Source organism: Ursus arctos, unplaced genomic scaffold (genome assembly GCF_023065955.2).
Source record: "Ursus arctos isolate Adak ecotype North America unplaced genomic scaffold, UrsArc2.0 scaffold_12, whole genome shotgun sequence".
Lineage (NCBI taxonomy): Eukaryota > Metazoa > Chordata > Mammalia > Carnivora > Ursidae > Ursus > Ursus arctos.
The window spans coordinates 3,543,330-3,652,052 of record NW_026622786.1 but is presented as its reverse complement, the minus strand read 5'-3'; the positions used below and the strand labels follow the sequence as shown (position 1 = coordinate 3,652,052).

Below are 108,723 nucleotides of genomic sequence, written 5' to 3'. Positions count from 1 at the left end.
TAGGATGCTCTGCGAGGGTTCTTGTTGTTTTAGTTTAGGTTTAATTATTAAAAATACCTTATCTGGAAGCCCACATTTCATGTGTATTGGAGTCTATTTTTCTACCACGTGGAGGAAAGAATGGACATCTAGGAGTTGCCCAACTTCAGGGAGAGATGGGGAGAGGAGGTAAATTAATTTGTTCAGAATTACTGTAGGCTCATTTAAGATACTTCTTAAAGTTGCCTTATTATATTAAAAAACATATTTCCCTTCTCATGCTATCACTCCTCTGTTTTCTTTCCTTTACTCTTCAATTTCTTAAGAGGATAACTTACACCAGCTTTCTGTATTGACTAAATTTGTCCCTTTGTAATCTGATTTCTGCTACCACTAAAATGGTTTTCTTCTAGGTTTCCAGAGGAAACCAGAGTTCTTTTTTGGCCTTATTCCCCTTGATGCCTATATAATTTGAAAACTGCCATCTTTTTAAAATGTAGACATTCATCTTGACTTTTGGACTTTCTCCTTTTCTGGCAATTTCTCTTTTCTCTGCTCCCAAAAGCTTTTCTCGAGGACTTGTCCTCGGCCCTCTCCTTTTCTTCCTTTAAGCTTTGCTCTTCAGCTTGCCCATCTTTACATCACTTGTGTAAGATTTCTACTATGCCGTTAGCCTGTTTCCAAAGTTCCAGCTGGCACCTCAGACTCAACTTGTCCAGTATAGAATTCATAATCTTCCCCGTGTTCAAACTCAGTTCTTCCCTTTGTTTCTTTTAATGGAACCATTATATGTTCCCGCAATTATCAAGGCTTAAAATCCAGGAATTGCTTTTGAGCCCTTCCTCTATGACATTCCCCACATCCAATCAATTGCCAGATTCTGTAGAGGCCATCTTTCCAGTGTTTCTAGAATTTACCTCTTATTTATTATTCCACTGCCAGCACTCTGATTCATGTCCTTGTTACTTTTGCCTAGATTATTTTAATACCTTGTAACGGATCTTTCTGCTACAATCTACAGACTACAATCAGATTAATCTAACAAAATTGAATTTCTTTCTGTTCCTGTGATGCTCCAAAACCCATTGATTACTGAATCAAATCCAAATGCTTCGACCTGGACTTTAAAGACTTCACAGATTGGCCTTAATCAAACTTTCCAGTCCCATTTGCCACGACTTCCTCAAAAATGTACCCTATACTTCAGCCAAACCTGAGTACTCCGTGTTCCCCAAATACATCCTTCTCTGCCTTTGCGTCTTTGGTTATGCTTTGCTCTTTACCTGGAATGCCTGACTTTGCTCCCCCATCTCTGTGTTTTGAAATCCTACCACTCTTTTTCGTAGACAGTCCAAATGACTCTCCCTCTATGAAACCTTTCTTGACTTCCAATCCCATCATCTTTCACCTTGCCACCAAGTAGAATTTCACTCTCTTTTAAATGCTCCGTGACACAAATGTTACTTGTATTTCTCATATAAAATCTACATGTAAATTTCCTTTTCTCTCCTGGATAATGAATTCCTAGAGAGTCCTTTTCTATCTTTGTATTCTTTATAACATCTAGCGAATACATTTCATAGGTTAAATATATTATTAAATATAAATTGAATTGGTAGATCGGGCTGTGTCTCTAGAATAGAATATGCCACTGATCAGAACCTAGTATTGGTTCTGATCAGTGTTAGACTTTAAACTTCAACTTTACTTCCTTCTGTTGTACTGGAACATATGTAACCAGTCCCTCCTCAAAGCCTATGGCCCAATTGTGTATCACAGCAAGGCTGGTAAGGCAGTGAGAGGCGATGGTTGTTTTTCTGAGGGGAAAATTGAACTATGTTGATACTTATAAACATGAGAGAGATGGGACATTGTGTGCTCAGCCCAACTTCCTCTTTTCTGAGAATTTTTTTTCTTACACAATTCAGTAATCCATTTGCTCAGCGCTGCCACCCAGTGGGTGGACTAATGAACTGACAAGATCCTTAGTCCAAGACTTGTCTCAAATGCACCAAAGCTTTTCTGAGACCTGAAACCCTGAGTGATGAAGATGCTTCTTTGATTGTGAGAAGAAGGAGCAGAGGAAAGAACATGATATTCACGACTGAGAGGAAGAAACTATATATTAAACCAGTTTTCTATTTTTTATCCAGACTAACATTTCACAATATTTCTTTGTTAATAGCATTTTATAATGTAATAGAACTATTTATACATGTGCATTATGAAACAATTGTGTTAACGTTTGATTCTTACTAAACAGTCAGGAAGAAATTTTGCAGAAGAGAATGTTGTGATTCATAGAGTTCAAGTGACTTGCCTAAGGTCGCACAGCTAGGACAAAATTCATCTGACTTATGGCTGAAAGATCTTTCTAGTAGTCCATCTCTGCTCCTTAAACAAAGAAAATTCATCTCCTTTGTAAAGATTGATTTCTACAGCAGATTTAATTGCTACCTTCTTTGCATCCCTACAGTATGTTGGACATACTTCTAAATATTATGAATATTGACCATTTATCTTATAATTATCTGTTTGTCTGTATCTTCCTACCTAAACCAAGTCCCCCAAAGGTAGGAACCATGTTTGTCTTATAGCCTGGCATAATTTAGGTGCTTCAGAAATTCTAAAGAAGGGTCAAAATCGATCAGTAGGATTATTTTAGCCTGATCAGCTAATGTGTGGATAGATAGCCCATCTCATGGCTCATCCTTCTGGTTCTTGTCTGTTCTCCAAAACTGCACCTCGAGGCTGTAGGCTTGGCTGTGGTAGGTGCAGGGCTGTATCCTTCGTGTAGAGAAAATACCACAGCAGAATATTTTCTTTTTAGATGCTGTAGTTTTAGCAAAGGGCCTTTCAATTTTTGGTAGGGGTGAGGTGGGCTGGGAGGGCAGGATGAAGAAGCTGATTGATTTTTTAGAAATCTGACAACTCACTTCTCAGAGGTAGGAGTTGAAGAAAATTGCTGTATCAAAGACGGATTACATGAAGATGTGGTATATGCGTACAATGGATTGTTACTCAGCCATTAAAAAACGAGATCTTGCCATCGTGACAACATGGATGGACCTACAGGGTATTATGCTAAGTGAAATAAACCAGACAGAGAAAGACAGATACCATATGATTCCACTTATATGTGGAATCTAAAAATAAAACAAATGAATGAACAACAACAACAAAAAAGGCAGAAACAGACCCTTAAATACAGAGGACAAACTGATGGTTACCAGAGGGGAGGGGATGGAGATGGACAAAATGGGCAAAGTGAAGTGGGAGGTACAGCTTCCAGTTATGGAATGAGTAAGTTATGGGGATGAAAAGTCCAGCATAGGGAATATAGTCAATGATATTGTAATAGTGTTGCATGGTGACAGATGGTGACTACCCTTGTGGTGAGCGTAGCACTAACCTATAAACTTGCCGAATCACTGTGTTGTACACCTGAAACTAATGGAACATTGTGTCAACTGTATACTATCATATATATATATATATATGCACAGTTATATATATACACAGTTTTATATATATATAAAACTTTGAACCAAGAGCGGATAATGATTCCAAAATCATTAGCCCCGTAGTGAAGGCAGAGTCCAGTTATCCTGCCTGATTTCTCTTTCACTTTCTCAAAGCCCACCCTCCATTCACACACAAGTTTTATCTCAGGAAACATATGTAATTTATTTCTTCCTATTGGGAAGGATGATGAATAATTTGGTTTGGGAGTAGGCAGAAAAATTGAGGAAGGCCCTTTATTTTCTAATGCTATGCCTTCTTTCCTTTCCTTCGTGCTAGTGCAGTTTCCTGGCACCGATTTTGGGAACCGTGATTACTGGACCACGGAAATTATCTCTGTTTCCTTGAGAAGAAGCGTGGGAAGGAATTTGCCATAAAGCATGAAAGGTGGGTGAAGTGGGTAAGGAGATGTTGGGTGGACCTAAGAAGTGGTTGAGGTGGCCACAGATTTGATAAGTGAAGGGGAAAAGCTCAGGACTGGCCACGGTGGGAATGTCCTCCCTTTTAAAAATAAAAATAATGTTGATGTACTGTATGGTGACATAATATAATAAAAAATATTATTATTTTTAAAAATAATAAATAAAAATAAAAATAATGTAACCTAATGTAGTTTTAAATCACATAATATTTAGGGCTCACAAAAAACATCAGTTCTCATGCCTTCCTACTGAGACATTCTGTAGAGTTTCCTCTAATTCTTTTAGCTTTTTTTTTTATCTGGCATTTACTTCGTATTTCTAGGTGATATGTTTCTTCTTTTATTTCTTAATTTAGAAATAGTAGACATAGCTTTTACTTTTTTGTCATAGTAATTGAAATGTCAGCTTTCACATTGTGTTGTATACCTGCCTTCTCTTTTCTCTTACCTCATCCTCCTAATAGTTATACCATAATTTGGGCTGTATCAACAGTTAGTGTTTACGTTATTGTCACGGTGTAAATAATACCCATTGTGGAGTCAAGTAGTATATTTTCATTGTTTCATGTCTTGAACTACCCTTTGTTCATTGTGAGATTATATATAATAGTTTATTTAAACAATTTATTTAACTGTGCCCCTATCTCCAATTTATTCCTGAAATGCCTATTCCATCAAATATTTATTAGAATTTTCTCTCAAATGACCAACATATCTAATAATCTAAGAAATCAAATTTCTTTTTCTGGGAGACTCGCCCCAGCCCCACTGAGTAATTCTTTTAGTCACCATCGCCATCTGCCGACTGTTGGTGAAATGGAAAGACAGAAGTGTGAGGCGCAGGGCTGATGTTTTTAAGCCAGAAAATGTCCTTTCTATGGTATTTGACCTTTGGAATGATAATCTGGAGGAAGGAATATGTGCCTGTGATAGGAGTAGAAAAGAGAGTGTAAAATCATGAAATATTCTGTCTCCTTTGCCCCGTCATCCTCTTCTTTTCTGTGTTTTCCTAAAAGAACAAGTCTGTTCTAATATTCCTTATGATGGTGTGGTCATTCGAAGCCTTTGTCGGATCCAACAAAGGAAAAGGGAAAGATGGGCTACCTGTTGTTCTGTTCTTTTCTTTCTTCCTTCCTTCCTTCCTTTCTTTCTTTCTCTCTCTTTCTTTCTCTCTCTTTCTTTTCTTTCTTTCTTTCTTTCTCCCTTTCTTTCTTTCTTTCTTTCTTTCTTTCTTTCTTTCTTTCTTTCTAGATTTTACTTATTTATCTGACAGACATAGAGACAGCCAGCGAGAGAGGGAACACAAGCAGGGGGAGTGGGAGAGGAAGAAGCAGGCTCCCAGCAGAGGAGCCTGATGTGGGGCTCGATCCCAGAACGCCGGGATCACGCCCTGAGCTGAAGGCAGATGCTTAACGACTGAGCCACCCAGGCGCCCCTGTTTCTTTTTTTTCTTTAAATTACAGCTTTATTGAGTATACCTGATGTATGATAAACACATATTTAGAGTATATAATTTCATGGGTTTTGACATATGTATACCCATGAAATTGCTGCCACAATCAAGTTGATGAACATGTTGCTCCCAAATTTCCTCTTGTTCTTCTGTAAGCCATCCCTCCCTCCTTTCACCTATCGCCAAGCAACCATTGATCTCCTTTCTGTCACTCTATATTAGTTTACATTTTCTAAAATTTTATAAAAATGGGAGCAGCCAGTATATACTCTTTTTGTTGTTTGGCTTCTTTTGCTTGCGTGATTATTTTGAGATTCATTTTTAAAAACTGGTTGTACCATTTTACATTCCCACCAGTAGCTTGTAAGAGCTCCACTTCTTCCAACACTCAATATGGTCAGTCTTTTTCAAGTTAGCCATTGTAGTGGTTGTGTAGTGTTTTCTCATTGTGACTAATTTGATTTGCATTTCCCTAATGACTAATAATGTTGAGCATGTTTTCCATGTGCTTATTATGAGCTACCCATTTTTTTTAAGATTTTATTTTTATTTATTCGACAGACATAGAGACAGCCAGCGAGAGAGGGAACACAAGCAGGGGGAGTGGGAGAGGAAGAAGCAGGCTCATAGCAGAGGAGCCTGACGTGGGGCTCGATCCCAGATCGCCGGGATCACGCCCTGAGCCGAAGGCAGACGCTTAACCGCTATGCCACCCAGGCGCCCCTGAGCTACCCATTTTTAAATACTCCGCTGGTAATAGGGCTAACCTAAAGTTTGGGCAAAAGAAACAGTGTTACATGACAGGTACCATAGAAGACTCTCATTCACCAATTGGCCATAAAATTCTTAACTGACTTGAAATTCCCACATCTGAGGGATAAAGTTACTCTTTTGAGTTAGGAGAACCAATATAAGGAGCAGTTAAGAAGGTAGCCTCTTGTGTGGAGGCGGCCACGGCCACAGCTCCACTTCCTTGCTGACCTCTACAGCCAGAATCTTCAATGGCTCTCTGTTTCCCCGACAACACAGTGTAATGATTAAGAGTTAAGGCTCCGGAGCCCGACTGCCTGGGTTCAACAATTATTGTCAATTAATGAATTAATTACTGTTCAACCGTTTATGTGGTGTGTGATTGCGAGCAAGTTGCTTAATCTTGCCCTACCTCAATTTCTTTGTATAAAAGTGAAGATGAGACTATTATCTTCCTTAGAGAGTTGTGAAAATTAAATGAATTCATATATTAAAAATGTTTAGAACATTACCTGGTAGGTTTTAAGCTCTCAATAAATGTTAGCCATTAATTTAAACTCCTTGGACCCACTTCCAATGTGCCTCATAATTTGGCCTCTGCCCATCTTCCATTCCATTACTTCCGATCTACTTCATTTGAGTTTTGCTGGTTTCCTCACTGAAGAATGAATCGATGCACAACTCCAGATGGTTTCCATTGCCCTAGAAGGCCCTTAACAATTCAAATCCTACCCAGTCTTCAAAGATCACTTCAAATCCCATCTCTTCTATTACCTCTTATTGTTACTTCTTTAGTTCTCATCAGCTATCTTCCCATCTGAATTCATAGCACCACAGAATTTAGGAAATAATTGTATACTCATCACTCCTTCACGTGAATCAGTTTTGCCTCCCTAGCAGCCTGTAAACATCTTGAGGGCAGAAGTAATATCTGATACTTCCGAGCCCTCTTTCAGAGGAGTGATTACCTTGTCTTTACTCCATTTCAAGCATCTGTAAAGAGTCAACATAGGCAACAGAAGAGGATGTGAAGAATTCATAGTTTTAATAACAGATTAGTTAGGGGTGAGGATGTTAGCTTCTTTCCTATCTGTGCCATTCTCCGAAGGCAGAGTTTCTCTTCTGCTAAGATCCAGACAACCCCTGTTTCATTTCTGAACCAAGAAAGAACACATTAAGACTCCATCCTTAATCATTTCCTCCTCTTTCCATCTTCCAAGAGAAAATATTGTTAGATTTTTAAATCGCTCATAGGTAATGATCATGTCTTCCTCTCTCAATTCTTTCCTCTTAAAAGTCTCAACCCTTAAGTTTCCTACTGGTTATCAAGACCCCTATCACCTCTAAGTTTACTGGGGTGCTTTCAGGAGTAGATGGACTAGAACAATCGTTTATCATAACTGGGACTGGGAAAGTAGACAAAGAGCCCCTATAGAGGTCTAGATGGCAGAAGCTTTGTCCGGGATCTTTATTCTGTCATCATTTCAGTCCTGGACTGCAGCCTTATCTGACTCTGGTTAAATGTCATTATTTCATGTGTCTTCTAGTTCCCACTGTTTTCTTCAGTGATTCTTCATGTTCTTTCCTGCCTGTCTCTATCCCCTGATCATGTCAAACCAGTCAAGGGGTTGCTGGCCTGGTCACTGAATGCAAAGCCACGGAACAAAGAGCCCAGACATGAGTGGGGCCAGGAGGGCTCCTGAGGAAAGAGGAACCCCAGCATCCGTGGGGAAGAGGTGCAGCTTTTCTAAGTCTGGCAGGAAAGCTCGGGCATCCTCCAAAGCTGCCTGAGCTGCCACAGTGAAGTTGGGGTCACCAGAGATCAAAACATCAAAGACACAGGAGTGAAAGTAAGCGTCTTCAACTGGCAGCCCTTCCTTGCACAGCTGTTTGGCAGTATCAATGGTTATAGCTCCCCGACGACTGCGTTCTGAGCGAGAGAGTCGCTGACTTGGGGGGCACCCCCCGACACAGAGCTGCAGGTCCTGCTCAGCCGAGAAGGCCCTGGCCACATCCTCTGCTACCTTGATGGAGAAGGAGAGCTGCCCAGCCGTCTGCCGAATGATTATAGTTGTGCCGATATAGGCAGCTCGGATCTCCACGTGATTCCCAGGGTTAGCAGTTCGAACGGACAAACTTGAGCCCCCAGGTCGGTCACCTCCATTGATAGAACCATCTTCAAAGGCTGCCGGAAGATTGTCCACCTCAGCCTGGTAGACCTTCTGATCAATGCATTCCTGCATGTTCTTAAATATAATGGTGAGCTGTGAGGGCAAGAGGGAAAATAGTTCATTTTGGGCTCAGTGCTTTGTCCCCTTACCGCAGTCAGGCCTCACACACAGTCAGGGATTTGATCTGGGCAGAGGCTCCAGGCTGACCGAGGCCTTCCCTCACTCTCGACTCTTCTCCTGCGCTCTAGTATTGCCCCGTCCTGCTCAACCCCTCCCTCTCCTTTTTGGACTCAACCTCAGCAATTCACAGGAGAAAGAAAAGTTTCCCTTCTGTAACTCCTCAACCTAGGGCTCCTCAGCTCTCCTCTCAACGTTTTCTTGTGTTTTCTGCATTTGAGTACAATTTCCAGCGAGGGAAAGTGACTCCAGGAGCAAGTGCTTGGTGGGGGGGCGTGGCGGGAGATGCGGGAACAGTCGAGGAGAAAAGGGAATGGCGATCGTGGCTGTGGAACAATGGGGATGGGAGGGAGTGGTACCGTGGGGCGACCGTGAGAGGGTCGGGAGGAGCTGCTGAGTCCCTGACCTTCCGGGTGGCGGTGGCGTTGGCCCCCGATGCCACGGGGGAGCTGGTGGCCTGGACATAAAGGAAGTCATTATCCAGCAGGGGCCAAGCTCCTTGGACACGGCACGTGTGAAAGTGGTGGTGGAAGCTGCGCACGTGGGGGTCCCCGAAGGAGGCGCAATGCAGGAAGCCCGGAGGACGACCGTGCAGCCGGGAAAACTGGCCTTCATAGTCACAGGGGTCCGGGGCTGGGGGGCCGGAGGAGCCGGCAGGGCCTGAGCCTGGAAGGGCGGGGCCGCGGGGCGGGGGAGGGGCCGTGGGGCCCTGGCGGGAGCAGTTGTGCTGGATCATCAGGTCTTCGATGCCGTGCACCGCCGAGTGGAAGGCCAGGTCCCCGCGGCAGGTACGGGCGGTACGCCGGGTGCAGAGAGCGTAGGAGCGGAGGGCTCGACAGAGGCCGCCGGAGCCCACTCCGCCCCGGCCCCCTCCTGCTGCTCCCGCTGCTCCGCCTCGAAGCGCTCCCGGCGAAGCCCCCGCTCTCAGGCTCAGGGTGGACGACACGTACTCAGCATTGCAGCGGAGGATCTTGCATTGAGAATGAGCTGAGGACAAAGGGAAAGGATGTGAGATGGCGCCTGGAACCCGCTTAACTCTCCTAAATCTGACGGAGGGGATTTCAGGGGCTCCTAAAACCCAGCTGATCCTGAGTTCCAGTCCTGTCCCTGGTCCCCAGCCCCCAGCTCCCTAGTTCTGTGTTCACTCGGTCTGGCTAAAAGTGTGTAAGGCCGCTAGATCTCGTCTCCCTGTGGATCAAGCGCTTTTCCAGTGCCCTTCCCCAAGGCGAATGGGAAATAAAACTTATCTGTTTGGGAGTCAGGCGAGTGACTGGCACTCCCCAGCACCCAGCCCTTCTCCTCACACATGCTCACTTGACCACCCTTGCACAGCAGAGGACCCTCTAGGTTCCCCAGCCCTTCCCTAGCCCTTCCTTACCATGTCCACAGAGGAGCAGCAGGAGGGTGAGAGTGCTTAGAGCTGGGGGGCTGCTATGGGGGGGCCGGCCTGGATCCCCCATACCTATCCGGCCAGGTCCCCCCAGGCTCTGGCTCTTTCCAGCTGATGACCCTCCTACCTAGTGAATTTTGACCGGACCTCCTGTAAGGGACTGAAAAAAGAAAGTCAGCTGGGCACGGGGAGAGAGAAGAGTTGAAGATCATTCAGGATGATGTGAAGAGAATCTAGGAAAATCAGGAAAAGGATGAGCAGTCAGGAGCTTGGGGAGAATAAGGCTCCCCAAACTGTAAGTGTGGCTGTTGAGCCCCTGTGCCCTGCTCTTGTGGCCATTTTCTGGGCCCTTATGCAATACCCGGAGGTGGGGGTGGAAGGAAAGTTGACTAGACCAGGCGGGGCCGGGGGGAGCAGAGTCCACTGTATTGCCCCATCCTGAGCTACCAAACAGCAGAAATGTCAGAAAAGGAGGGGTCGTGGCGATGGGTCAGACCCCAATCATCTCAGTGGGTTCCTCAATAGAATTCGGATCTGAAAATACTTCAGAAACATACCTCTTATTTGCCCCTCCCCATCCAGAGGGGACACCCTCCAGGGGTCATTCATTTCTCTTTCTCCTTTGTGTCTCCTTTGTGAATTTTTAGCCAGAAGGAGTGAGGGTGGAATACCCACTGCCTCTCTAGAATATGAGTATTCAGATGAAGAGGGACGGAGAGCTGGGATTATCATCTCCCTCTCTCACGGAATAATGCAATGCTAACCAAGCCTGCCAATCAGTATTTGTTTGTGCCGGGTCTAAAGTTCTTGTATTTCTTTTTTCCGAATCTGACTGAAGAACCACTCTTTTCATCTTCCATTTGCAAATTCGGAAGTTCTCAGTCTTTTGATTAGGATAGGCCTTGGGGAGGAGCTAAGTCCCTCCTGCCAAACTCCCTTTTCTTGAGGTAAGGATATGAGTGGGGTTTGAGTCATGCAGGAGGGAGATTAGGGTGGCGACACTAGAGTGTGGGGATAAACAATTTACAACGAGGAGTAGCCCCCACCGTTGGAAGCCCAATGTGAAGGGCACTGCTGACCAGGGGCAGGGTAGAAGGGAACCAGTGACTAAGCATCTAAGGCGAAATTTGGCCTTGGTGAGAAAACCACAGAATAGGGGATATGGGAAACTCCTAATACTGCATCAGAAGTTTGAGGCAACAGGGTAAGGAGAGAGCTAAAGCGGCCAGAGGAGAGATGGAGGATTAAACTTCAAGAGGCCGGTGGCCGGCAGCCAGAGAGAAGTAAGACAGGAGAAACGGAGATGGGGCACCTGCGTATGAAAGAGATCCTAGCTTTTGGACCAGAGACATTCAAGTAGGTGTCGTAATTTTCTGAAAGTCTAACTTCATTCCAAAAGCTTATTAAAGGAATTGCAATTTCATTTTGACTTACTGTTTCCAGAGGTCAAACATTACTCTGATATCCAATTCTCCAGCCATGACTGCCTACTCTGTCGGTCAGCTCCAGCCAGGGGATCCCCCGTCTCTTTCTCCATGTCTCCCTCAGGTCCCCACACCGGCTGCAATCTCACTGAGGTCAGGCAACCAGAGAAGGTTTGGTGTGGGGGGAAGGGGGAGTAAATGGCTGGCCAGAGTACTGGACAGCTGAGCGGGGGGGGGGGGGGGGGGGGGAGGTGGCTACTGAGTTGACTGTTTTAAAAATAGCTAAGTCCAAAATTCCAGGAACACATTAGTGGGGGTAGGGTGTGGGTGGGGGGAGTGGCAAGGGTAAGAGGATTAGAAAGAATATGGAGTATAGGGTGCCAAGTGGGGAAGGGGGGGCAGAAATATCATAGGCAAGTCAGATATCCACTTCCAGGTTATGTGACTCTAGTCACTGCCTACTCCAGGCAGCCCTCCAGCATTCTCAGTAATGAGCTTCCAACCTTTAAAAACTACAGTGGGTAATCACATAGCTTTCTTTCACCACCCTCACCCCTGCTATATTGAATATTGCATTTAGTTTCTCCTGAGCACATCTAGGAGGTAGCTGACTTCAAATAAGGTCCATAGCAGAGGTAGTTCACAGCCCCTCCCCCATCTTTGCAGACTATTTCAGAAGGACTAGAAAAGCCAGCTGTCCAGAGAAGAAATCTGAGCTCTGAGTTGCTTAGGACAAGGGTTTGTTTCAGTCCTCCAGCCCGGATCCTTGCAGCTGTCTATCCCCCTACCTCCTCCATTTCATTCCCTTAGTTTATACAGCAATTCCTCTTCCTTCCCTCTCACCAACTCACACACGAAATATAAGCTTCTGAGTTGTTAGAGGAGGAGGCTAGCAGAAGCAAAGAAGTGGAGGAGGACTAGAGATAGAGTTTTTTGAAGGTACTAATCCACAAGGGAGGGGGACTTGGAGAGATAAACTGAGAAAAAAAGAAATTCAGAAAGATACTTTTGTGGAGTGACATAATCTTGTGACCTTTTAAGATCTTGCAGCCGAACAATTTAGCCATGTCATATTTTTGCAGCCATAGGCATCTGGGATCATCATCTCTTATACTTGCCAAGCGAAGTGAATACAAAGGCTGATTCCAAATAGTATCACTAAGGCGTTTGATTAATTGGCTTTGCATTTAATTCAGAATCTAGAGGTCTACATAGTACTCTTCTCTTTATTATGCACATGTTTCTGAAAAATTTAGATTTCTCTCAACGACATGAGTCCATAGCACAAGGATTTTATCACAAAAATGTAAAAGGCCAACCAAACTATTCAAGTGACTTTAAAACACAGTAATTTAACTATGACATCCCAAGTGGGATATACTCTAAGGACAAAAAGAAATGCAAAAATACTTTCAAGTAGTCATATTGTTGGTGGTAATGGTGGTATTGTTATTGTGCACCTATCATGGGTGTATTACAGAATAAAACAAATAAATATTAACGCTAGTGTCTTTGTGAACCAGGATTTTTGGTGTAGAATAAAGAGATACAGATTTATGATCGATGAAGTTAAATAAAAACTCTGTAATTCTGACTTAAATTGGAAATATAACTGTGAGCTAGAGGCATATTTTATCCTAAAACATTTCCTGGCTTTATTCTGAAAAGGCCTGGAAACAATAACACAGTAGCAGTGACACCACTACATCCAAACTGGGCTTTCTAAACACCCATTTCCCACTGAAAGGAGCTCCTTAGAGAAATGGCTGATTTCAGGCATAGGTCAGGAATTGTCCAAGATAAGCAAGGAAGCCTTCAAAAACTATTAGGATTGTATCAAAAGGACTCAGAAGCAACTAGAACAGTTCACACTGGCCAAAGATGAGACAATTTAAGGGTCAAAATGGATATTATTTGCATATTTGACATGTTCAACTATCGTATTTGTATCAACTATGTTTAAATCTATGAGTTTCCAACAATACTTAAAAATACAAACTCATTATTGAAGAATGCTAGGGGATCAACACATTATTTTGAAAGCTGCTAGTAATTGGAAAGAATCAAGCATTTATCCTGTTTTTCCTGTGGGAATTCAAGATGAGGAGGAAATTTATAGAAGTTTTCCAGCAGATAAATGAAGAAGAAATGGCATAATTAGAAAATCAACATTTATAACTCCTAATGAATTGATGTGTCTAGGCAACGATCAATAACGGCTGTTATCCATCATGAAATGAGAGACAGATGTTGTGTCCCCCTGATCACAGGTGGATTACAAATTGCACCTGTTGAAGGAGGCCTGCAGAAAAGCCCTTTCAGTCTGAGTCTGACTTAGTGCAGAGCTAACTACTAATTTACAGGAAATACAGGAGACATCAAATGCCACCTCAGAGGCGCAAATCTGGATTGTGGGAATACTCTAAGGACAAAACGACTGGGGCTTTTCAACTAATTGAAGAAGAAGAAAATGGAGGGAACTTATTCATTAATAGAGACTCAAGAGACATCAAACAGCTGCAGAGTATGGATTTTGTTGGATTCTAATCCAAGAAAACAAACAAAAATTATGAGACAGCTGGGGAAATTTGAATGTGAACGAACAGTTCATGAATACTTAATGATTTATAAAGTTGTCGGTGTGATAAGTGGTACTTTTTAAAAAGCAAGCGCTTCTCTTTTATAGATGCATCTTGAAATATCTGCAGATGACATGATGTGATAGCTGGAATGCTTATAGGTCGGGAAGAAGTGATGAAGATTGAACCATGAGTTGAAAATTGTTCAAACTGGGTGACAGAATCTCAGGTATTCATTACCCTAGCCTCTTTTTGTAAATGTTTGAAATTTTCCATAACGAAATTAAAGTCAGACATTATCTGTGAGCTCTTTGAGTGTGTGTGTGTGTGTGTGTGTGTGTGTGTGTATTTGACCATCATCCTTGTCAAAGCCTATTGACCAAACACCCCCCGGAACAAATCTGTAGTCAAAAAAGTTGGGTTTAGAGAGAGCGGGACATCTGGCTTGCGAGCAGGCGCCTTCGTTTCGCACACGACGAAAGAGCAATTTAAAAATGGGTGATGTTGAAAGAGCAAGAAGGTTTTTGTTCGGAAGTGTGCCTAGTGCCATACGGTGGAGAAGGGAGGCAATCACAAGACTGGGCCAAACCTCCATGCTTTATTTGGGCGAAAGACAGGTCAGGCCCTATGATTTTCTTTTTCTTTTTTTTTTTTAAGATTTTATTTATTTATTTTGACAGAGAGAGAGAACACAAGCAGGGGGAGTGGGAGAGGAAGAAGCAGGCTCCTAGCGGAGAATCCTGATGTGGGGCTCGATCCCAGAACGCAGGGATCACGCCCTGAGCCGAAGGCACACACTTACGGACTGCGCCACCCAGGTGCCCCAGGCCCCTGGATTTTCTTACACGGATGCCAACAAGAACAAAGGCATCACCTGGGGAGAGGAGACACTGATGGAGTATTTGGAGAATCCCAAGAAGTGCATTCCTGGAGCAAAAAATGATCTTCACTGGCATTAAGAACACAGGGGAAAGGGCGGACTTGATAGCTTATCTCAAAAAAGCTACTAAGGAGAAATAATTGGCCATTGCCTTATTTATTGAAAAACAAAAATGTCTCAGGACTTTTTTTTGTGTATCATATTTAAATTAATCTCATACACCAGAATTCAGATCATGAATGGCTGATAGAATGTTTCTTTTAGGCAGTTCGGACTGAAATAAGTTTGGCTTGTGGTGAAATGAACTTTTGGAACTTTGAGAGTAATTCTGGTTCCGCAAGTGCTGTCACCGTTTTCCCCTCTAAAACTATGATTGGAGTTCATTAGTAATGTGCAGCTTTTCACAGAGATGGTAACTGCCACCCCTAAACTTATAGGAGACCAGTTTTGTATTTAGATTTCTATAACTGGTTATATTAATATGTTTAAATGCTGAGGAAATCCGTCCAGTGTCTCAGAACAGCAAGACTCAGCTGTGTTTCACGTCGTGTTCGTTAGCCTGTTAAAGGTAAGGGTTGAAGATAAGCTGACAGTGTCCACTTTATCTTTTTGGTCTTAACTATGCCAATTTAATTGAAATTCCCTGCATCTAAAATGTTGCCTTTTGCTTAATGAAAGGCATTTTAGTATGGTTTATGTATAATGTTAAATAAAGAATACTTAACACTTAAAAAAAAAAAGTGGGTTTATTTGGCTTGCTGCAGCGAGGAGAGAATGCCACAGTGGAATTATTTGAGGAGACTCTTCTAGAATTTGGGCCTGCTTTGGATACTTCTGAACTAGAGTTTAGCAGAGTGAGGGCCAGTTTTGGATTGCATATTGTCAAGAAGCAGGAACATTTCAATGATTGGGTATCTAATTGGGAGGCAAAGCGATTGAACAGGGATTAGAACTGAAATTGGTTAAAACAACAAAAAAGCAGCAATTACTCATGTGAGTCAGAAAAGGGGATGTTTGCTCATTTTTGTGGTTGCAGAGTGGTCTTGTTTGTATTTTATTCCAAACTCAGTTGTGGTGTGGGTCTGATAAACTGAGAGATAATAATTAACAACCTTGGGGCACCTGGGTGGCGCAGTCGTTAAGCGTCTGCCTTCGGCTCAGGGCGTGATCCCAGCATTCTGGGATCGAGCCCCACATCAGGCTCCTCCGTTAGGAGCCTGCTCTCCCTCTTCCACTCCCCCTGCTTGTGTTCCCTCTCTCGCTGGCTGTCTCTGTCCAATAAATAAATAAAATCTTAAAAAAAAAATTACCAACCTTGACTTCTATACTCAGCTTAAATATTATTCCAGAATTAAAAATAAGAAAAAAATGTCAAACAAAACAAGATCACCAATAAATCCACATCAAAGGAACTGTTAGAAAGATTTACTAGCAAGAATGATTTTGAGCAAAGAAGGATGAATTAAGATGGGAGAAGGAATGGTAAACAAAGAAATACATACGTGATTGAATCTAAACAAGCGAGTCATGTATTTTTAAAAATGACTGCCTCTGACAGTAAACACTATAATAACACATAAAACAGGATGGGACTTGTAATTAAAGCTGTTTGAGATTTTCATATTGTTTGGGAGGAATGTGTCAAAATTGATTCGCTTTATGCTTTAATTAATATTTAAATGCGTTGTAAGGGTGGGTATCAAAATAATAGAAAAAAATAGAGTGTATTATTTCTGAACAAAAAGAGGAGAAAAAGGACTTAAGAGAGCAAAACAAGACAAAAACTTGATTAATCCAGAAGAAGACAAGAAAGGAGAAAAAAAGAAAAGAAAAAATATAAATTAAAACATAATAATAGGGGCGCCTGGGTGGCACAGCGGTTAAGCATCTGCCTTCGGCTCAGGGCGTGATCCTGGCGTTATGGGATCGAGCCCCACATCAGGCTCCTCCGCTATGAGCCTGCTTCTTCCTCTCCCACTCCCCCTGCTTGTGTTCCCTCTCTCGCTGGCTGTCTCTATCTCTGTCGAATAAATAAATAAAATCTTTAAAAAAAAAAAAACATAATAATAATATCATAATCTAAATTTTAAAACCAGGTAATTCTCACTGCGCTATAGACATGACTTTGGAGAAGCGAAGGGTTGGAAGTAGAGTCCCCCACGCAGGACTCTGACTGTGGCCTTGAAACAATGAGAAGTAGTCAGTCTCGGATATATTCTGAAGGTAAAGCTACAGGACTTGCTGATGCTCAGATCTTGTTCTTGGGACTGATTATTACTAGTTTTGACCATGCCTAATTTTTAAAGTAAATGAGATCATTTCTTTCATGAGTCTTTTCCTTGTAAGGCCTTAAGCTACTCTGTTTTCTGTAATTCCACGGCCCGTGATAGGAAAAGTTTCCCTGCTCTTCTAGAAGATGGTCACTAATTCTTTGTTGCACCACTCAGGATGATTCAGAGCATGGTTCAGTTTGTCTCGATCTTTCCCATCCCATTTACAGACACATCTCCTTTACCCCTTTGGGGTCACTTATATAATACTTTTAAGTTACTGCATGGTCCTTCAGTGAACTGGGGCTGTAAGGAAGCTGCACCAGGAAAGGTAGTGGAACCAGCTGGATAACAGCTACTAATTTGCATACTGTTTGTAATGGGATGAAAAATCCCACCTGCGGCTGGCTGAGAGATGAGCAGCCTTTGAAAGCATAGATAAGGTTAAGGAGATAAGGAGATAAGGAGAAGCACAGCAAGAGGATGTTATGTGGGTTTTAAAATAAATGAGAAGACTTAGAAATGGGTACAGAGAATTGTCATGAGACACATTAGAACGCACCTACCTGGTGCTCATCATAGGAGAAATACTTAATGATCGTTGAACATCTGTTGGGGCCACATGCTATGAGTGAACTGATGATAGCATTTCTAGTCCTTACCACAACCTGAAAGGCAAATTTTACCCCCATTTTATAGAAGCTGAAGTGCTCGGAGACCCTCTTGTCTAAGGTCGCCTACTTCAAGTTCAGATTTATCTGCCGCTGAAGTCAATACTCTGCATTATAGCATCTTCTATAGGCTTCCAGGTGGCTGAATTTAGATGGAGAAAAGGAAAAAACAAAAGATACAGATTTAGACACGATGCGAGACGTGAGAAAACAGTCCCTAGATCTTCAAATTAGAGTGCTGGCTGAGAGAATGAGCCCATCACTGAGGGTAAGGAGACGGCTGGCATCCAGCTTTTATATAGCTAAAGAGTTAAACAAAATTCTAATATATTTCAATACATTTAAACTATATTACCAAACCTCTAACTTCTACCAGTATGCTGAAAACGCAGAAGATAATCATTGGATAGCCTCTTTTATTTCGTGTCAAATGAAAGAAACAACAAGGAAACAAGATACTTTTTCAAAATTCATTCCGGACGAACTCAGCGATGGCCATTAGGTGTTCAGTGGTTGTGGTAGAAGGGTCTACTTGAGAAGTTCACCATTTAAGAAATTTTGCCTTTTTTGGCAGCTTTTAAGAGGCAGTGAGATTTCCATAACAGCGACTCTGTTATTTTCTTTCTCTTTTTAACTGTTTTGAAGTTCAGAGGAAAATATAATGCTCAGTTAAGGTATTTAGATAAGCTTGGGTTTTTGTTATATATTTTGTCTTTTCTATAGCTTTTGAATTTTCTGTTTTTATGTTAGTTGTCGTTTGTTGTATTTGTTTTGGTTACATGTGAGGTGTTGCTTACCTTTTTGCAAGTCTCTTTAAACCACTGGTGGATAAATTAAAGTTAAAAACAAATCAAATATTTTTGGAAGTGTGAATTTAAATTTAAGCTAAATAAAAAGGCATTCATTTTTCATCGCTTGGAGTTTTACCATTTTCCTCATTTGGGACTACTACATAAAGACATACTCTTTACTTTGTACCACCTTTACCTACACATTTGGTGTTTTTATCATTTCCTGGAAAGGTCAAGAAAGCAGTGCTTGTATTTCCCTGCATTAAGAAGAGAGTTCCAAAAGTAAAATGCTCCTAAAATCAAAGACTGCTGATGCAGTAGAAGATGGGTTTCTTTTAGTTGAATTTATTAGGGTGTTGGCAGTGTGAAATTATTTGGGATTGAGAGTTTATGAATCGATGGATCTTACTTTGGAGGACCACAAACTCCTTTTGAAAATCTAATGAGAGATATTAGCCCCGTCCTCAGAAAAATGTTCGAATATGTGCCTTGACATTTTAACTACAATTTCTTGAGGGTGCATATATCTCCTGCTAGAGGGTTGGAATAGACATGGCTCCTCTTCACTGTGAGAGCCCTGAATCCTGGCCAGCAGACCGCCAAGAAGCTCCCTCTTTACTATAGAGAGTGGTGAGAGCAAGGTAGACGCTTGCGTAAGGCTCTCAATACCCAGCTCAAAGCAGTGATAGAACCATAGGCAGATTCTGCTCTTCCCGCGTCAAGAGTGTTTCACGATGGCTTTGAAGTAGTTCTTTTCTGGCCATCAAGTAGTTCTGAAAAATACTTGAGTTGCTAAAGACTATCCATTACAATATATGCCCTTACATATTTACAGATTTAGTTTTGTTTATTTGGTTTACATTAATTTCTATCTTGAGGTCTTGTAGAGGGGAAAACTCTCTATTAACTATTCAGATAAAAACTCAATTCTGTCATGTTGCCATAAAATATTTTTATGCTTTATGTTTCCTTACCTTCAGGTGAAGAAATAGGCACACTATTAAAAAGACATTATTTTTTACGGTGGCCTTGATTATGTTTGTGGAGCCAGCCACCAGTGGCTCCTGGCCTCCTGGGAGCTACAGATCTTCTAACATCTGAAAAAAAGGATTATTCTCCTTATTGCGACGGTGAATGTGAGTAACTGGTAAGGGTAGAACAGAGGCAGTGAAAGTAATGAGAGAGAGAGATTAGGATTCATGGACACACATAATAAGGTGTGTCATGGGATCTTTTTTTCTTTTTTAGCCCATCCCCTGCCCACCTCCCCTCCAGCAACCTTCAGTTTTTTCTCTACAGTTAAGGGTCTTTTATGGTTTTCCCCTCTCTCTTCTTGCCCCTTCCCCTATGTTCATCTGTTTTGTTTCTTAAATTCCACATATGAGTGAAATCATATGGTATTTGTCTTTCTCTGACTGATTATTTCTCTTAGGATAATACACTCTAACTCCAATCATGTTATTGCAAATGGTAAGATTTCATCCTTTTTGATGGCTGAATAATATTCCACTATGTATATATATCACAACTTCTTTATCCATTCATTGGTCAGTGGACATTTGGGCTCTTTCTATAATACGGCTATTGTTGATAATGCTGCTATAAGCATCAGGGTGCATGTGCACCTTCGAATCAGTATTTTTGCATCCTTTGGATAATTGTCTAGTAGTGCAATTGCTGGGTCATAGGTTAGCTCTATTTTTAACTTTTTGAGGAACCTCTAAACTGTTTTCCAGAGTGGCTGCACTAGTTTGCATTTGCACCAGTGGTGCAAGAGGGTTCCCCTTTCTCTGCATCATCGCCAACACCTATTGTTTCCTGTGTTGTTAATTTTAGCCTTTCTGACAGGTGTGAGGTGGTATGTCATCATGGTTTTGATTTCTATGATGCTGAGTGATGTTGAGTGTCTTTTCATGTGTCTGTTCACCATCTGGATGTCTTTTTTGGGAAAATGTCTATTCATGTCTTCTAACCATTTCTAACCTGGATTATTTGCTTTTTGGGTGTTGTTTGATAAGTTCTTTATAGATTTTAGATACTAACCCTTTATCATATATGTCTTTTGCAAATATTTTCTCCTATTCCATAGGCTGCCTTTTAGTTTTGTTGATTGTTTCCTTCACTGTGCAGAAGCTTTTTATCTTGATGAAGTCTCAATAGTTCATTTTGCTTTTGTTTCCCTTGCCTCCCGAGACGTGTCTAGCAAGACATTGCTGTGGCCGAGGTCAAAGAGGTTACTGCCTGTGTTCTCCTCTAGGATTTTGATGGTTTCTGTCTCACATTTAGGTCTTTCTTCCATTTTGAATTAATTTTTGTATATGGTATAAGAAAGTGGTCCAGTTTCAGGGCGCCTGGGTGGCACAGCGGTTAAGCGTCTGCCTTCGGCTCAGGGCATGATCCCGGCGTTATGGGATTGAGCCCCATATCAGGCTTCTCCGCTGGGAGCCTGCTTCTTCCTCTCCCACTCCCCCTGCTTGTGTTCCCTCTCTCGCTGGCTGTCTCTATCTCTGTCAAATAAATAAATTAAAAAAAAAAATCTTTAAAAAAAAAAAAAAAGAAAGTGGTCCAGTTTCATTCTTTTGCATATTGCTCTCCAGTTTTCCCAACACCATTGGTTGAAAAGACTGTCTTTTTTCCATTGGATATTTTTTTTCTGCGTTGTCAAAGATTAGTTGACCATAGAGTTATGGGTCCATTTCTGGGTTTTCTATTCTGTTCCATTGATCTATGTGTCTGTCTTTGTGCCAGTACCATGCTGTCTTGATGATTACAGCTTTGTAATAGACCTTGAAGCCTGGAATCATGATGCCTCCAGTTTTGCTTTCCTTTTTCAAGATTGCTTTGGCTAGTTGGGGTCTTTTGTGGTTCCATACAAATTTTAGGAGTGTATGATGCTCTGCGATAAAGTGTCATGTGTATCTTGAGTGTAAAGTAACCCAAATCTTTTAGGCTTCCCTGCCTTCAGTGTTTCTCAGTGGGGGCTCTATTGACATTATGGGTGGGACAATTCTTTGTTTTGTGGAACTGTCCTGCCTAGTGCAGTACAGTTAGCATTCTTGTCTCCCCTCTCCTGCTAAGTGCTATTTGCATCCCTAGTCAGTGTAAATTTTTAAAGTACCCCTGCATATTTCCAAGGCCCCACCCCCACCCCAAAGATGATACCACTCTGGTTGAGGAAACCTTCTAGATATTCTCAATCCCAAGTGGTTTCACACTACCATGACCTAAACTGGCTCAGTAGAAGTGTTTTTACCTTACGGACCATCCTTGCTTTAGAAACAGGTTTGGGGTGTGTGTGTGTGTGTGTGTGTGTGCGCGCGCGCACGCACACAGCTCAAGGACATGACCTTCCCAGCACTCTCACATAAGAGAGATGGTTGATTCCTTTTACTTGATATGCTTGGCTTCTCTCTGGAGCCTCCCAAGGACAGGACCACACAAACTTAACCCTCAACCCCTTTACCTGTAGAATTCGGATCTCAAAGCCATGCTTCCAGAGCTGTAGGGATTTCCTACACGCCAGTCCAAACAGAGCAACTCTGCTTGGAGCTGTTTTACATTTTGGGATTTGGGGCGTGCTTTCATTAAGAAAAAAGAGTTCCATTGCTTAAATGGATTTAAAAAACAACAGATTATATGTTTCTAAGTATCTCTTTTGGTGCCAAGTCTTTATAATTACAGATCTTCTCCTGTCCCCTCATTTGAGCAGAACTTGGAAACTGAGTGGGCACCGGGGACATTTATACTGTTAAATTACTCAGCAGAATATCTCCTCCATGTCAGGCATTTTAGGCCTCTTGGATATAGACCATTGCAAGTTATCAGAGCCCAGGAGATACTACAGAGTGAGTTTTCAATCTGTGAATTACTACCTCTTTGGGTCTACTTGCTGGATGTTTAGTTATACAGTGGTGATATCCACCTAGACTGTTCCTCAGAAGGACTTTGGGTGTTTTTGATTGGTTCCTGGACTCCAGCATACACAGGCTCCTCTGTCTTCCGAAGAGCTCTTGGCATACTTAGATGTTGTGGTTAAAACAAATCGAACTGGTAGAATTTATCATGAGAGACAAATAGTAGTTAGGGTTGATGATTGATGCCTTGTGGGTTTTTTGTCCCAGGACATTTATTGTTAATCAGGCAAAGATTTCTCAGTTATTTAGGCCTGGACTTTAGCCACTGCCGTATCAGGAATAATGTCTGTCATTCTCACCAGATGTTAGATTTTATCTCCTTCCTTTGTTCCGTCGTAGATTTGGACTGTATTAATTAGCCAAAATTAACTCGCATCCTGGTGCCGAGCCAAGGAGCTTTCTTGGCTAGTTGAGAATTCAAGCGTTGATCAAACATGTGAAATTTGCTAGAAATATTTTATAGAATTAAGGCCTTCTAGGAGATTACAGCCTTGCCATGGAGACAAATATACACAAATGAAAAATAACAGTTTGATGCCAGGTGAATGTAATATAGTGCTTAATGGAAAAGTGTACCATTCGGAGCCTGAAGCAGCAGCTCTTAACCTTGGCTGCGTGTTATAATCACCTGGAGAGGTTTAAAAAATTCTGATGTTCAGATTATACCCCAGACCAATTAAATCAGAATTTCTGGGGGTGGAACCCAACCGCCAGGATTTTTTTGTTGTTAATACCCCCCGTGTGATTTCATGTGTGGCTGAAGTTGAGAACCACTAGTCTGAAGGGATGATGAAGACAGGAAAGTCTATGTAGACGGGAATTTCTGTGGGCAGTAGGAAGAATTGAGATTGATGCCCTCTGGCTTTATCTGAGAAAATCTGATGTCAGAAAGGGCTTAGGAACTCATATGGATCTTAAAGCTCCAAGTAAAAGAGAATCTCCAACAATTTGGAGAGGAGCTATGAATCCTACTGCTGGCTTTGCTACCGATGTGCACCAGTGTTTCCGGAGTTTCTTCACTCCCTGTGGTGGAATTAAGTGCACTTTGTCCCATTCGATTCCATGGTAACCCCTGGGAAACTATAGTACGATATTACAATCAAGATACCGCCATTGATACAGTCAAGACACAGGCCATCTCCAACACAAGGATCCCTCATGCTGCCATACCTACACCCCTCCCATCTCCATCCCTACCTTAACATTCGTAAAACCGAATCTGTTCTCCATTTCCATGATTTTGTCATTTTAGGAATGCTATGTAACAATCATATAGTGTGTAGCCTTTTAGGATTGGCTTTTTTCACTCAGCATAATTCTCTGGAGATTCATCCAAGTCATGTGTGTATCAGTAGTTGGTTCCTTTACATTGCTGAGTAGTATTCCATGCTGTCGACGTAGCACTCATCTGTTGAATGACATCTGCCTTGTTTCAAGCTTTGGGCTATTGTTAAAAAATCTGCTATAAACATTTGTGTATAGGTTTTTGTGTGAACATTAGTTTTTATTTCTCTGGGATAAATGCCCAGGAGTGCAAATGCTGGGTCATATGAAAACTGCATCTTTAGGATATTTTTTGTTTGTTTGTTTAATAAACTGCCAAACTGTTTTCCAGGGTGCCTGTACCATTTTACACTCCCAAAAGCAATGGATGAGTGATCCAGTTTCTCTGCATTCTCACCAACATTTGATGTTGTCATTTCTTTTTAATTTTAGCCATTCTGATAGGTATGTAGTGATATCTAATTGTGATTTCAATTTGTATGACCCTAATGGCTAATAATGTTGAACATCTCTTCCTGTGCTTATTTCCTCTCTGTATATCCTCTTTGGTGAAATGTCCCTTCATGTCTTTTGACCATTTTTTCATCAGATTGGGTTTTTTTACTGTTGAGTTTGAGAGTTCTTTATATATTCTAGGTAATGGTGCTCTGTTGTGTGTGTGGTTAACAAGTATTTTCTCCAATCGCTGCTTGTTTTTTCATCCTCATAACAGGGTTTTAGCAAAAGCAAATGTGTTTCATTTTGATGAAGTCTTAATTTATCAGTTTTTCTCTTTATGGATCATGCTTCTGGTGTCAAGTCTTTGACTAGCCCTAGCTCATGAAGAGCAATTTTTTTTCCTCAAAGTTTTACACTTCACATTTAAGTTGGTGATCCACTTTGAGTTAGTTCTTACATAAGGTATGAAAGTAAAGTTGAGATTTTTTGTTGTTTTTGGTGTTTTGTTTTGTTTTTTGCCTATGGATGTCCAATTTCTTCAGCAAGGTATATTGAAAAAGCTATTCTTTCTTCATTTAATCATTCCTGCACCTTTGTAAAAAGAAAAATCAGTCGGGCATATTTGTGTCGGTCTGTTGCTGGGTTCTTTATTCTGTTTCATTGATCTGTATATTTATCCTTCTGCCAATACCACACCATCTTGACTATTCTTTTAAGTCTTGAAAATGGGTAGGCTGATTCTTCCCACTCAATTCTTCTTTTTCAAACTTTGTTTTAGCCATTCTAGTTCCTTTACCTTTCCATTTAACTTTTAGAATAATTTTGTCTATATCCACAAAAAATCTTGCTAGGATTTCTCCTTCACTTTTTTTTTTCTTGTGGTAATATACACATAACATAAAGTTCACGATTTTAATCATTCTCAAGTCTACAATTCAGTGGCATAGGATACATTCAAAACGTTGTGCAGCGATCACCACTATCAAGTTCCAGAACGTTTTCATCACCCCAAAAGGGAAAGTCTGTACCCATTACTCAGTCATTCCCCAACATCTGGCAATGACCAGTGTGCTCTATCTCTATGGATTTGCCTTCTGGATACTTCATGTAAATAGAGTCACACAATAGGTGATCTTTTGTGTCTGGCTTCTTTCTTTTAGCATAAAGTTTTCAAGGTTCATCTATATTGCAGCTAGAATCAGTACCTCATTCCTTCTTATGTCCAAACAATATGCCGTTGTATTTATATACCACAGTTGTTTATCTATGCATTTATTGATTGACATTTGGCTTGTTTCTGCTTTGGCTACTGTGAATAGCATGCTGCTATGAATGTGCATGTATAGGGTTTCTATTGAGTATCTGTTTTCCGTCCTTTGTGTATAATGCACCTAGGAGTGCAATTACTGGGTAATATACTATGTTTAACTTTTTGAGGAACTGCCAAACAGTTTTCCACAGCAGCTGAAACATTTTACATTCCCACCAGCAATGTGTAAGGGTTCTAATTTCTCCTCATCCTCACCGATACATGTTGTTTTCCATAATTGTAGCCACCCCCAGACCTTGAAATGGTATCTTATTGTGGTATTGACTTGCATTTCCCTAATGATCCATGACACTGAGCATCTTTTCATGTATTTGCTGGTGGTTTTGAATATCTTCTTCGGAGAAGTTCTATTCATTTGCTCATTTGAAAATTGGGTTGTTTGTCTTTTTGTTGTTGAATTGTATTCCCTTTACTCTTTTTTAAAATTATTTTAAAGATTTTATTTCTTTATTTGACAGAGAGAGACAGCGAGAGAGGGAACACAAGCAAGGGGAGTGTGAGAGGGAGAAGCAAGCTTCCCTCAGAGCAGGGAGCCTGATGCGGGGCTCCATGCGGGGCTCCACGCGGGGCTCCACGCGGGGCTCCATGCCGGGCTCCAGCCCTGGACCCTGGGAATATGACCTGAGCCGAAGGCAGATGCTTAACAGCTGAGCCACCCAGGCGCCCCTGTATTCCCTTTACTCTTGAAGGATATTTTCACTGGATGTGGGAATCTGGGTTGACAGTCTTTTCTTTCAGGTCTTGAAAAATTTTGTGCCCCTTCTTCTGGCCGCTGTGGTTTCCAATGAGAAATCTGCTGCCATTGTTTTTCCCCTACAAGTAAGGTATCATTTTTCATTGCTTTCAATTTTTTCTTTGTTTTTAGCTTTCAGTAGTTTGACTATGATATGTCTTGGCATGAATTTGTTTGGGTTTATCCTCTTTGGGGTTTGCTCAGCTTCTTGAATACATAGGTTTTATCCCTCTGCCAAATTTGGGGAGTTTCCAGCCACTATTTCTTTTAGTACTTTTTTCAGCCCTGTTCTTTTTTTCTTCTCCTCCTGGAAATCCAATGATACAATAGATCTATTGTCATAATCCCACAAGTCCCTGAGACTCTGATCTTTTTTTTTTTTTATTTTATTTATCTGTTGTCCACGCTGAGTATTTTTTATTGTTCTATCTTCTAGTTCATGGATTCTTTCCAGTGCCTCCTCCATTCTGTTGTTGAACCCATCCACTGAGATGTTTTGGTTTGGTTTGGTTTGGTTATTGTGTTTTTTAGTTCTAAAATTTCCATTTAGTTCTTTTCTTTTTTTTTAATTCTTCTTTATATCTTCTATTTCTTTGCTGAAACTTAATTTCTCTACTGGGACTTCCCATTTTTTCATTTGTTTCAAGCATGTTTGTAATTGCTCGTTGAAACATGTTCATGACAACTGCTTTAAAATCTTTGTCAGAGAATTCTAACATCTATCATCCAAATGTGGTCTGTTTTCGTTCAGTTGAAGATCTTTCTTATTGGTATGATGAGTGCTATTTTTATTAAAACCTGGACATTTTGAATTCTGGATCTTAGTTAAACCTTCTGTTTTAGTTGGCTTTCTCTGATACTACTCTGGCGAGGAAGTAGGGGTGAGTGTCTTGTTAGAGCCAGGTAGGTGGAGGCTTCCAGTTTCCCCACTCAGCCTCCACTGACACCTGAGGGGTGGGGCTTCTCATTACTGCTTAGGTGAGGGCAGGGGTTTTTCAGCTGCCCATTAGGCTTCCACTGACACCAGCCTGGCTGGGAGAAGTGGGAAGGCCTTTTTACTCCTCCCCACATGGCCTCCACTGACAGTAGGGGATGGGGGTGGCTTTGTTATCACTGGATGTTGGTGAAAGTGCTGACTCTTTACCATGTGTCCTCTGGAACTAATCCAGCAGAGAAGGGAAGGAACACCTCCTAAAAGGCCTGGTGAAGGTGGAAGTCTAGGCACCCCATTCAACCTTTACTAGCCTGTGTAGGAGTGAGACACAGTTCTTTCTGTGGTGTTTGCTGGAGTAGAGTGGTTATTATCTAGAAGTTTTCTAGTTTGCTAGGCTGCCTCTTTCCTGGTCCTTTGGCTAGAAAGAACAGGCTTGCTTTTGTTTTGATTTTTTCCTTTGGCTGTCCCCACTGGCATTTCCAGGTCACTGGCTTCTTCAGCACCACATCTGGGATACATGAGACAAAAAGAAAACCCAGGGAAGTCACCAATGTGTGGTTCCTTAGGTTCTGAGGCCCCTAGCTGGTCTGCCTCCTTTTCTCCGCCTTTCAAGTCTCTTATGTTGTTGTTGTTGTTGTTGTTTTTCAAAGATTTTACTTATTTATTCGACAGAGAGAGAGACAGCCAGCAAGAGAGGGAACACAAGCAGGGGGAGTAGGAGAGGAAGAAGCAGGCTCCCAGCAGGGAGCCTAGTGTGGGGTTTGATCCCAGGGTCCTGGGATCACGCCCTGAGCTGAAGGCAGACGCTTAACGACTGAGCCACCCAGGCACCCCCATCAAGTCTCTTATGTTTTTTTTTATGTGCAGTGTCCAAGGTTTTTAGTTGTATTAGCGGGAGGAACAGGGAAAAATACAACTACTCAATTCCCTGATCCATTTTCTTTTATTCACTTGTTTATTCGGGTTTCCATTTGATTGTGAGCTCTTTTTTTAAAAAAGTTTATTTAATTAATCTCTACACCCAATATGGAGCTCAAACTCACAACCCCAAGATCAAGAGTTGCATACTCTTCTGACTGAGCCAGCCAAGTGTCCCCTGATTATGAGCTCATTAAGTATATTTTTGTGACTCTAATACCTAGTTTGGCACATGATCTGCAAACATATGGAAGAAGGAAAAAAGAAAATAGAACATGGAGTGAAGTGAATGAACGGCACTCCTCCCCCACCCCCACCCACCGTTAGGTGTGTGATGCCAGAAGAGGAGGAGGCTTATCCTGTCCTGAATGATGAGGCCTCTCCTGGTATTTTCCTGTTGAGAAAGGTAGCTAGCTCCCAGAGCTCACACTCTCTTTCCTAGGTTCTCATGTGTTACCAAAAACTACCAGCAGGTGACAGAATAATGGATGAAAATGGACTGTTGACCAAGACATAAGGAGCTTGAGTTCCTCTGATATAGAGGAATAAATTCTACTACCCTACCCACCCCAGGTACAATTCCCAAATGCTGCTCTGAAAGTTAGTCATTTTTTTCAGCCTTGGGGTACAGGTTGCTGTTCAGTGGGAACAGAGTTGGAGTAAAAAGAAGGGGGCTCTGTTAGACTCCATGGTGACATGTGACAACAGGATTAGTGGTTTTTGTGAAAATAAATATCTAGCATTTAGTTACTAATTTCTGGCATTTAAACCCACAGGAAGGTGGAGATTGGATGAGGGGAGGATGAATAGTTTTCTTAAACGATATTTTAACATTGATACTTTAAAAGCAAAGCAAAACAACACAAAACCCACACAAACACCCCTTATCCTACCACCCATTTCTTCTGTCAGGCCCTGCTGATACGCACACATCATTGGTGATTCAATATTTAAATTCACTTTTTCATTCATTATCAAAAGTATTTTCTGATGTTAATGTGGAGGGGGATTGCTTTTCAAAATTTCTGTTTGAACTCATGTGCAGACAGTTAATAACATTGTGGTCATCTGACCAAAAAAAGCCTGAGGGGAGGCTTTTGTTTGTTGCAGTCTTGTTTTTCTCAACTTTTTCTTTTAAAACTTTTTAATAGAAAACTTGAAAGAATAAAATAATGAGCACTCAATTACCCCTCGCTTAGATTCATTGTCAATATTTTGTTACATTTGCTTTCTTTTCTCTCATATCGTTAAAAAAAGTTAATTTGCATACATTGATGGGTATGGTTTTAAAAGTTCCTTCAGTGGAAGCATGCACCCCATTTCTTTTTTCCTCCTTAATCCCGCTCTGCTTTCTTCATATAAAAAATTTAAAAGCTCCAAACCCCTGCCCTTCTTAGTCTCCCACCAGAGAGTTAAGTTCAGGTCGTACTGACCACCAAGGACCGGTAGGCCCAGTGACTTTCGCTAGTCTGTAATATTTGTTTTGGCCAACAGAATTTGGTCTAAGTTCGCAGACGAAAAAAAGCTGCAATAGGACCAGGATCGCCAAGCGTTAGTCACACGACGACCTTTATATTTCTTAAGGGAAAGTTCCTGGTCAATTGGGCAGCACTCCAGCTGAAGATCTTTACTTTTCTCCTGATCACAATTCAGGAAATCACTGCAACTATGTGAAGCTGAGAGCTTTTCTGTCTCTGTCTCTTCTCCGGTTATTTATCTCTGGTGTTGGGGGCTGTGATCGTGTGTTTACGATCATCGCTTCGCTCTGGGAGCCAGGCTTCGGCGTTCTCTCGCGGGTTTTCTAACTTCAAAAAAGAAACGCGAAGTAGTTTCCACCAGAGGAAGGCCCAGTTTTCAGGAATCTCAAAACCCAAGGCAGTTATAATAATATACAGAAGGGGAAGAGTTAAGTGGAAACATATACTCAGAACCATATACTTTCTAGGAGAAGCTGTTCTTAACTTCCCTGGTGGTCTAGTGGTTAGGATTCGGCGCTCTCACCGCCGCGGCCCGGGTTCGATTCCCGGTCAGGGAAACGTTCTTTTTATTTTTTTTTTTTTAAACCATTCCACAGAATCCTTTTAATGATTAACATTGTTTCTCCTAGTCAGTTTCCCATTCGTCCAAAGCTGAAATATAGGAAATGCAGAAATATGCAATGTAAAAACTGTTCTACCGCCTATTAACTGTTGACGTCCAGTTTTAAAAACAGAATTGAAATTATGCTGTCCATACTATTTTATTTCCAGCTATTTTTAAAGTTAATATATCTCCAACATTTGCCAATGGAAATAAACGCTCTTCACTAACATGATATCTTCCTTCCATTTAATTTAGTTTTAGAAAAGGTAATATATTTACATGGTTTAGGATTCAAATATGCAAAGGATATAACTGACAAATCTAATTTTTACCTCTGCCACCTAGTTTCCCTCTAATAAGGCAACCAATGTTATATTTCATAACCATAATTATGTAAATATTTTATGCAAACACAAGTACATGCATACATACTTACATATGTAAATATGCTCCCCCCTTGCACAAACGATAGCAAGCTATGCATGCTTTTTCTACACTTTGCCTTTTTCACTTAATATATTTTAGAAATATATTAGATTACACATGAAGTTTAGACATGAAGAGTTTCCTCATTCTTCCTTATGGCACGTAGTATTCTATTGTATTGATGATATTCCACAATTAATTGAACCAACTGCCTTTTGATGGACACTTAGGTTATTTCTAATCCTTTGCTATTACAAACAATGCTGCCATAAAAAAATCTTGCTGATACGTCATTTTGCATGTGTGTGGACTAAATGCCCAGGAATTGAAATACTGGTTCAAAAGGTATGTGCATTTGTGGATAGATATTGCCAGTATGCCTTCCACCGAGGTCGTGCCAATTTACACTCCCATCAGCAATGTACAATGCATATAGAATTAAAAAAAAAATTCATGTGGGTTTTCATCAAAGTGGATTTAATCTAACCTATTTCTGGAATTTTAGTTTTTTCCCCCTAAAATTTTGGCATTACAGATAACAGTTTGATGAACATCTCTGTAGATACATCCTAGGTATTTCCTCAGGATAAATTTATGGAAGTAGAATTACTACCTCATACCGTATACTAAATGAATTAATTAAATGCAAGAACTGAAACAATTAAAAAGCTAAGAAAAATACACTAGTGGATAGTTATCTTAATATTGGGTAGAACACTTTTCCAAGATAAAAGCAAAGACAGAAATCATAAAGGATAAAACTGATGAATTAGACACATAACAGAAAACTTCTTCTTATCTAAAAATCCCACAAAGAATGTTAAGAATCAAATGACAAAGTGGTATAAATCAGTAATATTAATATAATGCAAATAATTAATAGAAAAATAGACAAAGCATATGACTTAGTAATTCTCAAAACTTATGCAAATAATTGGTAAGTATGAAAAATTATCAACCTCAATAGTAATAGAATAAATGCAAAATAAGATAAGACTTTATCCTGCACTTCCATGAAGATGAAAAGAATGAGACGTCCCATTGACTGATGTAAGTTAATAGCGAAAATTGATGTTATTTCTCCACACAGCAATTTGGCAATATGTATCCAAAGTTTTAAAATACGTATGTCTTTTGATTTGCAATTTTACCTTACTGCATTTGCTCAATGAAAACACTCTGCAATGCCTAATAACTCCCTCAGGGGTTATTATACCCAAAACTGGATTTCAGACGCCCCCTTCAAACGACAATAGAAAAAACTAGAATTGACTTTTTAAACCTGTAAATCAATAAGAAACTGCCACAGAATTTTTAATGTAACCACAGGAGAAATCCTAAAGAGCTTCCTCCTTTGACTTTGTGTTAGAAATCTCTCTTAACATGAATATCAGGTAGAGAATTATGTGACCAGAATTGGACGAGTTACTCCTTATAGGGAAACCGACCCAAGACCGCTTGTGTCGGCGTTGGTGGTATAGTGGTGAGCATAGCTGCCTTCCAAGCAGTTGACCCGGGTTCGATTCCCGGCCAACGCACTTTTTGGCTCTCACTTTTCTCCCGAAACTTTTAAGTAGTTCAATTTGGGAAACCATGGTGGAAGAAAAGGTTTTTTAAGACTATAATTGGGAGGGGAGTCTCTAAAAAAGAGCCTCTAGGGTTTTCGCAGCTGCAACCCTGAGCCAAGCAAGCCCTTGTGCTGGGTTCCGCCGCTGTTATCTCACCAGTTTATGATAACTATCCTTGTGGGGTCTTTAGGGAAGTGTCTGAAATAGAGGCTACTCGGATTTGTTTTTCTAATTCTCGGATGCGGCTCTGCTTTACTGAGGAATCAGAATGAGGAAGTCAGCCTAAGAGCCCGCAGTTCCCGGAGAGCGCTGTGTCGCTTGGAACGTTGAGGAAAGCAAGAAGAAACCAAGAGCAGGGCCTTCGACCAGCTCCACTTCTCTTCCGGTTCCACCGCTCCGGGGACAGAAACGTCAATTCCAGCGCACAAGCTGGAGATGTAAAGAGGAAAATCCTCAGGGCGGCCTCTCGCACCCCTGTGCGGGGCGGCTTGATTGGAAGGGAGAGAAGTGGCATGAGGAGGGGCGACCGGGTATGGTCCCCGGCCGCAGCCCGCTGCCCAGGCGAAGGGCGATGTTGACGCCTGCACGCGGGATTTAGGAGCTCAGAACCAGATTCAGGGGTCAACACTTCGAGGTTGTAGAGTGGAAACGTTTGTTTGGTATTTTGATTGAGGCAGATCACTCGAACCGGGCAAACGAAACGACAGCACAAGGTACGTATTCCTATTTCAAAGGGCATAAAATAAAGACGCAGTACGTCGCCTGGCAGGTGGCGCGCCGTGATCGTATAGTGGTTAGTACTCTGCGTTGTGGCCGCAGCAACCTCGGTTCGAATCCGAGTCACGGCATGTAATATCTCCCTGGTGGCTTTGTTTTCGTCTTTTTTTTTTTTCTTTAAGCCTTTTAAAAGGGTTGAAAGAAGTTTAATTCTCTCTTCATTCCAAGCAGCCTCGCAGAAGTGCTGTCCATGAATTGGGTGTTGTTTCTGTTCAGCTCCTTCCGCCTCTCGCCAGCCTCAAGCAAACCACCTAACCAGCTCTGGCCCGGACGCACTTCAGGGCGGTATGGGGAGCCTCGGAGCTGCCAAGGCTGCAGAAGTGAGAACCCTTCGCTTCTGACTCCGGAACTCCTCGCCTGTACCGGACGTTGGAGAAATGAAAGTTGGGAGAGAGGAGTGAAACCGCCTGGGGCTCTCTCATCCGACTTGAAATCTCGCTTGGACGTTTACACGTAATAAATATGGTCTTTTACTTTAGCCACACAAAATTTTTTAAAACAAAGTCGTGCCCCCAGTGACGCGTCCCTCAGCCCCACTTCCACCCACCACCCTGGTCGTCCGGGTTTAGGAAGAGAAGGAAGCAGCGGCTGGAGCACCAAGGTCCCGGGAGAGCAAGTCCCCATGCCCCACCTGCTCCCCCGGCTGTTTACGCCTCTCAGCCCCGTTCCCTCGCGCTCTTTCGCCTCCTCCTCAGGAGTCCTCATGCCAGAACCCAGGCTGTCAAAATGATCCGGTCCGCGCGGACTTTCGGAAACATGGAGATTTTAGGACTCATGAGTCTCCGTCCTCTGGGAGGCCCGCCGGGCCCCACGCGGTCCCCACCATTCTCTCAGTGCCTCGGTCCCGGTAGCAAAAAGCTACTTTGTATTTGCAAAATACTAGATCCTAAAGTCTGGTGTGTGTCTGGACCGTACAGCCTGTCTCTTTCAAGAAATGATATTCCTAAAGGAAAAGCCTTGAGGACAGCGCCCGGCTAGCTCAGTCGGTAGAGCATGAGACTCTTAATCTCAGGGTCGTGGGTTCGAGCCCCACGTTGGGCGAGCGGTTCTTTTTCTCTTCTGTTCCTATTAAATCCTCTGTTGGCAATCAATACTTGTGAACTTATAATTAGCCATTGCGGCCACTGTTGTTTTAAACTCGGGTAACAACTTCCAGAATCTCCTCTATTCGCTACAAATTGAACAAATATGAGGAATCCGACCAGGGACCTTGGTCGTTGACACAGCGGGTCCCTGACCTACCGCTGGGGGGCGGGAGGAGCTTCTCCCGGGAGGAAAGTGACACGAGCCAGAGCAGCTCCGAGTCCGGACCCGCGGGGCTCCCCCTCCGACCTACCGCGCCTCTGCTCCACGGAGAAGCCGCCTTAGGATCGGACGGACGGAAACACTCTGCTTCTCTTCTGCTTGGTGGGGGAAAATTTTGGAGGAGGTTTTTTGAAGGCCTTCTTAGCTAGTTAAAATGTTCTCCTCTAGGTGCCAAGGAGAATGTTTTTGCTTTTCAGGTTTGAAGCGTTCATCAGCCGCAAAGGGCTGTGAAATACAGCTCGTTTACTAAGATGCCGAAGCGGGGAAAAAGGAGAGTGCCCTGCAAAAGGGTCTGGGGAGGCGAGGGAGGGAGTCGGAGAGGGGAGGAGGAAAGGCGCGGGCGGGGCGGGGCGCAGGCGCGAGCTCGCAGGCGGGGAGCCCCCGCGGCAGCGGACAGGAGGCGGGGGGGGGGGGGTGCAGCGCCGCGCCCACGGGTTTTGAGGTAGTTCTTGATCGGCTGGAGAACTTGTCCCGCCCCGGAAAGCCTGAACGAGTTTGCGCTGCATTTGTCCCTGCCGAGCCTCCTTTCAGGGTTGGAATGGGTCTGGCTCCAGGGGTTTCTCGAGGCGAGCGGGAGCCAAGTAGGGCACAGGTGGAGAGGCTTCTCCACCGCGACGAGGACATTTTACTCCTCATACAAGCCGTCCGCCTCCCTCCCCTAAGGATCCTTGGACAGTCCTTTTTTTTACTTCTTTTTTTTTTTACGTTTGCAACTACGCTTCAGTCTCCCACCAACCGCCTCCGAGATGATCACTGCGTGAGGCCGGTCGCTCTCGAGAGTGTGGTGCCGGGACAAAGAGCTTCGCCCGGAAACTTGTGAGAGACGCGAATGCTCAAGCCCCACCTCAGACCTGCGGCGTCAGGAACCCGGGACTGGCCCAGCCACCGGGGCTTAGGCCCTGTCGGCGATTCAGGTAAATGTTCGAGGTCAGGAACCACTGCGCCGGGGCAGCCTCCTTCCCGGTCAAACAAGACACACCACGTTCTTGGCTGGGAGACTCCACGTCACAAAGAGAACATCTCTCCTGAATCTGCTGTCTGAAGTTCACATGGTTTTCATAATATCAAAAAGAGCTTTTTAGAATTCAAACTGGACACTATAATTCTAAACTTTAAAGGGAAAAGTAACAAGCAGAAATAGGGAAATTCTTTTTTTAAGAGAAGAGCAATAACGAAGAGCTAATCCTATGAAATATTAGAGTAATTAGATACCATGTATGAATCGACAGTAATAAATGGTACAAGAATCCAGAAATATCCCAAAATACATGAAGAAATGTAATATATTAGAAAAAGGGTTTTGAACCAATAATTCTAATGAACAGTTTTGAATAACTAGGTAGGTATCCAGGGAAATAAGGGTCAGTGAATATCCTACTCTTTACATAAGGGTAAACTCCAGATCAATCAAAGATTTAAATAATAATAAAGAGGAACATAAAAGTTCTTGTAGAAACATGAAACAATTATTTTATTATCTTGGTCTGTATGTGAAAAAAAGCTGTTCTATGACATGAATCCACAAGTCCTGAGAGTATCAATGAATTTGACTACATAAATCGAATCATACCAGCCTAAGTAAAAGTCCAAACAAATTTGGGGAAATATTTGCAACTTGCATTGCGTTAAAACCCCTCCATTTTAAGTTCTTGCTTTGGTGGTTAACATCCTTCTCATTGCCCTAATTGTGAACTCATACCCCAAAACAGCTGAAACCCTTTGATAACAAACCCAACTGCTGGACTCTAACTTCCCCTTCCTCTCTTCCTTTCTCCTTCGCCCCCAACCTTCCGTTCCCGTCCTCTCTTGGTTTGCTTTCCATGGATCCACCCAAGACCCAGTATAGACAGTGACCCACAGGTCCTCCTGTCTCTACTCCCCACCTGTAAAATTGAGCACCAGCTGGCTATGCCCCTGTGTGGCCCTGTGCTGCACAACATGACCCCCCTCTTGGGGACCGTGAGTATAATAAACTTCCTCCTTTCGAGCCTGCTTCTCTCCTCCTGTGGCTTCACCACTTCACCAAACTGTATCCAACATCTGCATTCTTAGAACACATGTATATGCAAAAGGCTAATTTTCCTAATATTTACAGAACTACAAACCAACAAGAAATAAGCCAACAACCCAATAAAAACAGCAAACATATAAAGAATAGAAAATATACATTTCTATTACTCGTAAGGAAAGTCAATATTCAAGGTTGCTATTAATAAAGCTATGCAATTTAAAACAACATTGAAATGACACTTTTGACCTTCAAGAAATGCTAAAATTTTTTAAAGTTTAATACGTTGGAGAGGTTAAATATGAAAGGGTAAATTGGTCCAAGTTCTACAGGGTGCCCTTTTAACAACATCTATCAAAAATTTAAATAAACTTTTTTTTTACTTTTTAAAATCCACATTTAGAAATTTATCCCATTACACCTACACATGTGTGTGAAATTAACATATACACGGTTATTCCTGGAGCATTTTTCATTAAGTAAAAGACTGGAAACCTCTCTAAATGTCCACCAGTTGGGGGGGTAACTAAATATACAACTAGACGTACAACTCTACAATTAAATATGGTTCGGCTAGCTGTAAAAAAGAATGAGGAAGCTCCTGCTATTCCATATGGTGTGATTCAAAAGAAATGGTGGTAATATTTTGCAGCTCCTCCCATCAGGAGGTGGAGCTTATCTGTCCACCCGTCTGCATCCAGGATTGGCTCTGTGACCTGCTTTGGCCAATGTTGGTGCCTTAGCAAACCTGAGGCAAGCACAGGCTTGAAAAATGCTTGCACGCTGGGGCTTCACCTCCTTTTGCTGCCCTGGGAATCCTCAGCCCATGATCTGAAGAGCCTCAAGCTGGTCTGCTGGAGAGATCACGAGGAGAAAAAGATCCATCCCTGCTCTTCTAGTCAATTCAGCTGTGCCTCAGACAGGTGACAGAGCCATCCTACCAGCCAGCCCCAAATGAGATGGCCCAGAACAGAAAAACTTCCAACTCACAGAAGTCCTGAAAAATAATAAATTATTGTTATTTTAAGTCAATAAGTTTGGGATGGCTTGTTATATAGCAAAGGCCAACTTAAATTCACTGAGAAATAAATCGAGTGAAGATTCCAAAGGAACAGTCTTATAATGTGCAATCACTTGTGTCAAAAGGTTGCAAGAGACAGACACTTTTACTTGTATATACATAAACACCGCTGGGGTGACACACAAGAAATCCACATTCCCCTATCGAAAGGGCCCATTAAGTGCCCAGTATAGTGGCTAAAAATAGACCAAACCGTTTCAGAACGGTAGGGACAAAGAGGAGATCCTGTAAGCTCTTGGGAAGGCAGGTGAGAGAACAGATGAATGTAAATAGTCGAGAAGCAGAATGGCAACCGCCCTCTCTACAGTGTTGATGCGCTCGAGTGTATAACCGTCAGGAACAAACCTGCAATTAAACAAAGCTGGATTGTTGGCCCCTTGCAACAAGGGAGACAACATACACCATGGGGACTGTGGGGCAATTCTACCTTTGGAAATCTCAATAATTTTTATTCAAAAAGTGGGAGGACTGGAACAGAGCCAAATATGAAATTGGTAAAGAAGCTGCAGTTACTATCAGTGGTTGGGAAAGGAAGGGGAAGTTTGGTCATTTTTTTGTGGTTTGGACTGTGTTCTCTTCATGCTCAGACATGATCGGTGTAGGAACGCTGGCCATACTGACTCCATTTTTGGCCGGCATTTTGACTTGTCCGCTTGGTGCTCAGTCTAGTGTTATGCTCTTCGGAAGCCGCCCCCCCTCAAAGATTACCGTACATGTCTTGGGGTCACAGAGGAGACAAGAGCACCAAGAGTTCTGCTGCGGCCTCCAGAAGGCCCATTAAGATACAAACTTCAATGACGTAGTTTTGGCCTCCTGATGGACAGGTGGCACCAGGAGGTCTGTTGACGTCAGCTGTTAATCACGTTTGCGTGTACACTTTGATCTCACGGTTACGCCCGCCCTCTGGTCCCATCTCTTTATACAATCGGTGAGCGAAGGTCTGGATTTTTGTGGAGAAGAGCTGAGCAGCTGACTGGATCATGGGCCGATCCTTCCCGCCAGTAAGTTACCCAGTATAAAAACTCTGTGTCGGGGCGCCTGGGTGGCACAGCGGTTAAGCGTCTGCCTTCGGCTCAGGGCGTGATCCCGGCGTTATGGGATCGAGCCCCACATCGGGCTCCTCCGCTATGAGCCTGCTTCTTCCTCTCCCACTCCCCCTGCTTGTGTTCCCTCTCTCGCTGGCTGTCTCTATCTCTGTCAAATAAATAAATAAAATCTTAAAAAAAAAAAAAAAAAAAAAACTCTGTGTCAACTGTCGTCTGATTTGTTTTTCCATCTCAAAGTGCCTTCTCGGTTTGGGGGATGCTTGACAGTTCCTCTGCCTTCCAACAATCATGAAACAGTTCTTGTTTTTCCCTTGGCTTCATCGTGATTAGAGAGTGATTTTGTCTCATGTTGGTGTTCTGGGGGAAATTTTTTAGTTTTAACAGGAGAACATCACAGCCCAGGTGTTTGAGTCAGGCCAGCTCTAAGCTGACAGCAGTGAAGAGCTATATTTTCTTTCTTAACCGCAACTCTAGAAAACAGAAAACAATGAAGCGATGCTTTGAAAAATCTGAGGGAAAATGATTTCAACCTAAAATTCTCTATTTAGTAAAATATCAATTAATGGATATAACATGGATATGGATATAATAGACATTTTCAGACATATAATGTCTCAAAGAATTTAGTTCTTGAGCAACTTCTCTATAGAAGTTATTGGAGGACATACACCATGAACAGGAAGGAAGGAATGAAGAAAGAAGACCACTTGTAACCCATGAAGCAGAGGACCTAACAAAAGAAAGAGGCAATGGAACCCCCAAGATGATGGTGAAGTAAAGGGCGACAGCTGTGGGCAAGGCCTATTAGGTCAAGTGGTCCAGACTGGAGGAGATAGGGATGTGTCAGGAGAGATTTCTTGGGGGAAAAAAAAGAAAGAAACAAAACTGTTTATTTCAATGTGTCGAGGGGAGATATACAGAACTGGAAAGAAAATGGTTATGATTTAGTAATAAATGCATGGAAAACTAAGCAAATGGAAAAATAAGGTAATTGTTCATGCCAGGAGAAAATGTTACACAAAAATTAATCACATTAAATTGTGTGGCTTATCTGTTAATAGTTTATATATATTTAAAATAATAATCATTGATCTCATCAAAATTATGATATAAGTATGTAAGATGTATTAGACATCTCCGGAGAATGGAACCAACAGAAGATACATAAATATATATACATACCTAGGACATATATATGTGTGTATATAAAATCTCTATACCAGTATCTATATATCTATATTTATCTATTGAGAGAGAGAGAAACTTTTATTTTAAGGAATTAGCTCATGTGATTGTGGAAGCTGCTAAATCCAAAATCTTCAGGATAGGCCAGCAGCTGGAGACCCAGGGAAGAGTTGATGTTGTAGCTCTAATCTTGAGGCAGGGTCTGGAGGCAGAATTCCTCCCGCCTTGGGGGACCTTGGGTTTTTTCCCCTGAGGCCTTCAACTGATTAGACGAGGCCCACTCTCATTATGGAGAGTAATCTGTTTTACTCAAAGTCTATTGATTTACATGTTAATCTTATCTAAAATATACCTTCACAAGAACATCTAGACTGATGTTTGACCAAATATCTGGGTACTATGGCCTAGCCAAGTTGACACATAAAATTAATCATCACAATCAGGAAGATAGGGAAGTGGGGAAATGTGTGTGTGTGTGTGAGTGTGCACGTGCGCGGTCCGTGTAGAAGGAGTAGGTAGAAGAGAGATAAAGTACCTAAAACTAGAAAATGAATAATTAACAATATTTGTTTACAGAGATGGAAATAGCCAATCACTGATTAAAAGACGTTAAAGTCAATGAGCGGAACAGAGATGCGGTGACCTCGCAGATGCTTTGGTGGAACATTCTCTGAGGTTCTCTGAAGGCCAGCCCCGCTGAGGATTAGGGGGGTTTCCTGGGACTTCCCAGCTCAGGATTCCTGGGCCGCATGTGGGGAATGTAACCACAGAAAAGATGGCGTAGTATCCCAGCAGTAGCAGCCGTGGAGACCCAGAGAGACGTTTCTGGAACCTGGTAAAGTAAAGTGATAGTTGTGTCTCAGGCTGTAGTACACAGTGCCACCAAACAACAGCTGTGGCTTTGAGGCGTAGCAAAGAACAAAATCACTGTCAGCCTGCAGAAAAGAATTACCCTGACCTCATATTCTTCCCACCCTGCCAACCCCAATCAGTGCATCCCATGGGCTGTAGCTAACAGGAAGCCAGGGGGCAGAGGAGCCCTTCTGTGCGGTTCAAAAAGGTTAACTTTCTGGGGCATATAGTAAGGTGGGTAATGGTGAGAATGGATCGGGAGTGACAAACGCAGAACACCACGCAAATACGGCCTTTTCCCTCTTGAGGTTTTTAAGCAAGTTGACAGACTTTAGTCCTTACAGCAGTTTTAGGTTTACAGAACAACTGAACGGAAAGTATAGAGTTCCCGTATGCTCCTTCTCCTCCGCCGACTCCCCCGTATTAATACCCTGCTTTGGTGCAGTACGTTTGTTACAGCTGAACGAGGACGGATACATTATTAATAACTACAGTTGTAGTTTTCATTAGGATTCATGCTTTGTGTGGTACAGTTCCATGTTTCTGAGATTTTCATTGTAAAATAATTTCATCATTAGCTGCGTTTTGGTGTCAAGTTGTCAAAAAGATTTTGCATTTCCTGAATAAGCTCACTGATTTGAGCATACCTGCTTGTTGTCTTCAGACCTGTGTGATGTCTGGACTGGAGATGCATAAGTGTTTGGTTCAATCTTTCTTTCCCTTAGATCATTATAGACCCTAGGTTTCATTTTCCTCCCATCTTTGTCAGAACCCCATTTTCTTATCAGAGCTCTCCAACTTCATTAAAACAAAGTTCTGTAACTGATGTATGTTTTTCATACCATAGGTGGATTCTCTTTTCCACAAAAGTACTGGTAATGTGACTAGAATCTTGAAATGCAGGATTTTTTTTAAGATTTTTTTTTTTTTTTTGAGGGGGCTATGAATAACTGTGAGCTTCTAGCTCAGAGCAGACAAGTAGATCAGGGAAGAAAGAAAGGAAAGAAAACCCTGTGGAACTTCTGGATCGTGATGCTTTAAGAATTTCCCAGAGAAAGTGGCTTGCCCACGCTGTCAGGGGCCCGGCAGTGACTGTGGGTTAATGGCCTGCCCTGTGGCTTCAGCAGCCTGGAGGCAAGTCTGAGCTACAGCCCGTGAAGATGGCCTGGTTCACCTGAGGTTTTTAATCCATACTTATAAAGGAGGTAGTTACTTTCTTATAAAAGTAATAAAGCCATGCTTGTTGACTTTACTGAAAAATACAATTGCTTTATTTTATTAAAAATAACACTGTTTATTAAAAACAATCAGGTTAGTATTTTGCCTTTGGGAACTGAGAGCGTGAGGAGAGGAAATAAGAATTTTTTCATGTATCTTTTTATAATCCCTGATTTTCCGTTGTCACACACACACACACACACACAATTCTTCTAGGAGGAAAAGATCGGAGAACTACAGGACAAGTTCTGCTCCCACCTACACGTGACTGTTCTCAAGTCTGCAACCTGGTCACTTTATATAAAGGGCATTTTAAACACTCAGTAAATGCCTCTTTATGTCACCACCTGCTGTGGACTGAATGTTTGTGTCCCTCCCAAATCCATATGGTGAAGCCCTAACCCCCAGGGTGATGGTACTGGGGGGGGGGGGCGTGAAGCCTTGAGGAGGTAAACAGGTTTAGATAAGGTCATGAGGGTGGCACCCCATGAGGGGACCTTATAAAAATATGAAGGTCACCAGATCCTCCTCTCTCTGCTCTCTGCTCATACACTGAGAAGGCGGCCGTCTACAAGCCAGGAACGGGACCTTGCCAAGAACTGAATGTGCCGCCTCCTTGATTTTTGACTTTTCAGCTTCCAGAACTGTGAGGAATAAATGTCTATTGTTTAAGTTACCAAATCTATGGTACTGTATTACAGCAGCCTCAGCTAGGACACCAGCCCAGACCTCGGAAAAGATCAAAATAAGACTTTAGAAATCTATCTGAGAATGCATCCCCTATTTCTGTTTTCTACGAGAAGTTTCCTTCAGCTCCTTGTTCAGCTCAGCTCACCAGACAAGGTTTTATAACAAGTGTCACATACCAGCATAGAGGGAACAATTCCACAAGATCAATAGAACGGCACCATTATCAAGTTCTCCCAAATAAAGTCCTGAGAATACAGTCTCTCCTCTTGCTGCCATAAGAAAAAAATTAAAAGATCCATTATCTGAAGTCTCAATCTGATGAAAATTTTAAACATCTCTCCTTTCCAATTTTTATTTGGCTCAGGACCACCCATGAAGGTCCCACTCTGAAGGGTGAGAAGCCTGGGCTCTCTGCGGCAGGAACACTGGGAACTGCACCTCTACAGTCCTATGAATCCAACCGTATGAACTACTTCCCCAGGATCTCCAGGGGCCAAGAGAACATAGGAGACTGTGGGAGCACCAGCCCCTCACCCACAAGACTTAGTGTGTGAGACCAACAAGCAGTAACAGTCCCCAAGCAAAAGTGGTGGATTTGTACTGCTAGTCAATATCAGTTTGGGTTGCCAAGAAGAGTCCTCGTAGAATTTGGGAATACGACTAGGTACAACTTCTTTGGAGGGCAAGCAGTCAGGAATTAGCAAAATTAGCAATGACAAATACTTTTATTAGGAAAGTCCACTCCCAGGAATCTCTTTTAAGGAAATCCATGCGTAAGTGATAAGGATATTTGTATAAGGATGTTCTTGAACAACCATTTCTATAGCAGTGAACATTATAATCAGCGTCATGTCTAACATTTAAGGAGTGTTTGTATATACAATAACCCATCCAAAAAAAATTTAAAAATAAATTAAAAAACACCACCACAGTAACCTATCCATACCATGAAAAGATATGCATTTGTTTAAGGGAATGAGGTAAATAACAGAAATGGTGATGAGATGCCACTGAAAAGAGTTAAAGTAGCTAATGTTTAATAAACATTAAGTGGTCAAACGGTTTACATGCATATCTCATTAAAATTTAAATTAATCCATGAGTGAAGTACTCCTATTTGCCCCCTCTTATGGACAAAGAAATCGAGCGAGGCACAGAAAATTCAAAATTTGTTCAAGCCACATCGTGGAAGAACCAAAATTTCTACCTAGAACTAGAGGCTTCACCGCGAGTGAAGACAGGTTTTGTTGTTCTCACTTCTTGGGATTTTCTAGTTTCCAGGATGTGCTGCTGTAAAAACCCAGCTTCGGGAAGTGAGGGACTCTGCAGTGCCTCTGGGATAAGTAAGGCCCAGACGCGGACTACTGAAAAAAATACCTTTACTGAAAAACTCCTTCTTTTAGGTACTTTTATGCAACTTGAATCTTCGGGAAGCATACTTCGGAGTCTGATTTAAAGTGGATAGGACTCCGAGGATAAATAAAGTCACTAACAGGTTGCAAGGTGCTAGTAAAAGACACCGTCCCTGGGTGGGCTCGAACCACCAACCTTTCGGTTAACAGCCGAACGCGCTAACCGATTGCGCCACAGAGACACGGAAACTCTTTTTCCTAAACTCATTTCCTGATCTCAGAAATTGCTTTCCAACTTCTAAGGGACATCTCATTCTCCCGCTCCGGAAACCGGAGGCGCGGGAGACACTGAGGCCACCGGTCGTGTCACTGGATATGGCTGAACCCCGATACCGGGCCAATCACCTGGGGGGCTCGGCGAGCTCAACGCCGGATCCGGCGCCTCGCCGCCTGCTCCTCGCCGCCTCCACAGCCGCCTGGCTCCAGGGGTCGCCCGCAGCCTCTCGGGCTGCAGCCATCCACCTCCCCGTTCTTAGCTCCGATCTACTCGTGGCGCTCACAGTGAGTCCCCACGGGTCAAGGCGGCCGCGCGTGAGAAGGGCGCTACCCCCATTGTCCCCACCTCGCCGCCCGCTCTCGATGCCACTAAGGTGTGGACTCAACGGGGCAGGACCCGGGCGTGGCTCGGGCTGCACCCCGCGCCCCTGGGCAGGGCCGGGCACCTACTGGCCACTCTCTACAGCCTGGTGAAGGATCCGTTCCGCGAGCCAAGAATTCCAGTGTGGGCTTTGAAGCTCTTAGTCCTACGAGGGGCTCGGGAGAGGGAAGACCGCTGGGGTTTCTCCGAGGCGCACGCGCTTTGTTCCCAGAGCTGATCCAGAACGCGGCGAAGATCCGACTTTGGACTCGTGCGCACTAGGATGGACCTGGGCTCCCCACCCGGGTCGGCCACGCAGCCTCAGTCCGGCTTCGGCGGCCCGGGACTGGGGTGTCCAGGGTCGAACCCGGGAAGCTGGAGAAAGAGAAGGAAGCGAGGGGGCGAGGGGCAGCCTGGTGAGAGGCGGGCGGAGAGGGCGCGAGCACTCCAGCCGCTGAACAGAGTGGCCCAGAAAACTGAACACGCCGATTTTCCTTAATTTCCATCACCCGCCACTTGCCGTCTCTTGTGTGCGGTTGCTGATCTCGACTCAAAAAGACAGCTATTCCTCTTTTAATGGTTTAAAGACGGCAGCGCCGTGAGATGTCACCCTTTAGACCTGGCTACTTACCGAACGCGGGCCTCGGAGCTGCTGGGGCTCCCACAGTCCCTGCTCACCGCAGGAGGGGAGGAATCGCTGCAAACCGTCCCCCCGGGGGGACCGCGCCCAGTCCCAGCCCCTCGCCCCGGCCCGGAGCCGGCCGGCTGCGCGCTCGCCCTCCGGGTCCCTGCGCCCCGCAGAGGAACCTGGACGAATGTGACGAACCGTCCGTACTTCAAGGAAGTGCACTCTCAGAGGCCACCGTAGGAGAGGCTGATAAAGAATTCTGAAGAACAGGGTGTCCCAGTGAACTTAATATTATTGCTGGGGTAAAGTGAGTAATGCTTGTACTGAGTAGGACGATGACAGCTGTAGCTAAATTCCTCATAAATAGAGGCGAATGTTCCCTATTGCTTTGTAGCCATTTGCAGGCTACCTACAAGCATGCACTCAGGTTTTTTTTTCTTTATAAACGTAGCTAATATGCTATTTATTAATAAGTGTGTTCCTTTGAGTCTCAATTTATTTCCCCAACAGCCCCCAAAGAAGAGGTGGAGAACTTCGCGGGGCTGGGGCACAGAAAATGTACTTGGCTTCACGTCAACTTTCACCTGTGCTTAAAGAACTTGGACAAAAGTGCCCACGACTGTCGTGGAGGGTTGGGAAATTCCAGTAACAGGGCTAAGGAGCTGAGGATCCGTGGTAAGTCTCGGTGGGACCCCTTGAGATGGATTGAAAATCCTTTCATCCTAGACGTCCTTTCCATGGAAGTCTGAGTTCAGTCTGGGTGGAAACTAGCACCGGGAGAGGCCCTTCTAAAAGGCCCGGAGCCGGGCGCGGGGCGCGGGGCGCGGGGCACGGGGTGGGGGAGAGGGGGCTGGAGTTGCTCTCTCAGCCGGACCACGTCTCCGCGCAGCACGTTCTATCCAGTACGCGGGTCCCTCCTTGAGCTCAGAAGTAGGAAGATCCTAGGCCGGGATTGTGATTTAGTGCCAATCAGCTGTGGGCCAGAGGAAATCATCGAACTCTCTACAAACCTATTTCCTGATCAGCACACGCCGGGGTGTTGGCTCAGATATTCACTATTTGGGCAACGGTTCCAATCTGCTAGGGGAAAAAGAAGCGCATCTACTTTTCGTCGTCTTGCTAGCTCAGTTTGTAGCGCTCACGACTTCTCGTTTTAAGGTCTTGAGCATCGCCCAGCGTCCAGTGCATTTTATTTGGTTCTCTTCGGACTGGGGACCCGCCGTGGCCGGAGCCGTGGGGAATCCCCACGGTGGCCACGAGGGGGCGCGCGGTCCCTTCCCCTTGGATCTCGGCTCCCAGGAGCCACTACTTTTTTTCAGTTCGGACGGTAAAGAATAATGATGTCCAGTTGATTCACTTTCTCTGAGACTGGCACAACCCATGATACTTATTCTTTACCACCCCAACTCTAGGATCGTCTTGAGTCGGGGCAGGGGAGGTTGGTTGCATAAGGTCAGAGGCTCAGCTCAGATGCTACCTCATTCCCTCTGCTGCTATCGAACCACGGGAAAAGGCACAAAGACAACTGGATTTGAAGGTAACTGATTTCGTTTGTAATTTTAAATGTTCTATTATACACATTAAAAGCCTTATTCCTGGGGCGCTTGGGTGGATCAGTTGGTGAAGCCTGGGACTCTTGATTTCGGCTCAGGTCATGATCTCAGGGTGGTGAGACTGAGCCTGGTGTGGCTCTGGGGGCTCAGCCTGGAGTCTGCTTAACATTCTTTCTCCCTCCGCCCCCCCCCCCAAATACATAAATCTTTAAAAGCCTTATTCCAAGAAGCATGTGCAGGTTTCAGCAGATCACAAAGGAGTCCTCAGTAGAAAAAAGGTTTAAAATCTGCATGCTTGGGAGAAAAGACCCGGTGCATCGAGGAGTGCTGGTGGGGAAGAGAATGGGAAGGAAGATTCAGAACAAGAGCTACGGAATTGGGGAACGGGAGGAAAGAGATACGTTCCAGGGACTGGTCCCCAGTAAGGACAGCTAGTCTTTCTGGGCCTCCCATCAACCTTTGTCTTTCAAAGCAGCTTCTCACTCTTCCACCCATCTGATTCTGGGAATTCTGGCATTTTCTACTAGGTCTACTAGGCCTACACAAAGTTCCTTCTACTAGGACCAGGCATCTTACAGTTGTCCTTTTGCTAATCCTCTCTTTTGTTGTCCTAGGAGAGTCTGTAGGTAAGGCAAAACTTTAGCTGTACCGTCTTAGGGACTCCAAATGGGCCTGAGAATTAAGGTGACATAGGACAGGTTAATAGGAGAGAAGCACATTGATTTTTACACGAACATGGGAGGTCCAATAGGAAAATGAAAATCCAAAGAAGTGGGTAGGCCTGCGTGTTTTTATACTAATTGTGAAAAAGCAAAATATATGGGAAGATTAAGGGAAGATATAACTTACTTTAACAAGGTCTGTACAGATTTCTCTGGGCCCTGACTTCCTATCTCACACGGCAGGAATGTTTCTTTCCTCCTGGTATGAGGAGGGCATCTTTCACATGGGAGTTTTAGCTCCTGCTTTCAGGAAGGAAAGGGGAGGTCAGAGCACTCTTCTTGCACCTGCTGTTTTTTAAGTGCCCTTAGCTCAAAACAATCGTTACGTCAAAGTGGCATATTTTGGGGTGGCATATCCTGCCACTCGTCAAGTTCAACCACGGGAATATGCCCGGAGAACAGGACACTTAGCTCAGACCTCCTTGTGGCGCTGTGGGGTCACCGTGCTGAAAGTGAGTCCAGCACTCCCAGATCCTTCTTCCTACTTGTTAAAGTAAAAACAAAACCCTTCGCCTAGATCATTTGTAAATGTGGGAAATAGTATTCAAATTATTTAGAAATCAGTAATCTAGGGACCCCCGGGTGGCTCAGTCAGTTAAGCGGCTGCCTGTGGCTCAGGTCAGAATCCCAGGGCTCGCTCAACAGGATCCTGCTTCTCCTTCTGCCTGCTGCTCCCCCTGCTTGTGCACGCGGTCTCTCTCTGACAAATAAATAAATAAATAAATAAATAAATAAAATCTTTAAAAATAAATGAATAAATAAATAAAACAAGGATTTAATAAAATAGAAATTAGTAATCTATGTAAAATCCTTCATTTTATCTTTTTAACAAATTTTTGAAAGCACTTTATTTTTTTTTTAAATTTCATTCTTTTTCAAATAAGCCTCTACACCCAACATGGGGCTTGAACTTACACAAGAGTCACATGCTCTAATGAATGAGCCAGCCAGGCACCCCTAGAATGCTTTATTTTTATGTTAAGATTTTATTTGTAAATAATCTCTACACCCAACTTGGGACTTGAACTTACAACCCCGAGATCAAGAGTCTCATGGTCCACCAACTGAGCCAGCCATTTTAGGCACCTTAACCTTAAATGTACTGGCAAGAATTCAGGGCTTCTACTCACAACCAAAACACAGTAATACCACCGGATTAGTCTTCTTGCTTCAAACAACCATAAAAATGGACAAAATATGTGAAGCACCTGTTTTCAGACACTGGACAGAGGTGGCAAAAGACTGTGATTCCCTGAGAGAGGGTTGGGGAAATGATCTGATGAGGGTACGGCAAGCTGGAATCCCAGCAGAATACGGTGTTCACACTGAGCTGCGGAGGCACAGATCAAAATTAGGGCAGCGGAAGCAATGGGAATCTTCAGAGCAGAGCATCAGAAAGGAGAAAAGAGTCAGGATGCCAGTTTTCAGAAGTCCACATTGGGTCCCCTGCAGGTCACTTGCTGACTGTAGGGCTGCCCATACTCAGAGAGCTACTATCCAAGGCTTACTAGATGACAGATGCCACAAGATGGAAAACAGAATACATCCTAGAGATCAGTGCTGGCAACATTAGGATTCAGGGCTTGTTAACAATCTACCACTCTGAGCATTCAGCTGATACTCCAGAAATGTGAAAACCACACCTTAGTGGAAGGCTTACTCTTGACCCTCCCTAACAGATACAAAACCAAGCCCTGATAAGATTAGCAGAGGAGCCGGGTTTCCTGGTTGAGTCACACCAAGCTAGAGAGCTTTGGGAAACACCTTGGATTTTCCAAAGATCACCTAAAGAAAACATAAATCCAGTGCTACACAAATTCGAGGTCATGGGTTAGTAGAACAAATATTGACACTCTTTGGAGGAAGATATCAGAATCTGGAGTCTCTACAATGTATCATTCAAAGTGTGCTATAAACAATAGAGTACTAGACAAACAAACAACTGAGGCCCATTTAATTCACACTTAAAAAAATAGGGGTGCCTGGGTGGTTCAGTTGGTTAAGCGTCTGCTTTCAACTCGGGTCATGATCACGCACAGGGTCCTGGGCCCGAGCCCTGCGTCAGGCTCCCTGCTCAGCAGGGAGTCTGCTTCTCCCTCTACACCACTCCTGCATGTGCTTTTTTTCTCTCTCTGTTCTCGCTCTCTCAAATAAATAAATAAAATCTTCAAAAAAAATAGCAGTCAAGAGAAACCAACTCCCAGGATATTAATTTTAGCAGATATATATACAATATATTATATATATAATATATATCTCACATATATATAACACATTATATATGTATATTTTATTATATATATAAATAATATACATGAAATAAAAAGAATATACAATATCATTGAGTGTCCTGGGTTTTTTGGGTTTTTTTTTAAGATTTATTTATTTTGAGAGAGAGAGAGCACCAGCAGGAGGGGGAGAGGGAGAGGGAGAGAAATTCTCAAGCCGACTCTGTGCTGAGCGCCAAGCCCTTCACAGGGCTTGATTTAACAATCCTGAGATCGCGACCTGAGCTGAAACCCAGTTCAACACTTAACCGACTATGCCACCCTGGTGCCCCTGTTCTGTGTTCTAATAAAGAATTTCACACACACACAGAAAATGAAAATCATAAAAAATAATCAAATGGGAATTCTAAGGGGTGTGTGGGTGGCTCAGTTGGTTGAGCATCTGCCTTTGGCTCAGGTCATGATACCAGGGTCCGGGGATCGAGTCCCGCATCAGGCTCTCTGAGCAGGGAGCCTGCTTCTCCCTCTGCCTCTGCCCCTCCCCTCCACTCATGCTCTCTCTCTCTTTCAAATAAATAAATACAATCTTTAAAAAAAAAACAAATGGGAATTCTAGGGCTGCGCAATGGGCCCACAAACAAGCAGAGATGCAGATTACGGATGGTTTCAGCAACATGGGTTCCATTCACCATGGCTAACCTGGCTATAACCACTACTGAGTGCCCAAAAGCCAACAGCAAAGAACATCTCAGCCTGTGATATAATACCAGTCCCCCGTTGGCAAGAAGGGAAGGTGTCAGTCAACCACAGGACGGCAGGCTGATCACACAGGATCTCTGCACCGTGGGAGGGGCAACAATGTTATTCTCACTGGAATAGATACTCACTTTTTTTATGGTTTTGTCTTCTCTGCCTACAATCGTTCTGCTAAAACAACCATCTGTGCGTACTTCCGGAATACCTCTTCTGTATCATGGAATTCCATACAGCATTGCTGCTGACCAAGAACTCATTTGACAGTTGCCCTGGGCTCATGCTCACTCACTGGTTTTCCCCTGAAGTAGCTAACCTGATGGGACAGAACGTGTTTTTGAATATTCAGTTTCAGTGCCAGCTGGATGACAATTCTTCGAGGAGCTGGATAATATTTCACAGGATGGCATATACTCTAAATTAGCAAACAATATATGGTGCTGTTTCTTGCAGGTTTGGGAACCAAGTGGTAGAAACGGGAGTGGCTCCTCTATTAGCCCTAGGGATATACTAGTGAACATTTTGCTTCCCACCCATCTCTGTAACTTTGGTATCAGTTGATGCAAAGTCTTAGTTCCCGAGAGAGAAGTGCTTTCAGCAACAGGTGCAATAATGGCTGTATTAAAGTGGGCATCGAGGGGCGCCTGGGTGGCACAGCGGTTAAGCGTCTGCCTTCGGCTCAGGGCGTGATCCCGGCGTGCTGGGATCGAGCCCCACATCAGGCTCCTCTGCTGTGAGCCTGCTTCTTCCTCTCCCACTCCCCCTGCTTGTGTTCCCTCTCTCGCTGGCTGTCTCTATCTCTGTCAAATAAATAAATAAAATCTTAAAAAATAATAATAATAAAGTGGGCATCGAGACTGCCACCTGGCCATTTGGGGATCCTCAGGGCAGCGGGTCAACAGGTAAAGAAGGTTACTTTACTGAGTGGGGTGATTGATCCTGACCATAAGGGAAAACTGGGCTGTTCTACGCAATGGAAGTAAGGAGGAGTATTTGAGGAATGCAGGAAAGCCCTCGGAAGACCCTTCGGAACTCGCTGCACTCTGATTAAAAGTCAATGGAAAATTGCAACAATCCAGTACAGGCAAGACAGAGAATGGTCCAGAGACCTTGCGAAGGAGCGTTTATGGATCACTCCACCAGGCAAGATACCTGCTAACATTGAGGTGTGGTGCTTGCTGAGGGCAAAGGAAATGTGGAATGAATAGTGAAGAAGACAGTTACAAATACCAGTGACTGTTGCTGAAGTGATGACTGTAATAAAAAATGAGTATTTCTTCCTTATTTTGACATGAATATTTTTGTGTATGTATTAACCAATATTTTTCTCTTTCCTCTTCCATCCCACCACCAGCTAACATGTGTTGATAGTAGTCAACTTTTAATCTAAGTATTTAGGTTAGGATATCAAAGGGGGGAATGAATGTGATTCAACTGGAAGAGGAAGAAACATCAGGCAATTTTTGGGGGGAAAGGGCTGGCATGTTTTCATTGTTTGAAGAAAGCATGATTTTCCTATTGTCTTTATTTGAGAGTTAAGAATGGTTTTAAAAGGAGCAGGAGGTATATACCACCACACAGACATCGAGTCCACAGACCTGCTGTGGTGGATTTGTGTCCACTTTCATTCCTAAACTGGAAGCACATTTCCCAGAATTCCTATCCCTGCATAGTTCTGCCTTAGCTTCACAGCTCGATTTGAAAGGTGGAAATGGAAGTAGCTGCCATATTCTTCTAGACCCTGAGAAGGGCATGCAATTCATCAACTGGCTTATTTTAAGAGCATGTGGCAGAAGGTAGGCTTGCAGCAACAACTCCTGCCCTCTTTCTTGGGTGGTTCCCTGTTCATTGGGCCTGCTGGACATATAACTTCTTGACAGTACCAGGTGGACACTCTTTTCTTTAAGGCTAAGACTGAAGCAAGTTCTACGTCTATTCTTTTTTATGGGGTTCACTGTCCCACTTTATCCTGCGAAGGTCTGCCCAGGATTCCACTAAGCTTTGTTGAACCCTATCCTATACAAACCCCTCTTATTACTAAAATCCCAGGATGTTTCTGGGATATTCTTAAGAAAGCAAATATGGAAACCTCTAAAGAAATACAGTTACCAGCAAGTAAAACCAAATTAAAAAGACAAAGCATTCTGAAAAAATGCAAGTTCTCCAAAAAACAGTAGTTACCTATAATTTCTTTCTCGCGTTAAATGTTACACGATCTACCGGTAAAAAAGGAACTCCGCAAAACAAGCGAAAAAAACTTAATAAAACAAGGTCTACATAAAACTTCTTGGTTTTTTTAGGAGCACAAACACTATTCACCACTAATACCAAGAATCTCGAATTACAACGACACTACCATAATGTAAACTCCACTGGCTAATATAAACAAAACATCCACAATGAGCAGAGAGCTGAATAACGTTTCACACACACAAAACATTAAATACTACAAAATAATTCTACTATAATCAAAACCCCCTAGCTTTAAGAAGAATCTATCGTTCAACACAAATTACCAGGGGAAAGCGCGAACGCAGTCCCCCACTACCACAAATTATGCAGTCGAGTTTCCCACATTTGGGGAAATCGCAGGGGTCAACACATCCGAAGTGCAATGGACGAGCCTCGCCCTGGGGAAACCACCTGCGTGATCATAGTATCTCCCCTACCAGGTAAGTATGAGTGGCCCCGCCTCCGCCCCATACCACCCTCACACGCATTACCCTGTTACACACACGCTCACTTGCCTCCCGGACACCCTGAGCCTCCCTACGCCTTACACACATACGCCACGCGCAGCTTCCAACGACACCACCGCACTCCTTCCCGCCGCACGCGGATCAGATTGTATTTAGGCGGCGGGGGCCGAGGCAGCAGCCCCTGCGCTGCCATATTTACATAGGACACGCCCTACCAGTGACGTCATGGAAGTGGCCCTTCCCTCCGGCCCATGCCCCGCCCTTGCCCTCGTCCTCTCCTCACTTCTCCCGAGACTTTCAGCCCGCCAACCAGCCTGCGGGTGGCCGTGGGGGAAGTGACGTCTGCCTCTCCCTCTTTCCCTCCCAACCCCGCGCCCGCCCCCCCTGCCCCCCCCGCCCCCCCCGCCCCCCGCGGCGGCGGCGGGCGCGGGTTCTGCCCTTTTGGCCTGCGGGGAGCCTGGCTGGCCATCTGCTGACGCCTCTGTACCTTTCTTCAAATAATGCCTTTCAGAGTGGAGAGTAGAACATTTAGGAATACAAAGGAAACGCGTTCCTTTCCAATCCAGTTATCTTTGTGATTGTAGCACTGTCGTCTACCTCTATTAAAATTCATTAAGCATTACAACTGGTGGCGAAATCTATTCCATTCTTGAAACTTCAGTTTCATTCATGGAACATTTCATTCATCTTCAACCCTTAGATGTGGGAAAGTTTTGAGTTTTCTTTTTCTAGTCCCTTTCTGGAACACACGTTATTCTGAAAGCATAAAGAGTTAAGGGTCCCCAGAAAAAGCCTAAACGTAGCTTTCGTGACACAAGAGAAGTCATTTTGCGTGATCTGTGATGCCCTACTTCTTTACTCGCCTAAGCACACTTCTCGAAGAACTTCCTAGGAGGTGTCAATTACAAAGAAATGCAAAACCTTCAGTAGTTAAGAAAAGAGTGCGAAAACAGTCTCTGCCAGGCTAGGAAATAGCCTGACCATATCAGAGACAATAAATCAGTGGTAAAACGCCCAGTACCTTTTCAAAAGTAAGCAAGACCCCGCATTCCTTACCAGAGATAAGGAGCCCACGACCCCACTCAGCAGGCCCATAGCCCCCTTCCCCTTGCCAGTTACCTCTGCTTGGTTAAAATGTTAGTCTCTGCCCTGGGAGGAGCACCCCCTTCATTAACGTAACATTAGAAGCACTTACAGGCTTGTTTTCTAATGGGGGTGCAACCTTACGTCTGCCTTTACAGGCGAAGACCAAACTCCCTTTTCTGAATATTCATCCTAACCCGAAGTAAAACGAACCCACTCACCCCTACTTAAGGAGTCAAGGCTTTGGAATTTATACCCCGTGATCTCCTTTATTTGCAGCAAATAAAGTTTCCTTTGTGTAACAAAGAACACCTGGTGTAGTCTCTACCTGTGACTCACCAAGGAGGGAAATCATGTTAGTTTGGTTACAATTCATGTTTGGACCTCCTGAGCTCATCCACTTTCCTGAACTAAATGTCTGTTTTTACCTCCTTGCTTTTACTTTGGTTTCTGGGAAATGGTCTTGACGTCATCCTCCAACTCTAATTGAAGTTAACCTGTGAATATCAAAGAGGTTAAACGAAAACCTGTGAATGTCAAAGAACGGATCAACGGAAGCTATAGAGAACTATAAAGCCGTAACTGAGATCAATCTCTCAGTTAAACTGTGTTTGATCAAAAGAAGGGGCATCGTTAAAAAGAAAGCCATAGACCAAGAATGGCGTCACTTAGGTTAAGACCCCAAGTCAGTAAATGAGGAGGACTTAATACCTAAACTAACTGAAGTTTCACCACTGTCCCCTCAGGAATGTAACATTAAACCAGTCAACATGCAGTTCCTGGTCAATACTAGGAAATTTCCTGATAGACCCCTTGTTCTCCCCTGCCTAAACAATACATTCCTTGTTAATAAATTCCCTCCTCCTCCTCCTCTCCCCCACCCCTTTCCCTTCTTTAATGCCCTCTCTCCTTGAAAAACTTGTTTCAACTCATGGAGCTCCCTTCTACTTGCTAGATGGAATGCTGCCCTATTCATGAATTTAGTACTAAAGCTAACTGGATCTTCAAATGTACTTGGTTGAATTCAGTTTTTAAACAGGTATTAGGGTAAAGTTTGCCTCATAGGAGTGAGGAAGTTTTTTTTGTCTTCTATTTTCTGAAAGATATTGTAGAGAATTGGTATCATTTCCTTAAATGTTTGGTAGAATTCACCAGTGAAACTAAGTGTGGTTTTGTTTTCAGAAGTTTATTAATTGCTGGTTCAAGTTAGGCCTATATAGATGATCAATTTCTCCTTGTGTGAGTTTTGGTAAATTGTGTCTTTCAAGGATTTGGTTCATTTCACTTAAGTTACAAAATTTGTGAGCAGTTGTTCCTTATAGTCCCTTAGAATTTAACGTCCATGCAACCAGTACTGAGGGTCCTTCTTTCATTTCTGGTATTAGTAATTGGTATCTTCTCTATTTCTTGTTTGGTCTGGCTAGAGGTTCATCAATTTTATTCATCATTCCAAAGAACTAGCTTTTGATTTCATTGATTTTCCTCTATTAATTCCTGTTTTTAATCTTATTGATTTTTGCTCTAATTTTTATTCTTTCTTCTCATCTTACTTTGAATTTAATTTGTTCTTCTTTTTTGAATTTCCAAAAGCGGAAGCTTATTTATTTTAGATCTTTCTTTGCTAACACATGCATGCAATGCTATAAATTTCCCTGTAAGCACTACTCTTGCTACATCCCACGCATTTTTTAAAAAAGATTTTATTTATTTATTTGACAGAGATAGAGACAGCCAGCGAGAGAGGGAACACAAGCAGGGGGAGTGGGAGAGGAAGAAGCAGGCTCATAGTGGAGGAGCCTGATGTGGGGCTCGATCCCGTAACGCCGGGATCACGCCCTGAGCCGAAGGCAGACGCTTAACCCCTGTGCCACCCAGGCGCCCCCATCCCACACATTTTTTAAAAAGATTTTGTTTTTAAACAAAGTGAGAGAGAGAGCGAGAGCGAGCATGCACCAGTGGGGGGCAGGGGCAGAGGGAGAGGGAGCAGGTCCATCCAAGGACCCCAGGATCATGACCTGAGCTGGAGGCAGACACTTAACCAACTGAGCCACCCAGGTGCCCCAATCCCACACATTTTTATAAGTTGTATTTTCATTTTCATTTAGCTCAAAACAACTAATTTCTCTTGAGAATTTTTCTTTGACCCATGTATTATTCAAAGTGTGTTGTATAATGTCCAAATTTGGGGTTTTCCAGCTATCTTTCTGTTATTGATTTTCAGTCTCATTCCATTGTGGCCTGAGAGCGTGCCTTGTATTTCTATTCTTTTAAATTTATTGAGATGTGATTTATGGTCCAGAATGTGGCCTATCTTGGTGAATGTTCCATGTAAGCTTGAAAAGAATGTGTATTCTATTGTTGTTGGGTGAAGTTACATAGAAATGTCCATTCGATCCACTTGATCGAGGGTGCTGTTCAGTTCAGTTACATCCTCACTGAGTTTCTGCCCGCTGGATTTTTCAATTACCGATAGAGGGAGGCTGAAATCTCCAACTCTCATTGTGAATTTGTTTATTTCTCCTTACAGTTCTATCAGTTTTTGCCTCATATTCTGATGTTCTGCTGTTAGGCACTTACTCATCGAGTATTGTTATACCTTCTAGGTAACTGACCCCTTTATATAATGCCACTTTTCATTCCTTAGAATTTTTCTTGCTCTGAAGTATATTCTGACTGAAATTAATATAACCACTCCAGTTTTCTTTTGATTAATATCAGTATGGTCTACCTTTCTCTATCTCTTTACTTTTATCTGTGTCTTTATATTTAAAGTTTCTTTTTCTTTTTCTTATTTGAGAGAGAGAGCGCGAGAGAGAGAGATCAGGAACGGGGGGGGGGAGGGGTAGAGGGAGAAACAGACTTCCCGCTGAGCAGGGAGAAAGGCACAGAACTGGACCTGATCCCAGGACCCTGGGATCATGACCTGAGCCAAAGGCAGACACTTAACTGACGACACACCCAGGCGCCCTAAAGTAAGTTTCTGATAGACAACATACAGTTGGGTCTTGTTTACCACTCTGATGGTCTCTGTTTTTTAATTGATGTATTTAGACCGTTCATATTTAAAGTGATTATTGATATAGTTGAATTCATATCTACCATATTTATAACTGGTTTTATTAATCGCCTTTGTTCACTGTTCCTTTTTCCTTCTATTCTTTTTCCACCTTCTCTGGTTTTAAGTGAGCATCTTACATGATTCTGTTTTCTTATCTCTTAGAATATCAATTATGTTTCTTTTAAAATGTTTTAGTGACTGCCCTGTAGTTTGCAAATTTCAAATGTAATTTAGGTAATCTAAGTCAACTTGCAAATAACACTATAATGCTTCACAGGTAGCGCAGGTCCTCATAACAGAGCATTCCCAATTCCCTCTACTGTCCCTTATAATGCTGTCCGTTCATTTAATTTCTCCACAGCTCTAATCATCTAATATATTTTTGCTATATTATCATTTTGAACAAATTGTTATCTGTTAGATCAAATAACAATAAGTAAAATAAAGGATTTTATTTATTTTCATTTATTCTTTCTCACTTTATTTTCATTTATTCTTTCTCATTCTATTCTTTCTAGTGTTCTTCCTTTCTTTATGCAGATATGAGTTTCTAACCTATGTCATTTTCTTCTCTGCAGAACTTCTTTTAACATTTCTTGTAAGGCAGATTTACTGGCAACAATTTCCCCGATTTTTGTTTGTCTGAGTATCTTTATTTCTCCTTCACTTTTGAAGGACACTTCTACAGGATACAGAATTCTAGTTGGTGGGGATTTTCTTACAACACTTTAAATATTTCACTGCACTCTCTTCTTGCTTCTCTGGTTTCTGAAGAGAATTCTGATGTAATACTAATTCTTGTTATTCTGTAGATAAGATGTTTTTTTTTCCTCAGGCTTCTTTCAAGATGTTCTCCTTGCCTTTGATTTTATGCACCTTGAAAATTATATACTGTGATGGTTAATTTCATGTGTCAACCTGGCTGGGCCGTGGTGCCCAGATATTTGGTCCAAGAGTAGTCTGGATGTTTCTGTGAAGGAGTTTTTTGGATGAGAATAACATTTCAATCAGTGGACTTTAAGGAAAGCGGAGTACTCCCCGTACTGCAGCTGGGTCTCATCCAGTCAAAGACTTTAATAGAACGAGCAAGAAGGACCTCTGCCAGCAGACTGCCTTTAGACACCAACTCCAACTCTTGTCTGAGTCTCCAGCCCACCGTGTACCTCACCAGACTGGACTCATCAAGCCTCCACAGTCCCATAAGCCCTTCTGGTGCCAGGAGTTGCTCTAGAGGAGCACAATCTTCAGACTGTCTTTTAATTGGTTCTGTGGTTTCTGGAATTGGCTCTCTGACCTGATTGGATTTATTTATTTATTTTTAAAGATTTTATTTATTTATTTGACAGAGAGAGACAGCCAGGGAGAGAGGGAACACAAGCAGGGGGAGTGGGAGAGGAAGAAGCAGGCTCATAGCGGAGGAGCCTGATGTGGGGCTCGATCCCATAACGCCGGGATCACGCCCTGAGCCGAAGGCAGACGCCCAACCGCTGTGCCACCCAGGCGCCCCTGATCTGATTGGATTTAAAGACACGAATAACTCTATTTCCAGTAGTAACAACAGCACTGATAGCCCACGGCATGACGTGGCCGTAGAGATGTGCAAAATGTCCTTGGATGCTCCTACTCAAGCCCGGAGAAAAGGCAGGGACTTGGGGGACTATGTATATGATACCTTTGAACATTTTTGTCAAACTGACAAGTATAATGAGACTGGCTTACTCCATCATCAGATAAAAATGGTACGTACGAAATAGGGCCCAAGTAGGCCCTGAAGGTACAAGGAAGTTACATGAAGAACTGGCACAAATGCCCACAGTCCCCATTCCTGCCACACTACCCTCTCTCACACCCAGGGCCTCACGGGGAGTTCCCTACAATTTACACGGAAAGAGAGGACTGGAGCCTCGTTTACAGTTGGTTCCGCACGATATGCAGGCACCACCCAAAAGTGGACAGCCATAGCCCAACAGCTGCTTTCTGGGACAGCCCCGAAGGACAGCGGTGAAGGGCAACCCTCCCAGTGGGTGGAACTCTGAGTAGTATACCTGGTGGTTCATTTTACTCAGAAGGGACATGTTTGGAAAATCGGTGACAAGGAAGTATATGGATAGACTTCTCAGAATGAGTGTAAACATGAGGATTTTAATAATCATGTGGATAAGAAGACCTGTTCTGTGGATACCAGTCAACTTCTTTCCCCAGCTACGCACCCTGTCATCACCCAATGGGCTCATGAACAAAGTGGCTGTGGTGACAGGGATGGAGGTCATGCATAGGTTCAGCAACATGGACCTCTACTCACCAAGGCTGACCTGCCTACAGCTGCTGCTGAGTGCCCAGTCTGCCAGGAGCACAGACCAACACTCAGTCACCTATACAACACCATTGCCCAGGGGATCAGCCAGCTACCTGGTGGCCGATCAATTCTATTGGGCCATCTCCACCATGGATGGCACAGTCTTTTGTTCTTACCGGAATAGACTGAACACAGATTTGCCTTCCCTGCACACGATGCTTCTGCCAAAACTACTGTCCATGCACTTGCAGAATGCCTTATCCACCCAGATAGCATTCCACACAGCACTGTTTCTGGTTACGAACTGAATTGTGCCTCCCCGACCACCAATTCATATGTGCATGCCCAACTCCCAGTGTGACTGCTTGGAGACAGGGCCTTTAAGTCGTAACTAAGGTTGTATGAGGTCCGGTGGGGCCCTAATCCAATAGGACTGGTGTCCTTATAAGAAGAGGAAGAGACACCAGAGCTAGCTTTTTCTGGGTGTGTGTGTGCACGCGTGCGTGCACCTATGCAGAGAGGAAAGGCCATATGAGGACACAGAGAAAAGGCAGCTCAGGAAGAGTGTCTTCACCCAAAACCTAACACCATGATGTTGGACTTCTAGCTTCCAGAACCGTGAAAAAATAAATTGTTGTTTAAGCCACCTGTCTATGGTGTTTTGTGCTGACAGCCCAAGCCGACTAATACACCTCTGCTCATGGAAGTCACTTCACAGAATATAAAGTGCAGCAGTGAGGCCACGCTTGTGGAATTCACCAGTCCTACTATGATCCTCACCATCCGGAAGCAGCTGGCGTGAGACACCAGTGGAACGGCCTTCTGAAGACTCAGTTACAGTGCCAGCTGGCTTGCAATACCTTGAAGGGCTGAGCGAGATTCTTCAGGAGGCTGTGATGCTCTGAACTGGCATTCAGTACGTGGTGCTGTCTCTCCCATAGCCAGGATTCATGGGTCCAGCCATCAAAGGGTAGAAAGAGGAGTGGTACCATTCACTAGTACCTCTAGTGGTCCTAGCAAAACTTTTGCTTCCTGTCCCTGCAGCCTTTTGCTCTATTGTTTGACCTACGCTCTTTTCTGTATGGCCATGCCTTCCAGCTCATGTGTGCTCTTCTAATCACGGAACCAGCAATATCAGCAGCCTTCCTAACACTTCGCCCCATCACCAAGCCAGTGCCATTGGATCTGACAGGTGAAGAATCATAGGACTGTCCCTGTTGTTTGGTGTTATGGACTGGCTTGTGTTGCCCACCCTCACCCTGAATTCATATGTTGAAGACCTAACCCTCAATGTGACTGTTTTTGGAGGTAGGCCCTTTAAGGAGGTAATTATGGTTAAATGGGGTAATAAGAACAGGGCCCCGGGGCGCCTGGGTGGCACAGCGGTTAAGCGTCTGCCTTCGGCTCAGGGCGTGATCCCGGCGTTGTGGGATCGAGCCCCACATCAGGCTCCTCTGCTATGAGCCTGCTTCTTCCTCTCCCACTCCCCCTGCTTGTGTTCCCTCTCTCGCTGGCTGTCTCTGTCTCTGTCAAATAAATAAATAAAATCTTTAAAAAAAAAAAAAAAAAGAACAGGGCCCGAATCTAATAGAACGGGTGTCCATATAAGAAGAGGAAGAGACACCAGAGATCTCTCTCCATGCACAGAGAAAAGGCCATTCAAGGGCACAGTAAGAGGGCAGCCTTCTCCAAATGCCAGAAAGAAGTCCCATCAGAAGCCAACTCTGGTTTCCTGGCCTCCGAAACCATGAGAAAATAAGTGTCTGTTGTTTAAGCCACCAGCCTGTGGTATCTTGTTACTGCAGCCCAAGCAGACTAATACAAGACTTAGTAATCAGGTTGTGTTCACTTAATCTGGCTACATAATGGGAAGTGAAAGTACATTTTGGAATAAGCACTATCAATTTCATGGTATGAATATCGTGTCTTTTGCATTGACATTGCTTTCCTTAGTTACACGTATATTTAAGCCCAGGCCCAGGCCCACAAAATCAGGCAAAATGGAGGGGAAAAAATGGAAGGTGGAAAAGATCCAAGGTTTCATAATAGCATCCTCATCACCTTCAGATCTTAGAAACTTCGTCAGTGAAGTCCACATGTTAGATACCCTCAGATTCAATCTGAGTACACAATCATTTAAGCAACTAAGCCAGTTTTTCCAACTTTCACCTCACGTGCTTGGAGAAACAACTGTTTCAATTACCTATTCCCATTTTCACGGAGAGAACCTTTCTAAGGGTGATAAAAATGTGATGTACTATGTCTCATCTAAGGGTGATAAAGAGACGTAATATTATGTCTCTTTGTCTTTTTTCTATGTCCAGAATGTCCCCTTCATTCTATAGTCCTGATCTGACCGCAAACTGGAATCCCAGCAACTCTTAGCTGCCTCTGGAAAATCTGACCTAATATGGCCCCAATCTCCAACTTGTGCAGGGCGGGGCAAGAGACTCCAGGTTCCCTCCGCGGTGCAGGCATGCAGATCAGGATCAACTACCACTGGCACAAAACCCGGTCACTCCTCTCATTTGAAGTCGCCCACCACTGATGCTGGAGCAAGAAACCCTGCCAACCCTTGCTTCCAAGTATAGGTCAGCCTCAATAAGGGGGCGACACGGGCTGGGGCAAGGGGCTGAGGAGAGATGGGAGAGATGAGAGGCCCAGCAGCAGAATGGGACGAGGAGTAGAGAGAAGAGGCAGGAGGAGCAGACAGAGGAGGAGGAGGACTTACATTGGGGGGGGGGGGGGTCGGGGGTCGTTCTGTTCACAACAGCACCTCCCTCCCATCCCCACCTCTCACCTTGGGCTCTCAAACCCCACAAGGACAGTCTCTCCATCCACTGCATTTCCAACCTCATTTATTTCTCTCCCCGCTCCATGTCAGAGCCTGGTTCTCTGGGTTGCCTGGCCCTTCTGTGATCTCTCGACATCCTTTCAACAGATTTCTTTTCTTTTGAAACAGCCAGAGTCCATTTCTGTTCCTTGCAGTCATAAACCTTGACTCACTTAAAGTTCTCCTGGAAGAATACTTCAGGATGTTAGTTCCCGCTCAATTTTTTCGTTTTCCAGAAGGAAGCTTCATCCCCTCCTCAAACTTTGAGAACATCTTCCTCTTCATAACAAAGTAGCCCTTTGCCTCCTTCCTCCATTCAAGTCTCATCCAGTCTCTAGGAAGAAAATACCTCTTCCAGAGCACTGGGCTTCTTTCCGACTCTGTTTTTCAGCCAGCGGCTTTTTTCTTTCAATGTCGATTTTTTCTGTTGCGTGTATTAAGGGAAGGAGTGGCTTTGGGATAAAATAAAGAGGTAAAGGGGAAATGAAATACACAGATTGTTATTTTGAGATGTAATGTGGATTTATATCTATTAGGTGTGTAAATATTTACTGTGGTGGTATTTTGTGTACATAAGTTCCGTACACACTGTAAGACACCTTGGGTACACATACCCTGTGGCCCAGTACTGGGTGCCCTTGGGTGCACTGATGATATGTTCATTTTTTTAAAAACATGCAGTGTCCAGGTCATGATATATTGAGAAACTGGAATGGAACTGACTTGGCCAAATTCTAGAAAACAGCCTGTGACTAAGAGTCAGAGCCCTGCCTTGTGGCCTCAATGGTATTGTGGTTGATTTTGAGTCAACACAAGTGAGTTTGGTTTGGTTTGTCTGAGTGTTTGATGTAAACCTTAAACATGGCTGGTTGCTTTGTATTGTAGATCTAACAAAGACAGAAATACGAGAAAAGGTTACGACAACAGCAACCACAAAACCCAGAAGTGTATGAAAAAGAAGAGGAAAATTCCCCTGCCTCCCAATCCTACCCCACTGCTGACACACCTTTACTTATTACATGTAGGAGTCAGTGGTGACTTTGGAGTGTGATGGGTGCTATGCGACCAAGGGACCCAGGCAGTCCCGAGTCTCGTCCTGACAATCATCTGCCTTCTCTGAGCAACGCGGAAAATGTGAAGGCAAGGAAAAGGAAAATACCTGTACTATTTGCAGAAATTTCACCTCTGGACGGGAAACTCTGGATAAAACTGGGGCAGAATATGTGGGTCATGAGCTCTTCCCTAACCCTAGACCCAGAGTGGATTTACTTTATTTTCTGAGGGGAAAGCGACATGATAGAAGTCAATCAAAGGAGGCGGGCAGAGAAAAGCAAGATGGACGACCACCCACGCAGGTCAACTGTACTCCAGGCTTGACGCGTCCGTAGCAAAAATACTTGGGATTATCGGTGGCATTTGGACGCTAACGCAGTACTCACACACCTCTGGCGAGGGATGGGGCGCCCTTCCCGCAGGGGTTCCATGGTGTAATGGTGAGCACTCTGGACTCTGAATCCAGCGATCCGAGTTCAAATCTCGGTGGGACCTTTCCCTTTAACTGGCATAGGGTGGTTTTTTTACTCTTCAAGTGGCACCTGCCTTCCCGCTCCCGCCCCCGCCCCATTTGGGCGCCTCGCAGCCGCGTGCCCCGCCGCCTCCTCCTCAGGAATCGGGGACCCAGAAGCCCGCGTCTCAGAGTGGCGCCCCCCCACACTCCCCACGGACACATAGGGGGCACCGGGCCAGTGCCGCCCCTCGTCGGGGTGCTCCTCCGGCCTCGGGATAAAAGGCGGCGGCGGCCACTCAATCCTGCACCGCGAGGGGGGTCCCGCCGCGCGTCCTGAAATTGCACCCACTGTCTGGGAAGCAGGTTGTGCTGCGGCCGCTCAGTCACTGGAGGTGGTTTCGGTTCTGAGGTCGATGGTTCAGAGACCTAAATTGGAAGTGAACTGGCCTAGTTTTGAAGCAAGGACTTGAATGCTTATTCCCCTTTTGCTGATCAGACGAGCAAATAAACTCCGAGATGCTCCCAGCCCGGGAGATTCCAGTTGGTCAGAAAGCGTTACTTCACTCTCCCTGGGAGGGTCCACAGCCACTGGAAAGTGTCGCTGGTGTAACTTAAATAAAATCAGTTTTCATCACATCCAGTCTCTAGGCGGTGTTGCGCCCCAAATACAAGACCTACCAGTCAATGATTATACGCAAAGTGCCGTGTCCCAAGCATAGTCTACAAATTTAAGTGCGCTTACTGACTCCTTTCAACAGGCCCGTCTCCAATCACTGTCCTCATTTTCAATCTGAGAACACTGACCTACGGAAAGGTTAACTAACCTGTCCAGTCACTCAGCCAGTGAGCGCGATTTGAAAGCAGAAATTTGAACCGAAGACAGCCCGGCTCCAGAAGATAGGCTCAGAACCACTATGTTTATACTCCTAATTTAAAAAAATGGTAAAAATGCTGGACGAGAAATTTAAGTCTGTGTATTTCTTTTGAAACAAACAAACAAACACACGTAGGAGGATTCATGCAACAGGCATAAAACTATCTTAAATACCATATGACCCCCCTGCCTCCCAACAGCTGCTCCTGCAAACGCTCCAACTTAAACACACTTTCTTCCAGAACCAGGTTTTTCCTCCCCTCTCTGTTTTCCTCTCACCTACTCCACACATCTATTCTGTTCTTTCATTTAGAGGACATTCAATTTTTTAAAATTAAAAAATATGAAAGATAGGGGCATCTTGCTGGCTTAGTAGACAGAGCATGTGACTCTTGGTCTCCGGGTTGTGAGTTCAAGTCCTACCTTAGGCATGGAGCATTTATAAAACAAACAAATATATGAAGAATACATAAAGGGGGCACCTCGGTGGCTCGGTCGTTAAGTGTCTGCCTTTGGCTAAGTGCCTGATCCCAGGGCTGGCTGTCTCTCTCTCTCTGTCAAATAAATAAATAAAATCTTAAAAAAAAAAAAAAAAGAAAAGAAAAGAAAGAAAAGAAAAGAAAAATACATAAAGAAGAAGATTCCCATCACCTGGAATTAACTACTCTAACATCTTTACATGTTTTTCTTCAAATATATATTTTTTTAAGATTTTATTTATTTGACAGAGAGACAGCCAGGGAGGGACGGAACACAAGCTCGGGGAGTGGGAGAGGAAGAAGCAGGCTCCCAGCAGAGCAGGGAGCCCCATGCAGGGCTCGATCCCACGGGACCTGGGATCACGGCTGGGATCACGGCCTGAGCCGAAGGCAGACGCTTAACGAATGACTGAGCCACCCAAGCGCCCCTCTTCAAATCTATTTTTAAGTTATTCTAACGTTTTGCAAAAGTTATACATGTGTATTATACAAATGGTAAAATTCAAATGATGCAGAAAATATGTATAGTAAAATTCGGAAAGATCTTAAGATCAAAAATAACTTTGTATACATTAAGTAATTATTAATCAGAGTTATATTTGGTATTTTACAATGAGAAGGATCTATTTATAAATATGCTTTTATAAAATTGAGCTCTTATAGAGTCTATTTTTATTTGAAAGTATTCAATTTGATAGGGCATGAATTTAAGTGAAGAAAAAGATACAAAACAAGTACGAAGGAATTGTTGAATGTCCAATCAAATTGTTCACCATATGAGAGATACTTTTCTAAAAGAACCCTCCAAGGTTAAAAATAAGAATAATAATTAAAGTAAGACACTAAAATTGGAATGATTTCTTATTTTTAAAATCAAAATTTTTAAAAAAAGCTTTTATTTATTTATTTGACAGACAGACAGTGAGAGAGGGAACACAAGCACAGGGAGTGGGAGAGGGAGAAGCGGGCTCCCTGCTCCGCGGGGAGCCCAAACCCAGGACCCTGGGATCATGATCTGAGCTGAAGGCAGGGCTTAATGACTGAGCCACTCAGGCGCCCCTAAAATCAAATTTCTTAAGGTGTAATTTGTAAATAATACAAGGCATCCATTTCAAGTTTGATGACTTTTGACAAGTGGATGCACGCATGTAACCACTACCTTGTTCTAGAAAAAAGAACATTTCCATTGCTCCAAAATGTCTTCTTGTGCCCCTTTGCAGTCAATCCCCATACCACCCCTGTCCCAGGCAATTGATGATTTAGTTTTGTCACTATGAATCTGTTTTGCCTGTCCTAGAAATTCACATAAATGGACCACGTAGTATGTACTCTTCATCACTGAGCATGGTGTTCTTGAGATTCATCCTTATCGTTGCCACATAGCAGGAATCTGTTCCATTTCACTGAAGAGTAGTACTCCTTTGAATGAATATACCACAATTATATCCATTCACCTTTTGATGGACATTTGATTACGTTTCCAGGGGCGCCTGCGTGGCTCAGTCAGTTAAGGGTCTGACTCTTGATTTCAGCTCAGGTCATGCTATCAGGGTTGTGAGATCAGGCTCCATGCTGGGTGTGGAGTCTGCTTGGGATTCTCTCTCTCCCTCTCCCTCTGCCCCTCCCACCGCATCTCTCCCTCTCTTCAAAAAAAAAAAAAAAAAAAAAAAAAAGATTGTGTTTCCAGTTTGGGGACTGTTATAAACAAGTCCCTTTTGTAGGCACATGTTTTATAAATTTAAGTTTTAATTTTTTAATACTAATTTATTTTGTGAGTGGATGTTACACTCACAAATGCAAAATTCATTCAAATGTTACAGAAGTCCGAAGCAGAAGTCTACACATTTTTCTTTATACTTCATAATTAAGGGGACATAAACTTATTTGGGGGTAGTTTTCTATTAGGACATATTTAATATAAACCACACTCTATGCTAAATGTATTACTAGGTTATCTCAATCTATGCAACAATTCCTTATGAGGTACTTAATGTTATTACTTTCATATGACATTTGCAAAATTGGTCTAGCAACAGAAGGAGGTGGCCCAAAGTCAAACAAAAGGCAAATGGTGGAGCCAGGACTGGAAGGGAGGCCTCCCAGAGGTTTTGCTCCTACCCACAGATCGAACCTAATATGTCTGTAATAACCTGGGTGTTTGATAGACTTGGAAACCAATATGCAAGCACTGTATTGGTCTTCTCTGGTCAGAAAACACTCTCATCAGGGAGCATAGCAGTGCTGACAAATGAGACTGGGGAAATCAACTAAACAGCCTAGAAACACAAGTTTTCTCATCAGTACGGCACTGGAAGTTGATATCAGTTTTGGTTCACTTTTTTTTAAAGATTTATTTATTTTAGAGCGAGAGAGTGAGCACGGGGGAGGGGGGGAGGGACAGAGAGAGAGAATCTCTAAGCAGACTCCCCGCTAAGCATGTGGTTCGATCCCAGGACCCTGAGATCATGACCTGAGCCGAAATCAAGAGTCCGACCCTCAACCGACTGAGCCACCCAAGAGCCCCTTTGTTCTGCCATTTTATATTTGTTTATCCTGCTGCTGGGGAGAAGTTCACGCCTCTTCTTCATCAAGCTAGATCAGTTATAGGGTAGGACTTCTATTTTCAATGGCCTGAATACTCGATAGGCATTCTGTGCTTTTTAGTTGGTTTTCTTTGGACTTACCCTTGTGTATCACCCCTTCCCCGACTCCACCCTCCACCCCTAGTCTCCCGCGTGATCTCAGTAGCTCCTGGGCTGAACAGGTCTGAAAGCTGTTCCCAAGGTAGCCAACCCCTAGGGACGTGTGACAGTTCTTCCCGCTGTGGCCCTGCCTTTATTTGGCCAAGTAGTTTCTGTTTGCCAGGACATTACTGATCAGAAGCGAGCAAGGTAAGAAAACACATACCGGGAAAGAGATCGGCAAACCAACTGCCCACAACTGCCAACACTGCACCTGGTTGTTTTCTTAATAAGCTGTAGCTCAATGTAACGGCATTTTCAGATAAGGAAAATCTAAAATTACTTCTGACAGTTAAAAAAAAGTTAACTACAATTCCTACTGCCATTTAAGAAGGAATATTAAGGAAGCTTCCTAATTTGCCAGGCTACTGAAGCGTGGCAAGTGCAAACTGGAAGTTGAGAGAGCGCTAGCTACTCTTTTTCTGTATATGAAGGTATTAAGAGAGCCCGAGAGAAGAGGTGGGAGGAAGAGGGAACCGAAGCCAAAAATACGAAGAAGCTAATTTGGGGCAGGAAGGATGGGTGAGTGGTAACCTGGGAATTAGCTAGTAATGGTTGTAAGGTGTAAAAGCAAGACATCAAACAAGGCAGCAAACGCTTAAAACATGAAGTCTGAAGGGCAATTAGATATTTAAAGGACAGGAGATAGCCTAGTCGCACCTCTCACTAGATCAGCGGATGAGAAGCTGCCAAAACTCTCGCTATTGCATGTTCCTGGGAGGATCACAGGGCATTCAGCCAAGATTCAGGTGTGACTATGGTTCCGACGTGCGTGGACTGTATGTACACGATCCGTGTATCAAAGCGGCTTCCTGGAATAAAATAGCCGTATTAGATCTTCAACTAAACAAAACTTGCACGTCCCAAGCATGTTCTTCAACTTCGCACTTGGAAGTAAGCTCACTCCCGCTCCGCGAACACCACGTTAGTAAAAAGCAATTTACAACGTGGGATTTCCACAAACACAGCAAAACCAAAAGCGCCCTCAGTCATGCTTCTCACAACCCGAAAACCTCGTTGAAAAACCAACAAATACCGTTTCACTTCGCACACTATTATAAAGCATAAATTCTTATTTTTCCTACCAAAGCAAACCAGGGGAAAGCGCGAACGCAGTCCCCCACTACCACAAATTATGCAGTCGAGTTTCCCACATTTGGGGAAATCGCAGGGGTCAATACATCCGGAGTGCAACGCATGAGCCTCACCCTGGGAAAACCACCTACTTGATCATGGTATCTCCCCTACCAGGTAAGTATGAGTGGCCCCGCCTCCGCCCCATACCACCCTCACACGCATTACACTGTTACACACATGCTCACTTGCCTCCCGGACACCCTGAGCCTCCCTACGCCTTACACACATACGCCACACGCAGCTTCCAACGACACCACCGCACTCCTTCCCGCTGCACGCGGATCAGATTGTATTTAGGCGGTGGGGGCCGAGGCAGCAGCCCCTGCGCTGCCATATTTACATAGGACACGCCCTACCCGTGACGTCACGGGAGTGGCCCTTCCCTCCGGCCCATGCCCCGCCCCTGCCCTCGTCCTCTCCTCCCTCCTCCCGAGAAGTTCAGCCCGCCAACCAGCCTGCGGGTGGCCGTGGGGGAAGGGACGTCTGCCTCTCCCTCTTTCCCTCCCAACCCCGCGACCACCCCCCCACCCCCCGCGGCGGCGGCGGGCGCGGGTTCTGCCCTTTTGGCCAGCGGGGAGCCTGGCTGGCCATCTGCTGACGCCTCTGTACCTTTCTTCAAATAATGCCTTTCAGAGTAGAGAGGTGGAGAGTAGAACATTTAGGAATACAAAGGAAACGCGTTCCTTTCCAATCCAGTCACTTATCTTTACGATATAGGATTTCAATTGAAATTTGAAGTTATCCAGAGGTGCCTGGTGGCGTGGTTGGTTAAGCACTGGACTCTTTGTTTCACCTCAGGTCTCGATCTGTGGGTGGTGGGCTCCAGCCCGGAGTGGACTCCCGGCTAAGGGCAGAGCGCTTTGGACTATCTCTGGGTCTCCCTCTGTGCTCCACCACCCCTACCCACCCCCCCGCATGTGCACTCTCGAAAACAGATAAATCTTTTTTAAAAATTAAATTTCGAAGCTATCCAATATCCGAAAGAAACTGAATTTATGGAACTAGAGACAACAGGTGACTGCAAACCAACCCTTCTTACTGTTTTTACCACTATTGGTGTTCCAGCCTGGGAAACTCAAATGAAAGGCTATTTATTTGAACATTAAAAGTAGATTCTATTCTATTGCTCCTATCACGAAACATTTATCGTAGGGTTCCCCTCTGGAGACGTTAAAGCAAGGGTCTGTGGCCAGTCAGGCCAGTAGAGGACATGGCAACAGGGATTAGGTGACAATGTAGCGACTGAATGTGAATGCTTGATCCAGGCCCTATTACCTGAATGCTGGCAGCCAGACTCATTGTCCAGGTGGGAGTGAAGAAGTACTTTCTGGGGAATCTGACCAGCCTTGTAACAGAGAGAACCAGCATATCCTGCTTTATATTGCTTCTATCTCCCCCGCTGCTATGACCTAGAGTGTAGAAATATGTGCTTGCTTAGCTCTGCGGGTAGGCATCTGACAGCTAAGTTTTGCAAAAATTGCTTTTTACCTGAAATCTATCTCACCAGAAGAGATAAGGAAGTAGGCACAGAAATGACCATGCTGTCTTTAAGATTTACAGGATTGACATGACCAGATTCCTGTACACTAAGATCAACTGACCAAGGACAAAAAACTTACATGACCTTCCTCAGATGTCTACAGACAGACATCAGCCAGCTTTTGACCCCCTCCTGCTTCCCTCTTTGGTAACACAAAAGAAACTTCAATTTCCTGCCAAGAGGAAATGGTTCTTTGGGCTAACAGTCCATCTTCTTGGTTTGCTGGCTTTCTGAATAAAATCCCCGCTCCACCCCCAACATCTTGCCTCTTGACTTACTGGCCTGGCATGGGGGGAGCAGAACGAGCTTGGACTCGCTGACAGCCTGCGTGGAAAGACCTGGCATCGGCCTGTAAGGGAATGCGCAGACACCTGGTAAAAATGCAAGGCAGAGTTTTTGCTTTAGATACTGCAGTAGAGGAAAGAGACTTCAATATAAAACTGAGGGCAACTTCCAAATACAGCAAAGACAACTGTGGATTTCTAGCCAAAGGTAAGAGAAAGGGCGTCAGTGATTGGAAAATTACTAACAGAAACTTGTTTAGATATTAAGGGTGGGGGGATTCTTGCTGGAACTGGACTTGGAAGGCCGAGAACTAGGACTACTCGAGGGCTCAGAGGAGCTTGACTAAAGTTTAGTCAAGGAGGGAGCCCTTGCCAGCCCTACAGTGACACTCCCGGAAATAAGCAAAGACCCAAAACAAAAAGAAATGTATTTTTTCAGAGCTTGCAGCTTGCGTTTTTGCAGAGACTGAAAGAAAAGCAGAGGAGTGGGAGAGCTTTATAGTACAAAAATGGGAAGGCTTCAGGTGTACCACGATAGGAGTTGTTGGCATGGGTAAGGCATAGGCAGATGTTAACTTTAAAAATAAGTTATTTTCGCAGCAAAAACATGGGCTTATTTGGGAATAGCAGAGAATTGCAATCCAGGACATGCATGCTATGGCAAAACCATAGGCAAGCTGAATAAACAAAGGTGGCGAATGTCATTTATGGAGGAGAAGAAGGAAGTTGGGAGGGGTGGTTTTGAACAAAAATCCACTGAAGAAAAAGCAAGAGTTCAGGGTGATGAAGGTTTCTCATGGGCTGAGTTGCTGGGGGGTAATCGATTTCTTGTAGGGGATACAATCTACATTCTTTTTCCTTTGGGGGCTCATGGATGATTCTTTCCTGTTGAGAATTCTTCTGTTGGGGTCTACCATTGACAAGTCTTCCTGTAATTGATGTTGAGTGGTATGGCTCCCCCTTCTGGCCTCCCAACTATTTTAGTGAGGTTTCCTTTATTAATTTTCACACAAACTAGAATTTAGGCATCCTGTGAGAGTGGTTGGGGTGCATTGCACATCTGGCTTTCTCTAGTTGGTCTTAAATTGGAAGCAGAAACAAAAATTACGGAAATTGTCAATTACCAACCCCTGGCACTGTGGTTGGGTATATTAGCATGCTCAGGCCCCTGTAAGAAAATACCACAGCCTGGGTGGCTTAAACAACGGCAAGTTATTTCTCACAGTTCTGGAGGTTGGGAAGTCCAAGATCCGGGTGCCACCAGTGGAGGTTTTGAATGTAGCCAAATACTCTACCCCAAAACGTGCCACTTTGGCGTAAGGGTTATTTTGAGCTAAAGGTATATTTCAAAAACAGCACATGCAAGAAGGGTGCGCTGACCTCCCTTTTTCCGAAAAGCAGGAGATAAAACTCCCATGTGAAAGATGCCATCCCTTTACAGGAGGAAAGAAACGTTCTCGTTACCAGAGATAGGAAGTTGAGGCTGAGAGAAATCTATACAAACAGAACTTGTTAAAATAACCCTTATCTGTCTCTTGCCTCCTCATGTATCTTGGTTACTTTTTCACAATTTCTACTCTTTGCTCAACCTAGTACACAAGCACTTAGGCCTAAGCACTTTTTGGGCCTTTATTTTTCCTAGAAAGCTTCCATGTACATGTAAAATACTTCTATGATTTTCTCCTGTTAGTCTGTTTTACATCAACTTAATTCTCAGGCCCAGCCAGAGACCTTAAGAGGGGACAGGAAGAGTTGAGCCTCCCCTGCAGGTTCATTCTGAGGCCTCTTGTCAGGGCTTACACGCAGCCGCCATATTGCTTTGTGCTCACAGGGCCTCTTTTTAGATGAGGGGGAGAAGGAGGGTGTTGAGGAAAAAATATCTTGGGTTTTTACTTCCCCAGAAGTGTTAATCCAGGTTTAGCAGGTGGCGCTGGCTGCAGCCCAGACACCTCTTTCCTCAGCTAAAAGATCATCAAGAGCTATTTCATTATCAAGAACAACTTTGGCCAGAGATTCTAAGGATCTTTGCCCAGCAGTTATCACTTTCAGAATTAAGAAGTTCCTGATCAAAGCCTTATTTACTTTCATCCCTCACCAGGGAAGTAGGGATCAGCCAATAGAAGTGAATCCTGAATCGAGAAAGCCTCCTGGTAGGTTCTCTCTAACTCACAATGTAAATTGGGATTCGACCAATGAGATGCCTTATTTTGCTTGTGAAAAGCTAGGGGCAGAATTAGATTTTTTTTCCCTAGCCTGAAATAAAAGGTTGTTCTAAATTCCAGAGGTTACCTCCACTTAGCAGTGGCCTGGGAGATAAAGATGAAGGTGTAATCTTTCCAGGCCAATGCTAAAGCAAAGGAAAGGAGAAGAAGGAGAAAGCGCTTCATGTTTAGTTAAAGTATGGAGTCTTGATCCATTGTCTTGGGCAGAAGCAGTCTACCTGGATGTCAGCTACTTCGCTTCATCATTTGATCGGGAGGTCTCCAGCATCTGCCCAGGCTCCGGTGTCAGGTGGAACCTTTTTTAGTTGTGTGATGTGTACCCAAGGTTCAATGCTTCCTAGTTTTGCAGCAGTGTTTGTGGTCAGAAACACAGAGTAAGATTCCTCCGAATGAGGCGCAAGGGCTGTCTTCCCCTGATGACACTTCCAGAATACCCAGTCATCAGGCCATACAGACTGTGACTAACAGAATCCTTTGAATTGGGATCTGGGAAGGGCCTCTTTAACCTACTGATGACAGGCCTGAGCATAAGACACTACATACTTACAGTAGCTGGGGACACTGACAAGGGATAGAATTCCAAAAAGTCTGCAAGGTTTTTGTTAGGTTTGTATTTGTCCAGTGATGTGGAGACTGTGGAAGGTATAATGCAAGTGGGAAACACACTTTCTAACAGTTTTTCCCTGGGGACATCAGCCTTGCAGTAAGGATAAACCTCAGCCCATCGGAAAACATACAGTAACAAGAACAATTGATAATCTATACTAGGTGGCACTTGAATGAAGCCCAGCTGCAGGTGTTCAAAGGGTCCAGAGGGAGGTTTGAGTCTTCTAGAGTAAAAGTAGTTTTTCCAAGATTATACACCGGACAGGTCAGGCTTTGCTGGTAGACTGTTTTTGTAATTTTATACAAGTCTTCCCACCAATGTCTATTTATAATTTGAGTCAACGTAAATGTACTACGGTAGGTGAAAGAATGCGAAAACCAAAAAGTGGGGTTTGTTAGGGAGTCAGGAAGAACCAAGTGACCATCTTCATTTAATTTACAGCCATCGTTTACCCACCTTAATTTTTCTGATTCAGGAGCAGACTGCTTGCTATGTTATAGGACATTAAGACGGCAAAAATCTGGCAACAAGGGGCCATTTTTTGCAGAAGCAAAATGGACGTTATCATATATATCATATATATCAAATATATCATAACCTTTATAGAATCTCTTGCTGTTACTTTGTATGAAAGTCGGCTTGATCACATAGTGAAATTTCTCTCCAAAAATGTCTTTTCTACAAACCTTCTACAACTTTCTTTTTACATTCAGGTTTTGGGGACGCCTGGCTGGCTCAGTCAGTGGACCAAGCAACCTTGATCTTGGGTTCTACCCATGTTGGGGTAGAATTTACTTAAAAAAAAAATTCAGATTTTGTCCTACGTTTCTCTTCTTTAAATTACCAGTCTCACTTTAGTCACTAAGACAAAATTACTTTCTTTTCCCTCAACAAAAATGTATTCCCATTCTTCATATTTTTTCTTACCAAAAACACATATCTTACCTTCCTCATATATGGAAATATTTCCCTTATTATTTCTAATAGTCCGAATTACTTTTATTAGAATTTTTAACTCTCAGAAACCTTAATTTCTAGTCATAATTAAGTAGTAAGCAATTGTGAACTGTCTGTTACAGCAGTGAGGTGGGAAATTGAAGCGACTCCATTTTAGAAAGTTTCCCTCTCTGCTGTTTTTCTGCTAGGCCCCATTTACTCATGTTCCATATTTTGCCTCTGAATCAGCCAAAGAAGCTATGTTCCCACTTCAAGGGGGAATCAAGAAAATTAACCATTCTCTGGGTTTTGTCCTAGACCTGGAACACCTGTAAACACCTAAGAAGAGCCAGATCCCAAACATGTTCCAGGATATTAGCTTCAAACAAACCCCCTGACACTGGCATCAATGTCCCTACCTTCCTTAAGTTATGCAGTAACACCTGCAGTTCCCCTGACACTCTGGTGACACTTGGACTGGATCTCCCAGGGATTCCTGAAGAAACACAACCCTGGACCCTTTCCAATGTAAACGCCTTGCCTCAAGCAACAAGGAGACTTACTCTCTTTTCTTTCCCAGTCTTTTAGCCATTGGGTCTGCTATTCTCCACCTGTCACTCACGCTATTCAGTACACTTTGTTTTCACTTTCTCTGGCTTGTGTTTCATTTCTGTCCTGCATGAAGCCAAGGACCCTCTTGGTTGGTCCTGTGGGACCCTCCCTGGGTGCTCGGACCCAGCCTGCCTGCATCACGAGTTTCCCTAGATTTGCAAATTTATATTTTATAATTTCTAGAAGCACTTGCCTTTTTAAATTTTCTAATGTGGCACTAACACATTTAAGTAGCTTTTAGTTTCTGTGTAATAAGAAGCCAAAAGTAGATAAACCTATTATTTAGTAATTAAGGTTCTAATATTTTGTCTTATTTGGAAATGATCTAGATATTTAATGAATTTAACCTACTATTTAACCTCACTTAGCAAAACGGTAAGGTTTTAGGTTACCAAAAAGATTGGGGAAAACTACTGAAGCAGACACAACATGAATTTATTTGGCTAGTAAACTCCAGTAGAATAAAAGTTTCATATTTAATGCTGATAACTCTAAAGATGTGTCTGTTTTAATTAAACCATCAACCTTAAACTAGATTTTATAATTTAATATTTTCCCAGATCATATAAACTTTAAAAATACTTAGGTTAGTTTCTTTTCCTTTTCTTTCTTTTTTTTTTTGGAGAGAGGAAGTAGGGGAAAGTCAGAGGGAGGGGGAGAGAGAGATTCCCAAGCAGGCTCCACGCAAGGAACCTGAGGCAGGGCTGTTCTCACAACCTTGAGATCAAGACCGGAGCTGAAATCAAGAGCCGGACGCTTAACCAACTGCCCCAGTTTCCCTTTCTTTCTTTCTTTCTTTCTTTCTTTCTTTCTTTCTTTCTTTCTTTCTTTCTCTTTCTTCCTTCCTTCCTTCCTTCCTTCCTTCCTTCCTTCTTTCTTTCTTTCTTTCTTTCTTTCTTTCTTTCTTTCTTTCTTTCTTTCTTTCTTTCTTTCTTTCTTCTTTTTTGAGTTGTAGAATGTCCAATCCTTACAAGCACGTGCCTTCAAACAAGTAAATAGAGCTCTTTCACAAATTAATTTCAACAATACCATCCAGAGGTAGAAAAATATTTGACATTACTCTCTCTCTCTCTCTCTCTCTCTCTCTCTCCACATACACACAAACACACACAGATCGGTGCAAAAACCCTATAGTTACTAATATTTGTAGAGATGTTAAGATGTGTATATGTCCCTGAAATTAATCTTAAGGAGACTGTGCTAGACCTTTGGGCATAAGGTCCCTTCTAGCAGTTTGTATTTTTACGTGGCGACTTTCCCTTTCCTCCAGCCTCTAGTCTCAGGGGATTGTGGGCTGTGTTTACATTTCAAAGACGTGGAAAGATGTATAACTTCAAGGGACAGAGAAAGAATCTAAGTTTCTCCAAGAAGGGTTTTGGGGGTTTTGTTTGTTTGTTTTTTAAGATTTTGTTTATTTGTCATAGAGGGAGAGAGAGCACAAGCAGGGGGAGCAGCAGATGCAGAGGGAGAAGCAGGCTCCCGGCTTAGCTAGGAACCCAGATGCGGGACTCAATCCCAGGACCCTGGGATCATGACCTGAGCCAAAGGCAGATGCTTAACTGACTGAGACACCCAGGCGTCCCAGGACGTTTTTTTAAGGCGAATTCAATAAGTCTTTTTGAGATAAACAGGAGAGGTTTGGGGATTAGTAAGGGAATAGGTGAATTCCGAATCGCCTCTAAAACTAACTTTTGTTTTGCAAAAGCTACAATGTAAGATAAGGACAGTTCTCTGGGACTGCCTCAAAGATTTGGGTTTTAAGTTAAATGACAACTTAGGCTGAGCCACCTATCCAACTACATTATCGGCTTTCTTTCTTTCCCTCTGGGTACAGAGTTTTAATTTTAAGTATTTCTGGCAGTATTGAATAACCCCACTTGGGTGTAAGCTGGGTCCCCAAAGGGGGTGCAAAGGATATTAGCTTTCCAAAATCCAAAGTCACTCTCACCGAGACCCAAAACAAAGAACCAACAACTTCCATGCTCCAGGCAGACAAAAAGCCTAGCCCAGTAATGCAAAGTGAGACAAACAAGACAACAGCTATCCCAGGGAGAGAAAGGATCATACAATGGGTTTGGATTTGAAACGAAAGGGACAATATGAAATTTTATTTTTCCTCTCTCAGTTGGGCACTGTAGATAGAAATTCAGAACTGATTCTGGTAAGAATTTTCACCCTTCACCTGGCTTCTGCCAGTTTTTCCAGGATCCGCTCTGTAGGCCCTAGTATCTGCCAGAGTTTCCCCTTGTCTGTTTAAAGGAATAAAATAGCAGGTTACCAGAAAATCCCTCGTTTTCACCAACTCTGGGAGGGGCCCATATGGGGCCCTCCTTTGAAGGTAGGTAAGGAAGTGTCTATAAGGCCATCGACTTGGGAGGACTTTTGTTTACACTTTTGTAGTCTTTTCTGAGTGGAAAAACAATGCAGAGAATTAGTAGAATGAGTACTCAAAGGAGGAAAGAGGGGAAAAATAGGAGTTACATCAGTGTTATAGTCTTTTGTTTAATTTTCCATGAGCCTTTTGCAATGAATCTTTCAATGAGTTGGAAGGCTTCTGGAGGCTTTTGCTTGCCAATTAAAACAGGTATCCCATTCTGTTTAATTTGAAAACCCTGACTTTTAATACACTTAAGTTATCTTATCTACTCGCAATGTTCCCCATCATGGCCATTGTAATTCCGAGTTGCCATTTCTATAGATATCCACAGCTCCTGGCACCATAGTTTTTAGACATAATGTAAGCAGGCTGGCCAGAAGGTGGCGCGCTTGACTCTTTAGAATCTCAGAATTCATTGAACTAAGCCTTCCTTCACACAAAACAAGACAAACAAGGGCACCTCAACACACCAGCAGGAACCAAAGATGTTACTGGCAAAGAGAAGGCCCTGTATACCACCATCAATTCCCAGCGTGGACTAAACCAGTAGACTCCAGTAAATGGGGAGTGGACAGGAAATAAAGGACCAACCAGCAAATCCGGGTAAATGGAAACTGTGGACTGGAAACGGGGAAAGGAATCCAACATGCAACTGCGGAGTGGACTGAACCAAGGACTAAGGACTGCGGCTCTCTCAGAGCCTCCTGTCAGTCTAGACTACCCCCATTACCCCAGGACTGGGAAGCCAATTAGGTAAGTAGCTCGAACGCAAAAAAGAGGGGACCTCAAACCAAGAGAGGCTTACCAATAGTCCTTGGAAAGGGCAAGAAAGACTGAGCTCAAAAGGCACCACGCCTGTTTCTCATTGTCCCTGAAAGCCGTCAGAAGTTCACTTTGGATCCCTATGCTGCACCAAATCTGTTAAAAATACCAAATTCAGCCCGTGAAATTTGAAGATCTAATTGGCTTTATTAAGTAATTCACGAATCAGGCAGCATCCCATCTAGCAAGGGCAGGGGAACTCCGCTGAGTTTACACAGAACAAAGGTTTTTAAAGACAGACGGCACAAAGATAAAAGAAGAAAGGAATTTTTGAGCAAGAACTGCATAGTTAGGCAAGGTTGCCTTCCTAGGGGGAAAGAGGGGTCTATCAGTGAAGTTCCTAGGATTGACCAGGAAATTCCACGTTGACTGGTTAAAGGTGACATTTCTGGGAGGTTGAAACTGCAGTTGGATTAGGTAGTAAATCTTGTCTTACTGGGTTGGGGTCTTAACCTAAGTGACGCCATTTGGAGCCTGGTTTTCTTTGTAACATACTGTTGCCCGGTGAACTGGGGAGACACCAGGCTGTGGGGCCTCAATCCAGCCAGTCGTGAAGAGAGGGAGAGAGGGAGGGAAAGCAAGAGTGACAGGAAAAGCTAGAGCAAGAAGGAGCTGCGCGCCTGAGGATTGGGTTTCTATCTTTTATTGACAGTTGTTAACTAGGTGGCAGAATCTTTATTACTTGGGGTGGGAAGCTGGGTTTCCCAGTTTTTCTTCCTAATTTGGTCAGGGGGTTCCTGTCATGGCACCTGCCATCTTGGCTGGTCTGGTTTGATCCGGCTTCTTGTGGAGTGCTGCCGGGACAGGCCTCTGACCTCCCCAGTAGCTGGCCACGACTTCCTCATTGCTGACCTCCAGGTCTCCTGTCAGAACCTCACAGCCCGCCTGCTCTCACAGCATCAAAACCAGACAAACAATCCAGGATGTTGAGCTAGGCTGCTGACCAGCTCCTCAAAACTCAACCCTGGAAGAATTAGAGAAGCAAGAAAGAAACATGACTTACAGGAATTATAAAAAATTATAAACCTCCATAGAGCCTAAAGGCGATTTTGAACTGGTACGTGTGTGGAAGGCTGATGATCAGAGGGAGCAGAGAGACAAGGTTCAGAGGGAGCAGAGAGACAAGATGGAGAAAAGCGCTGTAAGTGCTGCTCTTGCATCTCACTCCCATGGCACTGGCTCAATCATTTCTTATCCCTTCAAGAAAGAAATTACCCGTGGCACTTACTCAGTTTGCCAATGTGGCAGGTGCAGTTTGGTATGTGGGACCCACATAAACTTTGTGGAGGAAAACAGATGGAAACAGGTGTAGCAGACAAACCTGATGATCCCTGAGTCTCCTCCAAGACTCCGGAGCTGATGATTGCCATAGCCTACCCCAGTGCTGCTTACCCATCCATAAGCATAAAAAGGATCCCTTAAGTAGATTTCCCCAATGGACTGTAAGACAATAGTAACGCAAATGATTGTATTGTACGTGCTGCTGTACACTTGGGGACTCACCCTTGATTTTACTAAGACCACCAAAGACGGAGACCTACCTCTACCGAGTTCCCCTCATCTCCCTGTGGATTCTTTCCCACAAGTCTCCCCCTTCCTGGTGCCCTTAATTCCTTCCCCAACACCGGAGTGTCTGCCCAGCCCTGCAACGTCTCTCAATTTTGGAATTTCATTTCTTGATCCCCATTCCATAGTGAGATGTGGCCCAATGGTCTGTCCAAGTCCAGCATGTGAATCAGTGGCCAGAAGACTCTTTGGATTCCAGGGACCACCAGGAAGAATAAAAGTAACACTGGTTTTGGACCCAAATATGCAAAACTTCAAAGACCCATCAGACACACCTGCCACTTGAAGGACATGGCCTCTCCAAAGTCCCTGTTCACCCAAATTCCTCAATGTCTTCTTCCCTGCAAATTATTGCAGGGGTTTAGTTCTCACTTTCCTCCCCTAATGTGGCAGATGTTCCCTGAAGGTCAGAACCCCAAAGGGACCTAACCTGCCTTAACAATAGGTAGATAGTTCAAAGTAAAACTGCTGAACACACTGCATTGGCTGGATTTGAAGCCCAAGGGGGCAGGGGCTAGTGTTACACCACTGAAACACCAATGCCACCCAGTGGTGTGCTGTACGAGGTCAAATCAGAAAGAGACACCAGAGAGACTTGGAAAAAGCAACTGTAAACTAGATTTTCAGTGCTCTCTGAACAACACAGTCAAAAAAAAAAAAGACACCCAGAGCAAAGGCTTGCATAGGAGATTTAATGTCAGTCAATGCTATAGAGTTTTGGTCTTCAACTCTAAATATAGGATTTGAAAAAGCCTAATTCTGAAGTAGGCTCTTTACAAACTGATAACAGATCTCTGTAGAAAAACATCAGAGATTCGTCTTGTTCTTATCTCTGGTCCATATCTGTTGTGGACCCACGGAAAGTTGATTCCTTCACTGCTGACATATTCTCTTTGCCCACCCATTGCTTGGGACCTCCCAAACCCTTTCCTCCCAACCATGAGATGAACACCGGTTCTTTTCCCCACGCAGGTGTTCAGGGCCCAGTGATGGTTCAGGAGGCTGGACTGGTGGGGTAAGGATGTGTCTGACTTACTCCAGAACATCTGGGTGATAACTGAGTTTCTCTCCTTCTGTGCCTCTATTGAGTTTCTGGAAAAGGCCAAGGATTGAATCTTGCTTTTCAATTCTTCTGCCCGACACAGACCTCTATAAAAGCAAATAAAGGAAAATTTGCTCACGATGTCCTCCCTTCATCACATGCTCTGACCTGGCCCCCCAGAAACGCTGGTTCAGGGAAAAAAATTGGAGTAGATTACAGGTACTGGTAGATGTCAGCATATTACTCCTCTATCTAATTTAAAGCTTTCTTTTGCTTTTTACCTTTGTCTGATATTCATGTTTCACTCTTTCATCCTTTTGTTTACAATTAGCCTGGTACAGATTTTTACTACTCTTAAGATTTAACTCTTTTCTAATATAGTGCTATACCTGGAAGTTACTTTTTTATCCAATCTGAGAACATTGGATCCATTGTAATCCACAGTTATTGGTGTCGTGTTGGAAATTCCTGTCACAGTATCCCTTCCACCACCTCAGCGTGTGGTTTCTGTTTTGCTTTTTTTAAAAAAATTTCATCCTGTCTTTGTTAATTAGACAGGTCTCCTTAGATAAATTGTGTTTTCCTATGGCATCTTTGGAATTCCATGTCACTAATCAGGGCGGGAGGGGGGTATTGGAGGGGATGGGAGGGATTTAAAATAGCTTTATTTTTTTTTAAGACTTTATTTATGTGAGAGAGAGGGAGAGAGACAGTGATAGCACCAGGAGAGGGAGAAGAGCGGAAAGGAGAGGGAGAAGCAGGCTCTCTGCTGAGCAGGGAGCCCAAACTGGGCTCAATCCCAGGACCCCAGGACCATGACCTAAGCCGAAGGCAGACGCTTAGCTGACTGAGCCCCCCAGGTGCTCCTAAAACAATTTTAAATATAGATTGATTCACTCAAAATCCATTCCATCCTCTTAGTTGACGAGGTCAAAAAATTAAAAACTATTGTATTTCTCAGATTCCCTTGCAGGTCGGGTTCTGGATGGAAATTAGATGCACACAAGAGAGTTGGCAGGGGGAGCGCCAGAGCCTGCTTCTCCCTCTGCTTCTGCCTCTCCCCTCCACTCGTGTTCTCTCATGCTCTCTCTCAAACAAATAAATAAAATCTTAAAAAAAGAGAGAGTTGTCAGAAGTGAGGAGAGGCAAACTTCTCACTGCTGCTGTTGATGGTAAATAAGGTTATGGAACCATGAGTGTTTAAACACTTTGTTGACAGTCACATTCTAGGTTCTATCACTAGTTTAGTAGGTGTGAGAGATGGTGGTGTTGGCAGAGTTGACGCTTCCTGGTTCCTGGATGGCAGCTAAGGAGGAAAGCCATTGGATTCGGTATACCAGTGCTTTGACTACTTCTGCGGCCCAGGCGTTGGGGGAGGAGATGAGGACAAGGGAGGAAAGCACCAGAGCAGGGCAGGAAAACACTGTTCGTGTCTTTCCATAAAAAATGTAGAATAGGTTTCTGGGAGGTCATATTGTTGGTGGATACACCATGGTTCTCGGTGTTTAGTATTCCCAAGCCTTCTGTGTTCAGGAGATGAATTTGAGATGACTCCTAACTTTAAAAGCAAAAATACAATGTCTAAAGCTCCTAGAATTAAATATAGTATAGTATGTTCACAGTCCTGGGAGAGGAGAGATTTCTCAGAGAACAAAAAAGACTTAACAATAAAAGAAAAAAATATATAAATTGAATTTCATTTAAAAAAAAACAAGGGTGCCTGGGTGGTACAGCGGTTAAGCGTCTGCCTTCGGCTCAGGGCGTGATCCCGGCGTTGTGGGATCGAGCCCCACATCAGGCTCCTCCGCTATGAGCCTGCAGCTTCCTCTCCCACTCCCCCTGCTTGTGTTCCCTCTCTCGCTGGCTGTCTCTATCTCTGTCGAATAAAAAAAAAAAAAAAATTAAAAAAAAAAACCTTTATGCTCATAAAAAATTATAAAAAGTGAAAAGGCAAGCCATTCTGGGAGAAGCTATTTGCAATACATTTATCTAACAAATGATTCAAATTCTGAATATAAAAAAAATTAGGCACCAGTAATAAAAAGTCAAGCCATCAGTAAAAGGAATCAGGACTTTGGGCCCCAGCCTGGCTCAGCTGAAAGAGCATGCAACTTTTGATCTGAGGGTCATCAGTTTAAGCCCCACATTCGGCATAGAGACTACTTTAAAAAAAAAAAAAAGTTAACAAAATTTTTAAAAAAGGAATCAACGCTTTTTGGAGAAATGGCTGATTCTGACACTGGGGCAGGAAATATATAAAGGTGATCCTAGGACATTTTGCAATGCCAGAAAATAAGAGAGTATTAAAGAAAAAAAAACACTCTCCGCAATGGGTGGGTACGTCAAAGGAACACAGAAATCAACTGAAAAAGCTCTAGTGGCTGAAACTGAAACAATTTGGGCAACAAAATAAATAGTATTGGATTATAACACCAAAATATAAAATAAATATCCATGGGGGCGCTGGGTGGCTAGTTGGTTAAGCGGCTGCCTTGGGCTCAGGTCATGATCCCAGGTTCCTGCGATCAAGGTCTGGGTTCCAGCACTGGGATTGAGCCCTGGGATAGAGCGGTATTAGGCTCCCTCCTCAGCAGGAAGTCGGCTTCTCCCTCTGCCTCTGCCCCTCCCCCAGCTCATGCGCGCTCTCTCTCTCAAATAAATAAAATCTTTTAAAATAAATAAATATCCACGTGTCCATATTGATATGAGTAAATAGATAAATAAATGAATAGGGAAAATAGACAAATGTCCCAAGCAAAAGTATTCCAAATTTATGTAGACACTCTACTGAGTGATTCCTTCTCCCCTTGGAAATGGGGTGAAAAGTGATTTTACAGTGGAGAAGCCTAACGAACACTACCTCAGCCCGCTGACCAAGATCGACATCAACGTGCTAAGTCATGGTAATACTACATACTGTCAGGAAACAGCTCAGGAGCGCCTGAGTGGCTCAGTCGGTTTAGCTTCTGACTCTTGGTTTCTGCTGGGGTCATGATCTCAGGGCCCTGGGATCCAGCCTTGGGTCCAGCTCTGTGTTCAGGGTGGAGTATGCTTCTCTCCCTCCCCCTACCCCCACTTCCAAGCTCGCTCTCTCTCTCTCTCAAATAAACAAATAAATCTTAAAAAAAAAAAGGAATAAAATTCAACCAAGTAAATTCGAAGATCAAATTGGATTTTAAAAGATCCCTGAATCCGACAGCATCCCAACCAACAAGTGGAGGGGAGCTCCACTAAAAGGAGATTTTTTTTAAATTAATTAATTAATTTATTTGAGAGAGTGAGAGGGAACGGGGTTTGCGAGGGGCAGAGGGGCAGAGGGAGAGGGAGACAGAATCCTAAGCAGACTCCACCCTCAGCGCAGAGCCCCACGTGCCGCTGGATCCCACGACCCTGAGATCAGGACCTGAGCCGAAACCAAAAGTCGGATGCTTAACCAACTGCACCACCGAGGCACCCCCAAAAGGAGGTTTTTAAAGGCAAAGAGAAGGCATTAAAAAAAGAAGAAGAAAGAAAGAAAGACAAGAACAAGGAACTTACCAGCAAGGAACGTATTATTTAGGCAAGATGGCCCTCCTTAGGTGAGAGGAAGGGGTTTACCAGTAAAGCTCCTAGTATTGACCAAGAAATCCCATGTTGACTGGTTGAAGGTTACATTGCTGGGGGGTTGAAACTGCAGTTGGGTCAGGTATTAAGTTTTGGTTTACTTACTGGGCCCTTAATGTAAGTGATGCCACTTTGGGCCTGTGGTTTTCTTTTTAACACGACTCAGAAATCAAAGTGATGAGAATGGTACTTTACCTCCCCAAACCCATAACCCCAGTCTGATCGGGGGAAACATCAGACAGATCCCAGTTGAGGGACATTCTACAAAGTACATGACCTGTACTCCTGAGATTTTCAAAGTCATCAATGACAAAGGAAATCTGAGAAACTGTGACAGTCAATGGGAACATAAGGAGAATGTAATGGGATATTCTGGGTGGAATCCTGGAATAAGAAAAGGTCATTACGTACAAACTAAGGAAATACGAATGAAATGTGAACTTTAGTTAATAATAATGTATTCGTTCAATTATGACAAACATACCAATCTAATGCAAGATGCTAATGGTAGGGGAAACTGAATGCAGGGTATATGGGAATCTTCTGTACTATCTTCTCAACTTTTCTATAAATCTGAATCTACTCTCATATAAAAAAGTTTATGTAAAAAGTAAAAAAAAAAAGTCAAGCCAATTATAAAAGTGGACAAAACACTTGAAATCTCTTCACAAAAGATTTCTTTATGGCCAAAAGGCATAAGAAAGAATCCTCAATCATGACTCATTAGAAACACAAATTTAAAATACCGTGATATACCAATACATACCTATCAAAATGGCCAAGATTTAAGTGACGGAGAACACTCATGCTGACAAAAATGTTGCTGGTAAGAGAGTAAAACAGTACAACCTTTCTGGGAAACTGATAGATCCTAATAAAGTTAAAAATATAAATATCCAGGGGCACCTGGGTGGCATAGTCAGTTAAGCAACTGACTCGGTTTTGGCTCAGGTTGTGATCTCCAGGTCATGATTTCGGGGTCATGAGATCAAGCCCCACATGGAGCCCCAGGGCAACTCTGTGCTGTGCTCGGAGTCTGCCTGGGATTCTCTCTCCCTCTCCCTCTGCCCCTCCCCAATGCACACTCTCTCTCCCTAATAAATAAATCTTTTAAAAAATATATAAATATCTCATGACCTAGCAATTCTACTACCAGGTTTATACTCCAACAAAAAGAACATACAGTGCACAAAAAGATTCCTACAAGAATATTCATAGCAGCATGATTCGTAATGTCCAAAACCAAAAATAGCCCAATTCACACATTGGGAAAACACTCATTGATAATACCAAAGTGATCTACTGATACACATGACAAAATGGATGCATCTCAAAAATATCACGTTGCAAGAAAATAAAAAAGCCAGACACAAAAAGTATATTCGCTTATGAGTATTTCAAGAAGAGGCAAAATTAATCTATGGGTATAGAAATCGGAATGGTGATTGCTTCAGTGGGGGCGGGGTGAGGATTGACTGTGTTAAAAAACAAAATTCAACCGAGTAAATTTGAAGACCTAATTGGCTTTATTGAGCCGTTCATGAACCAGGCAGCATGCCACGTAGCAAGCACAGAGATGCTCCCAAGAGTTGTACAAAATGGAAGGTTCTTACACGAAGGAGGGTAGGGCAAGGAAGTTATTAGCTAAAGAAAAGAAAGTTGTGGGGTATTTTTAAGGACCCAGAGAATACTACACATTTTTACCAGTAAAATTTTTTCTATCTCTCTAGGAATAGAGGCCAAGCTATTAATTCAGGTATCTCACGGGTATGGTTTGTTCTGGCAGAAATCAACAGTCAGTCAGGTTTGTAGAGTCAGATGGTTTTTTGCAGGGTGGGGGCAAAAAGATAGGATAAGTCTTGACCATCAGCAACGAGGGTCACAAAAAATAATAATAATATGTTAACCCAGGGGCTACGATTTATTCCTAATAACAGGCCATTGTAAGAAGAACTTAGGTAAAGACAGTTAGGTGTTTTGGCTAGTATATGGGTTTCAGGCAAGACAGAGGAATTAACAAGTAAGAGATCCAGCCCATACAGCAAATAACCTATGAAAGCAGTGAGTTTTTCGATATTAGAGGGTTTTACCACCAACTAAGGAGTCTTACTTACTGTGTGTAATATAGCAACAAGCGTTAGCATACTAATATAGTAGGACAAGTAACAGCCCCAATACCTCAATCCGACAGTCCTTAATGATTAATTCCCCAAAGAGTGTAAAGGCTGTTCTCCAAGTGAAAATGCCAAGTATAAGCCCATTCGCGGAATTCTTCATTTCATGCAAAGAGGTCCACAAGAAGGAGTATAAGGACACACGTTACAAATACTGTCTTATCACTTCAGAGAGAAATAGATAAAGGAGATTCCCCGATAAAACGATTATGAAAAGTGTTATGAAGAAAATAACAAGTTATTGGTTAAAAAAAAAGGCACTGTACCCATCAATTGTGCCTCTTTGGTGGCCCTAGAAATATAGTCCCTCCCGTATCGTTTCATGAGATTTCTAAGTTTATCAGCTGCCCAGTGGGTCAGCTGATGAGTCATTTCCATCAGGGGTCTTTTCATGGACTGTGGCAGGACAGGTTTCTTGTCTGGACCATACCATAAATCAGTCAGCGGACTGAAACTACAACCGTTGTCAGCCCAATATGGTTTTTCTTTGTGGGATGTTCTAGACTGAACATCCTTGCAAAGGAGTTTTGGGTTTTCTTTCAGGAGGTAAGTGATTGCCTATGAGGGCCTTGGTTTTGATAGATTTTAAGGCAGTGGTCCTTGCCGCTTGATCAGCCAAAAATTTGTCTTTGCTTCTCCTGAGTCTAATTTTGAATGCCTAGGAAACTTGATCATGGCCAAGGTGGATGCAGGTTTGTCAAAAATATCAAAAGGTTTTAGACACCTGACCAAATAGGATTACAGATTATGAATCAATACTTAATTATGTATTTGACCACAGTGACAATAAAAGATTTTAATGGCAAATACCAGGAGGTTACATAGTTGAGCAAAACCCAATAAAAGACCAATAAAGCAGAGAAAATTATTTTGATAAAACACAAATCTTTGCTTTCCTTTTTTAATCTCCACTCAGGTTGTAGAGCAATAGTACAGGAAAACTTTGCCCTTTTAGCAAATGAAAGAATATTAAGTTTTGGTTTTATAGAAGTAAATTACCGTGCAAAATCCATTCCTTTTTATAGGTTCATCCTGACATTGTTCTGCTAGACTGGGGATGACAGAACAGGCAGGGCAACAGGATTCCCATATTGCTGACGAGGGCTGCTCTAAGCCGAGTAGGCAGAATAAACATTTAAAAGATGGGGGGCGCCTGGGTGGCGCAGTCGTTAAAGCGTCTGCCTTCGGCTCAGGGCGTGATCCTGGCGATCCGGGATCGAGTCCCACATCAGGCTCTTCCGCTGTGAGCCTGCTTCTTCCTCTCCCACTCCCCCTGCTGTGTTCCCTCTCTCGCTGGCTGTCTCTCTGTCACATAAATAAATAAAATCTTTAAAAAAAAAAAAAAAAAAAAAAAAAAATAAAAGATGGGACAAGTTCTAAACAGATGGCAGAGGGCATAAATACCAAAGAAGCCTTCACCAGAATCCCAGGTTTGCAAATAGTTTTAAAAAATGGGAGAGGTTCTTTTTTTTTTTTTTTTCATTTTAAAACTTACCTTTTCATTATAAAAAGAATGTATGTTCAGTATAGAAAATTTGGAAAATGCAGATAAGGCAAAGCAAGCATTAGTAATCTTATCACCCAAAGAGATAACCACTGTTGACATTTTAATATTCTCATCCTTACACACATACTCACATACACACCTACATGCACACACACACAGACAACATTTCAAATAATTTAAAGAAAGTCAAAATATTCATCCAGCTTTTTTTTTTTCGTTAAAGATTTTATTTATTTGACAAAGATAGAGAGAGCCAGGGGGAGTGGGAGAGGAAGAAGCAGGCTCATAGCGGAGGAGCCTGATGTGGGGCTCGATCCCATAACACCCGGATCACACCCTGAGCAGAAGGCAGACACTTAACCGCTGTGCCACCCAGGCGCCCCTCATCCAGCTTTTTAAACGTGTTCTACTCACCAATAAATTGTGATTTTAATTAATTCTTATCAGTTCCTATAGTTTTAACATTGATTTTCTTGCATTCGTAGACCTATTACATAAAATATTTTGACCTAATTTTTGCAAATATTTATACTGCTGGCCTTGTTTTCCCACCTAACTGCATTGACTTTCCAGAACAATGATAACTAATTGTGATAACATACGCTTACCATGTTCTTGACTTTAATGGAATTGTATGTAACTATGTGTAAAAGTGTGTATGTGCACGTGTGTGTGGCGTATGTGTGTCAGCATTGATGGTATCACATGAAAGGGGTCCTGGAGTCTGTGCTTGGCTCCTAGGGTGGGATAAGAAACCATCAGTAAAGATTAGGGGATTGAATAAATTCAGAACTGACAATTGTTCCAGCTTTTGGGAGGTAAGAAAGGGTTAGAGGTGAAGGAGAACTAAAGGCAGACTCACCAGTACTTTTTCTAAGACCGTAGTCGCTGGTAGAAATTCATTTATATGCTGTTTATTGGAGAGAAATGGGTGAGCCTGGATCTAGACAGGCAACAAACCATTTAGAATCCCTTTCACGGTACTGGGGCAACAACACTTGAAAGCAGCCCCAGGATCTGTGCAGGAGCTAAATTGAGCAAAGGCTGGTAGCGCAGCAGGGCGTTTGCACCCAGCGGAAAACCCAGGAGGGAGGCCTGTGAGGGCCAGAACATGTGACTGGTGCGGAGGCCAGGCTAAGCATAAAGCTCTCAAGAAGAGAAGCGGGCCTCTATCACACAAGCAGCACTCATGCTTAAGATTGAAAAGGGGGAAGTTCTTTTAAACAAAGATTGCTGCCTGGCTATAAATCTTAAAAGACAAGGCAGCAGAGTATGAGCCCATCAAAGAGCGATTGCAGCCTGGCCACGAGGAGTGACCACTGTGCGTGTACAGGACAGAAAGGATGACTGTTCTTGTATTGGCCTTTCCTGCTGGCCACAGAGACCCTTTGTTGCTCAATTTACTGTGGTATAAAAGCAGTGGCTTTCAAACATGTTGGATCATTTCACAGCAAGAAATATTCTGTGTATTATGTCTCAGCACATACTGACACATATAAAACCAAATAAGTAACTGAAGTAAAAGTGTAATAAACTGCCATGTATGGCCTGTTTTCAGTATATGCCATGTATGTACCCTGCTTTCTACTTTTCTTTTTTTTTTTAAGATTTTATTTCTTTTTTGACGGAGAAAGAGACAGCCAGCGAGAGAGGGAACACAAGCAGGGGGAGTGGGAGAGGAAGAAGCAGTCTCCCTGCAGAGGAGCCTGATGTGGGGCTCATCCCACAACACCGGGATCACGCCCTGAGCTGAAGACAGACGCTTAACGACTGAGCCACCCAGGTGCCCCTTCTTTCTAATTAATAAATTACAGATAAAATTGAAGATACATATATCATCCATTCTATTTTCTACTTAAATAAATGTTCCTCATTTATGATACTCATCAATGGTCTGTGACCACAGTTTGAAAACCCAGAATTTACAACACATCCTTCCACAGTAGGAGAAAGCTCTTGTGAAAGTTCATGGATTGTTCTCTTCCAAAGGTGCACCTGCTCCCTCGTCTGCTTTCTCTCAGCATCAATGCACATGGTATATGCAGAGTTAATGTATGCTTATTATTCTAAGTGTTTTGACATTTTCTCCTTGATTCATTTGTATTTTTAGCTCCTTTTCCAACTTTCTTAACCATTCGTAATCTTTGCTTTTCAGTGACTATTAGAAAGCAGGTCATTGTGAACTGCCTATCATAAATTAGCGTCCTGTAGTATATTAGCAAACTTATAGACACATTTCAAAATTTTTAGAGATATATTCTTTCTCATAATTTTTTGGTAAAAATTAAAAAGCCAAAGCTAGATAAACTATGTTTAGCATTTAATGTTTATCTTTTTTGGAAATGATTTACGTATTCAATGAATATCCATTATTTAGTGTCACAGTACAAACTTTGATCTTATTCATATTTATTTAAATTATTTGTTTTTAACAATTATACTTGGATTAGACATTAAACAGCGAATCATACTTTTTTTTTTATGTAGACTCCATGCCCAGGTTGGAGCCCAATGTGTGGCTTGAACTCATGACCCTGAGATCGAGACCTGAGCTGAGATCAAGAGTCAGTCGGAAGTTTAACTGACTGAGCCACCCAGGTGCCCCAACTAATAATCATTTTAAGTTATTTCTTTCATTGACAAATTTTGTAACACAGAGATAACATGAGCTTATTTGATTAGTAAACCCAGGTAAAAGTTGTTGTTTATCTGCATTATATTTAATGCTGATAACTCTGAAGATATACTTGTTTTTATTAAACCAACAAACTTGAATTAGCTTTTATTTATCAAAGATTATCCAAGATTATATGAACTTGAAAAAAATTTGGCTTAGCTTTTATTCTATTTCTGAGAACTTTAGGAATACTTAATTTATAAGCACTTGATTTTCCTTAAGCCAATTAAGTAGAACTGCTTCAAAAATTAATTTTGGCAATACCATCCTAAGGTAGCAAAATACCATATCTACAACATACATATACACATGCGAATAGGGAGCTCTTTATTTTTAATTTTAGCTATGTCTTGGGTAGGAAACTCAAAAGAATAGTTGGATCCAAATTATGTTTCTAGCAGACAGACTAATTTAAGGTTACCCGCTCAGATGACCAAAGTCTCTTATTAAAATTTTATTTTATTATTATTATTATTATTATTATTATTATTATTATTATTTGCAAGCATAAGGAACCTTTTAGAGCTGTTTTGGACTTATTTTGTCCTTTGTACTATTCAAGGAACACATTCCATTGCCTCAGAGAGGTTTGGAATCCTCTTTTTTAAGGATGCCCCAAAGGTTTCCTGGAATGGTCACTGCAATTTAAAACTATCCAACACTTGTTGTAAAACACCGGAATCACAAGGTTTCCCACCTTTTGAAACAAAAGGGTACTCCTCAATAGTGAAATCCCTCCAGTGGTATAAAAGGTATCTCTCTCTCTCTGGACAGTCACCCACCTGATCCCTAAGAAAGGCAAGGACCTCGACCAAAAGGACGGAGGTCGGTACCTAAGAGGACTCACAGCGCAAGTAGAAGGCTCTCCCTATACAATCGGTCAGCACAGGAATCTCCTATGGGTACCGCACGGGATTCCAGGAGACACCGGCCCTGCTGTGCTGAAGTCACCTCAGGTCCTGCTCCTGACAGCAAGCATGTCAACCTAAAACTGTCAAGAGGCAATAATTAAGCTGGAGTGTTTATTTGGGATCAAAGAACTGCAGTTTGACACAAACATACTTGAACAACCACCTAGGTAGTTGCTTAGCAAGGGTTCCTCCCCTCCCCGCGGTTGTGGGGGCTTGAACTCCAACTTTCAGATGCCAGAACTGATGATTAACCCACAGAGCCACTGGAGAACCCCTAGAAAGAACTTGCCATTGGGATTCAGGGCAGAAAGCTAATCTTGACTATGATTGCTAAGGCTATCTCTAAACAAAGTCTCTTCTTGTGGCAAATTACAAGGTTTTCGGGCTTAGTCCTTGTAATATTTGGGGTTTGACGCATTTCAAAATTCCCGGTTCTATCCAGTGGAGATGAGCATGAAAGCGCATCTCCTTAATGGCTTCCTGGTTCCATTTTAAAACCCCTTCACGCAAGTGACCCCATTTCATTGCATCTTTCAGATTCTTTTTTTAACAACTGGAAAGGAACTCTAAATTTTTAGACTAAAATAAAATTTCCCTAATTTGATCTAGATACCAGTTACTTTTAGCAAAATTCGCTGGACTGTGCACTTAAGATTGGTGCACTCGATGTTCAATCATTTACTGTTCGAGAAAAATTGGGGCGGGGGAAATGTTATCAAGTTAAGATTATTTTTTTTTAAGATTTTATTTATTCGTAAGAGATAGAGACAGCCAGCGAGGGAGGGAACACAAGCAGGGGGAGTGGGAGAGGAAGAAGCAGGCTCACAGCGGAGGAGCCTGACGTGGGGCTCGATCCCAGAACGCCGGGATCACGCCCTGAGCCGCAGGCAGACGCCCAACCGCTGTGCCACCCAGGCGCCCCTCAAGTTAAGATTTTATTTTATTTGTTAGATTTTATTTAAAGTATCCAACTGGAATGCGATCACTCATTTCATCTCCTTTCCTTTTGGATCTAAAAAGGCCCCGCGCTGATGTTTGAAATATCTCAACCAGAAAAATGGCTGTAGCCTCACCATTCATTTTTAGAAAGATCAATACGCGGTGGCACCTCCCTCACCTCCTTCAGCATTTCCAGACGACTGTGGCTCAAGCGTGCACGGTGGGGTTTCCCCTTTCCTCAGCGCAGAGCTCGGGAGTCACGGGCACCGTGCTCTCCAGCCGCTCTGGCAAGGGGCGCAGCTCCTGCAGGTTTGTAACCCTCGCCACAGCCTGACGAGATACTGCTTTGAGGCGGATTGGAACCGAGGGCAACGCAGACTACTAAGCACTACCCAGCGACGGAGAGCCACGGACCGGCTGGCAACCGCTGTGCTCGACGTCCCTCTGACCAACAGCCTTCATAATAGTTTGCTGTCTTTTTTTTTTTTTTTTTTTTTTGAGAGCGAGCGAGCGCTATAGTTCTACGCGGTTGTCGTTCTTGCAGGTTCTCTTTCCTCTTCCTTCCTCCTCCTTCAGCTACGATACAAGAACCGTTCTCCTCTCTCCAGGATCTGGCGCTTACCGCTGCGCACGGCGCGGGGAGGTCTTGTTGCCCCGGGACCCGCCTCCGCAGCTTCCCGGCCTCGCGGCGCCTCCCTCTGCTCCCGGTGCCTTCGCGCGGCCTGCGCCCCCGGCCGCCCCCACGGAGCGCGCGGAGCTCGCGCGTGCATGGCCCGCGGGAGGCCTTTCCTGGTGCCCCCGCTGGGGATGCTGCGCAGTGAATGCTTAGAAGTTTGAGAAGTTCGAAAAAAGAAATTTCCATTTGAAAAGCTTTTCATTATTTCCATTCACGGGGCTCCTCAGTTCGTCAAGGGCCTAAAAGCCAAGACGGCCACGGAATTTAACACGTCCCAGTAGAGCGTCCTGGTGAATATGTGACCCTGTGCTTGGCGTGGGGACACAAGAGCCACCATCACCACAACGACTGCCCTCGTAGAGCTTCCCCGCTCGGCAAGGGAAGCCAGGAAGGCAGCGGAAGTACCCCACCGGCCCCGAAGGCAACCCCAAACGGCGGACACATGCTCTCCTTCCGACCGCTTATCTCTTTCCCACCCCCTCCAGGCCGCACATTCGTCCTGGCCAGGAGAAGTGGCGACCAGCGGCGGTCCGGTGAAGGCGGGAAACGGGAAGGGCCCTCAGGCGAGCCCACCAACTTGCACCTTCCCGTGCAGCCCGCGCGCCTCAGACCGCGAGGACCCAGCACTGAAGGCGGGTGGGGAGCAAACCCGGCGAGGCCGTGGGCTGCCCTTTTGTCTTCAGAATCGCCCAACACAGCGGTTTCACGTGATGAACGAGCTGCGTCGATTCCGGTCCCGGTCCCGGGTTTTCCAAGGCTTTAGAACTTCTGTCGTCTAGTGGGCGGCGCGTCCCCGAGGTGAGTAGGTCCTTCCTACTTGAGAAGGCCAGGGCGAGAAAGGGACCTGTGTCTCTGTGGCGCAATCGGTTAGCGCGTTCGGCTGTTAACCGAAAGGTTGGTGGTTCGAGCCCACCCAGGGACGGAGCCCCAGACTTTTAACTCAATTCCTCTTTCCTGCTGGGTTCTGGGTCCTGTCCACCTCACAGAAGCTAACTCATATGTAAAACCCGTCCCCCCATCCCCGACCTGGTTCTCTTACATAGCTGCTGGGCTATCAGCTTCATACCTCTAAACGGGAACTCTTCAGACAGATATAAGGAACCCGGTATGGTCGGGTAAAATTTCTTTTTCTGCCCTTAAAGACCGGAAGAATAAGTTAAACTTTTGTGTCTCAATTTAAAAAAACGTCTAAATTTCTTTGCATTCATTGTTCAAAATTGCTTACTTTTGGAAGATTCTTCTTAAAGTTGCTTCCTTTTTTTTTTTTAATTAAGATTTATTTTTTGGAGCAGTTTTAGATTCACAGCAAATTGAGGGGAAGGTACTGTCCCACATACTTCCTGCCCTCCACCCCCACATGAATAGCCTCCCTCATTGTCAACATCCCCCAAGGCAGTGCTGCATTTGTTACAACTGATGAACCTACATTAACACATCATCATCACCCAAAGGCCATAGTTTACCTTGGGGTTCACTCTTGGTATTCTCCTCTCTCTGGGTTTGGACAAATGTATCCTGAAAGTATCCGCCATTATAGGATCACACAAAGTATTTCCACTACCCTAAAAATCCTCTGTGCCCCCTATCTGGCAACCACGGATCCTTTTACTGTTTCCACAGTTTTGCCTTTTCCAGAATGTCATATAGTGGGAATCCTACTATGCAAGCCTTTTCAAATCGGCTTCTTTCACATATAATACACATTTAAGATTCCTGGATGTCTTGTCAAGGATTGGCAGCTCATTTCTTTGAAGTGCTGAGTATTACTACCTTGTCTGTAAGTACCACAGTTCATTTATCCCTTCACCTACTAAAGGACGCCTTGGTTGCTTCTAAGTTTTGGCAGTTGTGACCAAAGCTGCTGTAGGCATCCTTGGGCAGGTTTTTTGTGGCGTAACTTTTCCACTCCTCTGGCTAATAGCAGGGAGCCCGACTGCAGGCCTCTCCAGTAAGAAGATATTTTTAGTTTTGTAGAAAATGGCCAAACTGTCTTCCAAAGTGGCTGTATGTTTTTGCATTCCCATCAGCAATAAATGAGAGTTCCTGTTGCTCCGCGGGTTCGCCAGCGTTTGGTGTCGATGTGCCTCAGTGTTTTTCATCTGTGGCATGAGGCCAACAGTGGTAACCTGTCCCCAGGAAGTGCGTGGATTTGGTAATTGCTCTATCAGTAAGGTCCTGATCAGTAGAATCTTCGTCATAATTATCCTCTGCATTTTTTTTGGACAGAGGCATTTCTTCCATAGTATACGTGTAGTCTCTATTTAACCTCTTTCGTATTGCTTTTGCGAGTAAGTCGGCTTTATGGTTTTATGATTATGAACAGGCTGCAACCATCATTCTTGTACACATGCCTTTGGCCCCCTGTGCAGGTATTTCTATAGTGCACAGAGCTGGAAGAGCAAGTACTATATTACAATATTCATTGGCTTCTAATTTAGGAAATCTGTCTTCCACAGAAACATTACCAAATATATTCCCATTTATTTCCCACCCTATCCATGTCCCTTTCTTCGTTTCCTTGTCAAGGGAACCATCTCTCTGAACCTCTCTCTATGATATTCTGATAAGGGAAATGGTGCCCTCCTGACTTAACTAAAGGGCAGGTACAACAGAGGGACATCGTGAACAGTACACAGAGACATTCTGCTGCATATGTTGGACAGCTAACCTTTCAGCGTGCAGTCATTGAATACAGAGTCCTCCATTCACTGTCATTGTTTTCTGTAGTCAGCTGAGTCCGGGGCAGCCTGCTCAGAGTGATGGCTTTGCTTCCAGCCAAGTAGCTTACCCAAGGGGAGAAAAATCTCTCTGGCTCTAGATGGTTTTTCTCTTTTTGAAAAATAAATCTTGGGTGCACCTGGCTGGCTCAGTTGGAACAGCATGCGACTCTTGATCTCAGGATCATGAGTTTGAGCCCCATGTTGGCTGTAGAGATTGTTTAATGAAGTAAAATTAAAAAAATTAAAATAAATGTTGGTTTTGCTTTTATTTGATGAAAACAATCTGTATGGCTTATTCTCCTTGCTATGCAATGGTGAGTTGGCATGCAGATAACTGACCGTTTTGGTTTTTGCTATGTCCACACAAATTAGCCCTTCTGAGACCTCTCACTGGTGCCAATAGAATCCTGCCCTCTGCCGGCTCCTCCTGCACACCTGGACCGTTAATGCTATTGGCTCAGTTCTTCTTTTGAATCTCGTGAGCAGAAAGTGAACTCTTTGCCTTTTACCCAGTAAGTAGGGTGATTGGAAAACTCTTTTCTCTCTCTCTCTCTCTCACTGTGCATCGCTATTTTCTCCTATCAGCAGGCATCGGTATGTAATTGTGGTTTAATTTTATGAAGGAAATTCCTGGGGCTAATCTCTGATGAGTGGTAGTTGACAGGGACCTCTTCCCTGTTAGGTCATAGATGACAACGAATCTAGCGTGTGAGATTTTTTGATTGTCTGTTGTCCTGAGGACTCCGGTCGGTATTTTCAGGTTTTTACTTGGGGAACGCTATTGCTTGCTGGGTTCACGTATATATTCTGTATATTGTGGGTATGTGGGTGGTGCTGTGCATATTCTTACATGTTCTCTTGACTCTCTGCTAAAGTTCAACAGAGCAGTTTGTTGTTTTCTGTGTTCTGATATTTCAAAATCATATGTCTTGCTGTTGTGCACTGCACGGCTTCTCAGATCTTCTCACACTTCATTCCTAGTCACACATTGATTTGTTTTGTTTTGCGTGGTGCTCGCTTTTCATCACAGCAACCACCAACATCCAGCTTTGTGAAGAAACAATACCATGTAAAGAATGTAACATAATCTAATGTTCATGAATTTTACTGTATGTAAATTACATCTCTATAAACCTGACTTAAAAAAAATTAAAAAGACTGACAACCCCAAATGCTGATGGGATGAGGAGCTCTGGAGACGCTTAATTCTGGAAAGAGTAAAAATAAATTCCAAAACTGTTGGAAAAAAATTTGGCAGTGTCAACTGAGGGTCATGCATTCATGGTTATATACTGAGGCCCAGAAATTCTACTTTTAGCTGCGTACCTTAGTCCTGTGCTGTCCAAATGAGAATTCAAGCCCCATGCAACTCCTGAACACCTGAAATGTTGTTCGTATCACATGTTGCAATGATAATAGTTGTGATAAAGTAGGTCTAGTACAATATTAAAATAGATTTCATCTCTTTCATTTTACTTTTTAAAATGTATCTACTATGGGGAACCTGGGTGGCTCAGTGATTTAAGTGTCTGCCTTCAGCTCAGGTCACGATCCCAGAGTCCTGGGATGAAGCCCTACGTCAGAGCCTACTTCTCCTTCTCCCCCACTTGTGCTCTCTAGCTCTCTGTCTCTCAAATAAATAAATAAATAAAATCATTAAAAAATGTATCTCCTAGAAAAATTAGAATTATATGTGACTGGCATTTATTTCCATTAAAACGGGCTGTCCTAGAGAAATGTGTATGTCCACTAAAAGACATATAAAAGAATGTTCCTATCCATTCAAAACATCCTAAGCTGGAACCAACTCAAATGCCCAAGAGCAGAATAAATATATTGAGACATAATTCATGCAAGGAATATGGAAACAAGAACGGCATGGAAAACATGGATAAATTTCACAGACATGATGTTGAGTGAAAGAAATCAGACCAATACCTCTCTCCCCACCCCAAAATACCAGTATATGCTTTATGATTCAACGTATGTGAAAGTAAAGGCCAAGAAAAATTAACATATATTGATAGAAGTGGGGGGGTTGCTGTGGGATGGAGATGACTCTGTGAGCTCTTGGGTGGGAAAAGTCATGGGGAAGATTTCTGTGGCAGGTAAAGTTCGGTACTTCAGTTGGTCCTGCATCAGGTCTTATTCAGGTTGGCTTACATTGGTAAAGGTTTTTAATGGTTCACATTTTGTACTTTATATTTAGTAGGCCTTGGTTTGAAAAAGTTTAAAGCCACTTGGCTATGGTAGAGTGGAGAAGTTGATACTTCTTCTGGTTTGGCCGAGGCAGGAAGGCAAAGTAAGTTGACGCTATTACTGTGATATTTTGCCGTCCTTGGACTTTTGGCTTTCCTCTGCTATGTAATTACTTCTGTGTTGCTCACAACCGGCACCTTAGGCTGATATCCAGCTGTTAAAGTGTGTCAAGGAGAGAGCAAAGTGCGCATTGTCAAGTCTGCTCGCTTCAGAATAATTATGACTCAACAGGCGTGGTGGTGAAGTTGAGAAATGCTGATGGAGAAAGTAGTTCAGTTAAGCTTAATTAAGAGATGCCAAAGGAAGGGCCTTGGCGGGTATCACACAAAGAAAGTTGGGGTGTGGGCGGGAGTCACCACATTCATCCCACAACTAAACTTTCAAGAACTTTTGGGAGCATTCACAAATAGCCTAAACTATTGACCTGGTGAGGTAGGCAGCTTCACCAGAATGAAGTGTCCTGACTGGCTGTTTACTGGCTTCCAGCTCATCCGTTTACCAAGGAAAGGAAAAACAAAAACAAAAACAAAATATTCGCAAGCCTTCTGTGGGTTTTTTCTTTCTCCTGTCTTTTCTGTCTCTTTTATAAATCCTGTTTTTCTCTTTGTTTAATGACAACATTCTTATAACTGTTCCCATTTCTATAAGTCCACAGTGAGTGAGATACCTCATTCAGAATCTCTTTACTACTGATATTGAAATATGATTTTCATATTAACCTCTGTTTACACATCGTAGCTAGCTTGGAAATATGTTCGGGGGTGGAGGGGCCTCTGTGGAAAATGGAGCCCTTGGACCATCTGAAGACAGGTCCTTTCTAGTCCTTAAATAAAGCCAATTCCCAGTTAGTGTTCAGTCAGCACACCCGTTGTCCTTTGCTCTGTGTCACTCTCCACTCTGGTCCTTTGTGTCCCACCCTCAGCTTCTGGTGGATCTAGGCGAATTGTTGTGTTTTCCCTTTGTTCTAGGATGCTCTTTCACTCTGGACAGACTTGGGGAATGAAGGGTATTGGCATCCAGAGTCAAAGCCCCTAAGGGGCCAGGGTTTTGCTGGGCTTGGCCTTCTGGCTCCCATGAAAGGTCAAAGCCTCGCCATCACCATTTAAGTCCTACCTCAGAACTTTGTCTTTACTCTTGAATGACCAGAAAGGCCATTGCTTCTGTGACTTCTATTCTTGTTCCGCAGTCTTGTCTGTGCTATAGAAAAATTAGCTTTGCAAAATTCAGTAAAAACACTGCTCTTGGGAATCAAATGTAGTGTCCTGGGGGATGGGAAAAAAATCCTACCAGAGACCCACAGTGGCTGACACGACTCTCTCACTCCTGCATCACCTAATCCACACAGAGACTGTGGGGCTCTATGTGGCCTCCTGCCAGCCAGAGCCTGGAGTCATGCTCTTGTCCTAGGAAGTTCAAAAAGAAGGAAACTTCTACAATGTACAACATTGGGCCAACAGAGTGCTTCAGCAACTCTGGGGCAAAGACGTGAAGCCACCACCTGTGTAGAGCCCCATGACCAGCCAAGGGACTGAGATCCTTTCTGTGAGAGCAGGACTGGCTGAGGCTCCCATTCATTCGCTTGGGGAAGGTGTGTGGATCCGAGGAGGAAGCAGAGGCAGCAGGAGAGATGGCCCCTGGGGTTGAACTGACACTCAGCAGTATCTAGGCAGCTGAAGAAAGCCATTCAGAATTGTTATTAGGGGCGCCTGGGTGGCACAGTGGGTTAAGCATCAGACTCTTGGTTTTGGCTCATAATCTCATAATCGCTTTTGGTCATAATCTCAGGGTCGTGAATTGTTGGGCTCTGCACTCAGCACAGTCCGCTTAAGATTCTCCTTCCCTCGCCCTCTGCCCCTCCCCCGCCAGGCTCCTGTGTGTGCACTCTCTCTCTCTCAGATAAATCTTAGAAAAAAGAAGTGTTATTAAAAGTGAGGTGTCATTAATCTGTTTACTGCTACAGAGAAATAAAGCAGACGATGAGTTAGTCAGCTTCACCAGACGTGGAGTGATGGTTGTTCTCTAACCTGCGCTATCCTGTACTGTGGCCACTGGCCACGTGTAGCCGTTTGAACTTAATTATGGAGTACAAGAAACAAATGTGAAAATTCAGTTTCTCAGCACTAGCCACATTTCAAGCACTCAATTGCCATACATGCCCAGTGGCCTCTGCGTCTGAAACACATTTGGCTCATTCATCTGGCACATCAGTTACACATAAGATGTGTTTATTTCAAGGTTCTGATTCTTCAGCATTAGATTCGTTTTAGTCCTTCTAGTACATCCCTGGCACCAGTAGCTCCTGTGTCTGTACTGATCTCCCGGCTTTCCCTGAGCTTTAAAGGAGAGGAGGACGTTCCTGTTTTCCCTTGGTTGGTAAAGAGGAACCATTCCATGCCCTGGCTACCGCAGGGCAGTGGTAAACCGGGCAAGACCAGGGTTTTCTTGCATCGATCATTCTAGCCCCAGCCTTGCTCTAGGTTACTCTAAAGGCGGCTCCTGCCCACGCCTCACAGGAACGCTTGGGGAGGCTCCCCGCCCCTGCTTGTTGTTATTAACCATAACAACACAACTTTTTCCTTTTATGTAATTTTAGAGTTACATCCTGTTTGTGGCAGTTCCTACCGGTATTTCCGTTGGAATGCTGATATACAATCAATTTTTAAAATAAATTGACTGTGGAAAAGTTGTAAATCAAAGGATGGAAAATATTAGCTAATTGATGATAAAGGCACATGGATGTGGCCAAATATGGAAGTGCTGTGTTCATTAATGAACTTTGAGAAGCATGATTCTGTCTCATTTTTATGGGCTAGCCTCCCTTCCCCTTGTCACTCCAGGAGCACTCCCTTTTGCCCTAGGTCAGGTAGGCAAGAATGCTCAGCTGTCTGTCTCCTCTGCACTTTGAACACAAAAGGCACAGTCAACCTTTTTTCTTTTCCTTTCTTTTTTCTCTTCTCTTCCCTTCCCTTCCCTTTCCATTTCTTTTTTTCTTTCATTCTCTCTTTCTAGCCTCTCTGGGGAACTTCCTTGTTCAGACCATTAAGAAGAATCAAAACTTCATAAATACTTCTGGTTGGGAGATGGGGCTGCATGATCCCTGAAGCCATGAAGACTGTTTCTGGGGAGACTAAATCGTTTTATGTGCTCTTTCTCCTTTATTTCATCAGTTAGTTCTCAGTGTTTTGTAGGCTTTACTTTGAATCTTCTCTCTCTCTCTCTTTTCAAATCATTGAGGTTGAGCAAGAAGGAGGAGACGGAAATTTTGGCGAAGTCTTCTCAGTTAGCACCGGCATGATGGCCAAGCGCAGGGACTCGGGAGGCAGACGGCCTGGCTGAGTGCTGGCTCTCACCACCGCCGGGCTGGGGCCCTTGGCAAGTCAGCTCAGCCTTTCAGCGCCCGAGTGTTCTCATCTGCAACAAGGGTGGTCATAACCTACAGTATCTCAGGGTGGTTACGTGGACTAGAGGCGCTATACACGGTGCAGCACCGAGGAACTGTGTGCCGGTCACACACCGAAGCTCTGAGAAAGCCGTTAGTAGTATGATAATTAAGACTTTGGTTTCCGCTTCTAACTGTACCACTGCTGGCTTTCGACGTTCCTCAGAATAAAGGAGGAGTGTTAACTGGTTTGTTTGTCCTCTTCTCCGTATTAGTGACCAGCACCTGGAAAACTGGTTACTTGTTAATTTTTATGGTGATTTAACTGAGTGGAGATAGCGCAGCGGGGGACTGGATCCAACTTCATTAAATCCTTGCACCTTGGACGGGCATGATGATTGTTCAGCTCATGGTAGACAGTCTTTTGCACATGCTTCTAGCAAGAGCTTTTAATATCCAGTCAGACTTACTCCAAGTATTGTAAGAAAACGTCAAGTATGCATCAGTGATCCCCCCCCCCTTTTTTAAGGAAAGAAAAGTAAATATAATTTATCTGGAAGTTGTAGATTTCATCTTTCAGTGATGATGGAGTATTTGTAGTAAACCAGCATTCACCCTAAAAAGAAAGTCTGAGCTGAAGAATTCTGTTGGAAGTCTTTGGAGAGCTATCAGTTCAGCTGGAGAGAAGAGAAGAGGGAAGAGAATGAATGAATGGAATGAAACTAATTTTCTACCTTTTCCCCCTCGGGGCATTTGCCAGTTCTTGGCAGGAACAGGAGATTGAGAAGCTGGAGAGAAGGCAGCTACAAGAGTCAGAGAAAACAGCAACACATTAAGAAATGTCATAGGCCTGGACAGAGAAAGAGGAGGAGGAGGTACGACGTGTGGAGCTGTCCAAGGATTCAGACTTGAGGAGCCAGGATCCTGGAGTGGGGTAAGTGACCTGGTTGCTTGGGACAGAATTTCCCCTCGATACATTTGCAAATTAAGCTATGTGCACATAAGAGGCTATGAAGGCAAGCCGAGTGTGGCTGAAAGAGAGGGGACTTTTCAGCCCTACCATGGTGCTGAGGAGATACAAACTGAAGTTCAGGATTCACCGAAGAGGAGGGGCCCGAGGCAACATGCCAAGGTCTCAGGTGGGAGCCCTAGCCCTCTACAGCGCAGCAGTGTGAGCAAACTAGCTGTGGACGGAGGCTTCCCATGAGCGCACACAAACTGCAAAGCAGCTTAGACAGGGATTGGAGGTGGTCTGTTCCTCTGCTGCCTGCTGGGGGAGAGGGTGAATAATCTTCAGAGAAACATCATCCAAACAGGCTATCATTCTTCACACAACAGGTTCATCATTCAATCACAATATTCTAGGAATGTCAGGGAAGAGAGAAAAGAGAGAGGGGAAAAAAAGCAAAGCATTGAAATTGATTCACGGGTGATTGAGATATTGAGTTATGAGATGGGAACTTAAAGTGCTAGGTCTTAGGGGCATCGGCCTGGCTCAGCCAGTAGAACATGTGACTCTTGATCTTGGGCTTGTGAGTTCAAGGCCCATGTTGGGTGTAGAGGTGACTTAAATTACTTAAAAGTTACTCACAATTACTTTAAGAAGATAAAGTGGTATGATTCAGCTGTCCAGAAAATAGATGACAAGATAAAAATTTTCATCAGAGAAATAGAATCAATTTTAAAAATCAGATGAAAATTGTAGAAATAAATTATATAATCGTTGGCATTTTAAAAAGCCAGCAGGTGAGTTTCATAGTAGTTTGGAAGAGAGAGTATTAACCTGGAAATATGTAAGTAGAAAGAAACTCTCCAGACTTAAGCATAGAGAGCTAAAAGCAAGAGAAATTGAGAAAAGAGTGTAACAAAGATATGGGCTGTGTCCTGAAGGCCTAACACACGTGTAATTAAAGTCTCAGAGGTTGGAGGAGCCAGAGAGCGGGGCAGAAACTCTATTGAAAGATATTACAGTTAAGGAAAAATCGTGGTGATCTATCCAACCACATGTGCAAGAAGGTCAGTGAACTTCAAGCCAGATAAGGACAAAAAAGGCACACCCCCAAACTGCTGAACACCAAAGACAAATGAAAACAATCATAGCGGCACCCAGATTGGGGGGGGGGCGAATTCCCATTACGTTGTCCAAAGATTGGGAGCTGAATTCTCAGCAAAAACAATGAAAAAGAAGACCTCAGGGAAGGACTAGAGCAAGATCATTTCCAACCTACTAGGTGCTGCTAATCCCTGGCCAAATATCTTTCAAGAGGAAGGGAAGACCTTACCATGTAAGCAGCTGACCCTAACTAAAGGAAATGCAAAAGGTAACTCTTCAGGCGGAAGTTAAATGGCCATAAGGGAAATGTGGAAAATGAAGGTAGGAATGAAGAGCAGTGATGGCTAGGTTAAATATGTGGCCAAGTCAAATAAATATCACTATCCAAACAATAATGTCTATGAATTCAAAATGTATGTTCAAATAAAATTAATGCCACACACTCGATAATGAGAAGGAGGGTAAATGGGAGTGAGAGGTTCCAGATTCTAGCATTGTCTAGGACATGTAAAAGGTTCTAATGTATCAGCTTTTTGCATAGGTTTTATAGAATACATGAAAGTAATTTATTTGTGTACATATGAAGCAAATATTGAACTAAATATTTAGTGTAATGTTTATTGAATTGAACAGAACTAAAATAAGTAATCTTTTTGAGAATTCTCAGGTTTTAAAAACTAACTTTACTTTTGCATGGAATATTCTGTATGTATGTGTTAGGTTCACCCGGTCTGATCTGTCATTCAAAGACACTGTTAATTTATGTTTGATGTTAAGGTCGTAGATCTAGAAAGCAGACAGCGAAAATGTGATAAAGGTATAAACCTTTGTGACTATCAGCCAGACCAATGTATTTCCATCAACCAAGGAAGTTTCCTGGCAAAAGATTTCTGAGAGGGAACCACTCTTCTCTGCTAGATACATTGAAATACATGTGTTTTAGGTGTTCAAAAATGTCTTTATGGTGGGCATCTTTCCCTGAACACACTGCTTGAGGGGGTTATCCATGTTATTGCCTTATCCGTCGTGTGGACGTTTTGACTAGAGTACCAATCCATCCTAAAAATATACAAGGGTTTGTGTAGCACCTCTGTTGATGGGCATGTGGGTTTTATCCAGCTTTGCCTGGAGAATGACATCGCACCTGGGTTTGTGCAGAAGCCTCTTTTGGATGTAGGCATTCATTTTCCTCAGCAAGTAAATAGCAACATTACCAGGTACCAATGTAGGTATACTTTTTACCTTTATGAGAAACTGCCAAATATCAGGAAAGTAGTTGTCCTTTAATAACGGAGCAGTCAATATCACACGGTAACGTCGTCCACACTCGAATGGGGGAGGGAGAGAGAAAACAACTTTAAAAATCTAGTTTTCTAGGCTTTTCGTCTTCACTTTGTTCCAAATACTTAAGGCCTCCGTGAAGGTGGCTGTGGCCACAGCAAATGTCACCACCAGCCTATTCAGGTCTGGCTGCGGAGCCACAGGGAGACTCCAAGGCAGCCCACCCAAGAATCATCCATAAACGCCAGGCAGGAATAGACCTTCCCTCCCAGTCATGGCTATGTCACTCGTGGGCTCTGCGCCACTAAAAACGGTTTCTTGCGCTTCCTTTTCAGCCCTCCGTCCCATGGCCGGGGTTTCACTGGACACTGTTGGATGGTCAAGGCCACAGGCTTCTTGTCAGTGGCTTTAAAGCAGCCCAGGCAGGAACCGGAGGGACCACTTTTGCCCAGAGAATACCAAAGAGACTCCCTTTTGGCGAGAGGACCCGGGAGGAGGGAGAAGCGCAGAGCCAAAGGGCCGGCGAGGGAAGAGCGCGCAGGGCAGGCGCCGCGGGGCAGCCGGGAGGCCGGGGAGAGCGCGCCCTCCGGTTCCTGGGAGGATTCCAGGCGCCGAGCGGCGGCCGCGAGCCGAAAACCCTGACCGCCCCCGCAGCGAGAGGGGCCGCCGTGGGCCCAGGAGGGCGGGTGACCCCACGGCCGGGTGGCGGGGCGCCTGGGCTCAGACGCACCTGACCCGCCCCCTCCGGGAGCTGGGGAGTCGGCGGGGCGCCTTCCGCACCGGGGCCCGTCGCTCCGGATCTGCAAAGGCTGCGTTTGATGCGGATACGAAGCCAGACCGCCCAGGGTCCCCGGGGCCTTCGCTTCCCCGGATGGGGAGACGCGGAATCCTAAGCCGGCGCCGCTGGGGCGCTGGGGTCCCCTTGCCTGCAGGGTCGCGGGTGCTTCCAGGGGCCTTTCGCACTTAGGAAAGCAGTTGGCGGGCACCGCAGCAGCGGCAGGACGCAAGCTTTTCAGGGTTCCGGCAGGAAATTCCGCCGGCTGTCTCGTTTCCGTAGTGTAGTGGTTATCACGTTCGCCTCACACGCGAAAGGTCCCCGGTTCGAAACCGGGCGGAAACAGCTTCCCTTTTACCCCCAAGGGCTGCTGTTCTGAACCCACACAGGAGCGCGCTTTCAGCCAAGGCGGCCTCCGCGTGCGCAGCCCCAGTTTCCATTCAGAAAAGCGAACACAAAGCAAGGCTGGAGTCCCCTTGCTTCCTGAAAGCCTGCTCGGCGCTTAACAACGCGGCCGGGGTCGTCGGCTCCGAGTCTCGGTGGAGCGCAGGCCGCAGCCAGGTCGTCAGGCCAAGAGCGCACGCGGGACAAGGCCCCCTTCAGGTTTCCTCTGCATCCAGAAACCCCCTAACCTGCTCCTCTGGCGCCTCCATCGGCTCTGCTGGCTGACCGGGGCCCCACGGCTCTGAAAACCAACCGGTTCTTCCCTGGGGAGCACACTTGGCTTTCCCCGACCCCCGCACGCTTGCCCCGCACGTGGATTTGCCCGAGGGAACGAAAGAAAACGAAGTGCCCCTGGGACTCGTCGAGTAAGAGCTTCCGGCTCCACCTCCTGAGCCCGCGGGGACACCAGAGGAGCCCTTCCGGTGCCATCATCAGGAGAGTCCTTGAGCTAGTTGGGAGGTCACGAAGTCCAGGGACTCTCTGCTCCCCACCCGCTGAGAGCCAAGTCCGCACCTTAACTCACCAGGAAACCGAGGCTCAGAAAGAGAGCGTGGCCTTGGCGCGGCCGCACACCGGGCTAAAGCTAGACTGGAATGCAGCACAGGCCAGTTACCTGGTGGTGGGACCTCAGAACCCAAAGCGCCGCTGAGGCTGGGAGAGGTGATGAGCAGCGGGGGGGCGGGAGAGGGGGGCTGGGAGCTTTGGGCGGCTGGGAATCGCCCCCACTTTTGCTCTCTCTGTCTGGGAAATCCAACCTTTACTTGTCGGGTTTTCATCTGCAAGGGCCAAAGCAGGGTTTCTGTGTGGATTCCTGGTGATCATGGGATAGGATTTAGAGTTTTCAACGCTATTGCTCAAATTCGATTCCCAATCAGGGAGACCTTTTGGCACTGTGGCCTTACTTAGGATTTTCCTTTTCATTTCAGTAAGTGTGGTGTGCACCAACGGACATGTGCAGAAGGGCCTCTGCACTGAGTCCCTAAATACCAGAGGTCCAGACTCAGGGTCCTTGTCGTCTCCTGGGTAGGAGAGCAGAGCTGGGATGAGCAGCCAGGGCAGCGGCTCACCTCCATTTACCATAGAAACCCAACACCTCGCTTCAAGGGTTTTCATCTAAAGAGAACCTGAGACTTGACTTTATCACTCCTTTAAGACAAACCAACAGGGGCGCCTGGGTGGCTCACTCAGTTGGGCGTCTGCCTTTGGCTCATGTCGGGATCCCAGGATCCCGGGGTCAAGCCCCACATCAGGCTCCCTGCTCAGTGGGGAGTCTGCTGCTCCCTCTGCCTCTCCCCCTGCCTGTGTCGTGCGCTCTCTCTCTGTCAAATATATAAATAGAATCTTTAAAAATAAATAAAAATAAAACAAACACACTTTGAAACGTACAAAACAAGTTGCAGGAGCAGTAACGTCCTGGATCCCTCACCTAAGTACACCAGTTAGCATTTTCCCACATTTACTTTCTCACTCTCTCTCTCTACCGATTGGACACCGTTTGAAAGTACCTTGCAGACATCTCAAAATAATTGGTTGGGCCACTGTTGCTCCTTTCCTTGGGCAATGTCCCTCAAAAGCAGCCCCTGCAGGACCTTTCCTCCAAGGCCATGGGAGGGCACTGTCCTCTGGAGGAGGCCCCTCCTGTCCCTTCAGGAACCAGAAACCTGTTGCCTTCAGGCTGTAGAGAAGCTTCAGACAGGCTCAGTGTTCTTTGTCTCTCCCAGATTATGCGGGCTAGGTGGGCCCTGTGCTTGTAGGAATACGATTAGGTTGTCATGCCCCCAGCACCGACCGCCTGCCCTCTGGACTCCTTCTGGTGGCTTTGGTGGGCAGTGGGTCTAGGGTCAGCCTGAGCTCTAGAAGCCCCCACCCAAGGGAGAGACTCTTCAGGGAAGTGCAGCTGCCCCTTGGCTCCTGCCCTCCTGGCTCTCTGTGTCCTGCAGGGATCTTAAAGGGTCCTGGCCCAACAAAAGGTGAAGAATCCTTTCCTGTGGTGGCAGGATGAGGGGCACCGGAAAAGAAACACTTCAAAGGCAAGGGGAAAGTTTTCAAGAGCTTTCCAGAATTGTCTGCCTTGGTGCCATCAGGGAGGTGGCTGCCCTGTGATGATGGTGCTTAGTCTTATCTTCTTCTGGCTTTGAGCTGGTCCTGGCTCCAGTCTGAGTCCAAGCAGACACAGGCAACTTAATTTGTGGCGTGTGTTCAACTGTGCTTCTTCCCCAAGTGGGGTAGTGACTGAGCTGCTATTTCCAGGACCCCGGTGGGGGTCCAAGGATGCTGCTGATGGGGTTTTCTTCCTTCCTCCTTTTTTGCCTTTTCCTTCTTGCCTCCCTCCCTCCCTTTCTTCCTTTCTTTCCCTCTCTCTCTCTTTCTCTCTCTCTCACTCACTTTCTTTCTCTCTCTTTCTTGCTTTCTGTCTCTCTCTCTCTTTCCTTTTCTTTTCATCTTAGTTTTAGGTCATCACTACACCCAA

General features: G+C 43.8%; 1 protein-coding gene, 4 long non-coding RNA genes and 10 other non-coding genes across 17 annotated transcripts; 9 read left to right on the top strand and 6 right to left on the bottom strand.

Moving 5' to 3' along the window:
- Nucleotides 1-7,148: 7,148 nt before the first annotated feature.
- Nucleotides 7,149-11,407, bottom strand: HJV (hemojuvelin BMP co-receptor). 3 transcript variants are annotated; one of them, XM_026489093.4, is made up of 4 exons: nucleotides 11,298-11,407; nucleotides 9,852-10,023; nucleotides 8,880-9,460; nucleotides 7,149-8,389 (listed from the first exon to the last, which is right to left on the bottom strand). In XM_026489093.4, exons 2-4 carry the CDS (start codon nucleotides 9,931-9,933, stop codon nucleotides 7,766-7,768), a joined length of 1,287 nt encoding a protein of 428 aa, XP_026344878.1. In that variant the 5' UTR covers nucleotides 9,934-10,023; nucleotides 11,298-11,407; the 3' UTR covers nucleotides 7,149-7,765. The 3 variants fall into 3 exon arrangements, with proteins under 3 accessions (XP_026344878.1, XP_048076479.1, XP_057166298.1); XM_048220522.2 differs by lacking the exon at nucleotides 9,852-10,023 and having other exon boundaries at nucleotides 11,298-11,401; XM_057310315.1 differs by lacking the exons at nucleotides 9,852-10,023; nucleotides 11,298-11,407 and having other exon boundaries at nucleotides 8,833-8,984.
- On the top strand, nucleotides 9,923-15,486 carry LOC113247772 (uncharacterized). Its single transcript, XR_006408447.3, has 3 exons — nucleotides 9,923-11,219; nucleotides 13,974-14,095; nucleotides 14,547-15,486. It is a non-coding gene; the product is annotated as an uncharacterized LOC113247772 (long non-coding RNA).
- A 14,506-nt stretch (nucleotides 15,487-29,992) lies between these two features.
- TRNAE-CUC (transfer RNA glutamic acid (anticodon CUC)) lies at nucleotides 29,993-30,064 on the top strand. Its single transcript has one exon. It is a non-coding gene; the product is annotated as a tRNA-Glu (tRNA).
- Nucleotides 30,065-30,252: 188 nt separating this feature from the next.
- Nucleotides 30,253-34,515, bottom strand: LOC130543410 (uncharacterized). The gene is made up of 2 exons (XR_008958730.1): nucleotides 34,219-34,515; nucleotides 30,253-33,239 (listed from the first exon to the last, which is right to left on the bottom strand). It is a non-coding gene; the product is annotated as an uncharacterized LOC130543410 (long non-coding RNA).
- TRNAG-UCC (transfer RNA glycine (anticodon UCC)) lies at nucleotides 32,004-32,075 on the top strand. Its single transcript has one exon. It is a non-coding gene; the product is annotated as a tRNA-Gly (tRNA).
- TRNAH-GUG (transfer RNA histidin (anticodon GUG)) lies at nucleotides 32,882-32,953 on the top strand. Its single transcript has one exon. It is a non-coding gene; the product is annotated as a tRNA-His (tRNA).
- On the top strand, nucleotides 33,851-33,923 carry TRNAK-CUU (transfer RNA lysine (anticodon CUU)). Its single transcript has one exon. It is a non-coding gene; the product is annotated as a tRNA-Lys (tRNA).
- Nucleotides 34,516-38,527: 4,012 nt separating the features above from the next.
- LOC130543408 (uncharacterized) lies at nucleotides 38,528-44,959 on the bottom strand. The gene is made up of 3 exons (XR_008958728.1): nucleotides 44,888-44,959; nucleotides 40,151-40,339; nucleotides 38,528-38,792 (listed from the first exon to the last, which is right to left on the bottom strand). It is a non-coding gene; the product is annotated as an uncharacterized LOC130543408 (long non-coding RNA).
- On the bottom strand, nucleotides 43,788-43,861 carry TRNAN-GUU (transfer RNA asparagine (anticodon GUU)). Its single transcript has one exon. It is a non-coding gene; the product is annotated as a tRNA-Asn (tRNA).
- A 31-nt stretch (nucleotides 44,960-44,990) lies between the features above and the next one.
- On the top strand, nucleotides 44,991-46,487 carry LOC130543409 (uncharacterized). Its single transcript, XR_008958729.1, has 3 exons — nucleotides 44,991-45,311; nucleotides 45,395-45,559; nucleotides 46,297-46,487. It is a non-coding gene; the product is annotated as an uncharacterized LOC130543409 (long non-coding RNA).
- Nucleotides 46,488-52,656: 6,169 nt separating this feature from the next.
- On the bottom strand, nucleotides 52,657-52,820 carry LOC113247793 (U1 spliceosomal RNA). Its single transcript, XR_003313384.2, has one exon. It is a non-coding gene; the product is annotated as a U1 spliceosomal RNA (small nuclear RNA).
- A 10,765-nt stretch (nucleotides 52,821-63,585) lies between these two features.
- TRNAQ-CUG (transfer RNA glutamine (anticodon CUG)) lies at nucleotides 63,586-63,657 on the top strand. Its single transcript has one exon. It is a non-coding gene; the product is annotated as a tRNA-Gln (tRNA).
- A 5,148-nt stretch (nucleotides 63,658-68,805) lies between these two features.
- LOC113247795 (U1 spliceosomal RNA) lies at nucleotides 68,806-68,969 on the bottom strand. Its single transcript, XR_003313385.2, has one exon. It is a non-coding gene; the product is annotated as a U1 spliceosomal RNA (small nuclear RNA).
- A 25,221-nt stretch (nucleotides 68,970-94,190) lies between these two features.
- TRNAN-GUU (transfer RNA asparagine (anticodon GUU)) lies at nucleotides 94,191-94,264 on the top strand. Its single transcript has one exon. It is a non-coding gene; the product is annotated as a tRNA-Asn (tRNA).
- Nucleotides 94,265-106,081: 11,817 nt separating this feature from the next.
- TRNAV-CAC (transfer RNA valine (anticodon CAC)) lies at nucleotides 106,082-106,154 on the top strand. Its single transcript has one exon. It is a non-coding gene; the product is annotated as a tRNA-Val (tRNA).
- Nucleotides 106,155-108,723: the final 2,569 nt, after the last annotated feature.

Bases quoted from the DNA above. Each gene is read 5' to 3' on its own strand.
- HJV (XM_026489093.4), bottom strand. From the start codon at position 9,933: ATGGGGGATCCAGGCCGGCCCCCCCATAGCAGCCCCCCAGCTCTAAGC. The intron at 9,461-9,851 runs GTAAGGAAGGGC...CTTTGTCCTCAG, and splicing joins GCTGCTCCTCTGTGGACATG to CTCATTCTCAATGCAAGATC. The intron at 8,390-8,879 runs GTCAGGGACTCA...TTGCCCTCACAG, and splicing joins ACGCCACCGCCACCCGGAAG to CTCACCATTATATTTAAGAA.